At 25.7% G+C, this 144,179-nt stretch overlaps 4 protein-coding genes across 5 annotated transcripts in view; 2 read left to right on the top strand and 2 right to left on the bottom strand.

Annotated features, from left to right (window-relative positions):
* The window catches only part of LOC145830152 (terminal nucleotidyltransferase 5B-like), a 19,748-nt gene extending 4,183 nt beyond the window's left edge, over positions 1-15,565 (top strand). The window contains exon 3 of the mRNA XM_082938044.1: positions 12,936-15,565. Within this exon, the coding sequence (XP_082794170.1) occupies positions 12,936-14,077 (1,142 nt within the window). The 3' untranslated portion in view covers positions 14,078-15,565. The remainder of the gene's footprint in view (positions 1-12,935) is intronic.
* A 9,646-nt stretch (positions 15,566-25,211) lies between these two features.
* On the bottom strand, positions 25,212-85,434 carry LOC145828563 (uncharacterized). Its single transcript, XM_082936318.1, has 15 exons — positions 85,315-85,434; positions 84,271-84,397; positions 75,988-76,115; positions 68,118-68,186; positions 68,010-68,054; positions 58,840-58,957; positions 58,655-58,777; positions 58,408-58,545; positions 58,138-58,295; positions 57,830-57,953; positions 55,590-55,779; positions 47,849-48,016; positions 33,618-33,849; positions 33,204-33,373; positions 25,212-25,656 (listed from the first exon to the last, which is right to left on the bottom strand). Exons 1-15 carry the CDS (start codon positions 85,360-85,362, stop codon positions 25,545-25,547), a joined length of 1,950 nt encoding a protein of 649 aa, XP_082792444.1. The 5' UTR covers positions 85,363-85,434; the 3' UTR covers positions 25,212-25,544.
* On the bottom strand, positions 85,183-85,923 carry LOC145849877 (dynein axonemal light chain 4-like). Its single transcript, XM_082954971.1, has one exon. The coding sequence runs from the start codon at positions 85,889-85,891 to the stop codon at positions 85,568-85,570; it is 324 nt and encodes a 107-aa protein (XP_082811097.1). The 5' UTR covers positions 85,892-85,923; the 3' UTR covers positions 85,183-85,567.
* Positions 85,924-98,544: 12,621 nt separating this feature from the next.
* On the top strand, positions 98,545-143,858 carry LOC145829490 (uncharacterized). Of its 2 annotated transcripts, XM_082937301.1 has the most exons (21): positions 98,545-98,715; positions 102,514-102,562; positions 103,155-103,250; positions 104,960-105,018; positions 105,150-105,300; positions 106,967-107,117; positions 113,416-113,494; positions 116,611-116,744; positions 119,501-119,616; positions 120,591-120,724; positions 120,970-121,106; positions 122,170-122,300; positions 122,516-122,568; positions 122,895-123,003; positions 131,860-131,975; positions 136,634-136,747; positions 139,377-139,522; positions 141,046-141,131; positions 141,970-142,096; positions 142,478-142,679; positions 143,707-143,858. In XM_082937301.1, exons 1-21 carry the CDS (start codon positions 98,569-98,571, stop codon positions 143,854-143,856), a joined length of 2,487 nt encoding a protein of 828 aa, XP_082793427.1. In that variant the 5' UTR covers positions 98,545-98,568; the 3' UTR covers positions 143,857-143,858. The 2 variants fall into 2 exon arrangements, with proteins under 2 accessions (XP_082793427.1, XP_082793428.1); XM_082937302.1 differs by lacking the exons at positions 102,514-102,562; positions 103,155-103,250 and having other exon boundaries at positions 98,628-98,715.
* The last annotated feature ends 321 nt before the right edge of the window (positions 143,859-144,179 follow it).

Here is a 144,179-nt window from a genome sequence, read left to right as displayed (position 1 = left end):
GGACTTGTCAGATTAAAAAAATACATATCCATGATTAAACTATTAATTAAACTATTAATTAAACTGAAAAGAAAACTTACATAAAGAGTTGCAATTTTAAGTACCTTAAAAAGATATTTTACATCTGATTAATGTGGGAGGGAGAGGTTACTTTGAAAAATAGCTCTTGAGTAGAATTTTAAAGGTGCAAAAGCATGTTGGATAAACTATTTAGGGTTGCACTGATGTGGTCAATGTTTTTGCTTGACTGCTCATTTGTACTAATTTTGGTGCAATGAGATTAGTTTCTTTTTTTTAGCTTAAAAACTTAAACTTATGATTAAGTAATCTAGAAATACCATACCTAATCACTTTTTGTTTTCAGCTTTAGTTGAATATATTTTATATTTGTGTTTGACAATTTAGAAAAGATTTCCTGTTTTTTATATCAGTATTTTAGTAAAAATATATTTTCCCTATTCCTAAAAATTAATTATATAAAGTAAAAAAAAAATGTATATATATTTTTTTATCATATACATATATATATATATATATATTTATCTAATTATATAAAAACTATAATTTTAACAGCTGTTTCACACATTGAAATGTAAAATTTCATGTGATCGTCAGTAAGTTACAGTTTATTATAATAGTGAACAGAAATTTCGATTTTAAAATTTTTATAATAATTGTGACGTAGTAATGGTACAGTTTATTGTACGATTAGCTGAATTTGAAATAATACGCTGTGAATGTTATTTTATGCTTTTTAGGAAAGTTTAAAAAGGTTATTTTGGAAAATGTTTTAAGCTATTAGAAAAAAATTTTTAGACTGTTTGGAAAAATGTTATAAAATACTCGTGTTTGCCGCTTCGATTTTATTTTGTATTAATATTTAGTTGGTTTTAATTTTGTTAAAAAAGTATTTTTGATAATGTATGCATATGTTTTGTCTTTCGCTTTTCTTGTTTAGTGTTACGTTCTTATCTGATTTTTCGATTTCTATTTTTTCTAAATTATACAAAAAATAAATTAACGATGGTTTAAAAATTTACCAGTTTATTGCACGTTTTCTTCAAATTAATTTCGGACAACCGTCCTTCATCAGTGCAACTTTAAAACTAGTAGAACTAAACACATTCATGCAACAAAAAAATAAATAAAAGTTAAAAAATATATTATGATGTAGTAGTTCAAAACTGTGTATAAAACTAAAATTTTAAAAGCTAGACGATTTTTACATTGTAATAATATTTTTGTAAGTAAAAGTAAATCCAAATGAAATGAATATAAAAACAAACACTTTACCAATATAAATTTTAAATTAAAACTATCTTAGTAAGGAACTGTTTGATGTTAGTTATTGTTAATAAATAGTTACTGCTATCGGCGAAATATAAATAAAAATAAAAATAAAAACTTTTCCCAAACAATACTTAAAGTAATTATAAAAACTTTTATTAAGAACAAGCTGTATCTTACAAACTTTTTATCTTAAAGAAATAGTTTAATCCCTGAATAAAAATAACTATTTTGAAACGAAACTTAAATCTAAATAAGATAATAGTACAAAAATTATATAAAGAATTAAATTAACTTGTTTCAGCAGCAAATTATATTTTCTAATATATTGTTTTTTAAGGTAAACATTTTATCAAATAAACAAACGGTTAAAAACTATTGTGAAACAAAAAATATTCTTTGTGAAACTATCTTATTAAAAACCGATTACTGTAAAATTATTGATTTTATAAGTTTGTTATTATCTATAAAAAGGCACCTAAGGCTTCTAAGTTACAAAGTTTGCAGCCGAATTTAGTATTGAATTTTAATTTTGTCCTGTTTAATATTTCCCATTTGATTTTGTAGTCTGTATTGTTATCTTTTAAGATTATGTAATTCGCTAGTTCTGTTGTGTGTCTTTTGTTAATATTGTTGAATGATGATTTGTGGTTTCTGTATCTTTGTCTAAAAATTTTTTTCTAATAGCTTAAAACATTTTTCCAAAATAACCTTTTTAAACTTTCCTAAAAAGCATAAAACAACATTCACAGCGTATTATTTCAAATTCAGCTAATCGTACAATAAACTGTACCATTACTACGTCACAATTAATATAAAAATTTTAAAATCGAAATTTCTGTTCACTATTATAATAAACTGTAACTTACTGACGATCACATGAAATTTTACAATTCAATGTGTGAAACAGCTATTTAAATTATAGTTTTTATATAATTAGATAAATATTCAGCTCCAATTTAATTTGTCGAGAACTATTGAACAAAACTTTTTATAAAACCATTAATATATATAAAAAGGTTTATTTCAAGATGTAAAACTCGAGTCCTTTGAGTTTTACATCTTGAAATAAACCTTTTTATTAATAAAGCCCTCAAGGTGGGCTCAGTGTGAAAAATTTGATTTATCAAGTTAAATAACTTAATTCTATATATATATTTATTTATTCATGTTTTTATATAAAAACAATAGATTTATACGACCGTTTTATATATAAGCTCATATAGTCATCAGTAAAGCTAAAGTTAAGTAACAGTGTTTAACAGAAACTTAGAATTTGAAAATTTTATATTTGAAAACTATTATGGCGTAGTAATAATGAAGTTTTTTTTGTACAGTAAGTTAAGTTTGAAAAAAAATACCCTGATCTTGTTAGTTTAAGAATTTATGCATTTTGAAAAGTTTTGAAAGGTTGTATTAGAAAAACGTTTTAAACTGTATTATAAATTTTTTCAAACTATTCGTGTTGCCAGCTAAATTTTACTTTGATTTAATATTTAGTTAGTTTTAATTTTGCTAAAATTATTTTTGGTAATGACTGCATATATTATACTAATATAAAACTAATACAACCTTTCCAAACTTTTCAAAATTATGCAAGCTTAGTTGTTTATAAGTGTAGTGATCACTAAAATTTGAAAAGCACTACTAAATTATTTATCCTACAAGTAAAATTCTTAAAAAAAAAAAAAATTTTGTAATTGATTGTTGTAAAACTCTGGTTATAAATTAAATCTAGCTAAATAAAAAAAATACATAATAAATATTTTTTGCTGTAACTTAAACTAGCCTAAACTAATTTAAAATGTATTGCTAACTCTCAATATTATTTTTGATAAAATATTTTGAATACTTCAGCAAAATTTTAAATTAAGTACAATATGGTTTTATTTAATGTTTAGAGATTTTTTGTGTATTTACACAACACTTTTTCAGTTATGTTAGTACAGTGATTGATTTTTGTTCCACTAACTGTAATTATTTTTTTTTACGTTAGTTTTTGTTGATTTTTATCAAGCTTGATGGCGATTTAAGTTTTAAAAAGCAATATTCTATACTATTTTAAATAAATTCTACTTTTAACAGCGGAACACGTTCAAAACTCACCCGCGTTCAAAATCCACCCAATCAAATTCGATAACCGCTTACTGATTGAGGGTAAGGGTTAGGGATAACAGTGATTGTGAAAACTAAATAGAAAATATATAAAAAAATGCAAAAAAAATTATAAATTTAAAAAAAAAATTGGGTGGATTTTGATATTATACCGTTAATAACAGTAAATAAACCTTTTATACATTCAATTCAAGCACAACAATTCAAGTAACAATGATTCAAAAAAATACTTTTAAAATTCATTCTTAGTTTTTTGGCATCCTTTTAAACCTAGTCTAAATTCCCAGAAAAGTAAAATAAAAATATAAATAAAAAGTTTAAACTAAAAGTTTAAACTCAGTATTAGGTGAGTAAAATATTTTTTTGTAGTTTTAATTTAGCTAGTGAAAGTAGCAAAATTTGCCCAGACAGAAAGCCAAATACGTATAATTGAACAGTTATGCCATTACCTATGAAATAACATAAAACTTGCTTTAACATACTCACTCTTTAAATCTTTATTACAAACATAGGTTGTTAGTTATGAGTTATAAACAAATACTCATATATTTTATATTTGTTGTACATTTAAAAGAAATGGTTTACCTGCCAGAAAAATACTGAAAATGATTAAAAGTTTTTAAAATATGGATAGTTTTAAAATAAATGTTTTATATTTTATATAACTTGTATGTATTTATAAATGTTATTTAATAAATGAAAAAAAAAAGGTTTTAAGCTAAACCTACGGTTTGGCTATTTTTGCTTCAAAGTCAGAATAAAGGTATTTATTATTTTTTTGAAATAATTTTTTGTTGTCATAATCACCTTTTAAAAATTAAAGCATTTTGTATAAAACTTTAATATTCTACCCAAATGAAAAAACTTAAATCAAACTTTGTTATTTAAAATTTTTAAGTTAATAAAAGAATTTTTAAGACTTTTATTAAGCATTTCAGTTGACTTTTAGAAAGTTTGAATTACTTATTAGTAAATATTTTATCAAAATTAAACTATATATTTATTTAAGCAATAAATTTTTATATTTTTCAATAAAAGAAAAAGAATCTAAAGTACTTTACAATTAAATAAAATACTTACTGATTATTTTTTAGTTGAAAAATTGTTTTGAGTGAAATTTGTGTATTTTAATTATACTCATTTTAACTACAAAAAGTTTCTTAAATTAGTTTTTCAAACATTATATACCTAGCATTTTTTAAGTAATAAAATATTTAAGTTTTTCTTTGTTTTGAAATTATAAGATAATAAAAAAAACTTTTTTGCTTATTAAAAAAAAAAAAAGTATTCTTACTTTATAGTTTATCTTAAAATTAGATTTCCTTAACATATACCTGTTTTCTTTTAAGATCAAACACTAATAATTAATCTAAAGCACTTACAATTAATGTGAAAAAAATTGAAATGACTACAAGACCACGTGTATATGTACTTGTCCCTTGAGAGGTTGTGGCATCGATGATAGCTTACGCAAGATATATCCTTATGCTGCTTTCTTTTACACATAGCTTCCCAGCCATTCCCTAGTAGTTTTGTTCTGGCTGTTGCTGATAGAATTACCACTGTATCTATCTTTAGAATTTAGTTAGCCGTTTTAAAATGTTATATTTTAAAGAAAGAAAATTCTTTTTATCATTATTTGAAAATAGTGTATACAATAGAGCAACCAAAATTTTATAAACTCTCTTTAACAAATGTATAGGTAATTGTCATTAAAAATTTTTATTATATGAAAATTTTATTCTTGTATAAAATAAACAATGTCAAGCACACGTTATTCACGGAACGTTATTCATTCATTATTAAAATTGTAGTACTTTATATGCAGTTAAAATTTCTTATTTTTATTTCTTTAGTACGCGTTAAATTTGCCTTTTTACTTTCAGAAAAGTAAAGTGTTAAAGGGTTTTTATAGTTTTAAAAAAAGTTTTGTATTACCTAAAAGTAGTGTGATTAATTATAGATTAATTTATAGTATTTTGTGATAAAAATAAGTTTTTATTAAACATTCTTACGTTTAAATTACTGAACTATTGAAAAAAAATCCATTGAAGTAACTAAGATTTTCACACGTCCATAAACGTTGTGTAATCGCCTGCAGGCTTAATAATTTCTTGTTTAACCGATGCTTGTTGTGAAAATTGAATTCAAAAAAAAATATATGTTATAATCCTCTAATTCTATCCACAATATAATAAAATAGAAATTGTTCTTTTATAACTTACTGATGTAAACAAAGTTTGTTTGCTTAATAAAACTAAGTTTTAAATGCGTAAAATAATCTTGTTAACTATAAATATATACTTTAAAGTTAATGAATATGAGTAATTGTGGTATCCATTAAAGCAGAAATTATTAAAAAACTATTTAGTACACTAAATGTTTTGAATATTAATTGTTTTTTTTAAATAACTTAAGTTTGAAAATTAAAAACTTTACTTTTTTAAAGAAATAATATGATAAAATTCACAGTATTAAAAATTATTTAAACATTTGTTTAATTTTAAGATACTGTATTTTGCTAATTATATTTTTTGTTGTTGTTTGTATACCATGTGAAATTTTTTTGCAATATATTAAAATTCATTACAATAAACAACAAGTTTTTTAATTTGATCTATATCGTTTGTATCAATATCGTTAGTTTTTATACAATATATATAATACAAATTGGATAGAAAAAAAATTAAACCTCATAGAAATTTTTTTGATGTTTGTTATATTATTCTATTGTTCAAAAATACTTAAATGGTATATTTAGATTTTTTTTTATATCCAATAATAATAATACAGAAATCTGTAATTTATTATTACATTTTTATAAGATCAGAGTTTTTTAAATACTTATATGAATGTCTGGATGCATTTTTAATGACCTAAAACCGATGAGTTTCAGAAAAAGTATCAGAACAGTAATTTTAATTAAACTATACTGTTGTTAAAATCGTATTGTACAAGTTTATATATATTTTACTAACTTTATTAGAAAAAAAAGGATTTATGAAAATTAAAAAAAAAAGTTTTGTAAAAAGCTAAAACTAGTTTTATTAAAAAAGAAGTGGCGAAAAATTAAATGGTTATTTAAGGCTTACTTAAAATTAGGATTAATTTTTTCTAGTTGGTGGGCCAGGTTTTCCAAAAAAAGTATTTTGTGGGCCAGAATTGTTAATTTTTTTTTGTAGTCAGTGTATTTCAAAAAATAAAAACCAACATTGTAATACAATAACCATTTAAAAGATTTTCTATACACTAAAATTTAAACCAAAATCACATTTTTTAATATTTGCAATTAAAAAGATCAATTTTATTTGCACAAACTATTTTTAAGCTAAAAATAGGAATCGAATCTGGCCTGTTGGTTGTAAGTGCCCACCTCCACTTAACGTTGAATTGTTTTGTACAAACATTTACTGAATCATTAAGTAAAATATTTGTTATAAATTTTAAGTCATTTAAAAAATAAATAAATGTTTAACCAGTTGCAAGACTGTTTTTCAAACTGTTTATAATTTTTCGAAGCTATTATGTGAACAAAACTGTATTGTATAATTTTTATTAGTTATCTACCGGGTCTGGTTTGACCTAGATTCACTTTGTTTGAAAAAGTAACATTTTTTTATGAAACAAAACGTCCATAATTTTAAAGTGGTCAATCTAAATTTATTAAAAAAAGTTGTCTGAAAAGACACAATCCTAAAGAAAACCATAAATCACAAACAGTTCCACAGTGTGAGATATTTAAAAAATGTATTTTCACGAATAGTTATCTATAACGTAAAGAATTACAAATATTCATAAAAGTTTTCTTGTAGCTTGGGTAGCAGGGTTGCCAAAAAACTTGAAAACTTGGAAAAACCCTGAAAAACTTGGAATTGAAAATTTAGGCTGAAAAACCTGATGTTTGTGAAATATTGAAAAAAAAACTTGGAAAAACCTGAAATTTTGAACAAAAATCATTAAAAAAACCTGGAATTTTAAACAATTTTTACATGTTAAGTAAACAAAGTTGATTTGACACAAAAAATCTACCATACAGATGACATTTTTTTGTCATCATCAAAGTTTTTTTATTAAAAAACATATTTGAAGTAGCTTAACAGTATCTTTTCAATGTTTTTATGCTATCTAAAACTGTTTTTTTTTTACTTTAAACTTAATTTTTAACTAAAAATTGATCCCAAAATGTATACTTTTCAAAACCTGGAGGAAATTTAGAAAACCTGAAGAAAATTTTCAAAAAACCATTGGCAACCATGCTTGGTTGTTAAAAAAAAGTTTAATTAATAACAAAAATTTAAATTCAACTTGTACTTTATCAGCATATATTTATCTTTCTGATATCAATAAAAGCACCTTGATTAATTCATATATTTTTGCTTACTTCTTTTCATAACATACCATTTTTTTTTAACTAGTATTTTTTTTTAATGTGCTGTTTTTAAAATTTTGTAACAAGTTAATTAAAAGGAAAATTAATTAACAAGAATTTGTTTATTTAATTTAATTATTAGCTAGGCTAGAACATAGTAAAAGGCAGTGGTCGTCAAGCTAATCAAATTCTATGTACACCAAGCTGCAAAAAAAAAATCGGTGCACCCCAAGATCTAATTTTAACAAGCGCCACTAGCGGTGGGAGTACGTAAACACTTTTATTAGTGCATTTCTCCTTAAAAGTCATAACTCAGTTTGTACTTACATGCAAACCATTTAACAACTGAAGCTAAAACTTTTTATTTAGTCCTCTTTTTAATTGACCTCTTTATTTGTTTTACCTCATTTTTACAATGATATTTTAGTTATATGGCTTTGTCTTACATACTTATTAAATGAACACTTTTCTGCAATTACTACAAAATCTCCAGTTCAGTATTCTTTAAATAATTTATTAAGTATTAACTACATACTTAATCTAACTCTATGTATTTTTTTTTTGTAATCTCGAAATTTTGTGCACCCTTAAATGAGTTTCGTGTACCCTAAAAATTTCGTGCACCCAAAAAAAAGTTTTGTGTGCACCAGTGTACCCCTTGACGACCACTGGTGAAAGGTATTAAAAATATCTATTTGGAGTGTAATTTAGCACTAATTATTTTTGAAATTTAAAATATTTCTATCTAGTCAAGTTTCCTGATTTAATAATACTGTAAATCACTAAATATATATGCTAATTTAGTTCTTAAAATCAGTTTTAAATTGATTTTAATAACTATTTTTATTGATAAAGTTATTTAATAAAATTATAATTTCTAGTATTTATCCTAGTAGTTTACATCAGAGGTCTTCATGGCTGTTGAATTGCATTGACACTAAACTGTAGTAATTAAAAACAATCTGTGCACCCAAGCTTAAAACTCCCAAAATATGTACCACAGACCTTTTTTTCTTTTCATTATTAACTCCAAAATGTCTGGTATAATCTTCAAAAATGTTTTTTTATGCACCCCTAAACAAGCTTTGTGTACCTAAAAATAAATTTTGTGCACACCATGAAGACCACTGGTCTACATTGGGGATTGGCAGCTTCTATATCAGCTAGATTTACTAATAAAATTGTGGGCTATTGTATTTTTGAAAAATTTTTTTTAGAAAAAAGAGCAAGTGTATAATAAGTTAATCCAAAAAAAAAGTAGCCCACTGCACATTTTACTCACTTCAAAGAAAGAGCGTAGTTTTAAACCTTATTATAAAAAAGCTTAAATTTGCTTCATCTGCATTAGTAGTGTTTTAGTTAAAAAGCACTTCACTGGCTGCAGTTCATAAACCTTGGTTTATATCATGTATGTCTATTATATACAAAAATAGTTTTTTGATACATTAAAAATGTTTTAAAGCATGTTTAAAAAAAAAATAGTATTGATTTTTCATTTCTTCTAAAAAAGTTACTAATTAACAACAAAACTATTTCAAGCAAAAACGTTAACAATCAAAAAAGTTTGTCAAAATTCAAAGTTTTTATAATTTTTTTTTATATAAACGTTTGTACTTGATTCAAAAACAAGACAATAGCTTTTTTTTAAATTAATTTATTAAACAAATTGAAATAACAAACTTTAAATAGATTTGTTTTAAATAAGAAAAAATTGATAGAGCTCTAAAAAGTAACCACATTGAATGTTCAATGGGGCGTTTTGACATGACTGGTAAGATTGAACATGTGTTTTACCACATAATTACTTCCCTTTATAAAACTAATAACTATGATTTAAAATATATAATTTAGAGACTAGCGTAGAAGAATGAGTATTGAAAAAGTTATGTTTTCACTATATTTTATATATATATATACGTGATACTAAAGTTTTATGTTTTAATCTTAATATTAACTAAATTAAATTTTATTTGGTTATGAAAAAATTGAAATTTTTAAAACTATTAGTTATAATAAATTGAACTATATTTTACTTTTAACCTAATATTTTTTTATTAACCTTACCTGAATTAATTTGAACTATTACCATCCTAAATTTGATTTTAAGATTATTTCCGAGCTCAGTGTTATTTTTATTTGTTGTTATCTCAGCAATATTGTTACAGATTAATTATTTTTAGAAGTTAGCTCTATTTCTGTGCAGTTTTTAAAGAAGAACAATGCTGAACTTTTTTATTGATTACCCTTATGTTAAAAGATAAAATTGATCAAGTATATATAAAGATTTTATTGATTTTTTCGTACTAAACTTAAATCTACTTTTATATTTCATTCTTACTCCTGTTTGAAATTTTAAAGAATGTCCAAAGGTGTAAACTAAATAAACTAGTTAATTTATTGAAAGTGTTAAATCAATTGTTTTATCTCAAATGTTTTTGTTTCAATAAATCATTGTTTTCATAATCAGTATATATACTTTATATAAGTTTTACTGTAAAAATAGCAACCTAATATATGAATATATTTATATTAGAGCAACTGTTATTTTACAGTGAATATCTTTGTTATATATGAAAGCTAATTCCAATATATATTATTTAAAGTTTAGTTTGAATACTTGATATAATAAAAAATAATTTAATATCACTGGGTTATTAAATAAATAGTTAATCTTAAATTATTTTTTCATAGTTTATTTTTCATTAACTAATACTTGAAATAAGTCAATGTATTTACTAACAAAATATATTTAAGTTTCTGTTTTATACTTGCAAGCAATTTCTTGATTTGCTTCTGTTAATTTGTTTCTTTTTTAAGTTTTAAATTAGTTATAATTTTTTAAAACTAATTAATCAACACTAAATGATTTAAAACAATAAGTTTGTGGTGGTATTAATTTGAGGAAATTTATTTGGTAGTATATTTGCTTAGTTATAAAAATGGGCTTACTACTATTAAAAACTTTTTCTCAAAATATTTTTACAATTATTTTTGGATAATATTCGTGCTACAGTTTTATTTTTGACCGGTTTCTATGAAAAAAAATATAACCTTGTCAAAAAATTAACAAATATTTTTTTTTGTAAATAATCAATTTTTTCCATGCTTTAAAGTGAATTTCAACCGCGATAACTAAAAAAAATATTTAGAGAGTTTATCTAAAAAAAAATTAATCAAATATTACACCAATGAATTAGTTTAGAATCAATCAGAGCTATGATAGTATACAAATTAGTTTTGCTGGACACATGTAGTTTAAATGAGTGAAAACATCAAATTATATTAAAGTTTAAAAACCATTATTTTTTAAAACTGTATAAATTTTTTGTGTTTTTACCATTTTTCTTAAAACCAACTTTGTAACAAAAAAATAAAAGCAATCTTACTTAATTTTTATGAACAGTGTAATTTTATTTAACAGTAGTTCTATTTATTAAACATATTTTAATTGAGTTTTTAAAAAAGGTTAGTATCAACTTGATACAAAGTTTATTCAAATAAAAACAATATATATTTTTATGTGACATATTTAGTAAAAAATACTTTCTCATCAATCAGAATATTTATAAATGAGCACTTAAATATTAAGTTTCTGTATAAAATTTAGAACAATAAATGAATTTTTAGCTATTTTTATACAGAATTTCGTTTATCAAACACTGTGTATACAATTTCGATTAAAATAACAAATGAAAAGTCATCCACTGTTATACGATACGTAATAAAGTTGTACGATAATATAAAGTTTAAGAGAGTTTAAAAAATAGTTCTATGGATACTATTTATTTTACCTGCATACTAATATACATAACTGTATTTAATCTTTGAATGGCATTTGTGGTTTTAGAAAAATTAATCTACTAAAAAAATTAAAACTTTGTTACAAATACAATACAAAGTTTGTATTGTATTTAATAATTTTTTTCAAAAAAAAGTTATTTACTCTTTTAATAGTAGTAATGCTTTTAAAATTACACTAAATGATTGAAGTGTTTTCCATTTTACATGGTTGATTACCCTTTTTAAACTGCTATAAAATTTCTAGTACACTTAAGTTTAATTAATAGTTATTCTGTATACAATGTAAAGTTAATTTAGATCAGGTGTTCTAGGAGTCCTGTGTTTTTTACTAATGTAATAGTTTTCCACTAAAGTGGTATTTTTTCTAATTTCATTGAGATTTTTTTTTTTACTTTATTATTAAAATAATTAAAAAAAAGAATTTGTTTATGTTTAATATTTTAATTGTAAATATTGGCCAGTAGAACTATTTATTTAAAAAATACTTAACATCTATAGAATGTTTTTGTTTATACATTAATGAATGTTGCTTAATAACCGTACAGTAAATTGTTACGCTACATTTCTTGCATAACAACCATTTGTTGCATAAATTTGTATTGATAGCGTTGTGCCTTACTTACTTTTAAATGTTTATTTGTTTGATAAAAATACTTTATAATCTTATGATTAGTGAAACAATTCTAAATTTTGTAGTGAAAAAAAAATTAAGTCTTCTTATATATGTATAACATATCAATTATAATACATGGTTTATCAAATTTTTTTATGTTAAAATTGTGCACTGTTTTTATATCTGAACTATAGTTGTAAAGGCCTTTTATTTCATTATATACTTACAAAAGGTACGGATTACATCAGTTATAGTTAGAATTTTATAGCGAGGTACTTTGTTAAAGTGCAGTTGTTGGTATCATTTGTTTTTGCTTACTTGAATTGTTATCTCGACTTTGACTGCTAATAAACCATAACTGTATTATTAGTATAAGATTTGATTATAATTTTTAAAATTACATTTTTATGCAATAGTCGTTTTGTTGTTAGAATAATTTGAAAATTTTTTCTTACAAGTATTTAGATAGAATGGTTGTTTATATAAAGATTCAAAAACAGGATGCAGAAATGCATGCAATTCGCACAACAAACTTCCTGTAAAATTGTTTTGCAATTTGACGTTGACAAATCATATCAAATTGAGTGATTATTTTTTTAGAAAAGTTACGATTTTTTAAGGTAGTAGTTATCTTGTTATAAATGTATATAAAAATATATATCTACAACGTTAACAAACAGTTTAAATTATATAAATATACAAATCTGCTTTTTGAATTTACTTAATAAATTTTTTTATACTTTTCTACAGGTCGCAACCTTGAGCTAAAGTTTGTCAAGAGCATGAACCGTCAGTACGAGTTTAGTGTGGACAGTTTTCATATTGAGTTAAAGTCTTTTTTAAAGTTTCGTAACGTCGCACCAAATTTAGAAATGACTTCGCTTTTCTACCCGACTGTTGTGGCCGAATCTGTTTATGGGAATTTTGAAGCAGCATTGCGCCATTTAAAATTCCAAAGAATCTGCACATTCAAACCTGAAGAAATACGCGGTGGCGGACTTCTTAGGTATTGTAACTTGCGAGCGAGAGGATTTAAACTGGGCGATTGCAGTGATGACGGAAAAGAACTTGTACTTGTGAATAACACACAATCGAGCATTGAAAAAATGGAACAGCACATGTGCTCACGCTTTTTTATCGACTTTTCTTCCATCCAACATCAGACTAAAAAACTGATCGGCTATCTTGAAAACCGGTTTAGAGGTGAAGAAGAATTAAAGTTAGAATATTTGATTTGTTTAAGAAGAGTTGTTAGAGACAGAACTGTTTGCTTAATGCAGCATGAATTAAACATGTTTCTCAATAATATTGGGATGTTAATTAGACATACTTTAGCAGCTAACATAAATGCTAGCACTATAAACAAGTTTTCAGTGGATATTACTTACGCTCAGCGACCTTCGAGTTCTGCTTACGGAAATACTCCTGTTTCTCCGCAATACTGCAATTCTTACCAGTATTTAGCTCCAAATATGCTGAACCAAGCTCTTCTTAGTGAGAAGTCTTCCCCAATTTCTTCGGCCAGGTCTTCACCTGAACCTTTTTCTTCCTTGTCGTCGCGACCATCAAGCACTCCTCCTTCGTCTCTTGATACTGGTTTCTACAGCAACAGTGTACCTCCATCCCCCAACTCTTATCAATCCCAAGTGAGCCAGCAAGTATGTGGTCATGTTTGTAATTTTTGTGGGTGCATGTGCACAATGGTCAGCTGCCAACAAATTTCCAGCCCTCCTCCGCTAACTTTTTACTCTCCACATTATTATCCCTCACAGCAGCTATCTCCTTGGAACAACAACTTCTACATGCAACCTTATCATGATTACCAGCCATCTTACGATATCCTGCAAAACAACCTGACTGCTGAAAATTTTTCGAATTCTCAAGTCCACTAGAAAATGATACGTTATATGTAGCAGAAATTTTTCTTCAAACTGCTGCTTTTACAATAAAAAACAGTATATCTGTAGCTATTTATGCAAGTCAGTTTGATGTTCTGATAAAAAACTAGAAAATTTTATTAATCAATGTTTGTTTAAAAGACAGTATATCATGTATTTATAATTTTCTTTTGTAATTGAACCAGCCAAAAGTTAAAAAAACGGTTACAACCACCTGCTGTACTCTTCAACTATATCCATTTATTGAAGAGTCGATTTCTGTAGTTTACTTTGACCGTAAGTGTGGAATATTCTAATTATTATCAATTATTAGTTTTAAAGACAATCAACTGATTATATGCATCCTTTAATCCTTTATAATTATTTACTTAAAATAGATTAGCTCTCTGTTTAATTTGCCCTATATATACTTTTACATTCTCTACTTGTAAACACTAACGCACAACTTTAAAAATTAATAATAAATATTTTGGCTGTATTTATAGTCAGCATTTTTAAATACTCTCAAGTAGTGTTTCTCTATAATTCTGTACTGTGCACCAAAAGGTTAATGAAAAAAAGCATATGTTTATACCTATAATTTTTTGTCGTTCTTTTTATTGATACATTTAAGTTGTACAAAACTATAGACTATTAAAACAAAATCTTATTACTTAAAAAAAATACTAAAAAACGGCTTAGTTAGCTAATGTGCACATGGTGGTTTAATTAGATAGTGGTCACATATGCACAACTTTTCGAAAGTTACAATGTAGATCTAAAGTGCTTAAAATAAGTTACTTACTTAAAAAGTTGGATCCACTACTAAATTAATTCACTGAGTTGATTTTTTTGTACTCATACGTATTTTTAAAAATCACCAGCTCAACTCATTTAAAATTTTAGGAGTTTCCAAAATCTCATATATACATAATAGTTTATTATAAACACAAATATTTAAATTTCTGACGTTGACTGTGCTGCCTAACTTCGTTTCTAGTAGTTTTTACCTTTTAATCATAAGATCATATTAAAACATTTGATAATTTAGATAAAACAAAATACTTTGATAAGACATGTATTTAAAACTGCTTGGAGCATGATTTTTTTTTCTGTCTGTAGTGCCTATAATTGCTGTTTTTTTTAGTTACAATTATCACAGTCTTTAAAAATTATACCAAAATATTCTTATAATATTTTTTTTCATTAAAATATTCTTTCATAATATAAATGAACATACATTTTTGTAAACCATGTTATAAAAAAATGCTAAATTTATTTTAAGTTTGTAATGTGTTTTTAAATTTTTGAATATAATTTTTTTTTGTTTTAAAGTATTGAGTTTAAGTTTTCTTTATCATCTAAAGTTGTTACTTATAGTTCTATAAGATTAATTTTACCTCTAAAGGTACTGAACTGAAATCTTAAATGTAACTTGATTTTTTTGTTTAAAATATGGATTTTGTGATGTATTTTGATTATTTTTCTACAATAAATCGTTTATATTTTACTTATTAAATTTATAAAAGTTGTAAGAAATTCTACTTTAGAAGACTTTAAATATATTAGTTTTATATTTTATAAAATAATTGGTAGGCTTACTTGTTTAACTTTTAGTAATTACAATTTAAACTTAACTTAAAACGGTATTTAAGTTAAGCTTTCGAATTTGTTTCAACTTGGGTTAATAATGTAGTTTTAATATAAATAGTAAGAACATTTTTAAGTAATTTGTTTTATAAAGCTTTTATATTTTAGATAGAATTCTACTTTTAAAACTCTTAAATACTTTTATATCACAAAACTATATAATTCGTCCCATGATTAAAAAAAGTATTTAAATCAGTAGATAAAAATGAGCCATTTTAAGAGACTTTTTTAACTTAAAATTTAAAAAAGTTAAAGCATGGTTATCTCTTCAACATGCTAGTAAGGCTGAATCAAACTAGTTTGAAAGTTTGGAAAAACTAAGACTAACCAGTACAGTCAACTTTATCGGCAAACTTATATGATTAAAGTTATATAAAAAAAAGTTTAATCCAATTTTCAAAATATTTGAAGTACAAATTAAATAAAGTTAATTTTGTTTGTAATTCTATATATTAAAATAAATATTTGCATTTAAAACATTATAACTTTAAACAACTCATTTGTTGTAACTTAAGATTAAAAAAAAGTAACTCTAGGTAGTTAGCTGGTATCTCAGCCTGTAATCTCAAACTCCGCTTGTAAAGGCATTCGATCTTTTTTAAGTCAAACTTAATATTGGTTGTTACTATATCAGTGTTTCAGTAAAAAATCATGTTTGCTCACAATCTTGTCAAACTTGTAAAATCCGATTTTACTCAATTTTTAGTTAAATAAAGTTGTTATCAGAATTTATTTAAAATTTAGTGATACGGAAAAAAATTAGAATACATACTACAAGTCGTGCGCTTAGTGATTTTACAGCAATATTTAATTAAATTAGGCACAGAAAAAAATACTGGTAAACTCAATATAATGATTTTGTCACTGAAATTGTTTAAACAACTTACTATTTTTACTTCAAATAGTTATAACCCTTTCAATAAAAATTATTTGTTAACAGTTAAAATTTAAAGCCCTTTAAATTAAATTAATTATATCTAAGTATTTTTAATAAATATAAGATTTAAAAATAATTGAGTTTCTAGTTTTATTTACAATTTAAGATACTTTTGTAGAATTAGTTAATCTATAAAACATACTGAGTATTTATAAGGTAAGTTATTTGAAAACTTTTTCAATAAAAAATTGTTCTGTTTTTACGACAAGCTTATATACAGCAATTGTTTACAATTTAAAATAATATTGAAACAATAACTTTTAAAAAGAAACATAAAACTTTCTCTATTTAGCACACGTTTCTAGAATTACATAAAGTTATAGAATTAGCTCTAGATATATAATAGACTAAAAGAGTTTAAAACTTAAGCGACTTAATCTCTGATAATACATTACAAAAATCTAGACATGTATTATTTTAACAGTAGTGTCCCTTATCGAAACTAAAAACTAAACAAACTAAAATGACAAACTTTTCCGAAGAATAGATTTATAAACTTGATAGAAGGATAAATCACAAACTATTTTATCTTAGGTTTTCTATAAAATATACAATTTAATTTTTTAAGTAGTTTTTCGTTGATTTCTGAACGAATTAAAGAAATAAATGCGTTCTAAATACAGACAATTTTTTTAAACTGATTCAATAAGTTTTCAATGTTTTCTTTGTTCGTAGGATTTGATTTAAGAATTAAGATGTGCTATCTTAATTTTTAAAGTTATGGTAAACTGTTATTCTTACAGCTAAAAAGTATATGTGAACGATACGCTTATCTCGTAGGTTATAAGTAAAGTAAATTAACTTTGTTATTCCATTAGTTAGTTAAGTAGGTTACAAAAATAATTTCAAATCAAATAAAAGTAATAAAGTTCTGTGGCAGTCATTTAAATGTGGGGCTTAAGACTATTATTTAAGTATTTACCTTAAGGTTTAAAATGTTAATAATTAAACACACAAGAAGTCACTAACTTTACAAAAGTTTAATTGCTAAAGTTTACCTACAGTAACTTCTCGCATCTTTACGCACTCTCGTTTAGTTACGCATTTTAGATTTTAAATAAGTTCAAAAAAAAAGTTTATTTTTTTTTAATATTGTGCAATTATTATTATTTTAATATTGTTTATTTTTAATTTAAATATGTTGTTAAATGCTAACTCACCTCTCTATACCTTTAGACTTTGCAAACTTATGTTTATAATAACAAATCATAATTCTTCAATATTAAACATGTGGAATAAGTTAGATATTTTTTATAATTTTTTTATTTTCTTAAACAAAAAAGACAACTTTAAAAATGAATAAAACTATTTATTATTTGTTTATTTAAAATTGTTAAAATAGGAATAATATTAGGAAGACTTTTCAAAAATTTAAAGTGAATAATTTAAAAAAAACAAGGGATTATTTTTAATGAAATTAATATTTTTGCATTTTTAGTTTCTGCCTTATAAGGAGTCTATTATACCCTATGGCTTTGACCTTTATAGCTTAGGTGTCTTAACACCCCTCCTTTTATACCTTTAAAAAATTAAAAAATTCAATTCCTCAAATTCTTAGGGTAAAAATTTCATTCCTACTCAAAAATCCAATAATATATTTTTAATACAATGCAAGACAAGTTTATCCTTATGTGGGCAAAGGTCATATTAAAAGAAGTTATAGTAACATAAAAAATTTCTATTAAGCATTTTTCTTATATTTTATATATTTTTGTTCAAAGTAAGAAATCCATTACAGCACCAAATGCATATTTTCGTAAAAGGTTATAGAAACAAATTTTAATATAGACACCACACTATTTCTTGATTGTAAACAAATGCTTAATTATAAACTGATTTTGCTAAGTAGAATAGAATATAAATGTTTAGTATCAAATAAGTCACGTATAAATAAAGATAAAGTTTACTTATTATTAAAATTAGTAAAAATTTTCTACAAGTATCATTATTTTATATAAATTTAAATTCTTTTTTTTTAATATAAGTACAGTTTTATGTTTTGTTTTCATACTTATAAATAAAGTAAACAAATTGTTTGAAGTGAGAAAGTCCCCAGTCTGCTTTTAACTAGAAGCAATATAAAAAACAGCTATTATAGTTAGTATGTTTGGCACCTCTCGTATATTTACGATCTCTCGTATCTTTACGTATTTTTTCTGTGGACACAATGTGCGTAAATAAGCGAGAGGTTACTGTACTTGAATTATAAGTAAAATTTAAGCGTTTAAGTTTAAAATTTTACTGTTTAGAATATATTTGACTTTAAAGTGCTCGTAAGTATTCTGAGATAATAAAAATAGCATCAAAATAGACTAGTAAAAAAATAAGATTTACATAGTTAACCAAAATTAAACAACTTGATAGTCTAAAGAGCGTTCTAAAAATAAAACATTCCAGTTAATAAACAAATAATAACTGCTTAGAACTTAATGCTGATTTTTTATTAAATTTTAAATGATTAAAAGTTATACAAACTAAAGCAAACGTGTTTTGTGACTCTTCTTGACTTTTAAGACTTTGAAGGTCAAAATTAAAATAACAACGGGAATTTGTAAGGTCGTTCCTTGATTTTTCCAATTCTAAGTAGTTTATCATAACTTATGTAAACAAAAAAAACTTATTTTGTTTATATTTCTATCAAAATATAAGCTACCATAAAAAAATACAATCAGTTTTGTTACAATTAAATTTAAATATGTTGCTTATAAACTCTGAAAAAATCTTTTATATTTGACCAGTCTCACGATAACTATGATTTTTTAACTTCTAATTTCAATAGCCTTACAACCTTCTGTTTGAGATTGTCAGAGAAAAAGTCAAGTCGATACCGTGAATCAACCGCTGTTGTGGGTAAAAACAAGTCGTTATCATGAAGGTTTATTCGTGTGCTGTTACTAATAGTATAAAACTTTCTTTCAAAAGGCTCTTTTATATTTTCTGCCAAGCTTGCTAAGTTTGAAGAACTACTTTGATCTGATGAACTGCTAGCTTTATGATTAAAAAACCATTTTATTACTGCTGCATGCAGGGTTACACTTGACAGCAATGCGTTGCTTTTACTACACTGCTGCGTTTCCATGTAAAAAGGTTTGAGCAGTTCATTAAGTAGGCAAAAAGTTTTGAATTCATCAGATGTAAGAATATTTTTGGTTTTAAATTTGTTGTTAGCCACGTAGTTTCTGGGAATTTGTTTCAAATTTTTCTAGTCTTTTAAGTATAATGTAGGTTGAGTTTCGCCTTGTTTCAACACCTTGCACAAGTAGCAAGGCTTTTTGCATTGAGACTGTTTGCATTGACACTGATTAACTTAAAGTGACCTGGATATTTTTATCAATAGAAGTATTTTAAGTTTATAAAAACAACTAAATTATAGAGTCAGTAGATGAGTGTAACCTGCAAGAAATTTTAAATTAACAATTCACTATTTTTAATCTAACGGATGTATGTACCTGTATGTTTACAACAAATGATCGAATTAACTAAGCTTTAATTAGTCTGTTTCGCCTTACTAATATTATATACACATATATAAATATTTATGTATAATTTATTGAAATGACTCTTGTCGACATATGAAAAAGCTCCTCTTAAAATATAATAAATTTTGAAGTATTTTATAGTCAATTAACTGTTGTTTTCGTTAATTTTAGTTGTTTGATTAGTTAGATGGTAGATCGATTTTTGTACTGAATATTTGTAATGTACAATGTTCAATTCTTACGTCATATTTGTTTTGTTTTTTTGTAAACTTTTGCATCTTTTTTTACCAAAGTGCTTTTTATTTTAAATTTGAACTGGCTGAAGATTAGAGACAATCTTTTTTGTCTTTATGAAACATGTTCCAGCATTTTTAAAATCGTCATTTCAATAAATTATTATTATTTAAAAGCACTTCAAGTGGGCTCAGTAGAAGGTGTTCAAGTTTGAACATTAACCTTATTATATATATATGTAGATATATAAAATATTCAAAACACACTAATCTAAGTATATAAAACTGAAAGAAGCTAATCGCGGAAAACAAAGTCTCTCTAAACTAACTGGATCTGGATCCGGCCAAATCTCAGCTAGGATCCGGATCTTTTTTGAAAATTTGGATTCGACCGCGTCCGGATCCAAGCATAAAATGGCCGGATCCGGATACTGTATCCGGTAGATCACTTATTAAAACACATTTGTGCAACTAAGCAAAAAAATAGTGAAATATTATATTAGGACGTTGTAGTTCAAAACTGTGTATAAAATTAATTTGTAAAAAGCTAGAATATTTTTAGTACATTGTAATGATATTTTTGTATGTAAAAGTAAATTTAAATGAAATTAAAATAAAAACAAACATTTTTCCGATATAAACCTTAAATTAAAAACTGTCTTAATAAGTAACTGTTTGACGTAAATTATTATTAATAAATAGTTACTGTTATCAATTTAAAAAAGATAAAAACTTTCCTAAAACAAAACTTAAAGTAAGTATAAAAATAGATCTTAATAAGAAACTGTTTCTTAAAAACTTCTTATCTTAAAGAAATGGTATTATCAATGAAATAAAAAAAATTTTTTAAATGAACCATAAGTTAAAAAAAAGAAATTCTAAATGTTTTAACAACAAAATAGTTTTCCTAAGCTTTTGTTTTTAAAATGTAACTTTTATCAAATAAACAAACGATCAAAATATTTTATGAAACTAAAATTATTTCTAATAAAACTATTCTAATAAAAAGTTAGTTGCTGTAAAACTAATGGTTTAATAAGTTCAGCATTATCTATAAAAAGGCAGTATTGTTTTATTTATGTTAATGCTTGCTTGTTATAATTGACACGTTTACTCTCTAAATCAGCGGTTCTTAAATATTTTTTACCCCTTTGTGGAAGATTTTTACTGAGTTTACCCCCAACTTACAAAGTAATTTTTAATTTTGAGGAAAAAAACTAGATTTTTTGAACTTTAAGCTTATCAAATACAATACAATTAGATATTAATCATAAAAATTAAAAAGTTTATTTAAGAAAAAAATATTACAGTTAATACTAACTACCAAACTACAAATAAAATTGTTAAACATTAATTCACATAATATGTAATATAGAAAATTTACCCCTTAAAAGAAGGGAACTTACCCCCAGACGTAAATTTTCCCTAGTTTAAGAATCGCTGCTCTAAATAATCTAAGTTCTTATGGTTGGTTGTTGAGTCTATAAAAATGATTGAATATGCTTCTTCAAAGGTTTTGCTCGATGTTCAATCTTTGTTGGCATAGTGAAGTTTGAGTGCAGCTCGTACATTTGTTTCGCTGGTGATCATGTTCTTTCAGTTGTGTTTGTGAGAGCACCATCTTTGGGAAAAAGACGTTATTGTCTGTCCCACATAGTGCCCATCACAGACATTGAATTTTGCCGCATAAAATTCAAAAGTTGCTGCAATTGAAATATTTTAAATACAATAACTTTATCACTTCTTAATTTTTTTAGTTAGTTTTATTCACCATTCCGCCTTCTCCACCTCGGTTGCATAGTAAACGTTTTCCGCAAGGGTGTGAACTACCAATTGCAACACTATTTTCATGGGCTTGGATCTTATAGTTGGTTAATAGTGTTGCAATTGTTTGTGGACGCTTATATGCCACTAAAACATTCGGGTTCAATTCTTTTTCTTTCTTTGTGAGTTTTATAAGTTTTGAAAAGTTTGTCGTTTAAAAACTTACATTCTCGTAAATTTATATTGCCTTCCTCATTGGAGGTACAAAAAGATCTTTCCATTCTGCTGTGATTTTAACCATATCGTAAACTAAAGATTTACAGGAGTAAGACTTTAAACATTTATATTTTAAAGCCTTTATTGCTTATAGATAATCACTAGATATTCTTCATTGACTTGTTTTAAGACTTTGTTTTCTTTTTCCTTTAAAGATATTCTTCGTTTCATTTCAGAAATTTCCAACATTATTTCTTCAAATTTACTGTTAATGAATTCAAGTGACTTATCTACTGAGCTAATCAGCTTCTTTAGCAAGTCATGAATGGTCTTTCTCATGCCCTTGTTTTCTTCTTTTAACAAGATTAACTCCTTAAAAAACATCTCTATTATATCATCTCTTATATATTTTTTTTACTTTGCTCACCCTTGCGAGTTGCCATTTTAATGAATGTACTAGGCGTACTGGTATGTCAAATACTCTTGTTTTACTTTTTTTTAGAATTTTCCAGTTTGTGTGTTTTAAATAGAGGGTAGGCGTAGGCTGGATCATTACATTAAAAACTTTTTGCTAGTGTACCTTTGACTTTAGTGTAGATTCAGTTTTTAATTGTTATTCCGACTGTGTGTTTTAGGATATTTTCATATGTGCAATTGAGTTTTTGTAAATTAATCATAAAATCTTTAACTTTAATAAGTATATTTACAAATATTTTTCATTGTTATTTGAGTTTAATATGTCGATCTTTTTGAATGTTTTAAATTTCGCGATTCATTATAAGTTTATAGTCATCATAGTTTAAATCAGCTTTCCGTTTTTGTCTGATTTACAAATCACTATTTTTCACTTTTGTATTTAAATCATATGATGCAGTTCTAAATTTCTTTTAACCGTACTACAATAAGTTTTAATTTTATCGTCAACTAGGACATTTAAAGGTGGATTGTAATTTTGTATTTTAAATTTTGTTGGTAAATTAATCTAATCTTTTAAAGTTGTTTCGTTATTATTATTGTTTAAGACGTTTTGCCATTGACCCGTTTTAATATGTTTTACAAGTCTAAACTATTCTTTATCTTTTAGATCAGCGGTTCTTAAACTTTTTTCATACTTTACCCCTCTTTGGAAGGTAATTACCAAAATATCACCCAATATACAAAATATTGTTTAATTTTGAGGAGAATTATTAAATGTAAAAAATAGTAAAGTTTAAAATATCAATTTAATTTAAAAATTACAGTTTAATAATAACTTATTAATCTAAACAAATAAACTTACATGAACGGCATGTAGAAAACTTACCCCCTAAAACAAGGGAATTTACCCCAGGTTAAGAATCGCTGTTTTAGAATATTATTTCACTTAAGGGTAGGTATAAATGTAAACCATGTTTTTGTAAAACTTTATTAACATAAAAAAAAAAATTGTTTTGTTAACAAAAGTTGAGTTTGCTTTTTCTAAACTATTTTTATTTAAAGTAAATTTCTTGATTCTTTTTGCAATGTTGTATGTGATTTTTATATGTTTGTTATCACTTTTTACAGTTAATTTTTTTTACATCTGAGGATAGTTATTATTAATTAAGTTAGATTAAACCTTAGTTATATTGGTCATATTTAATAAAATAAGTTATTTGTAAACAACTAAATTCAAAATTTAATTTCAATATTGAGTTTGATTGCCATTTTTGATAAGTTCGTCGCTGTAGCTTAATTTCTGTTTATGGCATTTTAAATCTAGCGGCTCAAAATTTCTAGTTTTGTTACGAATACATGCATTACAATCAGATCAGAGTTTTTTTTGAGATCAAAATAATTACGATGTCTAGATTTACAAACAATAAAATTTTGCGTAAATGATATGTTCTTGATAAAAAAATTGGGTTGTTAAGTGAATAGCCGAATATACTGATAAATGTAAAGTTAATAGCTTTTTAGGTGAAATTTTAATTTTTGAATAAAACAATTAATACACTATAAAGCAAAGATACCATATTTAAAAAATCTCAAAAGTACAACAATCATAATAAGTACATTTGTTATTTTTACCTTAAATGTCATGTTTGAGTATTTATGTAACAATACGCTCATAGCCGAAATTGCAACTAAACTAAGCAGAAAAATTGTCATGACTTTCCATGATCAAAGTTTTCGGAAACCTAGTTATTGTAATTGATATTCTTTCTTAAACTTAAGATGCCTAAATTCGATTTTTATAAATTAAGTGCAAACAAGAGTTTTATAACTTTTGTTACTGTTTTCGTTAGAATTTAAGATTTTTTGTGAGAATTACATTTAATAATAAAAAAAATTTATAAAAGTAATTTTTTTACGGTCAGTATTTCACCGTTTTAACAATAAAACATGGAAAAGGTTTAGCAGGTTTATTAAAAAAAAATTCATTTAAAAATAAATCTAATGTTATAAATATCTTAAATAACTTTTAACTAGTATTGAATAAACTTAGGAAACTACATACACACGAAACTTGAATATACAAAGAATGGCAGAAAATTAAATCTACATACGAAATCTAGAGGTATTTTAAGATAAATAACAATGTAAAAAATTTTCTTAAACTTATCAACAATTACTAAAAGAAAATTTTTGTCGCAGAAAACATCATTTGTTATAGTATAATTTAATTCCATGTAAAAAAATAAAGCTTTTAAGTACACTTTTTATTAGTTATATGCATAAAAAGACACTGCTATGAAGCACAAACTTATAATATTTAAATAAACTAATACTTTACGTACAAAAGTTATATGACTTAAACAAAAATTTTAAATATATATTTCTTTAAAAGTTATTCAGGTATGTTAGCTCGGCACATATTTTTAGACACCAAGTAAAATATAAGACAAACTGCATATTTGAAACAGAAATTGTGACATTTACATGTAATATATCTGATTTGATGATTTTTATATTAAGATAAACAAACTGCATTGAAATGTACATATCTTAAGCTTGTATTTCTTCAAAATCAAGAAACTTTTAAAGTTAAACTGGTCTTTAAAATTTACAATTTCAATGGTGTTTAGCAAGAACTAAAATTATAAGCTCTTGTAAATTATAAAGTAAACTATTAAAATAGTAGGATTATATACATCAGTAATGATTTCGTATTGTAATGATAATAAGTAACAAATAATAACTACTTTACTTCAATTTGTACTCAACTCATACACAATTCTAACTTAAATTTTATTTTTTCCTGCAACTAAATTAGAGTGAATATGATTATTTAGAATGTTTTTTGTTTCTAAAGAAGCGGAACTGCATAGAGCTGAAAAGTTTTGTGAATGTTTCCTGTAAAGAGAGTATTGATAACTAAAAACAATAAAAGTTTAATGATATGGTATCATATATAGTCGTATCATATGGTATAATATATACAAATTTATACATTATTTTAAAATACAAAACTTTAAAGATATATTACAAATGTTTCATACTTGCTACAACCACCAGATATTCAAACTAGAAATTAATACTCCATGAACAGTACAGGAATAAACAAATTACACAAAAACAATAACATTATTTTTTATTTTGTCCATGGCGTATTTATGCAAAAAAAATTATTTCGTACCTGTAAGTCATTATAAGGTCTCTATAAACAAGGAAATCTGTGGCGCAAGAAGAGAGCAAATAACCCCAGCTCTCTTTTCTATGCAACGCAGGGATCTTTTATAGGATCAGAGTTATGCGAGCAGGTAAGACTTTCTTGTTAGACATCTTGAAAAATATTTTTGTGTTAGAGAGAGTTGGGTTATACAGACACGATGGTCTAGCTGTTTTGCCAAATTCTTCAGGCTTTAAAGTTGAAAAATTATAAAAAATATTCCTTCTTTAAATCTATGAGAACCAAGTCACCGTGAATCACCAATGATTACAACTACCTAGATGTGAAGCTCAACTTGCATGATTTTTCCTATATGCCTTATAAACTTGCAAAACGCAAAATTTGTGTATATTTATTAAAAAAATTAGTCACCCAAAAAACATCATAAAACAAATATCTAATACAACTATACAAATTTTAAACAAAAATCGAGTAACGAAGAAAATTTCTTACAGACAAAAAATATTATGAATTAATTTTTTGAGTTATTTTTATATTTCTATTTATGATTTATTTCGTTATGTGTCTTTCTGTTTAAGTGGCCGAGGTTTTGATGCCTAGGTCCATCATATGGAGAATAAAATTACAATAATAATATTTTTTTTTACATTAAAGTTTATTGCAAACAAAATACAAAATAGAAGTACTTTTCGGACACGCTCTTCAGTATTTTTTCGTGTCAAAACAAGCTGAAATAATGATGTACTGATATAAACTAATAAAACTAAGTATTTAAGAAAACAAATTAAATTTAACACAATAGTAATAATTAACAAATTAAGGCAATCGTTTAATCAGAAATAATATAAATGTAACACAACTTTACTAATCAACTAATTTAAGTTCAACGAATTAAACAAAATGGTCGAATAAACAAATTTCTTTTGTTTACAGAGATCTGGCTTTAAGCTTAAAATGTATATAGCTTCTAAAGTTTTTAGGTGAAATTCATTACGAGCAACTGATATTATTTTGAAGTTTTCCACTTTATAGTTTTCGACACACTTAGGATTAGTAATCAGGTGTTGGCCAATCGCTGAACTACTATTTAGTTTTTTTAAATCATCAAATTTCTTTTCCTCGTTACATGACTTTATCTTGTTTAAAAGGTTTTTTGGTATATGTTGGTTAATTCTTGAAATCAAATTGTTACTCGTTCTACCCACGTATGTTTTTTTACATAAACATACAAATTTGTAAATTACATTGCTGGTGTTTAGGGTGGGTAATTTATCTTTGTTTTTAATCTGAAACAGTTTATTGGTTGAGTATACTATTCGTAAATTAACAGATATATAGCCATTTTCTACTATTTTCTTCAAATTATTATGCAAAACTGTATTCTGATTGAATGGCAACTTAAGGTATACCGGACACTTTTTTGGACCAAATTTTATTGACTCAAACCTTGTCTTTGTTTTTTGTATTGTCTTCTTTATTATGTCTAGGGGGTAACCTTAAGTCGCAAAGATTCTTTCCACATTTAATAATTCTGTTTCTAAATATTTTTCCGAACAAATTTTCATTGCTCTATATGTAAGGCAACTAATTAGATTTAGTTTTTGTCTCATTGGACTGTATGAGTTATAAGGGACATAGTCCCCACTGAAGGTACTTTTTCTAAAAATGTTCGTATAGAACATTTGATTCTCCCTATTGACCAAAACATCTAAGAATGCTAAATTGTTTTCAGTTGCCTTTTCCATAGTAAATTCGAGGTTTGCATGCATGCTATTCAATTTTAATAGAAATTCATCTCTGTCTTTATCGTCTGTAAAGATGGCAAACGTGTCATCTACATAACGTTTGTAATAAATGGGAGAGATATCTTTTATGAGTTGTTGTTCATGGAAACCAACAAAAATGTTTGAGAGAATAGGACCAAGTGGCGACCCCATTGATATACCATCAATTTGCTTATACATGTGATTATTAAAGCTAAATTCTACTCCACAACATGCTAATATTAATAATTCTTTGAAGACTGCTGGTTTTAGGTATTTTGGAGCTAATCTGTATTTAAATAGTTCATTCACAACTAAATTAATGCACAAGAATAAGAATTATTAATATTAGCATGTTGTGGAGTAGAATTTAGCTTTAATAATCATATGTATAAGCAAATTGATGGTATATCAATGGGGTCGCCACTTGGTCCTATTCTCTCAAACATTTTTGTTGGTTTCCATGAACAACAACTCATAAAAGATATCTCTCCCATTTATTACAAACGTTATGTAGATGACACGTTTGCCATCTTTACAGACGATAAAGACAGAGATGAATTTCTATTAAAATTGAATAGCATGCATGCAAACCTCGAATTTACTATGGAAAAGGCAACTGAAAACAATTAGCATTTTTAGATGTTTTGGTCAATAGGGAGAATCAAATGTTCTATACGAACATTTTTAGAAAAAGTACCTTCAGTGGGGACTATGTCCCTTATAACTCATACAGTCCAATGAGACAAAAACTAAATCTAATTAGTTGCCTTACATATAGAGCAATGAAAATTTGTTCGGAAAAATATTTAGAAACAGAATTATTGAATGTGGAAAGAATCTTTGCGACTTAAGGTTACCCCCTAGACATAATAAAGAAGACAATACAAAAAACAAAGACAAGGTTTGAGTCAATAAAATTTGGTCCAAAAAAGTGTCCGGTATACCTTAAGTTGCCATTCAATCAGAATACAGTTTTGCATAATAATTTGAAGAAAATAGTAGAAAATGGCTATATATCTGTTAATTTACGAATAGTATACTCAACCAATAAACTGTTTCAGATTAAAAACAAAGATAAATTACCCACCCTAAACACCAGCAATGTAATTTACAAATTTGTATGTTTATGTAAAAAAACATACGTGGGTAGAACGAGTAACAATTTGATTTCAAGAATTAACCAACATATACCAAAAAACCTTTTAAACAAGATAAAGTCATGTAACGAGGAAAAGAAATTTGATGATTTAAAAAAACTAAATAGTAGTTCAGCGATTGGCCAACACCTGATTACTAATCCTAAGTGTGTCGAAAACTATAAAGTGGAAAACTTCAAAATAATATCAGTTGCTCGTAATGAATTTCACCTAAAAACTTTAGAAGCTATATACATTTTAAGCTTAAAGCCAGATCTCTGTAAACAAAAGAAATTTGTTTATTCGACCATTTTGTTTAATTCGTTGAACTTAAATTAGTTGATTAGTAAAGTTGTGTTACATTTATATTATTTCTGATTAAACGATTGCCTTAATTTGTTAATTATTACTATTGTGTTAAATTTAATTTGTTTTCTTAAATACTTAGTTTTATTAGTTTATATCAGTACATCATTATTTCAGCTTGTTTTGACACGAAAAAATACTGAAGAGCGTGTCCGAAAAGTACTTCTATTTTGTATTTTGTTTGCAATAAACTTTAATGTAAAAAAAAAAAATTGTGATTTTTATAATGGAAAAACCATTATTTCAACAAATAATAATATTTATAAAAATGCAGACACAATGAAAAAAATTAATTTGAAAAATCTGAGAAAAATACTAAATCAAAAAATAAAAGAAAGCGAAATATAGTTTGGTGTAATTTACCATTTAGCAGTTCAGTTAAGAAATATTGGTAGAGAGTTTATAAATTAAAAAAAAAAACGTTTTAATAAAACCAACCCGTAATCAAAAAGTTTTAATGGGTGGCGTGTATAAAAATGATACTGAGCTTTTAAAGTATTTTTGTGACTTAAAGCGCAAAAATATTGACTTTAGAATCACTTAGGAGGTGATAAAAAGAGCACAGCATATGGACTATGGCAATAACCTGGTGTGTAGGCTGTACTTGAATGAAGCTACTGCCGTTGTATATGCATTGAACCAAAAGGGTTGTTTGAATAAGAGAAGCGAATTTGTATCGTCTTGCCTACATATAAAAAACTACTCTTAAAGTTCAACAAATTTTAAATTTTATGGTTTAGTACTTGAGGTTTTGTAGACTTTGGTTGTTAGTTTCTAGCAAAGTTAAAATTTTTGCATGAATTTGCTCTTGATAGAAATTAAAATTATGTCTCATTTTCTGTTTAGTTTTTATTCCTATAATGTACATTTGAGCATTCATTTTTAATTCAATAGCTGACGATTGTAGCAATAAGCTAGAAAAAACGGGAAGGGTCAAAATTGTACGAAGACAAAATTGCCCGAGGGGACTAAATTGCACGAGTGCACAAAAATACTTTCGCATGAAGACAAATTGCACGAAGACAATTTTGCACCAAGAGTCAATTTCGAACAGAGAGTCATTTTTGTACGATAGTAAAAAAAACAGAAAAAAAAATTAAAAGATAAGTTAAATATAAAAACAAAAAAAAAATTACTGATCGAGGGTAAGGGGTAACAGTGATAGTAAAAACAAAAAATAATTAATAAAATAATTATTAAACAAAAACAAGAAAAATGAACAAATAAATTAATAAAAAAAAAAGCTACCGACCACGGGTAAGGGTTAGGGGTAACAGTGACATAAAAAAAAATAATAAAAATTAAGTTACCGACCGAGGGTAAGGGTAACAGTGATAGTAAAAAAAATTAAAAAAAAACTATAAAATAGAATAAAAATTCAACCCGTGCAAAAGTGTCTTCGTGCAATTTTGTGCGCTTGTGGAAATTTGACAGCTACCTACAAAAAAAAATTGTACTTTTTTTTTTTTGTATTACAAATTTTAAATTATTTAAAAGCCCTTTTAAACAAGCTAAGTAAAATTTATTTAGTACACAAATCTATTTCTATCATATATATACAATACAAACTGCCGCTGGAAAATAAAATTTATAATTAAAAAAAAAGTTTTCAGACTTTGGTAAAAAACAATATTATTATAACTACCTGCTAGAAGGACTGAAAAATGTAATGACTTAAAAGACCAGAGCTAACTTGGAACGTTTCTGATTGAACTCAGGGACAAATTTCAAAACAATAAATCGAGTTAGTGATTTATTTAAACAGGTTGCATAGGGATGTTGTTTATATACTTTATGAGAATACTTGTAGTAACTTTATCTTTAGGCAATTTTCAATGAGCGTTATTAATTAATTTTATCATTATTAGTTATAATTATTAGTTATGTTAATTGTGTTTAAGTGATTAGGATTTAGCAACTTTATGTAATTTTTGTTACATGTTATATTGTTAGCAAAGTATTGTATATGATACTTGAAATTTATTTTTATTTAAGTAAACTTTCTAAATTTTTGAATTTATATGATATCACTTTAATTGTGTTTTGTGGGTAGGTGTCAGAAATGCACAAGCGTCAATTTTGCAGTTCAGATTGATCAGATAAGTTTAATTTTTAAATGATTAAGGAAACCATTTATTTATTGGAAAATAACATTTTAAAGAAAACAGTTTTAAATTATAAAAGTTCTTGATTAGAACAGTTATAGCTCGTGCAAAAGTGACTCCGTACATTTATGACCCATTCTCGTATTTTGTGTATCTGTCAATAGTCTTATTTAGTATAACTGATTTATTGTGGGTTTAGATAAATATACAAATATGATAAATTGATATTTTTCTAATCTTTTTTATCTGAATGCACATAGTTTTTACTTTTTTCTATTAAAGAAATATATAAAGTTATTATGTGTAAGCTCAATGTTTAAGTAGTTTAAAAAGCTTAGTTTTCCTGCTTAGTTATTATTGAGTTGTCTAATACATTATGTACCGTTAGTTTCAATTAACTGTTTTTTTTTTGAAATTTTAGAACTGTACTGTTAAAGTTTATTTATTATATGTTCAGTGCTTATTCACTTATCCGGACATGTTGGGCAAGATTTTTTGTAAACATACCCGGATAAGGATCTTTCCGAACAAGTACAAAAAACTGGTGTGTATTATACAATGCATACTAAAAGCTTTATAGTAAAAGCAAATAGTAATTTTGAGTCAAAGGTGATAAATAATAAAATTTAAATTTATGTTAATTTATCTAATAATTTTTTCTAAGGTAGAAAAATTTCAGACATACTTACCCTCTGCAACAATATACGTTTTTTAAGGGTCAAGCATGTAAAATATTTATCATTTGTAATTCCACCTGCCCTAACTTTTAATTTAAAGAAAAAGATAAATTTTTGTTTATGAGAAAAATAAATTATACTTATCTTTAAAATTAAAAACAAATTAACCAAAATAAAAAATGTGTAAACCTATCTCTAGTTTTGAATAAAGTTTGAATGTACGCTGTAGTAGTATTATTACGTCATAATAATGAACTTGCAGAATTTATAAATAAACTTGAAATTTTCTACCAGCATGAAAGCTTAAATATTTGTATCACACAAAATAGTTTGTGTTTAAATTGTTTTTTTTTTTCTCGACTGAAACTGTCCGGATAAGTGAAGTTCGGGTAAGTAAATAAGCACTGTATCTCAATACAGCAAATAACAAGTGTGTAGCTTGATGACATTATAGTTAATTGATAAAATTTATTATGATTTTTTTTTTTCTTAATATAGTTTATCATTTTGTGTTTAATAAACTCTCTCTCTAAGCAACCATCAAATTTTTAACCAATCACAATAATTACATTACTTTAATTCTACTATTCCCTTTTTGCTTAAAGTCAAAAGTAACTTCTTCAAACAATTTTCTTTAAACTTTTTCTTCCTGTCTTTTGCAACTGTAGCTTTCATCAAAAGCTAACTAGACTATGTTTTTTAAAATATCAGACTGCAACCCTACAGACTGGACTGCAATTTGAGTGAGTGATTTGTGGAATCATCAAATATTTTGAAAATAATTCTAGTTTTTTATGTACTTTTTGACCTTCTTAAATGTTTTCATTTAATTAGCTAAATTTATCATCTCTCTGTTTTTCTACGTTGTAATTTTTGTTTGATACTCATACTTTTTTAATCCATTGTTAGTGATTACCTAACGCTCTTAGTATACACATGTGGTCTCTTACTAATCATTTTAATATTTTAAAATTTAAAAAAGTGAGTGAATTTATTTAGACTGAAACCTCTTCTTACGTTGTCCATGCTATTGTAAATGGCAAGACCACCTTAACCACATTCAAGACATCTTTCAAAGTTATAAGTAAATATAACTTCCAAATTTTCCGGACAATTTCATTGAAAAAATAATTTTTATTAATTTTTTCCAAATTAAGTGGCAAACTATGTATTTATTGTAGTATACTTAACTTAAAAATATAACGGTATTACGAAATAACCTTTGTTTTTCACTTGTTTGAAGTACAAACGATCTTTTTTCTAACAAGTAAGAATTGATTTGGTTTAACTTGTATTTTAGTTTCAACAAATCTAGTTTGTAATGCTTTTCTTGATCTTTAAGTTTTTCTTCAACTTCATTTTGTAAATTAGAAACTTTAAACTTTGATTCCTGTTTTAGTCAGGCTATATTAAACTATATTTATAAAATGTTTCAAACAATTGTATATCGTTACACTTATCTTTAAGTTCAACTCATTAAAAAAATACTTAATAAAGTTTCAGTATAAGTGTTGACAAACAAGAAGATATTTTTAAAATAACTCAAAGGATTCTTGGTGAAATAAGTTCAAAAATAACAAGCATAGATATAAGAGACCTTATAACAACAGTACATCTTAAAAAACTTGGCTAACTCTCAATGTTTCCTGCATGCCTCCAATAAACTGTTTATCTTTTATACGCAGTTTTAGATGAACCTCACTACATGCTACAGCTTCTGCCAATATTTTATCGGCTTTTTCTTTTTCCGCAAGAGCTTGTCCGGCAACTGTTATCACATTAGAAAGATGCTGCGTACTTTTGTTGTATTTCAACATTAACTTTTTGTTTCTTGTTTTCAATAGTTCTACTTCTGATCGCAGCTCACTGTTTAAAAAATAACTACCGGAACTGTTTGTCTATTAGTTAGAGATAAACAAATATTAACAGTACATAATAATATATTTGTTACTAGAGATCAACGGTATAGAACTAGATTTTTTCCATTATTGTAAACTAAATAATATAAGCTATTTTACTAATTTAAATACTTTTTATAATATTTATATAGTTTAAAAACAACTATTCAAAAATATAAATTGAAGCGTTTGTTAACAAAAGACCATAGCGAAACAAGTTCACTGGAATATATAATAATAACAAATTATACAGTATCCTTTCTTACACTAACACATGTTTCTGTGTGTTAACGGATTAACACACTTCAACGGAGCTCTGTAAAAGAAAAATATTGTAAGGAAAAACAAGAAGCTACAGTAGGTATATACATGTGTCCATTAAAAATAAAAATAATTGGTATAGATTTTTATTGGTTTATGGTTAATTATAGATAAAACATGTAATATTAAATCCGACTGTTATAAAACTAAATAGTATTTGTAATTATTAATTCAAAATTAAATAAAATACAGGAGGGAAAGTTTGAGTTTTTGAATACCATTTTAAAGAGATACACATTGTAAATTTATAGTTTATTAGACGCCGTTTTGACTTTTCATCAGTCATTGTCAATAAAAAACAGTGCAAAATAACTATAAATTAATGTGAAACAACTAAATATATAAGAAAAATAAAGTAATAAGATATATACAACGGTTATATATTAAAATATAAACTACAGGAAAATTACTGGTTACTTAAATATTTATACATTGTTAATGAATATATACATAACTAATCACAAATTCTTAGTGTGTAGGTAATACCTGGTTTAGTTAATTGTTTGTTAAAAGTTGGATTATAATGTTTAATTAAAATAGCTTCGCTGATCAGGGTCTCAGGTTTATTTCTACATTCTTTCAAAATACCAAAGCTGCTAACAGTTATTCTTTCATTTTACAAATATTACAATTACTAATGTGGTCAGATACAGCTGTTTTACCTTTTAAGTTTTCTTTGACTCTTTCTATTAGGGGTCTCGAAGTAAATCAATATATTGGATGCTCTTATCCGTAGGGCTTTATATTCGTAGACCACGTCATATTTCAATTTGTGAGATGTCTTACCTTTGTTGCTGAAGTAATTGCCTAATTTGCTTGTAGCAAAAATAACTTTGAAGTCTTCAATATATTTGTTTAATAGCTTTTCCAATGTAAGGTACTTTTAGGATGTTTTTGAAGTTTGAACTATTTAGTTTTTCATTAGTGCACTGTTTATTAGTTTAATAGATCTTTAAATTATGTCATCAAAAAATTTCTTTGGATAACTATTTTTATAAACTTTTCTTTTAAGTTTTTGTTTTCTTTTTTGTAAATTGTATCAGTAGAAGCTATAATTTTCGCACTATTCAAAAACCATTGTATTAAAGCCCTTTTCCATTAAATTGGTGTTATTGCACTAAAATTTAAAATAACATCTGTATCGATTTCTTTTTTGTGCATCTTTGTTATTACTTTTTCTGTCATTAGTTTGATTTTAATGTCCGAAAATAAGAGTTAGTTTCCACCTTACTCATAAGTGAACTTAATTAATTTATGTAGTTTGTTTAATTTTTTATAAAAACTTTAAAATTAAATATCTTTTTGGAGATACAGAATATGTCATCCACATATCGTAGGTATAGTACTCGATTGTTTTCATCTTCGGTGTTAAACAGATTTTTTTCTAATGTTCCCATAAAATAATTTGCTATAGTAGGAGCTAACGGGTTTCCCATACTTACACCATCTATTTGTGTAAATAATTTCTTGTTTATACTGGAACAAGCCTCCAGTAACAGATTTTAAAAGATTGATCATGTTTGATTTTGGTATGATACTATCATACGAAAATAGTACCATACCAAAATCAAAATGAAATTTTGCTAATGTTACCATTGTTTAAAATACTGTTATCGTTTCTGTCTAAACTAATATTCATTTCATGCATATTATCTGAATAGTTGCTATCATTCTTACTAATAGTGATATGTTTATTATTGTTTGTATTAATTTGTGTTGTTATCTCATTATATTTAGATAAAATAAAGTAATTACTTTATTGTATTATAGACTTAACGTTGTTCATACAACTTTAATAAACTTTTAAAGTTTTTCTGTTAAAAACTTGACGGTAACAATGGTTATCTAGGAAATGTTTATCTAATAAATTTAATTTCTTTTACCTAAGTTTATGTTGATGCTAAACAGTATGGTGGGTTATACCACAACACACGGCTACTACGAGACTTATGACTTTTCTGCGTTTTAATGTTATTATTACTTGTAATACTGTTATTGTTGATACCATTATTATTGTTACTACGATTATTGTTATTATCATTATTATTACTATTATTATTACTTATATTACTACTATAATAATAATAATAATAATAATAAAAATAATAATAAGTATTATTACTATAATTATTAATACCATTTTTATCATTTTTGTTATCATTATTATATTTATTATTGTTATTATTAATATTATTGTTTATTTTCGCATATGTTAAGTCACATTTTAAACCATTTTTTTTAATACATTTTCATATGGAACTTCTATTTCGTTAAATGTTTCTACACTGGATGACAATGAGCTTAAGCGTTTCTGAGTCAATATTGGTATAGCTTTTCTTATATGTCGGGGGTGTTTAGAATTTATGTTAGTTAAATGTTTTTGAACGAATCATGTCTTAAATTTCTGTGTAGTATATGTAAATTTAGTTAATTAAACAATTTGGTTTTCTCCAGGGGCGTCGCGTGGGGTGGCACACTGGAGCTGCAGTCCCACCTATTCAAAAAAAAAAGAAGAAAAAAGAAAATTTCTCTTTACTTTAGTTTTTCTGCTTTTTTTCATTGAACTTAGCGATAAATTCGTTAGTTTTTCAAATTTTACATTCAATCTTCAAACATTCGGTTCAATGGCTGGCGCTGCTAGCTAAAACTGTGTGCGCTGCATTTTAAACATATACAAATTTTCTACACAAAATGTTGTTGAAAAGCTTATTTTTAGAGCTGCATTCAATGCAGCGCTATGTGAGTTAAACTGAATATAATGAATATAGTGAATATGAATATACTGCTAATTAGTTTTTGAACATTATACATTGAAGAAGCTACTAAATGTAAACACACTGAATACAGTGAAAGTAAAGTTTAGTTATTGAGGTGAATGTTGCAAGATCAAAACCCAGTGGTCAATACATAAACAAAAAAAAACTTTTTGAGCCCAAAGTTTTAACAAGATTTTAAAGGACATTATTAACAATATTACAAAACTTAATAGTTTTTTGTGTGTTTTATTGATAGTTCTTTAAAAAAATGGTCATTAAAAAATATTTTTTTTTCAAATATCATAATTTTTTATTCCAGATTACCTGAAAGTAAAATAAAATAAAGGCTACCTATCTTATATACATATAATAATTGAATTTATTTCAAATATAAGTATTTTTGTTTTTTGATAACTTTTAATATTGAAATAAGCAATATGTAGCTAACAAGTTACATGCAAGTTTTAAATGTAGCTGCCTTATATTGATAACAAAATTTGTGTAAAAAATAAAATTTTCAAGTTGAGATCTGCAACCCAAAGTTTTCTTAACTTAGTATAAAAATGTTTAGAAAAAAAGATTATCATAGAAGATATAAAAAAACTTTATTTTAAACTATAAAAATACTCAAAAGTCAAAAACTCTGTTCTTACAAAATTAAAAAAAAACTTAAATAATTTGCTAAAAACTTTGTTAACAATTGCTGAAAATAAAGGAAAAGGTAAGATAAAGTAAAATAGTTTTTTTTTTGTAAAATTTCTTACATAAAGAACCTGTTGTTGCCTTATTTTATTTTAAGCATTTTTTTGACTCTGATCAAAATTAAAAAAAAAATATTTTCAAAGAACTCTGATACTTATCCATGATTTCTGTATGGTTTGACTTGAAATTTAAATTGATACTAAAGCATTTATAAAATAAGTTTATTCAACTTGAGCTTACTTTGTTGACTTTAAAGTATACTGTAAGTTGTTTTGAATAGCTCTTTGAATTGAATTTTGACTAGTGATGTACCGGACTCACTATCCGGGTCCGGCCGGATATTGCCATTTTTGTCTGATATCCGGATCCGGCCGGATTCTAATTTGAAAAAAAAAGTCCGGATCCGGTTCCGGCCGGATTCTAATTTGAAAAAAAAGTCCGGGTCCGGTTCCGGCCGGATTCTAATTTTGAAAAAAAGTCCGGATCCGGCCGGATCTCTGTTAGGATCCTGGCCGGATCTTGTTAGTCAAAAAGATCATACTGAAAAGTATTATTTCAAAAACAAACCCTGTGTAAATTAATAAGAGTCATTTTCGTCAGTTAAAATTAAACACCTACCGTGATTGGCTCATTCTGTACACGTGACTAATTTACACTTGTTTACAATTAAACTATGAAATAAACATTTCATGAAATGCAACTCTTTACATATTTTGTAAAATTGAAAACTTTGGAATGAATACTTTCATTATTCATTGTTTAAAGTTGAGCTCAGAGAATATTAAGAGTTAATACGGTTGAATGTACGAGCCAATGAGAGTCATATGACGAAATGTTTCAAACTTAATACTGATGCAACAAAACATCAGAACATGACAGGCAGTTTATATGTAAGCAGTTAGTTAGTTTGGTGTGTAGCTTGAAGCAACAAAATATTTTGAACGTTTTTGTGAATGCTTATTGTAAGTAGTGTTTTGTTTTAAAAGTGAATATTTCAACAGGTGTTTAATTGTTTAAATATTTAAGCCAGGTTTATAGTTTGTAGTTTATTTAAAATTTTACAGTTTCTTGTTTACTTAAAGTTTTATTTAATTTTGAGTTTTTTATTTTAAGTCTTTTGATATAGATTTAAATGGCTTCCAGTTTTTAAAGTGTTACCAAAGTAATTAATAGTTTTTTATATGCTAGTATTTCTTGTTGTGTTTTATATAAAAGATTCATCACTCAAAACTGCCGTGTCTGATTATTGAAAGAAGTCTCAGTTAGAATTTAGTATTTGTTAGATATTAATAAAATAAGGTAGAATTTAATTATGATGGGTAGTACTAATAAGTTAAGTGTACCACAATCAGTCCACAACTTTACTACCAAATTGTCAACCTTTGCTGCTGTTCTACTGATTATTAGATTAGAGTAATTTTTTCAGTTTTTAAAAACCCCATTCTGACTCAGGCTTGTTTATACTCACTCGAGCTAGTTTTATTGACTTAAAAAATGGCAACCCTGCTAGTTTGAAAATTTTTGGGAATTTTAAAAAATTTTGGATTGCCTCAGGCTAGTTTAGTTTTTTAAAAAAACTCAGGCTAGTTTTTTTTTAGATTTTGAATGAGTTTGAGCTGATCCAGTTTTCAATATTTTGTAATTTTTTAGTGTATTTTGTTCAAGAACTTGATTTCAGATTTTTACTTATAAATAACACTTAAATTTGTAAACCTTGTGGCTAGCTGTTCTACTTATTATTAGATTAAAGTTCTTTTTTTTTTTTTTTAAACCTCATTCTGACTCAGGCTAGTTTATTCTAGTGATGTACCAGACTCACTATCCGGGTCCGGCCGGGTATTGCCATTTTTGTCTGATATCCGGATCCGGCCGGATTCTAATTTGAAAAAAAAGTCCGGATCCGGTTCCGGCCGGACTCTAATTTGAAAAAAAAGTCCGATTCGGTTCCGACCGGATATTAATTTGAAAAAAAAGTCCGGATCCGGTTCCGGCCGGATTCTAATTTGAAAAAAAAAGTCCGGGTCCGGTACATCACTAATTTTGGCATATAGTTAATTAAAGTTGGATAGCACTAAAAATCTAAAATGAGAGGGATTTACAAAATGACTTAAAAAAAACAAACTAATTATTTATCTCTAATTTGATTTTTTAAGCAAATACATTAAAGTTTTGACATAAACTTACCTACACAACAAAAGACAATTCTCATAGTTAAACTTATATCAACCTGTATTTAAACTAACAAGTTTCATGCATTTATTTTAAATGAAAAAGTCATTTAATATTAAGTATATAGAAAGTTTGTTAAGGGCATAGGGGTCTATCATTTTTTTATAATAAAAATTAGCATTAGAAATTATATGAAAGCATTACTTATATACTACAAAATTCTTTTCAAAGTGAAAAATAAATTATTAGCTTTGAAATATCAGTACCGTGTAAAATTTTTCCTAAATAGTTCAACTGAGAATAATTAAATGTTTAGATTGTTTTAAAAAATTACAACATGCAAACCACAAATTATAGTGAATGGACTGTGGATCAGCTTAAACGCCTTGATATAAATGCTTTATCTGAAGTTAAGAAGCTCAAGTTAAAAAACAGCAGACCAACACCAGATATTTCAATTACCCAAGAGTGTACATCAAGAGGTTTGAAGTTATTTATATGACTAAGCTAAAATTTTGAACTATATGAAAAAATTTAATTATACTTTATATATGTGTTTGTTAATTTAAAAAGAAAATATATTATGAGGAAAAAGTTATGATGTTTACAAAGATTATTGCAGTTTTAGCTTATATAATATTTTTTTAGCTGAGATTTTAGCAAAGGAGAAATTTTTAGAGGTTTTATATATATATACTTTTCAGGTATTTATAGTTTTATCAATATCAGTTTTTGTAACAAATTTAGCACTCAAATCATGAGAATGAAGAGGTTTTTTTATAAATAGAGTGTGTAAATTTATTTTAATTTTCTAAAAAAAAGATAGAGTTTTTTTTTAATGGTTTTACAGTCATGTTTTTTGTCAATGTCAGATTTTTATGTTAAAAAGGTAAGCCTTTCAATAGAAAGTTCAGCAATGAATATTACAGTAAGCACCAGTGGCTTTGCGCATGTAAACAGTCCATGGCCCTATACTGTTTTCCGTGTATTCTGTTTGGAGGTGAAGATGCTTGGACAAAAACTGGTTTTAGGAACTTATCCAAAATTGCTGCAAGATCTCTAACTCATGCCAAATCTTCCAAGCATTTGGACAACATTGTGTTTTTCAACTTCCTAGGTAAAAGTTGCATCCAAATTTATCTAAGTAAAAGTTACCAGGATAGTATTGAAAAACATAATGAAGAAGTGAGAAAAAACAGAAAAGTACTGAATATTTTAATTGACAGTGTACTTTTTACAGTGTACAACAGAGGCAGAAAGATCATTTTCAGCTCTAAAAAGAATTAAGAATTACCTAAGAAACACTATGGGCCAGACAAGACTTAATTCTTTAAGTGTATTATCTATTGGTCGAGATTTAGTTAGTGAATGTGATGGTTTTAATTCGAAGGTAATAGAAATGTTTGTTAATAAAAAAGAAAGAAGGATGCATTTTACTTATAAAGGTAAAAAATAATTTTCTTATTATGTATCATTAATAGAGGGTACATAATTAAGCTTATTTTGTTTTGTGTTTTTAAAAAATATTTATTGTTGTTAAGTATGAAAGTTTATATGTTAACTTAAAATTTTATAAATTTTTAGTTTGCAAATAGTGAACTACTAAAATATTTTACTTTATTTTTAATTCTCTGTACTGAATGCTACTTTTGACTAAACTTTATATTTTATTTCTTTTCAGATACATTATATGTTTTTAGTTAGTATTTCATTAAATAGATGTTAATGCTTATAGGTTATTTTACAAATTTTAGTTTTGTTAGTCAACAAATTGTGAACTATTACTCAGATTTTGCTTTGTTTGTTAATTTTGTATGTTAAAAATAAATCCGACTTAACTTCAATTATGTATTTAGTAAAAGTTAGTTGTTTTAGGTAATTATTTTTTGATCCTAGATATAAATTTTTAAAGGTTATTTTACAACTTGTAGTTGTTTAGTTTGCAAACATAGACCTTTTAAACAAATTTCGTTTCAAAACGTATGTAGAATTATATTAAATTTTTTTATTATGTAAAACTATTTTAAGAAAAAAGTCAATTTTTTTGCTGCTGTGGTATTTATAACTTTTTAAAGACCTTTGTGTTTAAATTGTAAAAGTTTTAAAAGAAAATTCCTTCTAGTGTGGTTTTTTTTTGAATTTTCATGGTTTTTTTTACTGGTGAAAATAAAGTAACTAACTTAAAAGAAACAAAGTTACTGTTTAAAGCAATTTGTTTTTAATTGCTTTAAAAGTTACTTTACTTTTTGAGTTAATTTTATAATCTACAAAAAGTTTATTAATGGTATTTTTTGATTCATAATTTTATATTGCTAAACATAATTCCTTTTTTTTTGTTTATAAGAGCATTGATGCTTAAATAGTTAAATACGTAGTTTTCAAATATTTTTTAAAGTTGTATTGTAAGAAGTTATTTAAACATGTAAAATAATTAATTTATAAATCCCAAAAAAAACTTCTTTTGCTCTTATAATTAAGTTATGTTAATACATACATACACAGGGTTGCCACTCGGTCAGGAAAAGTCAGGAAATCAGGAAAAGTCAGGAAAAAATTGAAAAAATTACAAAAGTCAGGAAAAAATGGGGGGTTTTGAAAAAAAGTCAGGAAAAGTCAGGAAATTGATAAAAAAAAAAGTCAGATTTCGTCAGTTTAAATTTACAAAATTCCTTGTTATCCAAAGCCTTCAAGTGGTAAAAGTTAATTGAAAGTCCTTTAAAGTCAGAAAAAAATTCCATAATTTTCCTAGAAATTTACAAAAATATTTAATTTTATTTCCAATGCCTCCAGCTGGTATAAATTAGTAAAATATCCTTTAATAAACTGCAAAATGTTCCTTATATGTCGTTTGTTTATCTAGATACATTTATGCTAGGATTTGCTAAAAAAATGTTTCTTTTTTCAGACAAGCTGTGTTTATAAGGTAATAATACAAGTATTTTGCTGATAGGGCTGTTTATTACAAACATCAATCATACACAGATGGTTGAAGTGATGTACTGGAAGTTTGATGATAGCAAAAAACTATTGTTTATAACCTGTATTAAAGTTAGATTGGAAGCTTTATATAGTTTAAAGTGTTAGATTATGTATTTTAGAATAAGTTTAATTTAAGAGCTTGATTTAGAAAAGTCAGGAAAATTTTGGTAAAAAGTCAGGAAAAAGTCAGGAAAAGTCAGGAAAATTTTCTTAGCTTGATGAGTGGCAACCATGCATACAAACTTTTTATCAATGTATGATATATTGTAAATTTATGTACTGTATTATGATAAAAAATTTTAGCAACATAGTAATCTATTTCCTTCATTAAGTACTTTTAAACAAATTTCTCGTATATTGAAATTAAATATAAAATATCTCTTTTAAGTACATCATGTTTTTTTAATATTCATATTAAGAAGCATTTAAGCTAATATCTTTAAGACTTATAGCTTAAAATTCCCTATTTCTTTCTAATTCCTTGAGTTTTATTTTAATCTTTCAATTTAGGGGATTTTTTTAACTTGACAACTCAACCTGCAGCACCCCCTAACAAAAATACCACGCGACGCCACTGGTTTTCTCTGAGGTTTTAAATGGTAAAGGTTTAAAAAAGTGGTTTTAAATGTGAATTAACATATGTAAAAATAAACAACAATATTAATAATAACAATAATAATAACAATAAGAGTAAAAATAATGATAATAACAATGGTCGTTGTAATAATAATAATAACTGTAATCGTAGTAACAATAATAATGATATTAATAATAACAGTATTACTTGTAATAATAACATTAAAACGCAGACAAGTCATAAGTCTCGTAGTAGCCGTGTGTTGTGGTATAACCCACCATACTTTTCTGCATCAACATAAACTTAGCTAAAAAAAAATTAAATTTAGTAGATAAACATTTCCTAGATAACGTTTTGAACTATGCCAGAGTTTTGACAGGGTGTACAATTAAAAAGATGTTCAAATATTGCTCTGTTTTTTTCTGTTCCGCAGTGGTCTGTAGTTCGTCAGAATATTTGCTGTGATGTTTCTCCAATGTAAGAGATGCTCTGATCTGCAGGGCAGATGTATTTATAAATAACATTTGCGTCAAATACTTCAGAGCATTTACTTTTGTTGCTGAAGTAGTCAGAAACTTTTTTGCTGGTGTAGGCCGGTTTAATATCAAGTTGTGTTTTTGAAATATGGATGCTATTCGTTTTTGGAATCTTATTGAACAACTACTTACGTAAACTGTTGTGAATGAGAGTAGTTTTCGGTTTCTGTTTTCTTTTCATTTTTTGTGTTAGTATTTTCATTTTGTTTAAATGTTGAATTGTCGATTTTGTGAGCTTTAAGAAATTTGTTAATTTTGGACTCTATAAGGTTTTTTGGATACTGATTCTTAAGTAATAAGTTTTTAATTTTTGTAATTTCATCTTTAAAAGCGGTACAAGTTGAGCATATATAAAGCGCTCTGTTTAGATAAAAGTTTATTAAACCGAGTTTCCAAGACTTAGGACAAATACTAGTATATTGCATTATTAGACCTGTGTCTAATAACTAATATACTAGTACTACTTATACTAACGTATACTAGTACTAACTAATTAATGATGCACAAAACAAATGTAGAGCCAGACCAAACCAATTAATCCATAAAACACTTAGCAATCTTTCAAAAAACTCATCAATAGTTGTATGCAAAATGGATAAAGGTGACGGAGTTGTCGTCTTAAATAAGTCGGATTATTTGAAAAAGTTAGATAAAAATGTTCTAGACAAAAACCATTTTTAAGAAATAAAGTATAATCTTAATTCCGTAAACACAAAAGATTGCAAATTAGCCCCATGGATTATACAAGAAAACAAAGTCATTTATTATTGCAGAAATTATATTAAAAACATAGTTAACCAAAAAACCTATTACAATATTTATCCACGAGGCTCACAACCAGGCAAATTATATAGTGTTGTAAAAACGCACAAAGAAAATTATCCAATAAGACCAGTATTATCAGCTATCAACACTCCAGAGTACAATCGAGCGAAATGGTTAGAAAAAAAATAGTTGTTTGTATGACAAATATATCTTTTCCTCATCTAATGAATTTGTTAACAAAATATCCAAGCTAAATATAAAACATTCAAACGCTTTTGCTAGTTTAGACATCAAAAGCCTATATACTCACGTTCCGCTAAAAGAAGTAATTGAAGACATATTAACAACAATTTATGACACAAATATCAAATAAATTTTCAAAGAAACTAAAATTACTAAAAATATATTTTGGAAAAATTTACAGTTGTGCTCCTAAAGTATTTTCCGTTATGGTGAAAAGTATACAAACAATTAGACAGTGTTGCACTGGGTAGCCCATTGGCCCCAATCTTAGCCAATCGGTTAGTAACATCAAAAGAAAATTATCAATTACAAACAAATTCAAAAACAAAACTTCTTTTCTACACAAGGTATGTAGATGATATATTCGTAGTCACACAAAACCAAACTGAACTAACAAACTTCTATCATGAAATGGATACTCTACACCCAAACTTAGAATTCACTTTAGAAAGATTCGTGTACGAAAAACTACCGTTTCTCGACACTGAAGGTAAAAAAAATATCAAACCAACTACACACAAATATGAACAGAAAACCAACAGACACAGGTCTAATAATGCAATATACTAGTATTTGTCCTAGATCTTGGAAACTCGGTTTAATAAACTTTTATCTAAACAGAGCGCTTTATATATGCTCAACTTGTACCGCTTTTAAAGATGAAATTACAAAAATTAAAAACTTATTACTTAAGAATCAGTATCCAAAAAACCTTATAGAGTCCAAAATCAACAAATTTCTTAAAGCTCACAAAATCGACAATTCAACATTTAAACAAAATGAAAATATTAACACAAAAAATGAAAAGAAAACGGAAACCGAAAACTACTCTCATTCACAACAGTTTACGTAGGTAATTTGTTCAATAAGATTCCAAAAACGAATAGCATCCACATTTCAAAAACACAACATTAGTATTAAACCGGCCTACACCAGCAAAAATGTTTCTGACTACTTCAGCAACAAAAGTAAATGCTCGGAAGTATTTGACGCAAATGTTATTTATAAATACACCTGCTCTGCAGATCAGAGCATCTCTTACATTGGAGAAACATCACGGCAAATATTCTGACGAACTACAGACTACTGCGGAACAGATAAAAACAGCGCAATATTTGAACATCTTTTTAATTGCACACCCTGTCAAAACTCTGACATAGTTCAAAACTTTGAAGTTTTGAAACGATGTAAGCAAAGCGAACTCTACAGCCCGCATAGTAGCATTAAATTGAAAAACAAAATTATTAACAATCTATTAATAAACATACCTTTACTTTAGTTTTACTTGATAAATCTCTAAATTTTGTATTTATTTAAATTTATTCATACGTCATAATTTAAAGTTATTTTTTAAGCTGTTCACTTACCAAAAATTTTTTCAAATTTCATTTAAAATTTATCACTTGAGAATGAAACTCGTATAGTTTTGAAAAGCTTTGTGTAATAAAATACAAAACAAAATAAATAATCTATTGATATTAAATTGCAAATGGTATATAAATCTTTAATTTAAATATCCGACTGCTTTTTTCTAAAACAATAATTAGTTATTTTACTTATTATATAATTATATGTAGTTTGGGTCATGGTGATTTTATATGTGGCGCTGTAATTTAATTATTGGTCAGGGCTTTGAAAGCTTGATGACAAGTTTGATTTTGTGCTTTTTTTTTTAATTTTTCAAATTTAAATTCAATTTTTATTCTAATTGCATATAACTTTAATTTTGTTATAATTTATGTTTAACCATTATAAACATTCAAAAAAAATATTATATTATACCAATATATAATATTATAAATAATAATTTCTGTAGCTTTTATTAACTATACAATACTTTAATTTATTAATTCAATAACTAAAGTTAGTTATATTTTTTTTATTCACAATAGATTAAATATTATTTTTTAAATTAAATCGTTCTACTACTTTTTCCAAACATAAGGAATAAATTATCTAACCTTGTAGTACAAGTCAACTAGCTTGTCCTAATGTTTATATATAACAGCTTAATATTGTGACGTTACTATAAAATATTTTTTTGAATGATTAGTAACCAGTAAATATTTAGAATTAGTACTTCCTTGATTTTATGTAAGTAGTTTTTATTATGATTTGTTAATATATTTTGTATTTTACTTAAAGTTATTTAATTAAGACTTAATAACTACAAATATTATATAGTTTTACCACAGTCAGATTTAACATAACGTATTTTATCTTTTATTAACCATTAACCTATAAAAATCTATAGCAATTATTTTGTTTTTAAGGACAAATGTATATACTAACTGTAGCTTCTTGACTCTCCTTACAGTAAATATTTTTACAGAGCTCCGTTGAAATGTGTCAATCCGTTAACACACAGAAACATGTGTTAGTGTAATAAAGAAAGGATACTGTATAATTTGTTATTACTATAGTTTAAAATAGTTATTTTTAACTTCTATATTATCATTTTAGATCTTCGTAAAAGTTTTGTTTTTAAAAACAGTAATTGAAAAGTGTAAGTTAAAAAGTATTTTTTATCTTACTGCTTGATTGAATTAAAATCTGCAAAATAGTATTTTTCTTCAACTTCTATATTTATTTTACCAAGTTATAACAACCTAGTTCATACTTGTTCATAATAGTCTATATTTAAATTATTACCTTAATATTAAAGTTTTTTTTTTTTCATTTACTTCTTTGGGTTTTTTAAAATGAATTTGAAACCAAATTTTTAATATTCTTTTTCTATCAACAGACAATTAATAACCAATATAAAACATATTCATAATAATTAATCTTCATAGCTAATAAAACAACAAACTAGTAAAAATTGCACCAATAATAAAACAATATTTAATCTATGCCATTAGTGTGTTTAGATTCTTTATTTAGGTCAACTGTTTTATTTTTGTAAAACTGTCAACTAACTTATTTTGGTTGGTCAAAATTTCATTTTCTGTTTGTGTCAATTTAAGATCAGCTTGTGAAGTGTTACTTTTTATTTTTGCATTTACTAAATCCAACTGAGCTATTTTCAATAAAGCCTTATAATTACTTGTTTCGTCAAGATTTTCATTTGTTATATCAACCAATTCACTGTTTTAATCAAATAATTATTTTTTTTAATTTTCGTTAACACATATGTTTTAAAATAGTTCAAAAACCTTAATTGTTTATTTAGCAGAAAGCTTAAAACTTGTATAAAAATAAAACAAATTGTAATGAGTAGTATTTATGTTAATGGCATAGAGAAGTCTAAAATTTTTTTTTACAAAAGTTAACATTATTAGCTCTGATTTCAAAGCTTAGAGTATATACTATTCGATACTTTCATTAGAAAAAAAAATCAATAACTTTTTGAGATCTAATAATTTTTGTAAAAAAAATCCGAAAAACTGTGTGGAATCAAAGACTTTCAAGGCTGATTTGGTTGGAACTTTGAAAAAAATTATTAAAAGTCTACCTCCTCCTTCATTTTCAAAGCAATTTTCTTCAAATTTTCAGAAAATGTACTTTTCAATATTAAAAACAACTTGTAGGATGCTGATTTTTGAAAAAAGGCCATAAAACAAATTATGACCAAAATTCTTAAAAAGTCATTACTTTTGTTTAACAAAAAAAAAAATATGTTTCCTACAAGTTGCTTAAAATTTATTAAAGATTAATCTGAAAAAGTTTAAAAACAGTTGCTCAAAAACTGAACGAGAAGATAAATTTATGGTGAAATAGTCTATTTTTGTCCTTTTAGTTTAAAAATGAAGAAGAAGATAGATTTTTAATAAAATTTACAAAATTCTGAGCAAATCGTCCTTGAAAATATTTGATTCCATACTGTTGTATCAGAATATTTTTACAAAACTGGTTATATCTCAAAGCTTCTTTTAACTTATATTGTTCTATAAAAAGTATCGAATAGTACATACTATAAGCTTTTTGAAAAAAAAAAATGTTAATTTTTGTAATGGAAGAATTAAAAATGTTGAACTACCCTATACCCTTACAACTATTGATTAAAATATTTTACAGTTACTGTTTTATTTAACATAAGAAGAAAAAATTAATTGTTTTATTAGCTTAAGTAAAAATAAGTTAATTAGTGTTAAACAGTTCACACAAAATTAACTAAAAAATATTTAAGTTTCGTACCCTAAAATCACTTTGAAACTATTTTGTAAAAAAATTAAAGTTTTTTTTAAACTCGTTTAATTAATTTTAATTTAAGGTGATGTATTTTAACTAATTAACCAGTCTTTATTTTATATATACATATAAATAGAATATCTATATATATCTATCTATTTATATAAGCTCTTTACATCCCAGTAAATTGAGCATTCTTTTTTAGTTAAGTCAAATAACTATATATATACATATATAAATTTAGTAACACAAAAAAAAACTTTTGCTTAGGACAGCCTTTTAAGTGCTCTAAACGCCTCTTCAGCCAAGTGTTTTAATTAATAAAAAGCAAACATATAAGTACAGTACAAGATACTAAAAGATTAGATAATAGATAGTAATAAAATAATAGTACAATTTAAACAACGTTTAACAACACTATCAACACAGTTTTTAAACAAATTGTTTTCGGTAATGCAAATAGCCAGTTTGTAATTCATTACTTTTGTTTAAAAATTCTGACTTTTCAACGTTTTGAGTTTCCATATGTACTGCGATAATGTTGTAGCGTTGCAATGTTTTTCAGGGTTTACTAACATTTCTATCCCGCGATCATTTCTAACGCGATCATTTCTAATCTGATCACTTCTAACTCGATCATTTCTACCCCAACCTGGCCCGATTATTTCTAACCCGATTATCTCTAACTCGATCAATTCTAACCTGATTATTTCTTACCCGATTGTTTCGAACCTGATCAATAAAAGTTTGTTGTTTTTTATATTTATTTTATCAGTTTTTATTTTGAAAACTAACTAATGTTTAAAAAATTGTTATTCAATTAAAACATAATTTTCTTTGTCTTAACCAAAACTTAATGTTTATTCAGTTTTACTTAAAATAAACTTTTAATAATCAATTTATTTATATTTGTTACAATTTCAAATTATTTTCCTTATATTGACTTTTTTCTCTATACCAATCTTCTTAAATCGAACTTTATTTGTTTGATTATATAAGATTTAATAGTTTGTTTAATTTTTATTTATTTCTGCTTTGTTGAATTCTTAAACTAAGCTGTTATTACCTTGTTTAAGTTATATCTTTTGTCATTTACTAATTAGAATACATTTTTAAAGCAAGTAAATTTTAAAAGTTAAACTGTTACAAATGTAATATTCAGGTACAAAGATCTTTATTCTACAGTCTGGCTAGATGTTATGTTGTAAGTCTAGCGCTAGCGTTGTTGACTAATCTATAACTATCTTATAGTCGTTAAATTTCCACTTCAAACTTGCACAAATTGTTCTACAACTTGCACAGACCTTTTTAAAAAATGGAACTTAAATACTTTATTTAGCAAAAATTTTTAACGTTTTGGTATACCACTTAAACAGACTTGTTCGTTAATATAACATGTCCGAGGATTATCAAATGTCGTCTATTTAATATTCTTAAAATTTTCATTCAAGTTTATGATAATATATTAATCAATATAGGATAATAAGTTAAAAAATTTTTAGTTACGACTTCCAATTAGTGCTTAAGTTGATGCATTTATTTTTTTACAATTAAATTTACTTTATAAAAAAGATTTTTACGAGTATTTCCTCTATTTATACTTTATTTAACTTTAAGAATTTTTTTTCAAAGTTCCGTTTTTTTTTTTTTTTTGATCGTGCTTCCGTTGTCGAAATTATTTTTAATAAAGTATAAAAAAAATTATATATCAACATAAGTCTTAATATAGTTGTAGTTAAAATAAAAATAGTGAATCGATTGATAAAACTTTTCTTACTTTATATAAACTTATCTGAAAGTTTTAAAGAAGATTAACTCTATTAGATTTGATCATCCTCGGACTTGACGGTGCAAGAATCCATAGTCAGATATTTTAGCTTTTTTAGTCTGTGTAGCATATCTCAAAAAATTAAAATGTATATTTTACTAACTTTCATTTCAATATTCCTCAGTAAATTAACGTTAATAGTCAGTGTCTTTGTTTTTAAAATTAAGAATATCTAAGTTCCTTGACAAATAAAACAAATTTTTGAAAAACCTTTTAGAATAATAAAAATACTAACTTTTTTTAATACTACGCAAACTAAGAAACATTTATAGACCCTTTTGAGGTTATTAGTTTGCGTAGCATACTAAAAAAAATTAAATGAAAATTATTTTCAATTTTTAACAAAAATATTTTTATTCGTCAGTGAATTAAAACTAAAAAATTGACTAAGCAAGGAGACCTTAATCAAAGACCGAAACCGGAAAAACCAAAAATGACCAATATCCTAAAAAATATTAAGTTTTTATAAAAAACAAAGATACTGACTAGACGAATTCACTGAAAAATATAGAAAATAAAGTCAGTAAAAACTTATATCTATTTTTTGAGATACACTATGCAAATGTCCCACTTTTTCTATGGACTCTAGCACCGACCTAATAAACCCGAATTAAAAAAAATCATTTAGCTGTATCACATAGCTTTTAAATTCTGTGAAAAATATACTTTGAAAAGTAAGAAATTGTTGTTTGTTGAAATTTTTAAGTCATTAAAAATGTCATATTTCCCCTTAACTTAGACTGATTTTCGTTTAGTAAATCTTATATAATCTTAAAAAAATTTTATTTAAGCCCATTAATATAAATAAAAAGTCAAAAAAAAAAACGAAAATAATTTGAAACCTTAACAAGTTGAAATGAAGTTGATATTAAAAGTACATTTATATAGGAATAAAAAAACTTTGTTAAGTTTGAGACAAACTAAATTTAAATTTCAATAAAACAAGGTTCGTGCGCGATTTTTTTTTTTAATTTAGCCTGATTTTGACCGATTTAGCTTGATGCTTTTTCAAAGTAAGAAAAATCCCCTTGGAAGTTATTTTGGGTATCGGGGAGTTTTAATTAGTAAGTTAACAGAATAAAATAATTACAAACACTACTTTTACCGAAAATAAAAACTTAACACAGTTATTTTTCAACATCTACCAATTGCTAACACAGCAACTTGAATATTTTTAACTGGTGATTGTGATTTCTGCTTCAATGAATTGTTATATTTATATTTTAGGGAAGGTTGCATCTACCAGACATCACGCATATACAGGATTCGAGTCAAATAGTCCTTGAATTCGTCAATTATTAGTTACATTACTGGTCAAGAAGTTTTTATTAAAACAGAACTCTGAATAAGTCTGTAAATAAAAAGTGTTTTTGCCGATTCATTTATATCTAGGTAAGCTTTTTCGCCAATTTGATTGGTCTTTTTTTGTTGGTCTAGTTCAAATTGACCATAACGACTAAAAAAGATAGTACGCTTCTTAGCATCAGTTTCATTGAAATCGAATTTTTCAAGATGCTTTAAGTTGAAGAGGTCACTAACATGGCCTGCTTTATTAACTATACTCATTAAAGTTTCAATTATATCAAGAGCATGATCTATCATTATTGGCACCAACAGATCATTGCTCTGATACTTGCTTAAATGCAGCTTTAAATAGAGGCAATGTAACTAAAAAAACTAAGTTTAACTGTAACTCACGGTTTCTCAATTGCACTTTCAATAACTTTAAAGTTATTGCCTTGCGGTTGTTTACTTGGGACGCTCGTCTTCCAATGTTTAACCATGAGTACTACGCTTAGCCATATATCAATTGCCTGATCAGCAACTTGCTGGCTTTCAATCCAACGATGGGACAAAAATTTAATAGAAAATTGTTTGTTTAAATTTGTGCAATATAATCACTTCGGCGTGATGGGGCATTAAAAAAATTGAATGTAAATTTTTCAAAAGTTCTTTTATCTGCCATTTTGTTTTAGTGCAACCAAATTGGAAGGCTCAATGAAAAATATGGAGACTAAAACTACCGAAATCCATGAGAGCAGTCAAATATATTTCTTCTCTACTGGAAAAAGTAGTCGCATAAAGTGACCAATTAACGTGTGGTCCATCAATGGAAAGTTAGATCATTTTGCTTAGATCTAATTCTTTCAATGCCTCGTTTAAACAAAAATTCAAATCCTCTGCAGAGCAATACTTGAAAAACTTGTAACTCAAGTATTTGGTATAAAGCTTCTAAACTAGAAATTAAAACAGTTAAACCAACTAAGCTCTGAAAACCATAGCTGATGTAAACAAATTTAAACAAACAGCTAAGTTTTTGAATTAAATGGTAACATTTAAACTGTATTTTTTTCAATGAATTTTCATTATTTTGACGTATATAGCCTACTCAATACAAAATAATGAACATTCTTGAAATTCTTTTAGAGATTAAACAAAAGGTTTAAAGCATTTGTTTTTACAAATACTGAATGATTTTGCATTTAATAACTTTATGTATATTTAAAAATAAATTCACACCTTAATAAGATTTACTCAAGAAAAATAATTTTTTTTTTTTTCGTTTTTTAGAAGTTTTCAAGCATTTGTAATGACATAAACTGAAATTATAAAAATTTCAAGCAAAAAAATAAAAAAAAACTGATATTTTGCAATTTTTTCGAAACTGATATAGCCTGATGCGTACGAACCTTGATAAAAGAACAATTTTGTAAAGTTTTGTTAGTTTTTAATTTAGATCCTGATTTCAAAAATGTAAAATAAACAAATATTTACTGATTTAGTTAGCAATGATTGGGTAAGAAATGATCGGGTTAGAAGCGACCAGGTTAGATATGATCGGGTTAGATATGATCGAGGTAGAATTAATCGGGTTAGAAATGATCGAGTTGGGAATGATCTGCTCCCGTTTTTCAGGTTTAAAGCTGTACTTATGTTTTGTGTAGCGATCTTTGAACGATAGTCTGGTAGAGCCGACATAAAACTTAGTGTTATTTTAAGTTTTTACATTCGCTTAATAGATTAAATTTTCACTTAGACATTTTTCATTAACTGGGCATTCTTGCTTTCTGAAGTCACACGTACGCTTCTTTTTCTCTTGCATGTTTAAGAGCTTTCGATTGTGCCATTATTAGTTGTTTCATACTTGGCATACAGGAATAGGACACTTTTAGTGTCCTCCTGTTGAAAATTTTGCTTTATAGATGGTCTTCAGTGAAGTTTTTGTCCACAATTTCTAGGATGCGTTTCCCAACCCGCGTTGCTACGCTTTTGCAGAATGGAGCATTGAAATAGTATATTTCTACTTCTTTTCTTATTCTTACTTTTCTCGAGTTTTTGGCTATAGGCTTACTCGTGATCGTACCCACTTGCTTTTATAGCTTCCTGTTAGTGTTGGGTTATTTCCTTAAATATGCTTTGACTGCTAGATATATTTTGGAGGCGGTTATTTACTGCGACCGGGATATGTTTTAAACATGATTTGGATGGTTTGACTTAGTATTCACATAAACCGTATGCGCATTTGGTTTTCTATACGGCTTGTAGCTTTCGTTTTGTAGGCCTAAAGTTACAAACAAATTGGCTTCAGTGGTAACATCAAAGCCAACGTTTGTAAAAGCTTTTCTTATTTAAATATAACTTTCCTCTCCATACTTGGTCCAGGTAGAATGTCTACCACTGGCAAACCATCGTCACGGTATATGCCTAAGTTACCATTACTAAAGATCTTCTCCTTCTTCAATGTGTCCAAGATATATAGACCAACTAATTTGCAAATTTCTACCCCATGGAAACGTCTAATAGGCACATCAAGGCTGTCTTTGTTATGCTTGTCACAACAAGTATATATATGTATTTCTTATACTGTGTAAATGTTGAAACAGAGAAGCTCTCTACAACGAATTGTAGGTTCCAGTATATAATAATCTAATGAAACTAACATTTCATTTTAAAATTTTAAAGCTCGTGAATAAATATGTAATTTTTTGTAATAATTAAAATATTTTTCATTATTCTCAAAACAAGCTTTTCCAAATTTATTTAAAAGCGGATGTTGTAAACTGTTTTACGCAGATTTCGTGACGTACTTCCAGTATAAAAAAAACAAACATTTTTTATTGTTAGGAGTTACATTTGTTTCATTGCTTATAAAACGGAATTTTACTTGCAGTAGCAGTTTCGGCAGAGCATTCGGCAAGTGTGCTTTAAGTTAAGATGCATTTTAAGCACGTTAGATTTAAGAACTAATGTTTTCTTGTGTGTTTAACTTTAGTTCTCGTATAGAGTGATGTAATTGTATCTTTGTGTTGTTTAGTTTATGTAAATAAAATATAAGTGTTGTTTTGATTGTTGTATTAATATACTGTAATAATCGATATTACCCCCCTTAAACATCTCTGTAACGAGACAATAATACAACACTACGGCTTTTTCTAAAATAATTGATTCACAATTCCGTTAAACAGAATAGTGAAACCAATAAAAAAAAACTTCAGTGTTGTATTAAAATATATTTATATTTGTACTAGATAAAAACTAATTACTAAATAAAATTTTTTTTAAAGTAAAATTAAGAATAGAAAACAAGCAACAATTATATTTTAGATTAAAAAACTGTATACATCACATGTAAGGTTTTATATAATTTTCTAAGTAAAAATTATACTTAAAAAAAATTCGATTTTAAATTTTATTACTTACTTACGAAGCTTTCTTATCTCACGTTTATGCTGAGATTTGTTGATAGACAAGTTTAATTCATCTTCAAGCTTATCTACAAGTGACTGTAACTTATCTTTGTTGGAGTTTTGCTTTTCAACTTTAATTTTTATAATTTCTAATTCTTGTTGTGATGTTTTAAGCTCGGTCTTGACAAGTTCGAGATCACGTACTTTAAATTTAAAAAGTAAATAACATGTGGCATAACAAACAAGTAATTTCTAGTTTAAAATTATCATCAACCAGCATAAAAAATATAAAATTTAGTTATAAACATACAGTATATTTTCAATAAATACGATTCTAAAATGATAAAAGATAACTTAGAACAAGTAAGTGATAATAGCGCTAAAAGTATAAGCAAAATGCATAACAATAAAACTATAAATAAATATTCAAAACCAACTAACCCTAATAGTAATAAGTTAAGTAATATGCCTAAATCATGTAATTGTCGTAAAATAGATAAAGATAACTGCCCATTAAAAGGTAATTGTTTATTTAAAAATGTAATTTATAAAGTTAAAGTTGAAAGTAAGGGCCAAGATAAAATTTATATCGGAAGTACAGCAGGTAGTTTCAAGGATAGATATGCTAACCATAAACATACTTTCAAAAATATAAATAAAAAACAAAGCACGCGTTTATCGGATTATGTCTGGAGATTTCTTTACAGGTACGGTAAAAGGCCAAACATGGAGTGGAGTATTGTTTCAAAGATCAAACATGCATCCAACGGAGTAAGTAGAATTTGCCCAACTTGCAATACAGAAAGAGCAGTAATTGCAGCAGAAGATAAAGACCTACTTCTGAATAAGAGGCAAGATTTATCGAATATTTGTCCCCACAACCGACGATTCTACTTTAAATAACTCTGTCTACTTATGTACTAATTTATTTCACAACACTCACATTCACAAACTTTTGCAAATTTAATACTTCATGTTTTTAAGCTTCATAAATTATTGACCAATTTGTTAAATTTATTATGACGTAACATTTCTGCACAACTCAATTTAATTTTCATTTTAAAAACTTGCCTATTCTTAGAGCTTTTTGAGGTTAGTGCTTACTTTTATTAAATTTGTATATTTTGTAGATAATATTATAATTTTATGTTTTTATCCCAAACTTTGTTTTTAAATTATAAAGTTCGTTTATAGTTACTACCTACATAAACACTATACATAATTATACATGTTTTTTCTGCTTTTTTTCTAATGTGCATTAATATTTTATAGACTCCGTAGATCTGTTCTTAAATTTATTTGAGAGCAGTGAAACGCCGTTAGTCGGAATAAAGTTTTAACACAATAACATTTGTGGTAAATATATATTTACATATAAATACATATATTAAATAAATGTTTAATACTTCTAATATAAATTCAACAAATATGTTTTGTTTTTATGATGAAAGTTTTTTATTTTGGGTATTTTCGTTAATAGTCATTCTTAAACTTTAGTGGTTTTTAACATCATTGTATTAGGCTTAATATTGGTATTTAAAGACCAAAGATTCTTAGGAAGCACTTTTTAGCTGTGTTCAAAGTGCGTACCTAGGTGACAGTTTACTGTACAATAAAGTATATACTTAACAATGTACCTGTTAATTCGGCTTGTTAGTTTTATAAACTTTATTTATTAAAACAAAAATATTTATATAAAAAACTATACCAGCTTTTGAAAAAATCATCTTCAAACTTTTTTTAAAACCTAAGTTTAGCTAAAAACTGATGAAAACAGTATCTAAAATACCTGTTAAGGTTTATCACTAAAATAAATAAAGATTAGTACGTTAGTCTGTTGTATTTAAAGTGCAAACTCAGAAAAATATTGATCTTTTGTTTTTTCTGTTTATGTTTTATATGGTAGCCATTGTGGACTGTTTAATCATGAGGTATTTGTTGCATCTAAAAGATTAATTGTGAGTTTATCACTTAAGTATTGACTCTATACTATTTTTATTAACCTACAATAAAAACTACTCAATTTAGTCTAGAATAATTAGTCTTTTTATTCCTCATTTTTCGATACGTTTTTAAACTCTAAAATTAAAAAAAAAATAAGTTAAAAAAAAAGTTTTTGGCTTAATAAAGCAAACTTAACCGGAAAAATTTGAGATCTAATCGATTAAAATTTAATAAAAAAATAGCTTCAGCTTAATAAAAAAAAATGTTTTTCATTTAAGACGATTCAGTTTCAAATCAAGTAAAACTTACAACAATTTTCTTTTTCAATTTTTTGATCTTCAAAACTCTTTCGAAATTGAGCATATTCTAAATTCAATTTGTGGAACTTTGAAATAAGTTCCGAGTTTTCTTGTCTTGATTTTTTTCTAAAAATCTTAATAAATAACAACGGAATAAAATATAACAAACATGAACTTACAAAGAAGACTCTAACTCTTGTACATTGTTATGAATACGCGTAGACATCTAAATTTTTTTAATTAACTCAAAGTTACTTCTTTTAAAAATTAAAACAAATAATTTAACATAACAAGCATCTTTAGATTTATAGGTTCTACCTCGCTTTTTATGAGCTTGAAGCTACCAGAAAAATGTTTCTGTTGACTTGTTTCAAATTTCCTCAGACTAGTACTTTTACTATTCCTTTTTTTTTCAAAACTTTTGTTGTCATTCTTATCTAATTTTCTAGGTCCAAACTTTAGATATTTACCATATTCTGTTATTTTAATGCTTTTTTAATTAAACAAGAACTAAACGTAGTTTTTTACTTCAAATTTACTTAAGCTATTTAAATAAAACTTTATTTTAGAAATGTAAACTGTTTGTACCAGACTCAAGAGAGGCAACAGTGCTGGTAGCCATTTTTTCTTTAAGTTGAGCAACACATGATCTTTTTTTGAGCTTCTTTTCCTTAGCTCTTATCAAACTATTCTCACTTTCTCCTTCACTGCACGTACTTTCAATATCTGAGTAATATACCTTTAACGATTCGTTTTTGTTTAAAAAACGATTTAATTCAATTTTTTACTTAAACTGTCGAGTAAATTAGTTCTAAAATATCATACTGTTTTTTACCATTACCCTTTTCAAGTGAAGCAAGGCTTTTTGAATTAACTAGTTTTTTTAGATTTCTCATTCCCTTTCTTTTTTTTCTTCTTCTTTTACTCAACTTAACATCCTCATCAGACTCATCTGCTCCTAAATACAAAGCTATTTTGAGCAATTGAATTACAAAAATAGTTAAAGTTTTTTAAACTTACCGCTATAAAAATCAACCTTTTTGTTTTCAATGTTTTTCTCAACTATCTTTTGCATAAGATATATAAAAACATTGTTATTTTCACTGAACAGTTGTAATTCTGGTTCTTTTAAGGTTTGCTGTTTGAATACGTATGTTAATTCATTGATAATTAAAAATATTAAAATAAATAGCTTACTTTTTAAAACAATGAAATCCATACCTTCTTAATAATCAATCGTTAAACATTTTGACTAACAAAAGTACACTTTAAAGAAAACAACTAAATTTTTAAAAATAAATATAAGCTGAGTTTTTAAAAGACGCAATAAAAAATAAAACGATACAACAAAATCACAACAATCTTAAGTTGATATACAAAATTAAGTAAGAAAACAATTAAAAATACAACAAGGATATGTATATATTAGTTTTCAATTTAGTCGCAGCTTTTTTTCTTATTGTTCTCATCTATCTTGATTCTGTTAATTGTGTAACTTATTTTAAAAATAATTAATACTGGTAAAGTACTAAATAAAACTAGTCACTGGAAATTTTTTGTTAAGATACATATCTATATTCTTTGTTTTTTCAAATAATGTACTAAGTATACTTTAAACGAAATCACTGGTACTTTCTAAATCTAAATAAAAACTTTGAATTTTACACTAAAAGCTATAACTGAGTTACAAGCTTAAAACAAATAACTAATTCCTATTTCGTTTAGAACTTTTTAAAACTAGTTTTACATAAATTGTACTTATGTTAAATTAGAAACTTTAAGGTATAACAAAATTTGTGTAACAAGTAAACAAGATATAAAACAGCTCATCGATATAAAAACAAAATACTTGAAGATTTCTGCAACTATTCTTCCTGGAAGCTTATGAAGAACCAACTTTGTTACCTTTAAAGCAATAATAAACTTTTAAAAATCTGAAGCATATACAAAAGTATTTTAGTTTTGAAAACTAATCTTACTTCAGTAATATCAACTGTTTTATCTTCATATATCCATAATCTTTTGGGGCTAGGCACCTTCAATTTTTATTTACATTCAGCAATTAACTATGACTAATAACTCAACAAACTTACATTTATTTCAACAACTTCATACTCTTTTGTTGAACTTTTTACAGAAGTGTTCTAAATATTTACAATATTACTTTTGTAAACTTAAACACGCAATCAGTCAAAGCAAAATTAAACATTAAATTATGTTTTTGCAAAGGTAAATATGTAATCAAGTCTAATATGTAAAATTAATAAAAGCTAGCGATAAGAAAATCTATGGACTATACTACCAAAAACTTCTTAATTTAACAATCTTAATTAGTTACTTTTTACTATAAATTATCGTTTTTTTTTTGATAGTTTAGTAACATTTAGCTAACAGTCTAAAAATAAATACTAACTCTATCAATTCTAATTTTTGTATTTCTTAAAACTTTTTGAATTGCACTCGACGGAAGGTTTTGTAGAACTATATCTGTTAACTGAACACTAGTTTAAATAAAAAATATCTTAAAAAATACAATAAACCTTACTTTTTCTAAATCAATTTCGGTACAGTCATTATTTTTTCTAGCCGTCTGTAAATTTAAAAACATTAACATTTTTAATAACATATCAAATAAGTTCTACCAGATTATCGCTGGTAAAATTATTTTGAATCAGCTAAAAACAAGTACTTAAATAATTTCATTTTAAGATTTATAAGCAAATGTCCGACGTCTATTCTGGGAAACCCTAAACGTTTTAACAAATAAAATAAATTAAAAAATAAACTTCTTAAAAATATCCACAATCATATCAAATTATATAAAACTGCTTTTTTTTACTTTTGTAGTTTTGAAATGTTGGTTTTCTTTTGAAATCTTCTTCCATTCAGTGTTCTGACTCTTAACAACTTTACATGTCTTAAAGAAGTCTTTCGGGTTTGTTTGAGTATGTATGTCACTTTTTGTTAAGATGTTTTTGGAGTTAGTCTAATACACGAAGTTTATATTAAAACTCATGAACAACACTTACGAATGACATAACACAAAAACTAAAAGAAAGTATTACTAAGCTTTCAACAACTGTAAACTTAAAAAGGTAGTATTATGTAACTTTGATGTTATGACATGTTATACTTTAGTTATTTTTTGTAATAAAATGAATTTTTAAATGCAATCTTTTAAACTTACACAACTACAAGACTTGTTTTTGAGACTGGTTTTTGTACTCGACATCTATAAAACAACGCTTATGTTATTTTAGTCCGAAAAAAAACTAATTCTTATTTGATATGTCTAGCTTTACACTCAATACATTCGTTTTTAACATTTTGAAAAAAATAACAAAGTATTAGTTTACCTAGATCAGGGTTTCCCAAAGTGGGCCAAGTGGCCCCCTAGTGGGCCATGACAGATACTCATGGGGCCACGAGCAGCAAAGGGGAAAGAGGGGGGCCATGAGCAGTAAAGGAGCCACAGGGGGGCCATGAGGCTATAACTTGAAACTTACACTATATATTCTTGAGTTGCAGATGAAGAGCAAAAAAAAAAGGTCTTATGTGTATTTTATGGTAGTTTAGAAATTTACACTAGATATTCTTGAGTTGCAAATGAAGAGCAAAAAAAAATAGTAATCTTGTTGAAGGGGGCCATTTGCAAAAAAGTTTGGGAAACCCTGATCTAGATATAATTACATTAAGTGTATGTCTAATTAAACTAATTAAATAACTTGATATACATATTTTCTAACTAACTCATATAACAAATAACTTATATGTAAGTACCAGTTTTAAGTAGACAATAAAGAATAAAATACTTTTTTTAGCGAATTTTTATCTATTAGTTTTTTTGGTAATACTTCTTCGTCTTTAAAGTTCATTAACAAACTAGCTGACTGGTGTGACTAAAAAAAAATATCTATTCAATTTTAGCATAAAAGCAATGAAAAAAATACAATAAAAATTAATAGGTCAAAGTAAAAACTAGATAACAAAAAATTTTTTATAACTAGTCAGAAAAACTTTTATGTTACTAAATAAAATATAAAATTATACGCTAAAATTATAGTAATGTACATACTGTTTAAATTTTCTATCCGTTAAACATTATCTGGTGATTAAAAAGACTTAACTATCCTAATATTAAACACTAGGTACATTTTTCTTAAAACAGTCTTTACAAAAGCTGAATACAAAACACATCTGAAAACTCTTACTTTAAATACAAATCTGTAATTGACTTCTAAAAAATTAAACTTACATAGATAAGTAAATAAAACAGAACATATTTTCTTTGCTTGATTTATTAATCTTAATACTCTATTTTAGTATAACAGACTTTTATTGAAAATAACAGGGTTGCCACAGATTTTGGAAATTTCTTACAGGTTTTTGAAATTACATGTTTTATGGTCTATTTTGAGTTTAAAATTAAGTTTTAAGAAAAAAACTGTGTTAAATGGTATAACAACATTGAAAAGATACTGTTAAGCTACTTTATCAATGCTAGCAAATGGTTGCTTCATGCTTGCATGTATAAACCATTTGTAGATTGTAGACTGCAATTTTTTTGGTTGTGACTGACTGATGAGTCCTAATCAGGACGAAACTGGTCTCAGTCTACCGAAAGTTTGTTGTTTGATGATCGAATTGGTATGATCAAACCTTGTAAACTTGGGCTTGTCTCACGGCATATGGAAGTCCGACTTCGGTTATGTAGACTTTCGCCAATGGTTTAGAGCTACTTTAAATATGTTTTTAATAAAAAAAATACTTGATGATTACAACAAATACAACATGATAGATGTTTCGTGTCAAATCAAAACTTAACTACTTAACATGTAAAAATAATTTAAAACTCCAGATTTTTTAGTGACTCTTGTTCGAAATCCAGGTATTTTTAGCCAAATTGTCAGACTCCAGGTTTTTCAAGGATTCCAGGTTTTGTGGCAACCCTGAAAAAAGATTTCAAAACAAAAAAAAATATTTAAAATTTTAAATATGAAGTAATATTATTCGACCATTATTTATATTTGTAAAACAAATTAAACGCAATAGTTACTATAAAAAAAATATTATTAATACTTTTTGATTTACATGTACAATTAAAGAAGCATTCATTAACAACTAAGCTTTCTATCACTGAAACCTGACAAGACTATTACATTTCTAAATAAAAACTTTAATAAAAAATAGAAAACAATTATAAACAATTTTTCCAATATTTAACCGAACAATGTAGTATCTAAGGATTCACTGTTTTTTAGAGTTTCGTTTAGAATTTCTTAACAAAAAGCTAACTTTAACCCTAAATACTAAAAGTTATTGTTTAAAAAGCATAGTAGAAAACAAATATAGTACTAGAATGTAGTTTAAAATCTCAACGTTTTTAAAACTCTATTAATGAATTTTTCAATGATTTGGCAATAACTTTAAACTTTTAGTTCAAGCATACAAATCAATAAATTATATTTTCTTAAATAAAAAAGAAATTTAATACTAATTAAAAGGTTAACTTAAGTAAGTTTGTAAACAATATGTATATCTTATATTGAAATAAATTTGTACAAACTGGATAAGAAGACGGTTTCACTAAATTATCTTCCATCAGATTAACATCAACAATACTACTTTTTACATTGCTACTTACCTCTTTTCTTAGAGCAGATGTGTTGCTTATCTAGTATTTAATGAACTAAATCTTTTTGGGTTAAGAATAAATATACAACTAAAACTATAACAACAAAAACTTTTCTGAAGGTTTTAGATTAAATAAAATTGTTAATTATAAAAATCCTATAACTACTTTATTAAACAAGTATACAACAACAATCTTGAAAAACAACTCATAGTAATGAAGCTTTTAGAGACTACTAATAATAACAAACTTTTTCTTCGATAGAGCTAATGCTTTCTACATTAAGTTCCATTCTTCGTAGTAACTAACAAGCAATATATAGAAACTTGATAATAAAGTTTGATAAACTTCAAAACTATAGTATAATTGATATTGAAAGAAGTTAAATTTAAGTTTTGTGTTGATACATCAGTTATGGCATCATGAATACGTTTCAACGTTTATGAAACTATTACATAGTAAATAGAATAGATTTTAGCGAAAATATTGTATTTCAAGGTTCTTTATAGAATATAAAAGCTATAATTTTAAATAAAGCATTTTTTTCTAAACTGATGACTTCATATTTGAATCTCGTTTTAAGAAAACAAAATTTAAGTTCTTTTTAAAACCTGTTAATTTAATTTACGGTAAATAGATAAAATTAAAAACTAAAGAATATTAGTCTTTTTTTTTAAGTTGTTAACTTAATTTACGGTATATTTGATAATAATGAAAAACAAAAGAACAATAGTCTTTTTTATACCATTAAGTGCTAAAAAAATAAAAATTACCGTTACAAAAATTATGATTTAGGACTAAGTTTAAATATAATGTTAAAAAATTTAATAATAATGAACAAGATAAAAAAACTTCATTTGAAAACTTTTTGCGGTAAAACCTAAAACTTAATATTAAAATAATTTCGGCATACATACGATGATCTTAATACAATTTACACTATCCTAATATAACTATCTCGCAGAAGCACAATATTTTATAAATCAAAATAGTTTTCAATTTATAATTTTTGACCAATTCTTATAACTAAATAAACTTTCAAGTATTCAGAACTCTTAAGTACTATTTTTTGGTCCCCTAACTTGATTGTTTACTTTTATATATTATTAAAAAAATAAAAACCTCAGTGTCATCACTACTTTCGGATAGATTTGTACCATCTAAAACTTCATTTTTATGTTCTGAACCAAGACTATAGTCGTTTTTCTAAATAAAAAGCTTCAAACGTCAAAATGAAGTAAAAACAGTACATATAAGTTTGTCTTAAATCTGTACAAAGAATACAACACTTAAGTAGTTCTATAATGCAAACAGCTTTAAAAGTCAAAACGGAATAAAGCTTTATTTATAAAATGTATATATTACAAACTTAAAAAAACCTGTTCATTCAAAATTTAAACACCTTTAAAAAATAAAACTCTAAAAACAAAAATATGACTAATCTTAAAATATACTTTTTTTTAATGATTTCAACAACTCATTACTGCATAATTTCAACAACACTATGCTAGGTTAAAATGTAAAACAAATAAAAAGATATCAGAACTTTTAAAAAACTAAAAAGAAATTTTGACAAATAAAACCTTTGAAAAATTAACTCACAGGAATTCTTAACTGTTCAGCTGTAAAAGGCTTGTCAGAATGCTTTAAAACTTGAAATTTATCAGGAAGATTTTTAAGGCAGTTATACTTATTCAAAAAGCTGTTCAAAGTTCTATCGACAGAAAATTTGCTTTGGAATATATTTGTTAAATAATCACAAGTATCCTGTCGGGATTTGTCTTTTAATTTACCAATTTCTAAGCGGTAAACAGTATTCCGAATTAGTTTTATAAAAATTAAAAAGAAGCTACACAGTTTAGAGTACTGTAATTTAGCATAAGTGTAAGGTAGTAAAACTTTTAGAATGTTTAAAACTTTAGTATTACAATTTTGTACATAAAAAATCAAATAAATGTAACATAAACTATAACCTATTGTATTACTTTTTTAACTAAGTTTAAGTAAACCAGTAGACTCCACGGTAATTAAAATTTGTGCACAGAAACTCCCCAAAAAGATACCAAAGACCTTTTTTTCTCTTCATTCTAACCTCCAAAATATCTAGTAAATGTTTCAAAAATTTTTTCCGAATATCTAGTATTAATTTAAAAACTCCCAACAAATATATCGTAGACCTACTTTTGCTCTTCATCATTAATTCCAGAACATCAAGTGTAAGTTTCATAGAAATTTCGTGCACACCGTGAAGGCTACTGAACTTAACTAATATTTTTTTAAGGTAGAAAATATAAATATTAAGTATTAATAAAATTATATGCAGGTTTTTCCATTATTATAACTAAAAGTTTTTGATTTTAGTGTTTCGGTAAAAAAGCCACAGAGTAATAACATTTTTTTTCTCAAATCTTTACATACTGTAAAGATAGTTTGTACAGTTGCTTATTTTTTACTAAATCTTTTAACACAATCGAATTTAAGTATTCAGAATAAAAGAGTAATAACGTTAAAAAACCTGCTTTAGTTAACTATTCAGTTTTATGTACTATTTTAATAAAAATATAAAAACCTCAGTGTCATTACTACTTTCGGATGGATTTGTACCATCTAAAACTTCATTTTTAAGCTCTGAACAAAGTTTATAGTCGTTCTTCTGAATAAAAAGCTTTGAACATCAAAATAAAAAAAAAGTAACAACTATAACAAAAGCTCATTTGTCTTAAGTATGTTTAAAGAATACAAAGCTTAAATAGTTTTATATTGCAAAAAATAATATTATTTAAAATTTATAAAAACTTTCTTTTACAAACTCGAAAAATATGTTATTTTAAAATATTAAAAACCCACAGCATTTAAAATAAAACTTTTTAATAAAAAAATATGTCTAATCTAAAACATATTAAACATAAAAACATTTTATATTTGTTTTCAATAGAAATGGTTATGATAGTTTATACAATATACTAGTTTAAACTTGAAATAAGTATAAAGATAGCACGACTTTTGAAACCTTAAAAGTAATTTTGTTAAGTAAACTCTTTGCAAAAATAACTTACAGAAATTCTGTTTTTATTTGCTTTAAAGATATTGTCAGAATTCTTTAGATTTTGACAATTATCAGGAATGTTTTTAAGAAAATCACAATTATACAAATAGTTGTATAAAGTTCTATCTACTGGAAATTTGCTTTGAAACATGTTTGCTGAGTATTCACAAGTATCCTGTCACAAATTTCCAATTCAATGAGGTAAAGAGTGTTTTGAATTAACCAAAGAATAATAGAATGCAACATAACAAAAATTTTTATTTAAACTAATGTTACAACATCCATATATTGTAAACTTAAACAAACTTAAAAAACTAGTTATACTAATTTACAATTGAAATAATATTTTAAGCTTTCATCTACTTTAATTTAAAACAAACGGTATCTTTTTTCTTATCTAGAATTGCAAAATAACATAAATCAAGTATTAAAGACAAACTTAAGTTCAATAAAAGTTTTACTAAATATAATATATAATTAAAATTAAGTTATATAAAACTAGTGCAAAAGTGACGCCGTTCAATAGTGACTTCGTGCATTTCTGACACCTACACGTTTCAACCTCTTACAGTTGTATTTTATTGTTAAGTCGCTATCAAAACTACCATTATATTGTAACAACAAAGCATTATTGCTAAAGAATAACTATGATCAAAACCAAAAGTGCAAACTCAAGAAATCATGATCAAATTTTTTTTTATGGTTAATTTCAATATTTTAAAATCAACATTGTTATGAAGAGATATTAAACCATCTAAAACAAAAAATAAACTTTTATTTAAAATATTATTTTCATGGAAAGTTACATTCAGCTTTTAATAACTTTCAAAATGTTTTTTTTATATCAACAACAAAAAATGTCTGCCAGACCTAAAAATCTGTATACAATTACAGACATTTTTTATAAATTTTTTACTTCAAAGTAAATTTAGCTGCTTCTCATTTTCCTTTAGATTCTGTTTTTATAACATTACCTTTTAGACAATTTTTATATTCTTATTTTAATTATAAATGGTGCTGATGTAATTTACTTCGTTCGTTTTTCAATGTGTAAGTTTTATAAACAGCTATTTACAATTTTTTATTTATATTTAATTATAAAGCTGTTAGATTTAAGCTTCACTGTTCTTTATTTTCGTTAACTTTTTTTGATTTTACTGATTTCTATTAGTTGTTTTTAATGTTTTCTTTTTGTTTTACGTTTAATTTAATTAAATATAAAATACTTTTTTTTTTTAGGTTTTTCATTAACACTTAGTAAGTTTAGTTTTTTAGGTAAGAAGTGCAAACTCAACGGTAAGTGCGAACTTAAAACTTGCAAACTCAAGAGGAAGACTACTATATATAAAACTAATTTCATTTTTATATTTCTAAAAATCAAAATTAAAAACACTTAACAGGAGTTTATAAATTATTTATAAATATTTTGCTTTGCTGTTGATTAAACGAAAAAATTAAACAAATTTTGTATTTAATAAAAGCTTATACAAAAAAAAAAATTAAACAACTTACGAATACACCTGTGTCTTTAAGTTCATAATCATCTTTTTGACTTTCCTGTTTTTAAACAATAGTTATAACAAATATAAAATTTCAACTTCTAATAAAAACTATTTTAACCTGAAATTCTGTTTCAGATTCGATTGTTTGTTGTAAACTTTCGTTTACTGGAAACTTTTCACAAGATTCCTAAAGTTTAGAATTATGGCTTTTATAAAATAAACAAACTTAATTTGAAGTAGTCAAAGGTAAAAATTTAATCATTCTTGTAACTTTTATGTATCTCAGATCAACATATGTTATGAAATGTTATTAAATTTACCTATTTTTAGTTGTTTAGTAGTTTTAAAACTTAATTATCAGAGACTTACATAAATTATGATTCAAACTAAACTAAAATAAAAGCAACTTAACTTTTTAAATTTTTTAAATATGAATCAAAAAGTTTTAAACTGGAAATCAGTTTAAGTATATAAAATTAAAAAAGTTAAAACAAACTTCAAAAATCATATTTATACCATATATAATTGAACTATTTTCACTGAATTTTAAAGTTAAACTGCAATGAACAGACGTCGGCAAACGACACTCAAAGAGCTGGTTTAGCCTAGAAGGTTCAATGAAACCAGATTATTCTCCAAATAACGTATGTCTTATACGTTCTAAACGTTTAGGTATAACATTCAAAATACTCTAATAGTAATATTTCTAATAATAATAGGCTGCTATTGACTGAAATCGGCTATACGCGTTATGTTCAAAAAAATAATTCATCTACAAAATGCACAACAATAAAAACATAAACAAATGCATTGGTGCAACATAATAGCGATCACTTTGGTCAACGCGACATTAACAAACTCGCGGCCATTATTTGAAACAACTATTTGAAGAACTCCAAACAAATCTACTCAACATTAAAAAGAAAACATTTCTGACTGTTTGGGCATTATTATCTACGATTAGCAAAATCAAAAAAAAACCGGTGGCTTGGTCTTTTGCTGTTAAAATATACTATTTATTTCAAGAGAGCTGATTTAAGTAGCCAAAAAAAATGAAAAAGTTTAGTATTATCCAGGAAAACACTTACTTTTGGCCGATTATATCTGGTGACTAATGTCCCTAGGTATACACACCAGGGGCGTGTCTAGACTTTTTTCAAAAGGGGTTCACAATTTTTTTGTTCTTAATTTACTGCTTAAGTACGCATTTCTTAGGTATGCACTGCCAGTTAAGTACGCAATATTTAGCCGAAAAACAATGTGTTTAAAATGTTTTTTTCTGTTTAGAAATAAGAAAAAAAAATATATGTAGCAATGGGAAAATATTATATATTTTTATTTATTATACTGTATTGAATTTAGATAAATTAAAACTAAAAGAGCCGAAAAAAAATTATATTTATAATAAAAACATTTTTTTAAATAATTAAATCTATAAAAAATTAAACTTCACTAAAAAAAATGGTTAATTATCTAGGATGATATCGAACAAATACCAAGCTGAAATTATAATGTTCAATGTTGTTTTTTACCATAATTATAGGCTTAAAACTTATACTTTATAAATACATAAATAAAACTTATTTATTATAAACAAATAAAGCTTAAGTATTTAATTTCTCTTTATTTTAAAACAAAGCAAATGATACAATAGCTTATATACATTACTATTCTGTAAAATAAAATCAATTAAGTATTTTAGTTTATAACAAAAAAATTTAATTCAAACTATGTATTTATATAGCTTGTTTAAAACGAAGTATAATTTTAGATCAATCATACAAGGCATAAAGTATTGATTTTAAGCCTAAAATTATGGTTCAAAAGATATTAATCACAATATAATTTTAGCTTGATACTGGTGCGATATCATCCTAGGTAATTACCAAAAAATGGTTAGACTTTTACCACTAAATTAAAATATCTTTAAATTATAATTAAATGTTTGCCTGATGGTGCAGGAATTATAATAATGATTTTTCTATATCTCTGAGTTGAAAATTTCAAAAAATCAAGAACAAAATTTGTGGCTAACAGATATACAAAAATAAAATAACTCAAATAAAAAATATTAGAATACCATTAAATGATAAAAGAATAAATTGGCAGATGGTGTATTGGTCTAAAGATAATTTGAGAAAGTTTTTAGAACTTTTTTAAAGTGTGCAATATGAGCGTTCTCAGAATCAAAAAGTATAAAAACGTCATCTAAATAAATTAAAAGTTACAAGAGTACATTATACTTTTAACAAATTGCTGAAAAAGTTTTGGCGATTAAAATCTTAGTGACAAGCATTCCTGAATTAGTTACTTTCACTGCATATTATCGTGAGTCTGCATAAAGAGGTAAGCTGTAATAAGCTATGTTTAGATCTAAAGCGCTAAAAACCGAGTACCTGCTGAATTTCTTTTCAAGAGCGTATCTATGCACTGTTATTGATATGAAAATGAGCGCATGTAGGTATTCAACACAATTTACACATGTAGAATTATAAGTTGTGCCCTTAAAATAAAAAATAAATCTTCTTTAAAAATGTTAGAAATATTCTGTCCTTAAAAACATTCATGCATATCCTTCAAATCAAAAAAAAAAGCTGCTCTATAAGGCAGAACTTCATTACAACATAAAAGTAGTTAAAACAAATACTAACTGAAGTAAGATCCAGTAACTTTTTTTCTATGTGATTTTTGATCTAGAAAAGTTTACCTTTATTGTAATAGGTTAAATGCGGATAATAATTTTGTAACTATAAAAGCAAAAAGTTTTTAAAATACAAATTGGACACCAGAACTTTGTTATGAAAAATGAACTATTAGAAATTTCATGCTGTAAGTAACAAAACTTAAAAAAAAAACATTTCTCCATGCCTGGTAGAACAAAAACATTACTAATATAACCTGCTAACATAATATTTATAAACTGAAAACAATTATTTTCAACTGTTAAAAAGTTTCAGAAAACTTTTCACAATAATACTTTATTGACTTGTTTTAATTTATTGTTTTTAAAACTTTAAACAGCTTGTAAGTTGTAATGCAACAAAAACGCTGATTTTATTAAAAATTAAAATTCTAAACTCACTACGTTCTTATTTATTATATACTCCAAATAACTTAAACAAAATCAAATAAAAGCAAAAACTTTAAACACACCTCATCATAAATTTTTTCAGTCGAAAAGCAGTTTAAAACCTGTTAGGTATATTTCTAATGAAATTTTAATAAACTTTCGTGATAAAAAAGTTTACTTACTTTGTGGTCTTTTTTTTTTAAACTATTATATTCTTCATTTGCTAAATTTTTAACGATCTGTAAAGTAAAACTTAACACAGTCTCGTTATTTAAACTAGAAACAAGTAAAGATCAAATCACTTACACGTTTTAAAACATTTTCATCAACTTTTGTACTTTGTAAGTAGTGACATAACGAATTAGTATGCTGAAAAGTAACATATCAAAATAAACTATCAAAACAAGAGTTAATTAGAAATTGTGTCAAGTTAACCATTTTTTAATGTCATATTCAACATCAAAGCTTAACACAAAATTATCATTTAGAATCATAATATATTTAAATACACCTATCAAAAACTAAGCTTTACGTGAAAAATAATCTGAAAACTATATACTCTGCTTAAGAGGTACTTAAAAATATGCTAATGAACAATATAGTAATTTTTTTTTATTATAATATATTTGATATATCCTTAACATATCTGTTTAAACTTCTATAATATATTTTTTATAATACTTAACTTGCAGTACAAAACTATAAAACCATAAGTTTTAAATAAGCAACAATTATAGATCGTTATTTCGTATATTCTAAATATTTTTAAACGTTTTAATAAAAAAATACTTAAAGAACTACTTCGTAATTTTCATAGCTCACCATAAAATTATTACCATAAAGCACTTTAATGGTAATAATTTTATGGTGATCTACGATTCTACAAAAAGAGTTTTTAGATCGTGATCATTGCATTACGCATGAAACACTGTGTAGAATAAAAACTCTCAATTTAAAATTGTCTAAAACAATTTATAAAACTAACAAAAAATTGTTAAACTGCTTTTAATAAACTTTTTTAATAGTGAACACCCTTAACATTTTTTAAAGAAAAGTCCATCAAGATATGAATAAGCGTCAGTAGTAACGCACTGCAATAGGTTTTCGAGTATGATTAAAATTTCGGTACAAATAAGATACACTTTTAATATAATTAAAACTTGATGTAATCATTGAAACAATTTTATGTTTGGAAGCCATTTTTTATTGGGAAAAAAATCAATATTAAGATAAACTTAATATATAAAAAGTGAAATAAATAACTGTCTAAAAAAACTAACTCTGTTCTAAACATAACTGAAATAATACATATTTGCTGATATATATAAATCTACAAAACTAAAATAAAAAGTTCGCTACCAATACATTAACGTCTAATAAATAAAAGGTTTGAGTTTATAATAGCACTCACTTTTACGTAGATTGGAACGGACGATGGAATAACAACAGACTAAAAAGTTATAAGTATAGTTATTACTAAACAAAAACTTACATAATTTCTGTGTAAATTAGTAAGTTTTAAAATTTTCCTTACGTTTTTTAGACTTCTTAAATAAACAGATATACTTTGGGTCACCTGTTTCAAAAAGTTTTGTCCAATTAAACTTAAAACTAAATGAAATAATCTTAATCTAAATTCTACTGACTAACATATGTCAAACTTGTTAACATTTTTCTAATAAAACCATGCATTTAAGCCAGAGGTGCTTTATAACCATTATCTCATTAGTATAAACTTAACTTGAAGCTGTAGTAAGTATTTTTAGTTGTTTATAATACTTTTAGTGGTAAAAATTTTATAAAATCAAAACTCTTGAAAGATCCTTCTCTCAAGATACCAACTCATTCTGGCTGATCACGTATTAAGGTATTGAAATCACGTATTAAGGTATTGAAATAAAATTTAAATTCTAATTTTCTATCCAAAGAAAATAATTGAGTAACATTTTTTTTTGTATTTAGTATTTGTTAAAAATTTATTTTCTGGTTCCTTGTCAACTTGGTCAATATTACAAACACTTTTTAAATTTTAATGTGTAAGACTAAGAAACAAAATTTTAGCTGAATGTAAAATTGTTGAAAGAGCGATATTTTTTTAACCAAAAAGTGGTCATTTAATAAATAAGTTTTAAAAAACCTGGTTTAAAGAAACAAAAAGTTAGGATATAATAGTTTTAGCTTGCTAAAAATTCATATTAAGCATAACCTCATTCATGAATTGGTCATTGAAACTTTCGATATCGACCTAAGAAAATTATTGTAAAATAAAGCATTTATTTTTTTTTTAAATACTAAAAGCAATACCTTTTGTTTTCTTATCAACTCTTTCACACAAACTTCTGCATAGAAGGTTGCAATCTAATCACATAAATATTAAAAAACTAAATGCATTGTACATTCAAAATAATTTGTGTAAACTAAAAATTATTTTAGTTTTTGAAAATTTGGTAAAATTTCTAATACTAACAACAAAAAATTCTACATACGTAAAACAATAACAAATCTTAAAATTCAAATTAATCTCATATGTCAAATAAAAAGCCCTGGAAAAATGTTATTGTTTATATCCCTTAAAGTTACGATTTTACTTTTTTAATGAGATAAATAATTTCCTCAAATTCATTTAAATAAAACCTTCTGTTTACAAAAGACAGTTTTTCAAATAATTCAAGTTTTGCTCATGTCCTCATAAGTACAATTAAATCTCATTCGAGTAGAACTATATTAGAATAATATTCTATATCTCAATAGGATGTTTGTATTTATAGGCTTTGTTTGCAAAAAAACTACTAAAAAATAAATCTTCGTATTATAAAAAATATAGCTTATAAAAACTACTTTTACAAATATATAATTCGTAGCTACAAAAAAAAAATACAATTAACACAACATTATAAAAACTAACTTTTTGGACAAAAACTTCACTAAAATTATGCTTTTCAAGGAAATCTATCAAAGACTGCGAGCACTATCAAAAAACTGATTTTCATTCATAATTGTTATAACCAACAAAAATATGGTTTAAAGATTTATTAAAAATTTGTATTTTTAATGTTAATAAATAATATCAAAAAACTTTTATTAATCACCTGAACTTTTATGCATCCAAAATTATGATTTTCTATCTGTAAGAGACGAAAAAGTTAATTAAACTAACAAGCTACTATTTATAATTCCTAACAAAGTCTTACTAAAAAAGTTTTTAAATTATTACTTATTTTTTTAATGTTTTTTGCTTTCAAAATATTTTTTTAAACGTTATAGACAATAAGTTAGTCATTATAACTAAATGATCAACTAAAGTTTTACATTTATAAACTCTATATAAATGCTAGGTAAAAAAAAAAATTTTAACATATACACATTTTAAAGTATAAATCATTAAAATTTTCGAAAAATAGTTAAATACGTTTAAATATTAGCAATAAAGTTTTTAAATTTACACTACATTGCACTTTTGTAACTAAAAAGAAAAACTACTTTATAAGGTGCTAGACTAAAGGTCCTGTAAATTAATTGACAATTCAAAAAATAATTTTGTTATACCGCATTATTTTTCTACCAGTATTAAAAAATTGAAATGATTTTTTAGACAGTTGTATGTTTAATCTATTTAGCTTATTTAATGGTATACGTGCTAGTTTACTATTTCATTTGTGACCGGTTTGGTAAGAAAAAGTCTGATCTTGTCAAACATTTAACAAAATAATAAACTGTACTTAAACAACAGTTGAAACTTTTTAACATCCACAAAACTTAGACGTTTTCGTCAAGTATTCGTTTACGTTTTTATTACAATTCAATGAATAAGTTTAAACCGTCATGTAGAGTAGACAGTATTGTTTGAGTACAGTTTATCATTTTATTAATTGTTTGACAACCAGATTTTTTCTCACCAAAACCAGTCTCAAATCAAATAGTAAATTAGCACGTATGTTATTTAAATAAGCTGTTTACTCAGTAAATTGAGCAATATTTTAAAGTCAGGGTTGCCAAATTTTTTTGGCAATTTTTTTCCAGGTTTTCAAAAGTACACGTTTTTGGGTCTATTTATAGTTTATAGTTAAGTTTAAAGTAAAAAACTTTGTTAAATAGTATAAAAAAATTGAAAAGATACTGTAAAGCTAATTTTAATGTGTTTTTTAATAAAAAAAAACTATGATGATGACCAATTTTTTTTACCTTTATGTTAAATTTTGTGTCAAATCGAAATTTTATTACTTAACATGTAAAAATTGTTTAAAATTCCAGGTTTTCCCAGGCTTTTAAGTGATTTTTGTTCAAAATTACAGTTTTTTTTTTCAAAATATCTCAAAATCCATGTTTTTTTAGCCTAAATTGTCAAATTTAAGGTTTTTCCAGGATTCCGAATTTTTTGGCAACCTTGTAAAGTTAATACAACCAATTATAAATAAAAACAAATTGTACAGTAATCTTCCTTTATTATACCAACATATGTTTCTGTGAGTTTAACGAATCAACACACTTCAACTGGGTTCTGTAAAAAAATAATTACTGTAATGAGAGAATAGAAGCATAGAATAAAGTAGGTGTATACATGTTTTCATTAAAATAAGATATTAAAGTGATATTGAAAACGATATTAAAATATATTGGAGTGTGTTGATTCGTTAACACACAGAAACATATGTTGGTACAATAAAGGAAGATTACTGTACATTTTTTTTGTTCATATTCCAGTGAAGTTACTTCACTATGATCTTTTGTTAGCAAACGATTAAACCTATATTTTTAAACAGTTACAACCAATTATACGAATTTAATCTTTCTCCTCCAGTAGTTGAGATCTATCTATTTGTTTTCTTAAAACCAAAACATATCAGAACTAATTATATGAGGATTTTTTTGAAAATGTTATAATTATATAATGAAAAGGTATACTTTATATATCACTTACATTTTGAAGACCAGCTGATGGGTTTAATACTATATTTTCTTTAGCTGAAGAACAATCAGAGCTTACTGAATCAAAGGAGTCAGAGTAATCAAGTTCATTTACAACCCTTGGTAAAGCAATCCCTCCAGCTAAAAAAAATAGTTTTAAATGACTTCAAGTTATTTTATTGTCTAGGCAAAGGTAACAGTGTAAAATTAATACACAAGCGTTAGAAATCATTTTAATACACTAAAATTTACCTTCAACGCCTATAAATATGTATAGTACATATTTATATACCAAACAAAATTAAACAACATATAATAGTTAAGAATATTAGCTATTATAAAGTCTTAAACACTCAGTCTACTAACTATACTATACTAATATAAACCACACAAAGTTTTATTTTTTCATAGATATACTACAGGTAGAAGTATTTAGGTGATGTTTGCTGGACTCATTTAAACATATGATTCAGATGTGTTTAGGCTTCATTGAGAAAATTAAAAAATCATAAATAAATTTTGCAAAAAAAAAAGTCTGCACCCGAAAAACTGATTTGAGCTCTAAAAATTACATATTTTCGTTTTATTTAATGAAATATTAATAAAGTCATTTATACATACATGTCCTAGACTTATAATCTATATCTTAAATAAAAGCTTATAATCAAAGGCAAACATTTAAAGACACTCCAATTGCTTTTAATGTATTATGATGTCATTATCATACAAAATGTACAAACTTTGTCTGTAAAATGGTACTTTTTTTCTAATATAACAAGAAAATTCTTTTGCTGTTTTTTTAATATTGTTAGGCTTATTGTTGAAACTTATAAGAGGTTGCCCTTAACTATTATATTTCTTCACAAAAATTAGTTAGTCCTGATCAGTTTTGGAAAAATACAACTTCCATCATGACAGAGTTGGTTAACAAAAACTTAAATAGTGGGAAAGAAGTTTCTAAAGTTTTCAAATCCAATGTTCAACCTCCAACTCATTTGTTGTGCAAATTCCTTCCAGTGAAGGCGTTTGATCATTCTAACTAAACAATATTTGCTGAAATAGAATCCAGGTTAGATTTTAGAAAAAAGCTTCAAGATTTAAATCCATCAGTTAAACCATTTTTGCGAGGAAAAAAATCTCTTTGATTACATTCTAAACAGAAAGAGCCAATTTAATCGCCTTTAAATTTATCACAAACACAGATTTACTAATTATGGGTGTTCTGCCGCATCTATTTTGCAAAGCCTTCCGTTTATTCGAATGCTTATAAATGAAACACATCTAAGCAAACCAGCATGTGGAAGTCGGCAAACTACTGCTTGATTCTGAATTTATAGTCACTAAACTTGAAGCACTTTTTACTAAACTCACAAAGTTTCTTACTTTACACTACCATTTTTACACTTTGTTGAGGTTAGCTCTCAAAAGGACCTTATCAAAGTATTTTTTAAGCTGTATGAAAATCTTAGCAACGGAATAATGAACACATTGGATGACTATATGGTACATTATCCACATATTAACATATTGAAGCCAACTTCTGAGTTGTGCTGTAAAACTCTTTACAGTAGCGGATCATTTCTAACCCGCTATCATTTCTTACTTGATCACTTCTAACCCGCTATCATTTCTTACTTGATCACTTCTAACCCGATTATATTTAACCCATTCATTTCTAACCTGAACATTTCTAACCCGATCACTTCTAATTCGATCATTTTTAACAAATCACTTCTAACTCGATCATATCTAACCCGATCATATCTAACCTCATAGTTTCTAACCTGATCATTTCTAACCCAATTGCTTCTAACCTAATCAGTAAAAATATGTTTTTTTAGTTCCGGATCTAATTCGAAAACAAACTAGTCATACAAAGTTGTTAATATAATAAAGTATTTCTTATTTTTATTTAAAACTATAATAATAACAAATTATATAGTATCTTTCTTTTATTACACTAAGACATATTTCTGTGTGCTAACGGATTAACACACTTCAATGGAGCTATGAAAATGAAGGAAGATACTGTATAATTAGTTATTATTATATTTTAAAATAAAAAGTACTTCCTTCATTTTCATAGCTCCGTTGAAGTGTGTTAATCCGTTAACACACAGATTCATGTGTTAGTGTAATAAAAAAAAAATGTTGTATAATTTGTTATTATTATATATTCCAGTGAACTTGTTTCGCTAGGATCTTTTGTTAACAAACTATAAAATTAAAATTTTTAATAGTTATTTTAAAATATAAGGATTTTATTGTGTTATGTAAAATATAATTTTAGCAATAAAAAGTATTAACTTAACATAATTTTAATTTTTATAATTTTTTTTTAATCTACTTTTATAGACATTATTTTTTAATTATATACAATTTACTAAATCGTTTGACAATATTTCGAATTCTTCTTAGTAGGATTCTAGTAAGCAGTTATAATTTTATTTAAGTTGAATCTTCTTGTTACTTACGTAGCTAGAATTATTTTAACAAAAGTAAATTTTAAAAAGTAAACATTTACAAATATAATATTGAGATACAAAAATTTTTATATTACGATCTATAAACTACATTTAAGTCTTGCGTAACCGTTGTATTATTGTTAAGTAATCTTTTACTGTCTAATAATCGGTTAGTTTTCAGATACATCTTAATAACTTATACAAATTTTTCTACAACTTCCATAGGCCCATTAAGATTATAAAAGTTAAACAAACATTAGGAGAAATTAAATAGTTTTGTTATATAAGGTGGAAAATTATAACTTTTAGATATAACCTAGCAAATAAAACAGCTATGTCATGTAACAAACCGCAAAGGTATGTTATGTCAGTTGACCGTCTTGAATTTAATTAATAAACTCCTACTTAGTCCTTGAGCAAGTCATAAAACTTAAACAGACTTGTTTATTTGTAAACAATAATAAGTTTAAATAAAAAAAATAGTTTAATGGACTTTACATTAAAATTTTAATAAAATTGGTTTGAAAATTAAATAGAAGATAGTTTTTAGTAAACTTTTGTTTTTTTTTTCATTTTTAGTTTTGCACCTTACATTAGGAAACTGTAGAGCTCACCAGCTTTGATCGCTTAATCTGAAAACTACTTTGAACTTTTTAAATCTGTTTAAATGTTTGATAGCTAAGAAAAAACTCTACAAAATTAGATAAACATTTAAAACCAAGGTAGACCTCCAACCTTAATGCACCAGGAAGCGTGGATAATGACAAGTTTCTGAGTGCATTGCTACATCTTCTGAATACTCCTGACAGCAATTATAAAGTTATTCTGGCCAAGATCGTATTTTCGCGTAAACTTTAAGATATTTTTTCGTATTTGGTTAGAAATAGATTACTATACCATCAGTTATATTTTATATAATTGGCTCATTTAAAAATTTTTTTTATGTTAAACACTGTTTATTGAACAACAACAAAAAAGTGTTTAAATATTTATTCCTAAGACCTGGTGCACGCAAAAACCTTTCGATTATCAAGTCGCACACCACAGATACCTTTTAACGTCTTGTCTAGGACATAAAGATTTAAATAAATAATCATTTAAAGTTTTTTTATTTTATATTACTATAAAAACTCTTACTAACTGGGCTAACTTTTAACAAATGATAACAGGCCACAAGGTATAGTAAAAAGTCTTCCATGGGCCAACTTTATTTGAAATAGCTGTAGTAATCGAAATAAAAATACTACTTTATACCAAAAATGTGATATAATAAACAATAATAAAGCTTGAGCAATAAAAAAAAAAAAAGATTAATTGTAATTAGTTTTTATTAAAAAAAAGTCAGTTGTTACTTGAAAAGTACTTTTTGGGCCCAGTTTGTTGACAACTGATTTAGATAGTTACTTACATTACTTAACAACATATTAAATTGAAGTGAAAAAGTTGTTTTGTCAAGCTACAGCTGTTTCAAACGACGATTGTTGTCGTTTTCTTCAGGCCTTTACAAAACAATGATAACCAATTTTTAGGCAAACAATATATACAAAATAAATACAAAATAACTGATCATGCGTGAAAAAGAAAGTAAGAGTAACAAAAGAGAGAGAGAGAAATGTTTTTAATTAGTTAGATTATCTGTTAATGTTATAAAATTGATTAAAGCAAAGATTAAGGGCGTAGGGGGGTCAAACATTTTTTTTTTTACTAAAAATAACATTTGCTCTTAAGTAAAAGCTTTTTCAAACCACCAGCCAGTTTTTATAGAATTGAAAAATATCATATAACTTTTGAGATATTGTTATTTTTGTAAAAATATTCCTATACCATCAATTGGAGCGCAAATTTTTTGGGGTCATCTTATTGAAAATTTAAAAGTTCAATAATAATCTATCTTTTTATGCATACTTTGAGCTAGAGACCTCAAACTTTCAGAAAATGTTCAATATATAGTTTCAAAGACTCTGAACCAGACATGTTAAAAAGCTCTGCTTTGTTTACTCAAGCGTGAAATTACTAACTTAAAACAAACCAAAGTTTATACGCTTCATTGCTGAATTACCATAGTAACTATTAGCATTTTACCAACTCTGCTCTGAACGTTGCGATTTTAAAAATATTAAAAAATAAAAATCTTAAATAAAATAAAAAAAATTTTCGGAAATAAAAAACTTCCTGCATTAAACTTTTTTTTTATTTAATAATGGACTTTCTGTGAAAATTTGAAGAAGATTGGTCATAAAATGAAAGACGAGATAGATTTTTATTAAAATAGTATTTTTTGCATTTTTGGTTTGTGCCTTCGATTAGGAACCTATTGAGGCCACCAACTTTGATCGCTTATATCTCAAAAATTAATCTTAATTTTTTAAGCGGTTAAAAATGTCTGACAGCTCAGATAAAAGTCTATAAAATAAGATCAACTTCTAAAAATCAAGGTGAACCCCCCCCCCCCTATGCCCTTAACTTAAATGAGAAAGACAGAAGGAAAAAAGGGGAAATGTATTTTATTATATTTAGTTACATTAAGGGCATAGGGGGGGGTAAACACCCTTTTTTGGTTTTTGATCTTATTTTATATAGTTTTTACTAAGCTACAAGATCCTTTTTACAGATTTTAAAAATTCAAAATAATTTTTGAGATATATCCGGTCAAAATCGGAGGCAAGAATAGGATCCTTATGGGAAGCGCAAACTAAAACAGCAAATAATTAGAAATCACTAAAAATCTATCTCCTCCTACATTTTTTGAGACAACTACCTCAAATTTTAGCAATATTTAAAAAATTCTGTTGGAATAGAATTTAAAAAAATTAAAAAATAAAAATTTTAATAATAAAAAACTAAAAAAAACTGTTTTTTTGTTTATTTTTTATATAAATTTTTATTTTCCAATTTTTTAAAAATTCTTTCCAACAGAATTTTTTAAATATATCAAGGAACATTTCCTAAAAATTTGAGGTAGTTATCTCAAAAAACGTAGGAGAAGATAGATTTTTAGTGAAATAGTCTATTTTTGCCGTTTTAGTTTGTGCCTCCCATAAGTAACCTATTGTTGCCTCCGACTTTGACCGGCTATATCTCAAAAATTAATTTGAATTTTTTAAATCTGTAAGAAGCATCTTGTATTTTAGTAAAAATTATTTAAAATAAGATCAAAAACCAAAAAAGGGTGTTTACCCCTCCCTATGCCCTTAAATTAGATTGACAATAAAATGGTATAAGGTTACAAAATTAAACTAGATTTAATCAAAATTGACTTTAAGTTTTAGTATTTTTCAACATTATTTATTCAAGTTAAAACATAACAAACTAAATTTAACATATTAACTAGCAAAGGTAAAACACAACACGTTAATTCAAATGATGACTAATGAGTTTTAAAAAGTTAAATTGGAATGTTTTGCAATAATGAATGCTAATACGAAAACTGCAAAAATTACCAATTACAAAAACTAAATTAATAAATAGATAAAATTCTAAAAACAAAATCTAGTTTTTGAATAATTAGTTAATCTAGCTAATTTTTTGTTTCCAATTTATCAACAGAAATTTATTCCTGTGCATGCAACTTCCGTAAGTTCAGACCTTTTGTTTATGCAGTGGCTGCTTGCTTGTAGTATCTGGAGAGCTTCTTTCAAGCAAAGCCTGCATGTAATTTAGCCTGGTTTGGGTTTGTTCACTTTTTCCAGAATCTTCCAACTTAAATTGTACTCTGCTACTCTTGTTTTAGTTTATGTATCAATTTTGAAAGTTCTGTTGAGTTAACATACTTGTGGTAGTTCCTATTACCAGTGTTGTATACAATTATTATTGGAAACAAAAAATTAGCTAGAACAACTAATTATTCAAAAAATAGGGTTTTGTTTTTAGAAATTTATCTACATTTATGTATTTAATTTTTATAATTGGTAATGTATGCAGTTTTTGTATCAGCATTCATTATTGCTAAACATTCCGTTTTAAATAAAAAATTTTAAACTCATTAGTCATAATTTGAATTCATGTATTTTGCTTTACCTTTGCTAATTATTATGTAAAATAAAACTTGTTTTGATTTGTTTAAAAATTTTAAAAGATACTAAAAGATAATCTCTTTTGTTTAGGGGTAGGGAGTACTTGGGTGATGTTTGCTGGACTTATCAGTCCATATGATTTGGATGTGTTTTTGCTATGTGTCAAGTCAGCTAGGCAGAAAGATATTACTGATATAATTTCATTTCAATTGCATGTTGACATATATATAAAATACATTTTTAATCACTTTCCGTTATTAGAAATTATAATTATTGAGAGCATTTTATATAAGTAAATACAATAAAAACAATTAACTGCTATGAGTTTAAAACTAAAAAAGATTTGATAAAAAGCTTTAAAATTAGAGAATTAAAACATCTAAACAAACTAACAAATTAAGTTTTAATTTATTTAGATGTACAATACTTTATAAACTTTAACTAATAGTAATTTGAAAACAATAACATACTTAAAGCTAAAAAAAACTAATACAGATAATCATTTATTGTTTATTAAATAAAAATCCTTAAATTTAAAAAATTAAATAACACTAATTTTAATAAATTCACATGCACTTTCTATGATATATAAGTCTAGATATTTTACTCTTAGACAGGTGCTCTCAATAATCATAACTTCTAATAACAGAAAGTAATTTAAAATTTATTATATATATATATATCAACATGGAATTGAAATGACATTACATAAGTAATATCTTTCTGTCTAGCTGACTTCACACATTTTATATTCTAAATCAAAAAACTATAAGAAAAACGGCAGAAGAATTTGCTTTTTATATTAGAAAAAAAAAGTACAATTTTATGCAATTTTACAGACAAAATTTGCATATTTAGTGTAATAATGACGTCATAATACAACAAAGGCAGTTGAAATGTCTTTAAATTATGCCTATAATTATAAGCTTTCATTTAAGATATAAATTATAAGTCTAGGACATGTATAAGTAATTTTATTACTTTTTAGTGTCAAAAATCAAAAGGTATGTGATTTATGGGGTTGAAATTAGTTTTTTTGGAAGCAAGTTTTTTTCTTTGCAAAATTATAATTTTTTTTTTCATTCTTTTTAACTAAGCAAAAACACATCCGAATCATATGTACTTATTTGAATTTTACAATATAACCAAAAAAAATGTGATGTACTCCCTACCCCTACATTTTACAGACAAATTTTGCACACTTAGGGTGATTATGACGTCATAATACATCAGAAGCAGTTAACATGTCTTTAAATATATGTCAATAAGTAAAAGCTTTCATTTAAGACATAAATTATAAGTCTAGAACATGTATGAGTGATTTTATTACTGTTTAAGTCAAAAAATCAAAAAGTATGTAATTTTTGGGGGTGAAATTAGTTTTTTGGGCAACAAACTTTTTTTATTGAATTTTTTTTTTTTTTTCAGATTCTTCTTAATGAAGCAAAAACATATTCAAATCATATGTACTTGAATAAATATTACAATACGACCAATAAAATGTGCTGTACTCCCTACCCCTATTTTGTTACTCTTACTTACTTTCTTTTTTCACGCATGAAATGTTATTTTGTATTGATTTTGTATATATTGTTTGCCTGAAAAAGGTTATCATTAATTTGTTAAGGCCTGATGAAAATAACAACTATTGTCTTTTGAAAGAGCTGTAGCTTGAGAAAATTAACTTTTGCACTTCAATTTGATGTAATTAGCTCTTAACTCAAGTAAATAGAGCACTCTAACATAGTAATCTGCAAATATACTATCCTTAACAACATATAAATACTAAATATTACAACTTAAAAAAAAACAAACAACCTATTGCAGAAGCTATAGCAGCATATTTTCTAACACTTTTTGCTTTAAAACTTTGTATTTTTGGATGAGTGTAATTTGGAACAACTGCGAATGCTGCACTTGGTACTAAAGCTATACCAATTCTTTTCTTAAATTTATTTAAAGTAATGAAAATATAAAAAAAACTACTTAAAATATCAATTTTTAAAAAACAAAACTCAAAAAAAATTAAGAACATTAAATAAATGTATAATAAATATAAACAATATTATGGATTGCCATTTAATTTTGAAAGTTGCTTTTAGGATTCTTGAACTTATTTATGGACTTTTTTACTACAAATTTTCTGTTAATTTTGTAGTCAAGAAAAAATTAATAAATATAAAAATAATAAAACATTTTAAATACATGTAAAGTATACTATTGTGCTCTATTTATTTTTAAACAACTTAACAAAGTATAAGACATATGTTGTCATAGATTTAGAAATAAAATTATAAACTTTTGGGTCTATACATTCATTAATAAAAACTATTAGTTTATTTTAGTTAATATGTAAGACAAGTATTTTTTTTTCAAATTAGCACACCTTAAAAACATACAAAACTAATAAAAGTTTAAATGTAAATGTACTATGCATTATTAAAAGCTTATGTGGAACTTTTTAATATTTTAGTAAGTTTTTGAACTTAATAAAAAAGGTTTTTTATGGGTTTACAGCATTCGAAAGTACACTGTTAACAACAATTATCTAATAAATACTTGTTTTTTTAGTCAAAAATTCTTAAAAATTTTTATTTTACAATAAAAAATACATCATATTATAAGATTTTTCATACGTTCTCTTTTCAAGAAACAAAAAATATATGATAAGCATGTTTGTTGTTCTAAAAGGCAGTTATGAATAAAATTTTAGAATACCTAGTGGGAGTTCTGTTGTACCCAAAAGTCTCATATAAAGTTTTCAATAAGTCTCTTATTCTTAAACTCATACAAAATTAGTTAAATATTTGTAAAACTCACAACTTATTGTTTGTGTAAACAAAAAGCTATTTTAAAACTTACGTAAAAAGATTTTCGTTTTTTCTTAAATACTGGTTTCAAGATAGTCATCTTTGAGCTAAAATGTTAGAATTGAACAAAAATATACCAATAAAGATTTAAACAGGTACAAACAAAATTACAAAAACACCTTTAAAACACAGTGAATTTAAGTTGTTAAAATAAGTAAAGTTTAATTTAAAAAAAAAGAGACAAAAGTTAAAATCTGGTAAAGTAAAACATAAGCACAACTTTTACAAACATAATTAAATAAAAGTTATGAGCATTTCCAAACACAGACTGCAGTGTTTCCACTATGAAACATATACAACATGCATTTAGTTTCATGTGTAACTTCAAAACCAAAACCTTCTCCAACTGCTACATGCCAATATGCACCAAACTTTTTGTCCATGTTTTCTTTAATCAACTTTGCAGCTGATTCTAAATTATTTGCAAATTTTTCGCAAGCTGTCACTGCAAGATCAATACATTCAGTTCTCATTTCTTCAGGCATATCAGTATGTTTGACTAGAGAATAAGTGTGAAATCTTCTTGGGTCTTGTTTAGAAAGGTCTGCAGAATCTCCACCTTCAGCCATTGTTATGTCTTAAGTATTAGGTTGTAAATATTATAAAGTACTAGAAAAAATTTTTAAACTTTGAGTGTTTTTTATAGCATAAAATTTTGATTTTATTCAAAACTGCATAATAAAACAGCTTAACATAAAACAAATATATCAATAACATATCAACTAAAAGTGTAAAAATGTTAAAAATCTAATTAAAAGCATACATTTGATTAAGGGCATAGGTGGAAATCACTTAAAAAGATATTATAAGTAAAAAATTTATGACAAAAATACAAAAAAAAATGTTATATTTGTTTCTTTAATAAAATTCTTATTTTCTATTTTTCTAAATTCTGTTCATACAGAATTTTCTAAATATTACAAGGAATGTTTCTTAAAAGTTTGAGGTATTTATCTCAAAAAATGTAGGAGAAGATAGATTTTTAGAGAAATAGCCTTTTTTTGCCATTTTAGTTTGCACCTCCCATAAGGAACCTATTGTAGTCTCCAACTTCTACTGGCTATATCTCAAAAACTATTTTGAGTTTTAGAAATCTGTAAAAAGCATCTTGTAGCTTAGTTAAAACTCAATAAAATAAGACTAAATTGTGAAAAAGGTGATTAAAACCCCCCTATGCCCTTAATGTTAATACTTTTAGCTTAAGAATCAATTTGAAAACCATATATAAACTACATAAACTACTAATTACAATCGCTTAAATTAAATATTTTATCATTTGTAGCTAAGCCCAAAATTTAAATGATCAATTTTTAAAGTAAAGCTTACAACAAATAATTTAAAATACTTTTGGAAAAATATATTCAACAAAACTATAATATATATATCTTTGATGGTTAAAAAAAATATCATTCTCAAATTTTACCCTTTGCAACAATAAACATTTCTGAACAAAAGCAAGTGTGTTATATCAAGTGTTATTTTCCCTATTCTTTTAATATTTACCTTTTTATAACCAAAAGTAAAGTAAAACGTATCTTTTAAGCAGGATAAAAAATGTCTTATTGCAAGGTTGCCATAGGTTTTTTAAAAAGTTTTTCCAGGTTTTCTAAATTTCTTCAAATTGACCTAAAGTTAAATAAAAACTATATATTAAACAAGAAAAAAAATATATTGGTGGAGGGTTGCCAAAGGTTTTTTGAAAACTTTTTCGAGGTTTTGGAAAGTACTACAGGGTGGCCTACTGTTTTTGAGAAATCTTCCAGGTTTTTTGATTTTCTTCCATGTTTTTGAAAAAACACATTTTTAGGTCTATTTTTATTTTAAAAATAAACTTAAAGTAAAAAAATGTCTTGAATTGTAAAAAAACATTGAAAGATACTGTAAAGCTACTTAAAATGTCTTTTTTAGTTTAATTTTTTTTTGATTATAGGAGGTAGGGAGTAGTTGAGTGAGGTTTGCTGGACTTATTTGGACATATATATTGGATGTGTTTTAGGTTCATTAAGAAGAATCTAAGATAAACTACAGAAAAATTTCAAAAAAAATTGCTGCCCAAAAAACTGATTTCAACCCCAAAAATTACATGTTTTTTGATTTTTTGAGTTAAATAGTAATAAAGTCACTTATACATAAGTATCCTAGACTTATAATTTATATCTTAAATGAAAGCTTATATTGATAGGCATACATTTAAAAACATTTCAACCGCATATGATATGTTATGACGTCATAGTTACACAAAATATGCAAACTTTGTCTGTAAAGTTGTAATATTTTTCTTGAGTAAAAAGCAAATTCTACTGCTGTTTTTACTTTTAGTTTCTTTGATTTAGATTGTAAAACGTGTTGAGTCAGTTAGCAAGAAAGATATTGCTATCACCCTGAAACCAATTTTTTTTGTCTTTTTTTTGTGTAATATTAAAAAGGTAAAAAATGTGTTAAATGGTACAACTAAATCTGAAATAAACGTTTTATAAATGTATTTAAACTCATAGTTTAAAGACTTTCTGGAACAATTGACCATAAATGAAGACCCAAAAGCCTGAGGGAGTTTAAGCAAAGCACTGTTTATGGTCTTTTGACTACAGTTTTTATCATTAATATACATTTATGGACAAAATCAGACTAAAAAATAAAGTAGTTTTTTCAAGTAAATTTCAGAATGTAATAAATTTTTACATTAGTTTGAACATTAGTTAGAACAATAAAAAACAGGTACATGAATGAACTGTACATTTAACAATATTTGAGCAAAATTTGAACTGTTTTTATCAAGAATTGCTTTTGTTAGAACGGTTTTTCCAGTTTGATTTTGTTCATTTAAAAAACAACTATACTTGAATAAATAGTTTGGTGTTTAAAACATACTTTTTAGAGCAGCTATTTATAACCTAGGTAAATTCAAACCTGTGTAGGGTTGCCAAATATTTTTGGAAAATTTTCTCCTAGTTTTTAAAACATATTCAAGGTTTTTAAAATTACACGTTTTAGGGTGTATTTTTAAATTAAGTTTAGGGTATAAATTTGTGTTAAATAGTATAACAAGAATAAAAAAATATCTTAAAACTTTTTTAAATGTGTTTTTTAATAAAAAAATATTTTGATGAGGACAAAAAAAATTAATCTATATGATAGATATTTTGTGCCAAATCAAAATTTTACTACTTAACATGTAAAAGTGGTATAAAATTCCAGGTTTTTAGTGATTTTTATTTGTAATTTTATGTTTTTTAGCCTAAGTTGTAAAATTCCAAGTTCAGGATTGCCACTCTTTGAGTCAAAAAATCTTCCCTGAGTCACCAGAAACTTGCCTGAGTGACCTTAAACTTCCGTGAGTTTTTTTCAAATCTTAATTTTTTTTTTGTTCCTGGCGCAAATTCCTTATACCTCATGCTCATTTTTCATCTTTAATAATAAAAGGAAGGTTGTATGTGTATGCTTATGCATTAGATGCTTACTAAACTTATAAAAAAACTGTTTTCAAAAGTTCAATGTTAATAGGTTAAATCAATTGAGATTAAAAAACAAAATTTGTGCGCAATTTTGTGCAAACTTCTTAGTTAACTTTATACATGTTAGAAAAATGTTTAATTTTTTTGACATTTTAATTGACAAACTTTAATTATTCTATAATAATAACTTCTACATGAAGTACTCACTTAAATGCATTAATTCCTTATTTAAGCTAAAGTCCGGTTCAACACTTGCCTGGCTATTGTAAAGTACAAACACAGCCTCAAGGACTCTTGTTAAACCTTTATACTTGCTTGGGATGTCCAGTGTGTCAAAATAAAAGCTGTCTAAACTGTGGATTCATTAACAAAATTTTCAAAAAGTATTTGAGTTTTGAAAGAACTTAACAAATCAATCTATTGATTAATGCTATCATCACCCTCTTTTGCCTTTAGTATCTTCATGCTGACAAGTTGTTGGACCAACCTTGTAAAGTTTCTGACACAACGGTCTTTACTCATTCAAACTAGACATGTCGGATTTAAAACAGCAGCCCTTTTAAAAAAGTTTAAACTAAAAGCCATTATTGTTTTAATTTTTCTAATCATAGCAAATATAAAAATTTTACATTCATTGTGAAATTACTTGAATAAAATGTTACAAAACTTAACCTTGTTTTATAAAATTTTGAATTAAAGCAAAAGCAAGACACTCTAAATCTATTTCTTTTTTGTGAAAATTTTTATTTTGAAAACGCTCATTATTGAGTCCCAGTAGCTTTTTTCCATTTGAAAGGGCTTCCGTGAAAGAAGTAGTAAAACAAGATTCATTAACTTGTATACTAACTTTTGTATATCATCATACATGAAAGGAATGCTTGGGCTGTTTTCTTAACACCTTGTTAAATATGGAAGCAAAGTTGAGGCAACAAAGCTAAAAAAACTCAAATTTACAACTATTAAAACGTCATTGTTTATGGCGTTGCTTATAGTTATAAAGTCTTCTCCTGGTGGCTGTTTGTAACCAGGCAGTTTTTTCCAGTATTGTAGCATTTTAAACTACATTAGGCCAAATTTAAATATCTCTATCAGCGACCTGCTTTGATTGTGTCACAAAATGATAAAGGAAAGGTGGTTGAACCGGTTTCATTTACATAATCATCTATTCTGGCAATGTGTGGTCAAACAAGCAATGGAGATGTTTCAAAACTTTTTTGATTTTCCACTATGTAGCTTCAACCCTGGACTTGAATTCAACATTGATGTGCAAGCTGCAGGACCCAGTGTTCATGAGTTGAGGTAGACCTGTAGCCTCTCTACCAGTGTCAACTTTTTTTGCAAGAGTAATGTTTACTTTTGGTCCATCCACTGAAATTTGGATCAAATTTTTTGGGTTTAAGTCTTGAATCTGGGTCAATATAGCTTTTTTCAATTTATTGGCAGCACAGTGCCCTAAAAATGCTGAAGTAAATTATTGGCAGTGTACTAGCTGCAAGTCTAAAAGATTTCTAATTAAGCACTTATTTTATTTAACTCAAAGAGGTTGCAGTTTTTTTACCAAAACCAGGTTGTGAATAAAATATTTAACTTGCACATCTTTATTTAAATAAGCACTCAAAAATAAACAAAATTAATTTTTTGAACAAAATATTGAAACTGGATTAACTAAATCTCATTCTAGATCTAGAAAAAATTTCCCTGAGATTTTTTTTTAAATCTTAAAACTGCCCTGAAATTTATTGAAAAAATCAAAACTGTGGTGGGTTTTAAAAAAAATAAAAATTCCCTGAGATTTTCTATAATTTGAAAATTCCCTGAGTGTGTTGCAACCCTGAAGGTTTTTTCGGAAACCCTGCCCTGGGGTATTTTCCTTGTTTTAGGGGGTAAATTTTCTTAATAATATTAAGATGAGTTATGTAAATTAATGATTTTAAATTACATTTCAAATTAAAAGTTAGTATTTAACTGTAAATATGTTTAGTTAAATTAACTCTTTTGTTTTTTTTTACAATTTTGAATGATTAGTAAGCTTAAGATTCAAATATTATTATTTTTACCTCAAAACTAATTGAAGTATTTATATTGGGGGTAAACTTGGTACAGGGTTGGTGCGCGAATTTTTTTTCATTTAGCCTGACTGAGACCAATTTAGCCTGACATTTATTCAAAGTAAAGAAAATCCCCTTTAGAAGTCATTTTTGATATTTGGGGGTTTTGATTAGTACTATTGTAGTCTTCGACTTCAACCAGCTTTATCTCAAAAATATTTTGAGCTTAAAAAGTCTGCAAAAAGCAACTCATAGCTTAGTTACAACTCAATAAAATAAGACTAAATTGTGAAAAAGGTGATTGACCCCCTATGCCCTTAAGATAACAAATTTAGTGATAAGTTTTAAAATAAGTGTTATATCTAATCTGTTACTGGTGTAAAAATTTAATATATATTACTAAACACAATTGTTCCATTTAATTAAGCACTAAGTATAAACATTATAACCAGAAGATTTATAATAAAACGACTTGCATTGTTGTGTTTTTTAAACGCTTACACGAGTATTAAAATAAGTAAAAAATGTTTATTATAGTATTTTGAATAATACTTAAAATTGAAACATAATTATAAATCCTAAACTCTAAATAAATACAGTGATTATTGATGTCGTATCATATTAAGCACTAAGTAAAAAAATTATAACCAGAAGATTTATAATAAAACAACGTGCATTGTCGTGTTCTATTAACATTTAAAATATAACGCTTACACGAGTATTAACATAAGTAAAAAAAAAATCATTATAGTATTTTGACTAACACTTAAAATTGATACATAATTATAAATCCTAAACTCTAAGTAGATACACTGATTGTTGATGTCGTATCAGATTTAAAAAGCTTACACTTAAGTTAAAAAAAACCTTTAATATTTTATTCTTGTAGAGAAAAATGAATTGTACCTAAAATTTGTACTCCTACAAAATTTAGTACTAATATCTTAAAGCTAAGTTTTAGTGTTGTGAATATCTCTAATAACTTTAAACAAACAGTAGAATATATGAATAAACTGCTAAGAGTTTTAATCTAAAAAGTATTTGGTATAAAGACTTTAAATTATAAATATAAACAGTTCAACCAACTAAGCTCTGAAAAACATAGCTGATGTAAACAAATTCGAACAAACAGCTAAGTTGTTGACTAAACTGTAATGTTTAAACTGTTTTTTTTATGAATTTTCATAATTATGACGTATGTAATCTACTCAAAACAAAATAATGAAGATTCTTAAATTTTTTTTAGAGATTCAAAAAAAGGTTATAAGCTATTTATTTTTACAAATACTGACTTATTTTGTTTTTAATAACAAAATTTTTATTTAGAAATAAATTCACATCTTAATTTGGTCTTAAAAAGATTTCTCAGATTTTTTAATCAAAAATTTCCAAGCATTTAAACTGAGAAAAACTGAGATTCCCAAATTTTTAAATAAAAAAACTGATTTAGCCTGACGTTTTTCAACTTTTTTCAAAAAAACTGATTTAGCCTGACTTAGCCTGATTTAGCCTGACGCGCACGAACCCTGTTGGTAATTACTTTCTATAAAAGGGTAAAATATGAAAAAAGGTTAAGAATTGCTGTTTTAGAGTATATTATGAATAAATAAATAATAAAAAACATTTTGGTTCTTATAAAACATAAAAATTAATTATTTCTTTAATTAAAATTTTGAAAAAAAAAAACTATTTAATAAAACTAAAAAAAAATATTATTGTTTAAACAAACTTTGTGCACAAGCTTCTTTTTTTATTATACTTGTTTAAACATTTTGCATGGTTCTAAAAAGCATCAATGGTAACCCTAGCATTGCTAGGAGTCTTCTTGTAGATATAACAGAAATCCCGTACTGTAATAAGTAGATTAAAATTATCATATCAGGGACAATACTAGTCAGACTTCAAATGTTTAACGAGTGAATCAAAACTACATTATCGGAGAGAAAAACTTCGATTATTACTTTTTGTAATATTTAACTAAATTATTCCGCAAAATTTCTATCCGATTAAATCTGAAAACCGTATCGACCAAAGCTCAGTGTTTAGTAAGGGTTAAAATAATTAAAAAATAATTAAATAGAGTACAAAAAGTTAAGTGGGAAGGATCTCGTGTGGTGTAAGTTTTCGGGGACGGGTACTAAACCTCGGTTTGTATATTTCACTTATACCAAATCTATTTTATGGTATGAAAATAATTATATTAATGTAATTAAATCTAAGCTTTTAACTATTTTTAAATTTTATAAATATTTTCTTAGAATTAATTTAATTTAAAATTAATATATATAAAAAAAAAACAAGTAAAATTGGTGTATTAATTAAATATTCAGTTATTAAGGGTTAGTAAAAACTATTTTTGAGTTTCAAAGTAAAATTGCAGTTGTCAAACTAATTTTAAATCAACGATAACTGTTTTAGAGCAAACTTTAAAACTTAAATTTTACTTTTTACCAAAAATATAAATTGATCTTAACAAATTTGAATTTCGATTATAGCACAAAATTTTAAAGATAAACATTGGTATTAACTTTATGAAATTTTTTTCATCAATAATTTCTAAGCAAAAAAAATAAAGATTTACATTTTTTTTAGTTATAAAGCTAATAAAATAAATTTTGTGATAAATGAAGCAAAAACCTTAAAATTATATTTACAGTTTAAAATTTACTAAGAAAAAGACTTTTATTATCATTTGATCTACCTTAACACATTCACTATAATTAAAACTGTATAAATTATAAATTAAATAACCTAGTGTTAGTCCACTTTAGCATTAAGCATACTATTTATAACGAATAATTTAACAAGAAACTACACATTTTTAGTATGTTTTAAAAGATTTTGTTAAATTTATTGAAAGTATTTGTAAAAACATTAAAATATTTTAATTATAATTAAAATTTACAATTCTTACAATTTACTTTACATTTTATACTTAAATGTTAAAATTAATTGTTTTAAACTTTTAGTTTTATTATTTGATAGTTTAATTATTTTAGACTTGATCTTTGAAAATTTAACATTAAAACTATTTATTAGTCCGGGCTAAAAAACTAAACTGTATCTTTAGTGCATGATAAGATAATTAAATTTTTTTTTTCGTATACCAGGCAAACTTTTTGAGATACAAGCTTTTTTTTTTGTCATTAATTAATAATTAAAATCGATCAAGTTAAGTTTTTTTAAGTACGAAATTTATTTATTTAAAAATCGAACATTTAAGTTTTTTTCTACATCAGTTTTTAAGAAGAATTATTTTAATCAGTTACAGTGACAATCGTAATTTTGTAAACTTAGGTTGTGCACATTTGTACAACCTTTTGGTACTTCATTGTTTTTTATTTCATTAATTTTTGTTGCTTTACCAAAGCATAATGGATACAATTAAAATGAGAATTGTCAGATTTAGAGTACAGACAAATGTAAAAAAAAAACATCAAAAGTTTAAATTCGTTGACTAACCACAAAACTTAAAACCTAAAGCACATCAGCAATACAGGTCAAATAATATTATCGAAAACATTAAGAATGGTTTAATATTTACAGAGGAAAGGCGCTGCTAGCTATAGAATGAACGAATCCTAAATATTAAATCAAGTGTTTATAAAAATACTGGTTAAATTACTGATAATTTCTACTACTGCAAGTTTTATTTTAATCACGTTAACTTAAATTAAAGTTGTTCAACTGTTTCGCAAATATTAGTTTTGTTTGTAAGCTAACTCATAATTTTCACTTAACGATAAAAAAAATCATATGCCAAGCATCATTGTATTTATAAATGCATTCTTTTTTTGTTTTTATTTCTTAGTAATTATTTATTTTGATAAGGTTAAAAAATTGATTATAAATTAATGGTAGATCATTAATTTAAAAAACCATTGAGATAAATCTTAGTCTTTTGTATTCTAAAAAATAATTTTCAATTTTGTTAGTCTTCAAAGTAAGAAATACAAGAAATATTGCAGCAGTTAGAGACTATTCCGTTTTTTTTCAAAGAGGTTCTAGATAGTTAATACATATTATTTAAGCAGAGGACCAGATTGACTTGCTGTAGTCAAACATAGGACGATAGTATACGAAAAACAACTTCTTAAGAACAATAATATCAGTAGATATAAAACTTGAAATTATATAGTTGATAAAATTTGGTAAGCGGAATTAATATGGTGGTTTCATTTAAAATTTTTATCACTAAAATTCTAAGATCTTAAAAAAAAGCTTATATTGTTTAATACAAAGTCAAAAGTAGAGGTAGACGTATATATTGAACATTTAGAACATGTTATTTACTAGGACTCAAATTTAATTTTCTTTCTTTTAGCTAATGGTAAATTTTATCTAAACACTTTTTCAACTACATTAGAATGGCTTCATTTTTTTTTGTTGTCTGCAAAGAGATAAATTTTGCTACTAACATCAACTTCATTTATGTTCATGTCATATGAAAACATTATAAATAAGAGTAGGTCAATAACCCTTCCTTGAGGCACTCCACTATAATAGGTAAAAATTATAATAATGTGTTACCAATTACTATTTTTTGGTTTCTATTGTGAAGAAATTCTTTGAACCAACTTACTATACTAATATAAAATTTTAATTGCGAAAAAGTTTTAATGAAATAAAATAAAAGATAGATTTGAGAGCTTTTTTGATATGAGTAAAAATAACTTGCTAAAAAAAGATGCATAAAAACTTCGATGGAGTTTTTCTGAGCTTCTGATTAAATTATTAACTTCACTATATATATTTTTTTTCAGTTCTTATTTCGTTTTTACTTACATTATCTCGATTCTTCTAAATAAAGCAAAAATAAAAAATACTTGTCAGCTAAACTACTAATTTAAGTCGTAATTAAAACAATTCAGATATTATATAAACTTAAGTAAAAGTTTTAAAGAAAATTAACTAAACGAGATTTAACAATTTTTTGACTTTTTGTACAAATAAATGTGTCTGTTTAAGTATTAGTGACTTTTTTTTGCTCTAGGACTAAGTAGAAATTTATTAATTATTATTAAAATTCAAGACGGTCAGTCGACGTAACATACTTCTTGGTTTGTTACATGACATAGCTGTTTTATTTGCTAGGTTATATCTAAAAGTTATAATTTTCCACCTTATATAACAAAACTATTTAATTTCTCCTAATGTTTGTTTAACTTTTATAATCTTAATAGGCCTATGAAAGTTGTAGAAAAATTTGTATAAGTTTTTAAGATGTATCTGAAAACTAACCGATTATTAGACAGTAAAAGATTACTTAACAATAATACAACGGTTACGCAAGACTTAAATGTAGTTTATAGATCGTAATATAAAAATTTTTGTATCTCAATATTATATTTTTAGATGTTTACTTTTTAAAATCTACTTTTGTTAAAATTATTCTAGCTACGTAAGTTATAAATTATATATAATTTACGCAACTTAATTATAATTATAACTGCTTACTTTAAGAATCCTACTAAGAAGAATTCAAAATATTGTCAAACGATTTAGTAAATTGTATAAAATTAAAGAATAGTTTCTACTAAAGTAGAATTGAAAAACAAAAAAAAATGTTAAAAAAGTTAAAACTAAAATTATTTTATTGTGTTAAGTTAGTACTAATTTATTCTAAAGTTATATTTTACGTAACACAATAAAACTTTTATGTTTTAAAATAAAAATTAAATTTGTTCAACTTATCAACAATTTTGTGAGACTAGTTTGATTTCAAACTAAATCCCGCACTAAAAAAAACAAAAATTAATATACTTTAACTGATTGGGTTAAAAACGATCGGGTTAGAAATGATCAGGTTAGATATGACCAACTTCAATCGGGTTGGAAATGTTCGGGTTGGAAATGTTCAGGTTAGAAATGATCATGGTAGAAATGATCGGTTAAATATAATCTGGTAAAAAATAATCAGATAAGAAGTGATCGCGTTAGAAGTGATCGGGTTAGAAATGATCGGGTTAGAAGTGATCGGAAAAGTAACGATAGCGGGTTAAAAATGATTGGCTCCCTTGAAAAGGATAGTCTGCATAAATTTTAAAACTAGTACACTAATATATGTAGATTAGCTGAAATAACGCATTACTTCTAAACTAGTACTAAAACTTTATTTTAATTCTTTTTTTAATTACATATGTCTTATCGTAGAAAAATTATGTAGTATTTTTTTATCGGAAGTCCAGCATTTCAAAACTAGGCTGCATATAAATTTACTTAAGCACGATAATTATTGAATACTTTTTGATTTTTTTAAACCTTATCAAACTTTGCTAAATATAATTCACTAAAAAGTTAAATTATGTTCTTAAACAAATCGATCATAAAATCACTGAAAAACTTTTTCTTTCTTATTTATTAATCGCAGATTCATGATTTTGCGAAAAATTATAAAAAAGAGTTCTTTTTTGTTTTAGTGAGAGCGGTGAACTCTTTTTAGGTACATATTCTAGAAGCCTGATACATTCAATCTTTAAGGCACAGTTTGTGTAAGCAAAAAAAGTTTGTATACCAAACTAGACTTTTTAAATACTTATATAAAGTAATTTGAAAATAATTGGTTTCGCGTTTTTTTTTTTACTTTAAAGTGAAGTTTAATTTATTTTTTATCGCTAGTTTATTTTAGTTTGATTTTAATCTAAAACATTTTATTAGTACAGCAAAGTTCTTTAGTATAAGCATTTAGCTTATTTGTACACTTGGTTATTACGCAATTTCTTACTTTAAAACTAACAACTACAGTAATTTACATTTTTGGCAATACTTAATTTGAAAGTACTCAAATTAAAAAAAAAAATAAAAGAAATGTGTTTGATTATATTTTTTAATTAAGTTATGCACCGGAAAAAATTTGTTTAACGTAAATTATAGTGAAGGCTACTTAAGCTCTGTAGATAACGTTTAGCTATGCAGTATGCATTTTTTTTAAGGTTTAAGTGCTAGCTTTACGGTAGATTATTTAAACTGTAGTCTGTAGTACAGACTCTGTACTATAGGTTAAAGTTTTAGCAATGAATATTTATTTTTGCTTTGGTTTTTTTCAGTAATTTTTAAGGAGAAAAGGAAGCTTTAGTTTTTTGAACAAAATAAAACAAGGAAAAACGGTACGTTTGACTATCATCTACAGTCATTACGTTTATATTCTGACAAGCACAGCGGCCCACTTTATCTAAGATTATCTCTGTACAGTTATTTCAATATTTAATTTTAATTAGAACAAATGAAAGTTTATTCAGTGTTCAATATTCTTTATTTTTTGGTATCTGGCAGCCTTGATGCCAAGCATAAATGTCAAAATTTTCTGAAAAAACTAACAAAGAATAAGTTGCACATGAAAATTTAAGTTAACTAAAAAAAAATCACTATTGAGAACACATTATTTTTCGAAATCTTGCAACCCTGCTATATTATATAATATAAGTATTTAGCATACCTTTGGCCATACTAACTATTAATTGAGTTATTTTAATTAGATATTCATGAGTACTGTTTTATTGGTTTATGAACAAAAAATATTAAAATTTAAATTAGAAACCCTTAGAAAGCTTCATTTTTAGCTGCACTGCTTAAAAATAAAATTTACATTTGACGGTTGCTAATTTGTATCTTTTCTTCGACTATCCCTACATAGTTTTATTAAGACTGTTATAGGGACTTTTCAAATTTCTTAAAAGTTTAATTGTAGCTGTTTCGCTATCAACTTTACAAGCTATCTTTAAAGCAACTATAAACATTTTTTATATCATGGCATCAGGTGATGAACCATTTGGATCAGATTTATCCTTCCTTGAAGAAATTGGAGTCAAGTTAGAAAAACGGAGAAGCTGCTCATTAGTTGAGACAGCATCACCATGTGTAAAAAAGGCTCTTTTTCACCTTAAAAACCTTCAAGTTTGTTTTTCTGTAAGCTATTAGATATTTTTTAGTTGTTTATATGATCAGGTAAGAGTTTTTTTAATTAAATTTTTATGTATATAAAATATTTAAATTAAATGAGTGGTAGTATGTAATGTGATGATTAAAAGGTGTATCTTGACACCAGGTTCATTGACCATATTTCTTATAAGTATTCACCTTGATGTATTTGAAAGTTCTATTCTTAGATGAATGTTCAGAGATTAAAGTTTTGTTTTTAACACATAAACTTGTTAAAGGGGTACTGATTATATATGATTTTTTATCTATTTTTTATACATAATGTGATCAGGTTGTTATAAGTTAGTTGTTATTTATGAGATAATATTATAACTTTTGATATATAATTAAGAGTGTAAATCACTTTTTTACACCTTGATCTTATTTTTTAGAGGTTTAACTACACTACAAGTTTACTTTTACAAAATTTTAATATTTAAACAAAGTTTTGAGATACAGTTGGTTAAAGAGAAGAGTACAATAGGTTCTTCATAAAGAGGCGCAAACTAAAACAACAAAAAAAAAGACTGTTTAAAAAAAATCTATCTTCTTATGTTTTTTCAGAAATAAAATTAATTATTGAACGACAAATGCTCAAAAAGTTTTGTCCAAGCGCCTAGTGTACAAAAAAAAAATTGGTCACTTGGTCATACACCACAGATACAGTTTAATGTCTTTTTCAAGACATAAAATAATCAAAAAGATAATTTTTGGTTATTGGTCAGAAAAAAATTATTATTATTTTAAAAACTTACTTACAATGAGTAAAAGTTTTAAAATATTGTACAAAAAATCTCCTAAAAGTTTGAGGTATTTATCTTGAAATTGAAATGAATTATGATTTTTAGTGAAATAGTTATTTTTTGCTTTTTTAGTTTGTGCCTCCTATATATAACCTATTGTCTTCTAACCAATATATCTTAAAGGTTTGTTTGAATATTTAAAATTTGTAAAAAGATACTTGTATCTTAGTTAAAACTCTTTAATATAAGAACAAGTTGTGAAAAAGGTTGTTTACCTCCAATGTCCTTTGTATATATAGACATAGATAGTTTAACTAAAATACTTCTGTTTTTCATTAAACTATTATGTTGTCTAATATTTATAAACTCAGACAGATCTTAAGTCACTTCTTTTTTACAAAATTAAACCAAAATCAAAACATACACTTTAAGACAAAAACCATAATGTTATAGCATCATGTTATAGAGTTTTAACATGTACTAGCAAAGATTATATTTTGTAAACATCTTTAACATTAGAAAGATTTTGTAATTGTGATTATTTTTTGTTTAACATATGGGTGTATGATCCGAATTAAACTGAAAATTTATAAGCAGTTATGTAACTTTTGCTCTCAACCAAATATGCTGGCATATAGTATAAAATCTTTCTCAAATTTGGTTTCTGAGACTTTCTTTGACCAATGCTTGTTAGTAGGGCTTTTTGTTATAGTTATGTATTTTTTAACTGAAGTTAGTTTTTTTTTCTACAAGTTCATAGTTTTGGTAGTTTATCAACATAATTTTGAAAAAATCATAAAATAAAGTCATTGTAGTTAAATAAATATAAATAAAGATACAATATACAAATCAGTGTAAATAAAATCTTGATGAAAAAAAAAATTTTTAAAAGATTAAAAAATTGTATTTGTATTTTAAATTTAGAAATAAATATATACAGCATACTCTAAAGTTTTATATAAGCTTCAGAATTACACCTATTTATTTTTTGACTTTTGTTAGATTAGACTACTTCATATTAAGAATTTTTATAATTGTTTACAATTAAAGTTTTATAGAATATTTTATAAAATCTTGTTATCTACTACAATAAAGGGGTTGCCCAAAAACCTGGAAAGCTAAAAAATCTGTTATTTGACAATTTAGGCAAAGAAACCTAAAAAAACTTTTGAAAATAAGAAACCTGAAATTTGAAAAAAATTCACTAAAAATTTTAAAATTAAAAAGCTACTAAACTATATTTTTTTAACAAATTTTAGATGTAAAATAATAAGGTTATAGGTGTGGGGTTAGCCATGTTTTTTACAAGTTGATCCCATTTTATAGAGTTTTTACTTAGCTTCAAGTTGCTTTTTACCATTTAAAAAGTTTGAATTAGTTTTTGAGAGATTACCGGTCAAAGTTGGGCCGCATAATAGGTTCCATATTGGAAGGGAAAACTAAAACAGCAAAAAAAGACTATTTAATTTCAAATAAATATCCTACATTTTTCAAGCAATTTTCTTGAAACTTCCACAGTCTAATCTTTATACAAAAAAATAAAAATGTTACTTTGGATTAAAAAAAAAAATTATAAAATATTTTTTTTTTAAGTTTTGTCATAAAATTTTAACTTTTATAAATTATAAAAATTCACAAATAAGGTGTTTTTTCTTATAGTGTAAGGAACATTTCCTGAAAAGTTGAAGAAGACTGCTTGGAAAATGAATGAAGATATATATTTTTTGTGATTTAAAATATTTCTGAGAAAATTTACCATAAAAAACTTGCAGTCCATACGTTTGTATTGGAAACTTTTTATAAAAAATAAAATATCTCAAAAGTTAAATGATATTTTTGAATTTTATAAAAAACTGGCTTGTAGTTTATACTTGGAGCTTTCATATAAAAGCTAAAGTTATTTATTGTAAAAAAAAAATGTTGGACCCCCTATGCCCCTATTAAGTTAGACCAGAGTTTCCCAAAGTGGAAATTTAGGAATCCATGAAAAGCAAAGTGGCCACAGAGGGGCCACGAGGTCATAATTTAAATTCTAGAGTTGATGATGAAGAGCAAAAAAAAGAAGGTTTTAGGTGTTTTACTAGTAGTTTTGAAACTTACACTAGATATTCTGGAGTTGATAATGAAGAGTAAAAAAAAAGGTGTTAGGTGTTTTTAGTGGTAGTTTTGAAACTTACACTAGATATTCTAGAGTTGATAATGATGAGCAAAAAAAAAGGTCTTAGGTGTTTTTAATGGTAGTTTTGAAACTTACACTAAATATTCTTGAGTTGATTCTGAAGAGGTAAACAAAAAGGTCTCATGTTTTTTTTAATTGTAGTTTTTTGAGTTATCTTGTTGAAGGGGGCCATAGCTTTTTTAATTTCTGTTAAGGGGGCCTTTAAAAAAAAGTTTGGGAAACCCTGGGTTAGATATTAAATTTTTTTAAATTGTTTTATTTAGAACTTTATTTATTTTAAACACATTTAAATTAACATTTCAGTATCTTTACAATGTTTTTATACTATTTAAGACAATTGTTAAGCTTAAATTTAATATATTATTAAATCAGACAAAAGTACTTGTACTTTCTTAATAACTACAAATAAGGTTGCAAAATGACACATGCATTATTGTTGATGGTCGTCCAGTTCAGTTTATTTTTATATCATGTTATCTTATACAGCGTGTCATTGTCTTATTTTTTTTTACAAACAATAATAGAAAAAAAAAATTTTGCTGAAATTAAGTGCTACTTTAAAATATTCAAAACACTTTTTTAAAGTTGTGTGTTAATTAAAACTGTGTATAAAACAGTAAATTAAAAAACTAGAGAATAGTTTACAAATCTTTTCACAAACAAAAGTCTTCTAATTTTCTGTATTAAGTTATATTAAAGCCTGATTCAGCTTAAATTGTTGTTACTGCTGTAATTTTTAACTTCAGAAAGCTTTTTTTGCTTGTTTTTTATTCATTTATGGAGAGGTTATTAGACTATATCTGTTATATATTTTATTTATTTTATTTTTTATCTTTAATTCTTTCTTTTTAGAGTATACTTGATCATGGAGGCACATTAAAAGTTCCTAATAAAAAAATAGGTTTGCTGATTTGTTTTTTATACTTAACTGGAATTACTAGTTCCTTTTCACATAAAGTTAGTATAAATAACTAGAATTTATTTTGTAAATGTTTCCATTTAAACAGAAAAACACTATTTAGCATTTGGTTTGACTTAACTTTATAATATTTAATTTACACGTATGTTTTTGTAGATGTTTCATTTTATATTTTGCTATACTTTATTTAAAAAAAAATTAAATGAAACTAAATTAAAAGTAAACTATTTTGGTTACTAAAACACCTCATGATTTTCTTCATAAGGAAGTTTGGACAAAAAACGTTAAATAAAGTTTCACACTAATTAACCAGACACAGTTTTTATCACAGAAGCAGTTTATTTCCATTATTTTTAGAAAGTAAGTTTTCAGCTAATAATACCTTGTGGGAAGCAGAGTTTTGCTTTGCGTGCTGCAGTTTGCCTTGTCTTGTTCTAGTCCTTAAAGTTTTATAATAAGTTTTAGTGTTTTATCAAAATGTTCCTTACAGTTAATTTTATATATACTTATAAAACATACATCATCTTTTAACTGGTTAAGGTTTTAAAAGTTACAAATTTAAAAATACTAACAGAATGCCATGAATTGAGGTTCTTGCATAACAGTGATTCGTCTGAAATTAGTTGTACGGACAAACTATCTTTTGAAAATGAACTTGTTGTTAATAAAAGTAATGTTTCTTTTAATTGAAGTAAATTAGGTCTTTCACGAGTACAAATTTAAAAGTGTAAAAGATTGTTTAAGTCAAATATATTTAGAACTCTTTTAATCTAAATGTATATTTTAATTTAAACAAAAGTTTTATCTTGATAATAATAAAAAAAAGCCATTAGAATAAAATATATTTGATTTTTTGATGAGTTGATTTCCTGTAACTAGAACAATTTTTAAATAATTAATAGAATGACAAATACATACCTCAGTATACTTTGTGTATAAATATAATAAACGACTTTTATTTTATAAATTTGTAATTGTAGAAAAAAGGGTATTAAGGGTATAAGTTAGTTAAAACAAGTTTATAAAACAACTTTTCAGATACTAATTTTTAGCTACTAGTTTCTTACAGTATTTAAGTTTTAAAGTAGTTTTCTAGACATAAATTTACTAAGTCCGAGAGTTTATATAGGTTCAATAAATAAGCATAAAATAAAAGAAAATAAAATTTTTCTGGTTAATTATATATTATCTCCTATAATTTTAACACAATTGTTTTCAAAGTTTCCTAATCAAGTCTTTAACAAGTAATAAACAAACTTTATGTTGTAATTTACAAAAAAATGTATATAGCTATGTCGTTTTCATTAAAAAAATAAGTTTTGTAATAAAATACCTAGTTTATAAAATGATAATAACATAACATTTTTTGTAGTCATGCAAAAAACATTTTGTAAAAATTGAGACTCCTAGCGTAAAAATCTAAAAACTGATATGCTTTCAGTGAGATTTTAAAGTTTCTCACAAATTTTTTTGTAAACTACTTTTTCTTCACACTTTTCTATTAGAAATTTTGTTCAAAACTGAGTTTATCACAAAGTTAACTTGAGTTTTTCTTTAAATTTAATATATGTTATATAATTTTTTGTACAAATAATGATTAGTTTTAATTTTTGTATTAAAAATATTGAACCCTCCCCCCATTTCATTGATTAATTTAATTTAAACATAATGTGATTAAATATAAAAAGATAAAAAAAATTAATCTGTCCAAATTATTTAAATAATAAAATTATTTGTCTGTAAAGTAATTTTAACAAGTTTAGATAAATTTTAAGAATTATTAGAAAATAAAACTCTAAATAATAAATGATATATGAAAAATTTTGACTTAATTTTCAATAGGTTGACAGCTTAAACAGTCTGGCATTTATTAACTGATAAGCATTTAAAAAACGATGTCAAATTGTTATAAAAATTTTTAACTAGTTTAAAGGCCTTATAGGTATGTAAAAGTTGTTGTAGATGCAACAAGTTTTATATATTTTTGTTAAAACAAGTAAAAATAGTGCTTCGGTTAGTTTAAGAAAAAAAAAAAACTTATCGGTGTTTTAGGTATTTAGGTTGTGTCTTAGGGCCAATAAGTAGATTTTTTTTGTTTTAGTTACATAAACTTTAAACACTCAATTTAGAAAATGTATTTAATTCTATTTGTTATACTATTTTGTACGTAAAATAAATTGTTCTTTGGCTATAATTTCTACTTCAGTACTGCCTAAGTGTTGTTTTTACTTTATAACGTAATGAATTCTTAATTTTTATTCTTTTTTATTACTATATATAAACAATTAACAAGGTGTAAGTTAAACATCATTTGAGCTTAGTATAAGTAAGTTTAGCATATTTTTTATGTTTACAAATAAAAACTTTAATTTCTTTTAGGAAAAGAACTTTATCATCTTAAAAACTATCAAGAGACTCCAAAAGAAGTTTTTAGACAGGTCTATTTTAACTTTCTAAAACTATTAAATATTAGTTTTTAAGTTTGTTTTTTTCTTACTTTTTTTATGTTACTATTTACTGTAAATTCATTTAATGAAAAAACGTAACGGAAAAAATGTAATCGTTATAGGTTACTGAACTTATACTAAGGCTAGAAGATGACCGTGCTGTCACCGAAAAACAGCTACAAATAGAGAGAGATCGATTGAAGTTTTTGAATGGAAGACTTGAAAATATAATGATTGAAAGAATGGTAAAGTTACCACAACTTGTTCAGCGAGGTGTTTTAATTAACTTTATAGTTTTTGACATACGTTATATAATCTGAAACACAGGTTACAAGTACCTTTTCGGAACTTTATCTTTAGTAGACTTATTTATAAGCTTTTAGAAGGTTATATCTTATACTATTGTTTTAAAAGAAAATTTTCGAATTTAGTTTCTTTAAGTTTAGATGTTTTTGATTTAAAATTTGATTTTAAAATTGTTAATGGTAGATTTCTACTAATAAAAATATATTATTTAGTAACAAGCCTTTTAAAAAATATTTATTTTAAACCACAATTTTTAAATAGATTTCTAGAGGCTTAATACTACTTGTAAAACTTAACTGGTACAGTTATTTTGGATGCTTTGAAATATAGTTATTAAACTACTATCTAAACAAATTACACAAGTATAACTAGTCTTAAACTATACTAATATATAGCAAGTTTAGACTATTAAAATGTATGAAAAAATGATATAAAAGATATAATGTTAAATAAAAACCAAAAAAATATGATATAAAATTATATAACTAACTCAACTAATAAATTATTACATCATGCTACTTTTTTTTATAGAAAATTATTTTCATGCTAATAAACATTTCTCTGATGATAACTTGGTGCTTATGGTAAGTTTAAAATAATCTTAAGGTAGAGTTAGTTTTAATGACAAATATATGTTACATAGTTATACCCTTACTGAGTTAAGTTTCTATTTCAAGGTCTAGCTTGAGTTACGAATTCTGGTTATTTCTAGGGTATAAAATCAATAAGTAGTACTGTTATTTTGTTTCAAGTTTGTTAAAATTTACTTTCAAACATTACAACGCTAGGGCAGTATATTTAACACTTTTATTTTAGACACCAAATACAGTTGTACCCTATATTATGAAATTAAAAATAGTGTTAAAAAGTTACTTTTTTTAAGAATAACTTTTAAGAAGAATTTATGTTATTCAAAAAAAAAGTTAAATATTGTTGAGTTAGTAAAAGTATACTAAACAAATTATTATCCTGTTTGTAAATCGATAGCTTCAATCAAAAAAGTTTTCTTTTTCTTTTAACAACTGCTGTTATCAATTTATAAATCTTGAAGTTTGAATATTTTTATAATAAATATTATAATTTGTTTGTTCTCATTATATATAAAAATCATTTATTTATAACTATTTAAGTTTTGTAATCCTAAGTTGAATTGAAAAAAAAGTATATATGCATCAAATACATTCATCCTTAAATTATTTTTCTGAACACAACTTACACTTTACACTAGGGATAGTCAACTGTTCTAGTCAGCGGACCAAGTTTACTATGAATTTTTTTTGTAAGATGTGTAATGTAATTTTGAGTAATATTTTATAAAAATTAGAAATAAAATTTCAAATAAAAAACGCAATGAAATGATTCTTCGATTAGAGTTACTGAGTATTTGAAAATAAAACAAGACACATTGTAAAGTATGTGTTACTAAAAAGCTCAACTTATTTTATTTGTACAAGATATATTGAAGCTAAAAATACTTCGATAGCCAGAGGTTTCTGTTGACGTAACGGATCCGCTGGCCGTACATTGCCCATCATTACTATAAACCATACTTTATTATTATATATAATGTTAGGCTATTTATTAAGTTCAATTTACGATATTAATAAAGACAGTGGAATTATATTAATTACAGAACACGATGCTTGTGCAAAAAACTTAGGAGAGTTAGATTGGCACATAAACAGCTCAAGTTTAAAAAATCAAGATAGCGTTAGCTTGTTGAGAGGAGTTGAAGCCTACAACATTAAACTTAAGCAGGAAATAACTACTGTTGAAGAAAACGCGTTAGTTTTCCTATTTAATATGCAGTTGTTTTACTAAAATATTTAAACAAATTTTGTATTTTTTGTTATATTTCTTACTAAATTATTCTCGCTATTTAGTCATGACGTAACAAAATTTGTTAATTTATGGAAAATGACTACATTGTTTGTTCTTAATTAACATTTTGTAAAAATTTAAAAAATGTCCATTATTTAAAACAAATTTTATTAAAACTTGAATAAGTAGATATGACTTATGTTTTGTTAAAGTAGTTTTATGTTTCATATTTAGTATAAAGTCTAAAGGAAAAGTTGAATTGTACAAATTACATTGAAAAAAAAACTTTTTTATTGATATTAAAAGCTTTTTTCATACAAGTTAGAGGTTTTATGTGGGATTGTCATTATTATTATACCTTCTATACTTAATTTTATTTTTAATTTACTTGTTGTAAAAAGGTCTTATACAGCTTTGAAATTATTTCAATATTTTTTGATAAATTATTTATGCTTTGGTATATCGAAATTGTCTTAAGTGTGAATCTAAAACATATTTTTAACATTAATGAATGTTTATCAGAGATAGTTAAATTAGGTGTTAACTTCTTAAAGATCCAAATTATAAAAATGTAGACTATTGTTTAGCACATTTAAGTATAGTTAAAAAGATAAATAATATTTTCAACAACCTAAGTTAAATTGCCAAAATAAATCGTTGTACATTTAAACTTAATATTATTCTAATCCAGACAGTAGAAAAATGTTACATTAAAATGGATTGCACATGCTTAAGAAACGCTCAGAATGTTCGGATTTTGTTTTTAATAGTACAAAGCTTTCAAGTTTTAATTTATTTAAAAGTTATTTACTTAATTTAATGAAATTGAGGAACACTTTCACTTTTCTTTCACATGGACACATACACACTCACTTCAAATATATTAGTATAGTTGTATAACCTAATAAATACATAATTTTTATTATTTTATTAATTTATTATACACTTATTTGTATATACATGTTACTTTCCATTCTCTAACCTGGTTTTTTACCTCGTACTAAACTATATATTTTTCATGCTCCTTTATGTGTTAAGTTACAAGTTTAATTGGTAGCCTGTATTCAAATCACTTTTTAACCGTGCTTTTTTGCTTACTACGCCCAATAGATCGGTGAGAGATTTTTTTTACTTCTGGTTTATACTTAGAGCATTACCACCTTGTTATTTTATATTTTACATTCATATTAAACATAAGCTCGTAGTTTATTATATATTTAATATATTAGTATAACATCTTTTTTTTATAACAATAAAAATAACAATAACAATCTTTTCTAAAGAAATAATTAATTACCTTACGTAATATGTAAGGCATATGCAGTTTAAATTGTGGTGGTTTTATGCACAGTGTTGTAACTTAAATATAGGTCAGGGCTTTGAATGCTTAATAGCAATTTTAATTTTGTGCTTTGGTGCCTTTTGGGTCTTCGTGTAAGTGGTTTAACTTTAGTCTGTTATTTTAAGTTGTACTTTATTTTACTTATATTATAATTTTGATTTAATCATTGTTGATATTTTATAGATATATATTACCCCGAGTTTCTATAGCTTCAATTACCTTGAATTATAATTAAATGATAAGTATACAGTATTTCGTGAAACTTCAATTTAAATTTATGTTAAATTTGTTAATATATATGTAGTTTATTGAACGACAAAAATACGCTCAAAATATTTGGTTCTAGGACCTGGTGCACGAAAAAACCTTTCGGTTATCGAGTCGCACACCACGGATACCTTTTAAAGTCTTGTCCAGTTTAATAATACTTCTTCTTAACTTATTATGTATTTTAAATAGTTGTGAAAACTATGTTTAATTGAAATGCCCGGCTGTTTTTTTCCAGACATAAAGAATGTATTATCTATCTTACAATGCAAGGTAAAGGAATTTTTTAAATTTTAATGTATTAGAACATAATATTGTGACGTAATTATTAGTTAATTTTTCGACACCATTTAGTCTTATGAATTAGTATTTTTTCAACTTTCATCTGAGTAGTTTATATTTTGATTTGTTATTTTATTTTGTATTTTACTTAATTTTATCATAAATTAGATTTAATAACTACAAACATTATATAGTTTTATAACAGTCGGATTTATTATTATATATTATATCTATTATTAACCATTAATCTACAATAAACTATAGTAGTTGTTCTTATTTTTAATAAAAACATTTATAAACATACCAGGGTTGCTACTTTACCTGGAAACCTGGAAAACCTGGAATTCGACAATTTAGGCAAAAATAACCTGGAAAAACCTGGAATTTGAGAAATTTTGAAAAAAAACCTGATAAAACCTGGAATTTTGATCAAAAAACCTGGAAAAACCTAAATTCTTAATAATTTTAACATTTTCAGTAGTAAAATTTCGATTAGACACAAAAAATCTATCATATAAATAAGATTTTTTTGTCATCATTAAATTTTTTTTTATAAAAAAACATATCTAAAGTAACTTTACAGTATTTTTTCAATGTTTCTATACTATTTTGCACAGTTTGTTATATAGAAATTAACTTAAAACTAAAGATAGACCCAATAATGTGTACTTTTAAAAACCTGGAAGAAATTTGGAAAACCTGGAAAAAATTTTGAAAAAACGAGTGGCAACCCTGACATACTTGAGCTTCTATTACAGTATTTATTTTTTACAGAGCTCCGTTGAAGTGTTTAAATTGTTAACACACAGAAACATGTGTTAGTTTAATAAAGAAGAATACGGTGTAAATTTGTTAAAATATATTCCAGTGAACTTGTTTTGCTAGAATATTTATTAGCAAACTATTAACTTTAAATTTTGAATAGTTATATAAGTGTTATATATTTTTTTATATTTATTAAAAAAAGAAGTATATAAAAAAAACATCTTGTAAAACTTCTAAGTAGCTTTTGAAAATAAATCTTCGGTTTTTTTCTCATAAAAATAGTAAACCAGATGGCAGAACTTTCACTGAGATTTAAATAATTCATTGATATTATAGTAAAATTATTTTAGTTATGCAATTTTGGAGAAATTATTAGTAAATCAGAAAGTTTAAGATAAAAACCTAAACTAAAAAAAAACTTATCATACGGTCTCTGCTTACCCATCATGCTGTTTTGCTAATGTATTTATCTCGGGATAATTTGAACGAGTAGAATAAAAAGTGTTCTCAGTTTTCTACGAACGCAATACTTGTTTAGTTGCAACCCTACAGAATCTAAACGCCAGTATGACTTTATTTATAGTTGTTAGTACTTATAGCTTATAAGTGCTACTTTATTGGTATTACTGCTTATTTGTAAGTTGCTACCTAAGTGATTGAATTATATTCTCTAGGTCTACGATAACTTTATTAAAACACTCAAGTTTGAAACGATATAAAATAAACACATTTGTAAACAAATCAGTGTGATACGTTTTTAGTGAAAACGTTACTAATCTCGTCAACTCGTTTCCTGTAATCAAAGTAAAGATTTGGGAAGTAGTTAATTTAAGCGTATAATACAAGTAATGACCAACTTAATGTAGCAGTAATGATTGCCGAAACAAATCTTAATTAATTGACCTAAAAATAAATTAAATGCACGTATTTCAACATAACTGTACTAAAATATAAGGAATTTGCCTGAAAACCAAACGAAAAATGCATTAATTTTATTATGATTTGTTCTCATGAACTGCTTCATACTGAAAGTGAGAAGATTAATTAAATTCTAGTAGGAAATGGTTATCAATCAGAGCTGATAAAAAGAGTCATAAAATCACACGATGACAACTGTAGGAAGCCTAAAATGTTTGGACCTGAGAAACTTTTTGCAGTTCTTAAACTACAATATTTGGGTAATGTATCAAGTTTATTTGAGAAGAAAATGCAATAACTAACACAGTCGACTTATAACCAAGTTAAGCCTAGAGTAATATTTGTTTCTAAACCAGTTCTTAGATTGGAAGTCATAGACCCAATATCCTACTATGATAAAAGTTGTATTATTTACGAATTTAATTGCTTCTGCGAAAGAAGTTATATTGGACAAACATCTAGGCATCTAAAATGAGAGTGAATGAACATATAACGAAATGTGAATTAAACTTTATAAAAGATAAGACTAATAATAAGACGAAAGCTGTTATAAATGCGACACAAAGATCTTCGATAGCAGAAGATCTGATTAACAACGTTGATTGTGCAAAGAACTATGATTTATCAAGATTTAAGATTATTTACAATTGTACAAATTCCATTGATTTGGTTAGATTAGAAGCAATCTTAATATTTTTAAATAAACCTGAACTGTGTAAGCAGAAAGAGTTTGACTATAAGGTTTTTATATTTGTTTAAAAGTGTCATTGGTAAATTTGTTTAAAAGTTTCCTTGGCTATTTTATTTACTTAAAATTGTCTTTGTTTGTTTTAAACATTTTGTTTCGTTTTGTAATTTAAAATGTTTATTTTTTTGCTTTAATTACTATTTTACATCAATTGGTTTTTGTTTATTGGTTTTTCCTGCAATCTAATAACTTAAGTAGTTTTCTAAAGTTTATTGTTATCATTTAAAAAACTAAAGTTTTACTTCAAATGTTTATAGTAAGTTTCTGATGAGTTGCAGTGAAAATGTATTAAAACCATTATTGAAAAACATTGATTGTTGATTAAATAGGTAAAAACTATATCAGACTTATGTTTTTAATGTTAAAAAAGAATTTTATTCTGCGATCGCTCTATATACTTTTTTATAACCTTTTTTTTGTGCTATAAACTGTTTTATAAGTCCAACCAGTGAAATCTTTTTCTTAAAATCTAACCTGCCGACTAGAAAAGTTGCCCACCCTATCTTACTTAGTAAGTTTTTTTTCGTAATTGATTTTTTAGTCTCTTACGTTTTACACTAAACTTCTGAAACCATTACTTCTGAAACTTATAAAACTTAGCGTAGCATATAGTTGATCAAAACTTTTTGTAGAAATTTAGTTGTTGAACAGTATTTATATATTTTTTGAACTTTTTTGTATTTATTTTATAAAACATACCAAAATTTATTAAGTCGGACTGAAAAAATACAGTTTAATCTAGTTTATAATAATGAATAAACCTGTTTTTAGTTTGTTATAAACTATTCTCTTATTGTGGACAACACAAGCTTTTTGAACTTTATTTTATTTAAAAATTATTTTTAGCGTTAGACTGCTGGGTTAGATAGAATATGAATGGTAATATTGATAGTAGAAAAAGTACTTTTTATGGGTTAAGACTTAAAAAAAAAAACTACTAAGAACATAGTCATACTAAACCGATTAGTAAAGTAAAGTTTTGTTCTGAATTTAGGCTAAAGGGAATTAATTATTAAAATATTTTTAGAAACTATGTCAAACTTCTATTAGCTGACACTTATTTAAAAAGTGTTTAGTAGAAAAACGCTTTTAAAAGATAATTTACAAATAAAATATTCAACTTACAAATAAAATAATAACTATAACAGTATAATGTTTTAGTATTTTTTGCATCAGCAAACTTTATTTATTTTTTTAACTTTATATCAGGAAGTAAAAAATAAATAGTAAGCTTAAGCTTTGATAATTAATTAGCTTTTACTAAAAATTTAATTATCATTAGATAACTTTTCAATACAATTTGTCTAAAATTATATGTTATGTATTAGCACTAAATGTTTGTGTATAGTCACATGAGTTAAGTTTTTATCCACTAACCGTAATTAATTATGCTTTCTAGTCAAGTATTCAAGGTTACTATAAGGAATAATGTATTAGACATGTTATTTATAGTTAATTATCCTAAGTAACAAGTTAAACCTTTGCGAAACCCTGATATAATCAAACCAATAAAAAATAATTCATTTAATTATACAATAAAAATTTAAAAGTATTAAATACTTCATATTTTGTTTCTGTTATCGATCATAATAAAATATTTTAAAAATTGTTAGAAATACTTTGAGTAAGGTTTTATATCATAATCATTTTAACTACATTTTATTAAAAGTATCATGTTTAGAAGTACTATGAGTTTAATTAGTGCCATAAAATTTCTATATAGGTAATAAGTTAGCTAAAATTTAACTTTGGTGATCAAAACTGCTGATAGTTTTTTGTTTTTATTTATGAAATGTAATTTTATTGGTCTGTACGATGAATTATTATCTTAGTGACATAAAATTAAAGTTAAGATTTAATAAAGTAAAAACTTTATAGTTTTTTCTAAATTTTAGGTTTGTATCAAATAAATTTAAATTATAACTATTGATCATTTCAGTCCATTGTTAAGAGAAAAGTTAGAAACGGAGAAAATACTTCTTGAAGAAACTAAAGTACTGCAAGAAAAAGCAGAAGAAGTGAGTTATATAACAAAAACTTAAATTTGACTGTTCTACAAAAATACGCTTTTACGTTTACATAAAAAATTGAACTGCACTCATTAAAATTTATTTTACGAACACTTATTTAAAACTTAACAATTTTTTGATTTGACTGTTAGTGTTAAACAGATTGTTTGTCTAAAAGAGATGTCGACAGGCATTTGGTGGTTGCGGGCCAATTTTGAGTATAAATAAACGCTGACCGCAGTTGTAGTTTTACTTTCCCAGAATATCTAGTGTAAGTTTTAAATTCACCCTAAATTGTAACTGAGACCTTTTTTTGCACTTTAATTCAAATTTCAGAATATCTAGTGTAAGTTTTCAAAATTTTCTTTTTCGGGTCGTAATTGCATGTTCACGGGCCGCAGGTTATACCTTTCATTGACCCCATCCAGTTTAAAATATCAACATACTCGCTGGCCGCAGTTTGCAGACTCATGGTCTGAACCAGTGGCGTAGCGTGGTATTTTGGTCAGGGGGTGCGCAATTTTTTTTCTTACACTAATTACATTTCCCCTAAACTAAAATTTTTGTAATTAGTTCTAAAAAGATCTTTTTAGAAGTAATATAATTGAAATAAATTTATTAAGTAAAATAAGTTCGAAGTAACTGTTTTAAAAAATACTTATATATTACAAAATTAAACAAACAAAAAAAAGTATAAATTTCATTAGAATTACTTATACTTCAAAATGTAAACTTACTAAATGAAAGTTGTTTTTACTACTTACAGTAAACTTTATATCTTTGAAAATGGTTATATTCTATAAAACGAAAGTATCTGTTTTATTTACAAAGATAAATATCAGTCTCTTTAATATACAATACAACAGTGATAACAACACCTCATTGCACATAATTTAAATAAAGTCACACAGAAGTAAAAATAGACTAACTTTAAAACTGTTATTACAGTTTATTACAACTTTGTAAAATAGTCAAATGTATACTTTTTAAATTTAATTTATCTGATTGTATTTGTTTAAAATAAAGATCGCAAACAAAGTTTATTTCTCATGGCCGACACGCTTTTTCTTGCATTTTTACAAAAATAAAAACTAGCAGTAGTCTTAACATTTATTGTAGCATAAAAAAAAACTTGTAAAATTGCTTAATTTTTCTTTAAGCGTGACGTATTTTTGTAAACTTTTTGTAGAAAAACCTGCCATAAGGTTATACTACAGTGGTGCATTACATTAATTGCGTGCTTTTTGAGTCTAAATTCTTATGAAGTTAATGAAGTTATAAAATTTTTCCTTATGGAGTCTTTCATCAACTTCGGTGCACACTTTCGTTTGCGCACCGAATCAGTATACTGGGTAATTTTCCTAACTTGTCACTAATTGGTATTCAAAATTTCGTTTAACTTTTTGTATACTAGATTAAAATAGTTGAAAAAAGGCAAATTAAGCAGAAAAAATAAAAAATAAAGGATAAAGATATTTATTTTTTTTTCTACTTCTTTTTTTTTTGGGTGGCACGCATGCGCCAGTGTCCCTCCCCACGCTACGCCCCTGGTCTGAACCAAAGAAAAAACAACTAAACATAAAAAACATTACATAAAAGACGGATTTTAATTTTAAGCAACCGTCAATTTTCAAATAAATTAATACTTGAAATATTTTTATTGTAGTTATTCCTTAGCAGTTTTTTTGTTATATACTAGGTGAAAAATATTTTTTCTTAGTTTTTACTTGCTAGTATTTGTTGTACTTTGAAAAATAGTCTTATAAGTCTTGTAATTCTCATACCCATTTTATTTTTTATCTAAATAAAATATTATATTGATACAGACATTGTTTTAACGTAATTTTGCTTTATGAAGTTTTTCTTGGTCCACTTTATTATTTAAATCTTTAATTTTTTTTATGGATGTTTACCTTTGCAGCAATTTTTTAGAATAACACAGTAAGAAGTAGTTTCTGCAATGTATTAGAATAAGTTTTTAAAAGCTTAATTGTTTTTTTTATCGAAGTTGAACACTAAAAAGGCAAACAAGCAAACTAAACTATTTTTTCTATAATTTTATAGCAATATCAAAAAATAAAATTCAAATCTAATGTAAATAAAAAGTTATGAAAAATGTTTGTAGGATAGTTTTCAGGAAAGCTTAAACAAAACTTTTATACATGTATATTTTTTTTGTTATTTTTACTTAGAGTTTTTTTATTGGTCAACAAAGGAATATTTCTAAAAGTTTTAAGTTTTTGATTTTTAAAACTTATACTATGGTATATTTTTATAAAAGCTTCCAAGAAGTTGTATTTTCCTCTGCTACTAAATTTGCCTCTGTATTTTCGATGGGTACTGGTCTGTTTTGCACAAAGAGGCACATTTGCACGACGTCGCTTTTGCTCGAAGGATAACTATTGTATGAGTTGTCAATTTTGTTCAAGTTGTCAATTTTGCACGATTTGTCAATTTTGCACGAGGCATCAATTTTGCACGATATGTCTTTTTTGCACGAAGTCAGGGTTAGGGTAATGGTCAGAATTAAAACGTGAAAAGAGACGCCGTGCTAAACTGGCAACTCTTGCAAAAGTTACGCCCTGCAAAAGTAACCCTTTGTGAAAAAGTGACACCCACCCCATTTTAATTGCTATAGACTAAGCTACTAAATAAGGATTAAGAAAATAACTTGTTATTTTGCTTAGCTTATCTGTAAATAGTAAACACTTAACGACTAAGCACTCATCTTTTACTCACACTTTATACAGTTTCAGAGTAATGTTGCTTAAACAGTTTGCGTTTATGAATTTGGGTAATTTTCGTTTCTAGATAGCTCGTTCTAGAATCAATTCTAAGATTCGTATTATGTTTAAATTATAACAAAATAGGAAAAATTTCTTTACTTTATAAAGTGTTATATCAAATGTAAGTAAATAATATTTTACAAAATATGTGAAGTCTGTGCTTACCCACTTAAAAAAAGTTAAAAGTACGCTTAAGTGTATAATTATTTCTAAAAAAGTTAGAGTTTAAATTTATATCATTTATGTTATTTCTGTAAAGGACATATACATTTCTTTCATATAAATAAAAAGATAAATTAATTTTACTACATAGTTTTTATATACTTCAATCAATTACAGCTACTGTTAAAAGTAAATGTAAGGTTATCAAAAGTCAAAGAAGATTATGATGAAGAAAAAAAAATTGCTGACGCTGAAATTAAAACTTGCGATGATGAATTAAGTGATATAAAAAGACAGCTTCAAAATTTAAGGTTATTTTACTGACATATTATGTTTGGGATTTTTTTTGTTTTATAAGTATTTGTAAGATGCGTTTACTGCAGCTTTATTTTGCTATAAATCTTGCTTAACTAAGCATATCATTGTTATTAGCTCAGTAAATGATCATTATTTTCAATTACAATTTGATTAAAAATGTTTTAGATTAGCTCTAGATATTTTTACATACAACTTGGTACATATAAAAATCAACTTGAGTTAAAACTTAGTCTACTTTCTATAACATTTCTAGTCAAAAGTTCATAGTTATTTAAAGGAATAATGTATTGAACATGTCATCTACATTGTACTTACTACTTTAGAAAAAAATAAAATACACTTTAAATCTTAATAAGCTGAAAAGTATAATTAAAAAAGCTCAATTTATGTTTTTAGAGTAAATTTTATAACTGGTACGTTGTTTTAATAACAATAATTAAAAGTCAGATTTCAAGTTTTTTTTCTTATTTAGTAGAAGTTTCTAAATTCGAAATTGAGTTACATTTATTCTTGTTGACAGAGTCTCATATAGACATTAATAAGTATTTACAGATGTTTCACATATATAATTTTTTATATGTTTATTTGAAGTTTAATAAATTTTAAACAAGATTATCTAACTTATTTTATAAAATTATTTTAACAAATAGATTTTAAAAACTTAGTCAGTAAATTTGATGACAGTCACGTAAATATCGTTTCAGTTACGAATAATAAATTTTAAAACATTTTCTATTAAATTACTTTTAAAAATCATGATTTATTTCCTGACATTGTGTGTAATAAACATTTATCAATATAGTGTTCAGTTTTGTATCTAAGTTTAGGGCATAAGGGGGGGGGGGGTCCACCTTGATTTTTACAAGTTGGTCTAATTTTATAGAGTTTGATCTGAGCTATCAGACATTTTTAACCACTTGAAAAATTTCAAAAAAAAAATTTGAGATATGAGCGATCAAAGTTGGTGACCTTTATAGGTTCCTTATGGAAGGCACAAACTAAAAACGCAAAAAAAGACCATTTCACTAAAAATCTATCTCCTCCTTCATTTTTCAACCAATCTTCTTCAAATTTTCACAGAAAGTGTATTATTAAATTTCAAAAAGATTGAATGCAGGAATTTTTTTAATTTTGAAAAATAAAATTTTTATTAAAAAAAAACCACCTATTTTTTTGTTTTTTTTATCTAAAATTTTTATTTTTCAATATTTTAAAAATTACAACATTCAAAGTCTTATAAACTATAAAAGGAACGTTTCCTGAAAATTTGAGGTCTTAAGCTCAAAAAATGAAGGAGAAGATAGATTTTTAGTGATTTTTTATATTTCCGAGAAAATTGACCCTGAAAAATTTGCGGTCCATACCTTAGTATCGGAAATTTTTTATAAAAATTACAATATTTCAAAAGTTAATCAGGATTTTTTAATTCTATAAAAACTGGCTTGTAGATTGTACTTCCAGCTTTCATATAAGTAAAATGTTATTTTTAGTGAAAAAAAATGTCGGACCCCCCCCCCCCCCCCATGCCCTTAATAACCTGTAAAATAGTTTCAAATATTTTAGTTATACTTAAGTTCATTCTAGTACACAAACTACAAAATAGAATTAATTTTCGAATTTTAAGTATATCAGAAATCAAATTGGTAATTTAAAATCTGAAAAATAAACAGTGTTTAAAAACAATTATAACTGACTTCTTCAATTTTTGTATTTAAGCTCACAGTTCAAGTTTTCTACACTACCATACTAATTTTTTTTTTCAAATTAAGATAAAAGAAAACTATTAGATTTGTTATAATAACAAGTTTTTAAGAAAGTTTTTGTTTAATATATTCGATTGTGCATAAAACAACTTTCAATTATACGTATTTTTGTAAGTTGCTCAGTCCAAAACTAAAAATTTACTTTGTGATATTTAATACTTTTTACGTGTATTTATTCTACAATTAAAAATATTTATTGTAAAATTCAGACAGTTACTGAGTTTCAACCCTGAACGGATTATCAAACTGTTATTGTTATTCAAATATAATTTTGTTCGAATAACAATCACAGTTTGATAACCCGTTCAGCGGTATAACTCAGTAAATGTCTGATTTTTGAAATAGATATTTTTAATACATGAATCTTCATCTTGAAATGTTTTTTTGTTAGACCTGTTTCTACCACATATTTTATTTACTCTATAATGACTTATATTTTTTTATATACGTGTTATAGTGCTTAACAATACTTAAAAGGTTGCTAATAAATTAATTAATTTAAGTATAAATAAAATATGTAATTTTTCGATTTTATTAAGTTTAGGTATTAACAGCTAATATTCTTAGTCAATCTTTTGGTTGATGTACTGAACCTATCTTAAATACTTTTTCAGCCATTTAACATATGTAGATACTAATTCTTGTTAAGGTAAAAATAGTTATTTTAAGATTATTCAATTAACCAAAGCACACAGTGTAGTTTTTATAATTACTATAAAAATATATTACCTTACTATTACCCGTTTAAAATTTTGTAAAGCGCTTCAAATTTTTTATGAAGTCTGCGTCAATTTACTTTTAATTTATAAATTTCCATACTTAATAAAAATGTCTAAATAGTTTTATTTACTTCTAAAATGTATTTAATGGTAAGTTTTTAATAACTTTGTTGTTTAAATATTTTGATTTATAAAAATAAATTTTAAGGTTAATTTTATTTAAATAATAATCATAAAACTTATAATTAAATACAAATATTTTTTAAGGGAAGATATTAAAAACTCTCAATTAATGCAAAAGACTTATGACCAAAAAACTGTCGAAAATGAAGAAAGATTAGCTCGAATTCATGATGTTTACATGAGGCTACTGAGTGAACGAGGTAGGTTTAGTTTTTTTATTCAATTTTACTATAGAATTTCGAGTTTGATAATTTTTATTGTTGCTTCAAATAAATAAAATAGCCTAAGTAACTACCAGAGTTGCCAAAAAACCTGGAATTTGACAATTTATGCAAAATAAACCTGGAAAAACCTAGAATTTGAGAAATTTTGAAAAAAAAACTGAAAATAAAACAGAAATTTTGAACAAAAGTCACTAAAAAACCTTGAACTTTATACAATTTTTACATTTAAAGTAATGAAATTTCTATTAGATTCAAAAAAATCTATCAAATCGATAAATTGTTTTTTGTATCTTTAACTTTTTTATTAAAAAATACATTTAAAGTATCTTAATTATCTTTTAATGTAATTATACTATCTAAGAAAGTTTTTTACCTTAAATTTAATTTGATACTAAAGATAGAGCAAAAACTTGTTTTTTAAAAAACCTAGAAGATATTCAAAAAACCTATTTTTTTTAACTTTAGCAACCACGAACTACGTATTTATTTTTATTAATAAAATACAAAAGTATTGTAGCGAACATTTGTGCTACAGTATATTAGTATTACAAGTTACTTTAGTGTATCTGCACATAGAGTTAGGGTCAACAGATGATTAGTTATAAGGACTCAGAGTTTTACTAGGATTTACTGTAACTAAGTCGTTAGAAATTATAATCCAATTGAGTTATTAGATATATAAAGTATAATTATACATGATGTTCATAAGCTTTTACTTTTTTTAAAACTAATTTAGTTTAGTATAAAATAAATAAATACATATGTTTTTATTTAGATAAAAAACAATTTTTTTTTTCCGATTTCACTTAAACAACTTTCTAAAGCTAATTATACCGATATTTGTTGATATTTAAAGTTTCGAGGCTCGCTCTATAATAAACTTCAAAATAGATTGTAGTTTTTTGTATTCGGCTCATTTTTACTCTGAAGAACAGCTTAAAAAATAATAGAGAAACGCCAGGAGGAAGAAAGAGAAGATTTATTGAAATTAAAAAAGCTCAATGCAACATTATACAGTTTGGAAGATAGGAGAGAAGAAGTTGAAAATGAAATAAGGAAAATTGAGCGATCTTCGAGACAAGTAGTAAGTACCAAACTTGTGCAAATAAAACAAATATTTTAAAACAGTTGTTATAAATTGATAGTTACATGTCCTGTTTTATTCAAATTTTTAATAAGTCTTGTTTTCAAATTAAGATTTTTGTAATTTGTAAATTATAGTTTTCCTTAATTTGTCTATTATAATTCTTTTTTAAAGACTTTTAAGTAATATACAAACAAACTTTATAGACTTTTTGATTTTGCTGCATGTTTTAATACATTAAACAGACAGTAAACAGTAATAAAGAACTTAGTGAGTTAGAACTCAAGTATAAGGAAAATGAAAAAAAGCTGGAGAGTATAAAAACTAAAAATAGTAGTCTGCAGAAAGAATTGGAAAAAATAAACAAAGAAAACTTTATAGTGTTAGAAATCTGTTTATTAAATATTTTTTTAAATATAAAGGTTGTAAGATTTGTAGTTCTGTTGTAGCAACTGTTTTAGTATACTTAATATCATTAAGGTTATGTAGACATGTTGTCACAATCAAAGAGTTGCTTACGGGTAAGAGGGGATAGAAGAGGATTGAAAACATCCTAGCTTATTAGTAAATAGCAAAAATGATATATTGTTCATTCAAAAAAAAATAAATAAATTTTATAGAAAGCCAGAATAAAACTACAATAGATAACAAACTGATTGAACACAAATGAACGATAAAATAACTAGTAAGTATTTTAAAACCTAAGAAAGCGAAGCGGTCACTTTTTATCTTTATACACACTTAACTGCAGCCATGTCTATTGCGAAAAATTGCAAGAAAAATGGTGTTTTATAAGCATTGCAAAAAATGTGAATACTGTAAAAAAACTGTTTTATCTGTTTTAAAAAAATGACTAGAAAACTTCAAAGAATTTCTACTTATATATATATTTTTAGTTCTGAAACAAACTCTTTCTAAAAACTATAAAACACTGCATACCATTGGTACAACGTCGTAAGTTCATTAAAAGTAGCATACTAAAGCATTTTTTGATTTTCCTCCTTCTTTTTTTTGTTTGGAAAGTTAGGATTTAAGATTCCACTTCTTTATCTTTAACTTAATCTGTTTAAAGTACGACTTTATGATAACAGTTTAAGAAAAACTCACTTGTGTTTAAACCTTAAGTAATTTAAACTAAATTTCTGATATTATTTTATCGTAAACATTTTTGGTATAAAGAAAGTCTTTAAAAAGTGGTTAATGGCATAAAACTTTATTTATTGTATTAAAAAAGACTAAAAAGTTACCTCCATTATTTAAAAGTCTCTAAGTAAGCTATTAATTAACTTATAATATGTTAATCAAACAAATTATTTTTTAATGCAGTAAGATTTTATTTAAAAATATTTGGTCCGTTTACTAAAATTGTAGTATATTTCTTTTTATTTATAGTTTTTATAAGAAATGATAGTTTTTGAAGTAGAAATTGTTTACAAAACTTTCAGAGAATCTGAAATTCATCAGATTAAAGAAGAAATAAGCGCAATTAAAGAAGAAAATCTAAATAATAAAGATAAAATAAGCAGAACGACAATAAGTATAAATTCTTTAAAGATGAAGAACGATTCTTTGAGTGGTATTTACAATTATAAGCATGTTATGTAATAATTACCGTTAAATTCTAAAAAGTAGAGTCAAAATATTTTCATTCTGGTTTAGTTTTGTAACGTTTTGATTATTTTATAGTTTAAAGTAATGGTTGTTTAAATTATTATAAACATTCTATGAAGTTGAGTTTTTTTGTAGCAAGTTAAAATACTTACTTTGTTGAATTTAAAAAAATCTATTCAGTACAGATAAACAAAGAGGAAAGGGAAACACAAGTAGTTGAAGACGACATGAGAGTTAGTAAGACATACGTGATTGATATTTCTTACTTTTTATTTAAAAAGTTAATATTTTTTCTTGAGTTTAAACTTGTTTATATAACTATAACTTTATGTAACAACATTTAAAATTTGAAGACCTCATAATTTTTATTTAATTAAAGATTTAGGTTGTTTTCAATCTTTTTAGACTTTTAATATTGTAAGGTTAGAAAAAGATTGTATGATAACTAACTTTAATTATTTGATTAACTCTAATGAAATTAATATTTGTTTAAATATATTTTAATTAGTTTATTAGTTGACTTATCATAAAAAATTGTAGAAACAGTTTGTTTAAACAGAAAAAAGCACAAAGCCTAAAGCGTGAGGTTGAAAAAGTGACTAAGGAAAGAAGTAAACTTGAAAAAGTTAAAAATCAAAATATAAAAATGCTTGAAAAAGTTAAAGCTGGTTTGTTTGTTTAGATGCAAATTTTTACTGAAACAATAATTTTAAATAAAGTAAATAAAATAGATTTAATTTAAATTAGCTATAATGATAAATAAAACTGAAAAGTAACTAATAATATAAACAGCAGATGATGTTCTTTTAATGAGAACTAACAGTTTAACATATAATCAAAAGTAGTAAAACTCAAAGTTTTATTTGTTTTCAGATTAAAATTTTGTGGTTTTACACTACCAAAAGCAATTTTAACAGTAGAACAACTAAATTACATGCTGCTTTGTTATGACAATTTTTTTTTTGTTTTATGCAATGATATCTATAGCATTAAATAAACAATCAATTATCGCTATTGAATCAAGAAGCTTTATTGTACTATATGAGAAAGCTTAATCTAAATTTTGAGATACTGTAAGTTTTGAAGTAATTTCTGTCTCAATCTCTTGATCAACTGTATCTCGTTGCATTTTTTCGTGAGTGGCTGTACTTGTTTCTGTTTCAAACGTGGAGAAGAACGACAAAAAGTTATTGGGAACATTAGGTTGTGATAAAGGAGAGTGACTACTTTGGCAGTCTCACGACAACTATGCTTTTTTATTTCTAATTTATACAGCCTTTCAACCTCCTATTTGAAATTAGGAGGAAAAAAGTAAAGTCGATACCCTGGATCAATATCTGTTTAGTTGTACACTAACAACAAGCTGTTATCATGAAGGTTTTAATGTGAGCTGTTATTTTTAGTATACAACCTTCTTTTGAAAGATTCTTCTATATCAGGGTTTCCCAAGGCAGCCTGTAACCGCTCTGTAGCAGTAGAGAGTCATCATTTCTTTCTCTTTACTCAAATTATTCCGTGTTAAAAGTAGCGAACTTGTTTTAGTTTGGCTTGTTTTGATTTTTGTTTTTGCTTATTTGGTTTTTACTTAGCTTTAGTTTTGTTATTTTCTGACTCTTTTTTCACCATCGTTACTAGCGTAATGATGTCGATTGTAATGAACTTTGGTTGTTCAGCCAAGATACTTTGTTTCGTATTAATTTGCTAGTACAGTTTATTGTATATTTTCGCACATTTATTCATTGTATATACATTTTAAATTTATAGACTCGACTTCAATTATACAAGTAGTTTAAGTTTTCTAACAACCTCATAAACCTACTTCAATAAACACTAGTTTAAGTTATCTAACAGCTTTGTAAATTTCTAAATAACTTTTGTAAATCTATTTCAATAAACAGTAGTTTAGGTTCAATCAACGCTTATAACCTATTAGAATAAAAGTATAAGTTTAATTTACACTTTATAAACCTACTTAACTATTAACGATATCAGTTTAACATTGGCTTATGAACGACCTTGGGATACATTATATTGTATTAGCGCTAGGCCCGCCTTACATACATAACCAAGCATATCCCTTAAGATCGTGCCCATCACATATATAACCAATCATATCCTTGGATCAGTTTATGGTGACTTCGGCTTTGCGCACGGACCTTAATTAATACCTTAAGCTTCTTTATAATTTCACGTTAAGTAGATGGTGACCCAAAATTCGTTAAAATTTTTATTAAGATTTGAAGTTTAGTACATAAACAAAGTCTACTAGTTATTATGGACATAGTTTATTTTAGGCCTAGTAGCAGCAAACTTGCTAGGGACTGGAATGAGTTTAAAAAAGTAGATATAAGATATTAATTTCTTATTTTCCCTTGTCTAATCCCCCCGAAACAATAGCCTACAGAAATCTAAATTGTAAGTACAATCAGATTAACTTCTTAGAAAGAACCTCATTGAATTAGTTAATGTCAATGCTAGATAACGACCTCTACCAACTTATATCGTGGAAAGAACGTGTAGCTCGCTGCTTAATTTTATTTTCAAATGGGACGTGAGCCGGTCTATTTAGCAGACCATATAGATCACCAATGGGGTGGATATAGGCGCATCGAAGTAACCGAAGCAGCCCGCATTTATCTCAAAAATATTATAACAACATGTAACGAAGTTATAGATTTTAACCTTAAAATTGATTTGTTAAGAGCTGAGATTAACAAAAGACAAAGTAGGCGCGATGTATTCGAGAAAACGCAGTACGAGAAAAAAGTATGGTTCGAGTATCAAGGTTTTAGCAATATACACAATATACCAAGTCGTATTAAAGGAAACCTTTAGAGAGCTAGAAATTATACAAAGTGTCTTGAAATTTGGGCATGGTCCAAAAGATATCGAATATTGAAGTCGTAATTAACATATTCAAAAACTTTTGTAAATACAACGATATCAACGAGCTTAACCATAGAGAAAGAATGAAATTCGTCTTATGGTCTAATGTATTACCTTCTAAAGATATGTGTATATTTTTCAGTTCAACTTCAATTGAGCACAGAAATTTCATTAACTTAGCTCATATACGAGAGTTTGTGAGAAACTTACGCGACCAGTGCTGCAACCGCAAACAGAAAACCTCTCAACAGAGGAGGTTGAATTACCATGAGTTAATTTAGCTGAAATTTGCAAAAGCAACAAAAATATAAATCTAAAAATTCGCAAAATTGAAGCCAAAATAGCCCCCGTTATAAAAGCAAAACGCAAGCACGTTGAAGCCATACCGAGTTATGACGTCACGAGTACTGCGCATAAAAATAAAAGTCGATCTGCTTCGGTCGTAAACGAAGTAGCGAGCGATATACCGCTACTGCATTGCAAAACCATTTTAGTCAAGCCACAAACATCTAGTCCACTGTTGTCCTTCTTCCAGCCCTGCTTTTTCCGTCAAATCGATAAATCCACGGGAATTACCCTCGTCAACGAATTCAGAATGGAAGCACAGAAGAAACAGTATCGAATTTCGACGAAAATAGAATAATTGTTAAACCTAATTGCAAAATTTTAGCAGAAAAACCTAGTTCGTACTTCAAACGCAAAACAAGTGCGAAAGTCCAAAAAGTTACTCTAAACAAAAAGTTTTCTCTACATTATCTAGTCTAGAAAGTATTCCTTTTGTGAAAGAAAGTTTGAGTTGGTTTATTTTTCATAGGTGGCCATACAAAACCGAAAAACCTTTAAAAAATAGCATAAACCAAAAAATATTTTAAAACAAACCACGAATTAGTTTAGTTTATCTTTTCACAGGTTGCCGTACAAAATCAAAAACCCTTTAAAAAGTACCGTAGAACGCTTTTTAAAACAAACTACAATTTAATTTGGTACATTTTTCATAAATGGCCATTTAGACATGAAAAGTTTTTTGAAATTACTGTAAAATTTAGTCATAAAATAAACCACAGTGAAAATTCGGGTAATTATTCAAACTCAATTTACCACCGGTGGAAGTTTAGATTAAAATATTTTTAAAATTTTATGGTCCATTAAGTATTCTTACTAAAAATTAGGACCATCAAAGATAGTTGTTGTTAATGTTTAATTATGACAGACAACTAGTCTAAAAAAAAAACTTTGTAGGTAAACAAAAATTTTCTAGTTGACCAGGAAATCGAGTCGTAAGAAATTAGAAGTGTATTTTTACAGTGTCAAACTTTAATTTTCTGTCAAGCTTATGCTGATATTAAAAACTATTGTCTTAAAATTGTTAAGCTTAATGTCATATTATTTTTAGCAACGGTTTTTGCTTAAACTTAAAGCGATAATAACCTTTGTAGTTGCTTGTAACAAACATTATTTGCATGTTTTTGTTATCGTAAACAAGTATTTTTCTTAGCGTACTTAAAAAAATTAATAAGGTTATTAAAAGGCCATCTGATATTTAAAATCTAGAAAACAACTTTTTTGTTTAAAATTTTCTTAGAATATTTACAATTCAAAAAATTTAAAGTTTAACAGCTATAAAATATTACAAAAACAAGTTTAATTACCTTATTAATAAAACTTTTTAAGCGTAAGCTGCTACAAGTAACCTGATAAAAATTATATTATGCACATAAAAAAAACATGTTACTTGTAGCAGCTTACGCTTAAAAAGTTTTATTATTTTTTTTTTTGAAAATACAAGACTTTAAAGTTTAAAAAAATAGTTTAACTAAAATTGATAAAATGTTTTTGTATTAATAGTACAGAACTTTATTGGTTTTAACTTCTATATTATATTCTTTTACTCGTGTTTGACTGAATTCACGTAATGTTATTTTATACGCTTGATAAATTGTACTTTCGCACAAACGGTTCGAGAAACAATGAGCTTAACAAGACGGCTATGGAGAGGTAAGAACGACTGATCGTTACCAATCAACGAAGACGAGCATGTACCGGATTTACATGAAGACCACAGCTACTCATCACTTCTGTGCTTCTTTCACTTTTTTGTCATTTCTTAAATTGTACCATACTTTTAATTAATTACGTAAGTTTCAAAAAAGTAAACATTTTTTAGTTAAAACTAACACAACATTAAAAAAATAAAAACTAAGCAGTGATTCAAAAATGGAATCTTGCTAGGAGAAAATATAATCGTCGGCGGTCCATTTTTTATTCATTCTCCTACTAAATTGATAGTGTTTAAGTATTTTTTACAAATTTAATAAGTATAAAATTAATATTTTTTCGAAAGCCCAAGCTAAAATTCTAAAAATGATAAATTAGGATAAGTAATGTAACCACTCTGTAGCAGTAGAGAGTCATCATTTCTTTCTCTTCTCTCAAATTATTCCGTGTTAAAAGTAGCGAACTTGTTTTAGCTTGGCTTGTTTTGATTTTTTTTGCTTATTTGGTTTTTACTTTGCTTTAGTTTTGTTATTTTCTGAGTCTTTTTTCACCATCGTTACTAGCGTAATGATGTCGATTGTAATGAACTTTGGTTGTTTAGCCGAAATATTTTATTTCGTATTAATTTGCTAGTACAGTTTATTGTATGTTATCGCACATTTATTCATTGTATATACATTTTAAATTTATAGACTCGATTTCAATTATACAAGTAGTTTAAGTTTTCTAACAACCTTATAAACCTACTTCAATAAACACTAGTTTAAGTTATCTAACAACTTTGTAAATCTTTTTCAATAAACAGTAATTTAGGTTTAATCAACGCTTATAACCTATTAGAATAAAAGTATAAGTTTAATTTACACTTTATAAACCTACTTAACTAGTTAACGATATCAGTCTAACATTAGCTTATGAACGACCTTAGGATATCATTATATTGTATTAGCGCGTTATACTCAGTAACCGCCAGGCCCGCGTTACATATATAACCAAACACAAATTTAAGACGTTTTAGGCCATAAGCCTCAAAGGGGCCATAGGGGGGGCATGAGGACGTAATTATAAACTTACACTAAATAGTCTGGAGTTGACGATGAAGAGCAAAAAGGTCTAGGCGTATCTGACATTATTCTTATGAGAAATGGTGCTAGAAGGGACCATAGTTTTTTTAATTTCGTTAAAGGGGGTCTTATGAAAAAAAGTTTGGAAAACCTTTTTCTATATTTTCTGCCAAGGTTGCTAAGATTGTAGAACCACTTTGACCTACGAGACTATTCGATTAAAAATAAATCAGTACTTCTTCAAGCGAAAATACACTAGAAAGCAATGCGTTGGTTCTACTACACTGCTGCTTTACTATGTAAAAAGGTTCAAACAGTTAACTTGTTGCTAGCAAGTTACCATTCTTCAGCTGTAACAATATAGTTGGAATCAAGTTTATTGTAAACCGCGTTGTACTGGAAACTTTCTTATAATTTTCTACTCTTTTCAAAGCCACAATTTTCAGGCTAAATTAAATAAAAAAATATATACTTAAATATTAAAAATCTTTATTTATGTTTACTTTTTAATAAAATCAGTAATTAAAAGACATTTACGCAGTTTCAGTAATATTCTAATACTATACAGTCTTTCTTTATTCACACGAATCTTTGGAATATAATTTTATTTCATATATGCATTTTTCTTTAATATAGATTGTTAAAGATAACTAAATCTAAAACTGTCAAAAACACCAAACTTGATTGTTTGTTAGAATTTTAAAAGGCGCTAAAAAGTAGTAAAGATTTCTATAAAAAAAAAATTCTAAGCAAAAACACAATAATAATAAAACAAAAATCCCGCTATCAGCCGAGATATCGGCTATGCGTAATTGTGCATCGAGAATTAAACTAAATGATAGTAAATTGAAAGCACAGTGGTGCAATAAATAAAACAAACTGGTAATAAGTAGAAATACAAATAAATAAAAATAAATGAAATTCATTCTGCTTCTCATTTGTTCAGCTTCTTCGGTTTCTTAAAATTTCTTTTTCCTTTTTTTTTAGTCTTTTGTGTACAGTAGATCTACATTTGACGCGGTCATTTGCAAGCAACTCCCACTCATCAGTTCTTATATTCAAGCTTTTTAGGTCGCGCTTCCTTAAAACGTAATTTTTGACGACGTTACTTGCCTTTGCCAACGACCAACTCGTTATACAACAGAGACTTTTGTATTTGCTCAGCACCCATCCTCAGAACATGACCTGTGCCGACTGAGGGTAAAGTACATGGTAGTAAGATTAGTACGTCTCAACACTTCCTCGTTGGTAAATCTTTTATTGTCATGCAATTCTAAGGATGCGACGAAGGTATTGTAGAAGGAAAAAACATATATCAAAAACACAATAATCTAACTATAAAACTAAAAAAGAAGCTGATCGCGGAAAGCAAAATCTTTCAATAAACTGGATCCGGCTAAATCCCTGAATATCTAGTGTAAGCTTCGAATGTCCGTAAAATGCTAAGACCTTTTTTGCTATTCATTTCAGATCCCAGAATATCTAATGTAAGTTTCTAATTTTAATTTAGCGGGCCAGATTTACATTTTTGCGTGCCGCAGTTTACCTTTCGCGGTCTGGATTCCACTTTAATTTTATAAACATTTATTTTCACTTAGCGAGCCGAACGTTGCCCACTCCTAGTCTATTAGCTAAGTTAAAACTCTACCATTAAGTTCAACTTGTAAAAAACTAGCTGTACTCCCTATGGCCTTAAAGCAGGGTTTCCTAAAGTGGGCCAAATGGCTCCCTTGGGGGTACTTACGAAAATTTAGGGTGCCATGAGCAGCAAAGGGGCCACAGTGGGGCCATGCGGTCATAAATTGAAACTTACACTAGATACTCTGGAGTTGATAATGAAGATCAAAAAGAAAAAAGTCTTAGGTGTTTTTAATAGTAGTTTTGAAACTCATGCTAGATATTATGAAAAAAAAAAGGGAAATAGGGGGCCACAAGCCGTAAAAGGGGGAGCCACAAGGCCATAATTTGAACTTACACTTGATATTCTGTATTTAATTACAAAGAGCAAAAAAAAAGTTTTAGGTGTTTTTGATAACAGTTTTTTGAGAAATCTTGTTGGAGCGCCATAGCTTTTTTAATTTACTTAAAGGGGACCTTTTGAAAAAAATTTGGATAACCCTACCTTAAAGGCTTTTATGTATGATTTTATAGTTATACTATTCATCCTCGCTAATATGGCCCTCGCTTATCTGGCCTTCGCTAATCCGGGCAGCTTTAGTGATAAGATGATTTATTATTTCATATAGATTTTATGGTTTCACTTTAAAACTTAAAATGCCGTAATGAAAACAAAGTGCTAATTATGATTACATTTATAGTTAAGCTTTTATAACTAAGCAAGCAGCTTTTGGTTTTGTCAAAATACATCTTGAAAAAAAAATACGTTGTGATTTGTATCCTAAAATTGATTTTGCTCTTGATCAAAGTTTTGATCGTTTATTTTTTGTCTGTTTTAATTGTTTGGTTCGTTAAGAAAATGAAAACAAATTAACTTAATAGAAAATTTAGTGAGGGTTTTATGACATGCATTGTATAATACAAAAGAGGGTATATTTATGACAAATTCGTCTTTTTTTTATAAAATTGTAATTTTAATTTTCGACCATTTTTGTCATGTATTAGCGGCTAATGTTTACTTTATTGATAGTTGTCATTATCATGAGCTTGTTCATATTGCCAACCTGCATTTGAAATATATTAAATTTCTTAATTATAAATAGACTCAGCTGAATATTGTTTATAAATTGTTTGTTTCTTTATTGCTGTTGTTTTATTTAAATTACTAAGATTAAACTATGTGTAACTGTAAAACTGATTGTTGTGATTTCTCACCTAGATTTGACTTATAAAATTAGAATTTTTTTTATTTACTTACTTTTATTTAATATTTACTTTCTTGAAAATATTTATAACCATAAAGTAGAAAAATGTAGATCTTACTTGCAGCACCAAACGCTCTAAGCGTTTGTCTGTTTAAAAATATAACATTAAGAAGAGATTTAGCTCTATAGTTCATTCTACCAAAAGTAAACCCTTAACTAAGGCCTCAAGGGTTACATATTAACTATTCCCACCAAAACATTCCCAAAATTTAGTTATTTTATTTATTTATTTTTTACTATCACTATTACACCTAACCCTTACCCTTGGTCGGTAACCGTTTCTTGAATTTGATCGGGTGGGAATTGTATGCGGGTTGGAATTGATGGCGGGTTGGAACTGAGGGGCTCCCTTAAAAGAGGTATACTTTAAAAAAAACGATGTTTTGTTCTTATCCGGCCATAATTACAAAATTGTTTGCCAAACCTGGCCGGATTTGCGAGTATGCACGGTACTATAAGTTATATTATAAAACATACGTAGAATTAGGCAAGTAATTTGTTGTAATAATTTGCTATGTCTTCTATTTTTTTTTAATTAATTTAGTTTTTCTAAGTAAATTAATGTTTTAAGCATGTATTGATTTATTGAACATATAACATGAACTAGTAAAGTAGTTTATAAATATAGATTATAGTAGATTAAATAAAAACATTTTTCCTCTCATTTTAAATTCCAATAACTTTATGTTACTCAAAGAACAACAAGTTAAAGAAACAAAACTAGATGAAGAATATAAAGTTTATACCAATGAACTTAAAAAAGCTCAATCAGAACTGGAAACTGCTCAAGTTCAGCATGATGGAGCTCTTAAGGTGTATTTTTATCTTTAATTTTATTCATTTAATCTAGTTTTTTTTAAATTTTGTTTAATTAGACAACTTTTTTCGCTTGTGATACTGCGTTTTATTGTTAAACATTTAATTTACCAAACCGTAGCAGAAATACAAGACAGTGTATTGTAAGTATATATATGTTGCTTTTTTCAGGTGTATGCGTCTATACCAAGAAAGTTATGAGAGCTGTGTTATTAGTTAAACACAGAGAAACGCGCGTCAGTTTTCTGTTGATTGAGTTCTTAGTAAATTGTTATTGTACATTCCAACTAACTTGTTTTGTTCGGATCTCCATTACCAAACATTGAAAGCAATTAATATTACTTTTAACATTTACAAGATAATTTAAAACTTTTCTTTATAGAAAATCATTAGTTTATTTGTTGTATCACTGTACACAAAAATAGTAAACACGTAATTAAAATGAATGAAATCAACAGGGTTGCCACAAAACCTGGAAACCTTGAATAACCTGGAAAACCCTGGATTTTGAAAAATTTTGAAAAAAACCTGGAATTTTTAACAATTTTAACATGTTCAGTAGTAAATTTCAATTTGACACAATCAATCTATCTATAGATAAAAAAACTTTGTCATCGTCCAAAAATTTTCATACTAAAAAACACATTTAAAGCAGCTTTACAGTATCTTTTCAATGTTTTTATACTATTTAACACAGTCTCTTTCCTTCAACTTAACTTTAAACTAAAAATAGACCCAAAAATGTGTACTTTTTAAAACCTGGAGAAAATTTGCCAAAAACATTTGGCAACCCTGTATCGAAGTCAATCAGAATAAAATTATTTTTATTATAGATTTGTGTTTCTATAGTCAGTTTGTTTTTGTATAGGGAACTATAAATTAAGTTAAGTCTTAAATGTAACTTGAACATAACTTTATGTACCAATCTATTGCTAATAACAAAAATGTTTTCATTTAGACTACTTATTTAAGCAATGCTTTCAAAATTTAACTAATTATCTTTTCAAAAAAAATACTAACAAAAGTAATTAATCAAACAAAATACGAGTAAACTAAAGAAACAATCAATATAAAACTAATCAAATTAATCATAAAAACTAAAAAAGATAATTAGAACAAAAATGAACAATTTAAAAATGTTAAGTGTAATTCCAGATCCTTTATCAGGACCTAGTTGATGATTAAGTTTAAGTTTAATTTTTTTAATCATAATTGTCTGCTAGCATAATAACTGCTAGTAATACACTTCGAATTTTACAAAATTTAATTACCTTAAAACAATTAGAAATATCATCGTGATCTTGACAGTTTTTACATTGTTCTATATGTGAAAATACTGCACTATTTGTAAGCTTTATATGTTCTTTAATTCTGACAAACAGTTGTCGCTTCGTTTCTCCAATATATTCGGTATCCAGGTCACCTGGACATTGAAATTTATCAACGATGCAATTTCTGTAAAAATTATTGATTCGATGTTTTAATGAGAAATAATTTCCAACTTTATATGTTCTGAAAGTTACTTTTATATTAATACCAATTGTTTCCAAAGCTTTTGTTATATTTCTGCTGAATTTTTCTGAAACCTATATAATGAACTGTTAAATACCGTTGCTTAGGAAGCTGTGGAATTTTATTTTCTAATTTTTGTAGTTTTTCTATTTCATTAATTATGAATTTAACCGTTTCTTATAAGAAGATCCTTTATTCTATTTATTTCTAGGTTCTGTAGTTCTTCTGACACTAATCTTTTGTTTCTAATGAGCAAAATTCTGATCAAGTTTTTTTTCCATGATTGCGGCGTACAAAAGTAAAATGTAATAGAACATCTGTGTTTGATAGTTTCTTGTAAATTGAGTTAGTAAATCTGTTCTCTTCTTGTTTAACATTTATGTCAAGAAAAGGAAGTTTATTCGATGTACTGGATTTTATTTTAAAAATAAGATCTTGATGAAGATTATTTAATTTTTTATTGAATTCATTTGCCATTTTTTCATCGGAGAATATAGTAAAAATGTCGTCGACATATATAGTGTACATTTTGGGTTCGATTTCTTTAAAAAACTTGTTTCTAACTTAATAACAAACCAATTACCTAAAAGGGGGGATAATGAAGATCCCATGGATAGTCCATCCACTTGTTTAAACACTTGACCATTGAAGACGAATATGCTCTGAGAAGAAGTTTTAAGTATGTTTTTGAACACTGTTTTTATTTTTTTTGATTTAGTTAATATTGAGAAATTTTCATTTGAATATACATCGTCTGCTACTATGTTTATTGTTTCCCCTAATGGAACACATGTATATAGACTTTTTATATCAAATGTTACACAAACATCAGCTTTTTGTGGTTTTATGTTGTTTAAAGAATCCATAAATTCAATATTTGAATAGATTATCCATTTACTTTTTAGTTAAAGTCCAAGTTGAATTTCTAACCACTTGCACAAACTTTCTTCTGGTGCTCCTATAGCTATTAGACCGGTCGAAAAGGACAATCAATTTTGTGATGTTTGGCCATTCCATACATTTTTCCTGGTTGACTACTTTTAGGAATTAGACTGAAATAAACTTTTTCATCCACTATTGTTTTAATGTAGTTATTGATATAGCTATATATACTTTTTTCTTTTTTATACCAAGGTGCTTTTTCATAATTATTTTTAGTTATCATTTTTATTTAAGTTAAAATCAAGTTTTTCAAACTTATTTGTGTCATTAAGAATAACATTAATTTTTCTGACATATTCAGTAGTGTTACTGAATATACTGTTATTAAAACCGTTACCAAAAAGTAAATGGATAATCTATTTAAATATTGAACTTATAGATTCTTTAAACAACATAAAACCACAAAAAGCTGATGTTTGTGGAACTTTTGATATAAAAAGTCTATATACATGTGTTCCATTAGCGGAAACAATAAACATAGTAGCAGACGATGTATATTCAAATGAAAATTTCTCAATATTAACTAAATCAAAAAAAATAAAAACAGTGTTCAAAAACATACTTAAAACTTCTTCTCAGAGCATATTCGTCTTCAATGGTCAAGTGTTTAAACAAGTGGATGGACTATCCATGGGATCTTCATTATCCCCCCTTTTAGGTAATTGGTTTGTTATTAAGTTAGAAACAAGTTTTTTAAAGAAATCGAACCCAAAATGTACACTATATATGTCGACGACATTTTTACTATATTCTCCGATGAAAAAATGGCAAATGAATTCAATAAAAAATTAAATAATCTTCATCAAGATCTTATTTTTAAAATAAAATCCAGTACATCGAATAAACTTCCTTTTCTTGACATAAATGTTAAACAAGAAGAGAACAGATTTACTAACTCAATTTACAAGAAACTATCAAACACAGATGTTCTATTACATTTTACTTTTGTACGCCGCAATCATGGAAAAAAAAACTTGATCAGAATTTTGCTCATTAGAAACAAAAGATTAGTGTCAGAAGAACTACAGAACCTAGAAATAAATAGAATAAAGGATCTTCTTATAAGAAACGGTTAAATTCATAATTAATGAAATAGAAAAACTACAAAAATTAGAAAATAAAATTCCACAGCTTCCTAAGCAACGGTATTTAACAGTTCATTATATAGGTTTCAGAAAAATTCAGCAGAAATATAACAAAAGCTTTGGAAACAATTGGTATTAATATAAAAGTAACTTTCAGAACATATAAAGTTGGAAATTATTTCTCATTAAAACATCGAATCAATAATTTTTACAGAAATTGCATCGTTGATAAATTTCAATGTCCAGGTGACCTGGATACCGAATATATTGGAGAAACGAAGCGACAACTGTTTGTCAGAATTAAAGAACATATAAAGCTTACAAATAGTGCAGTATTTTCACATATAGAACAATGTAAAAACTGTCAAGATCACGATGATATTTCTAATTGTTTTAAGGTAATTAAATTTTGTAAAATTCGAAGTGTATTACTAGCAGTTATTATGCTAGCAGACAATTATGATTAAAAAAATTAAACTTAAACTTAATCATCAACTAGGTCCTGATAAAGGATCTGGAATTACACTTAACATTTTTAAATTGTTCATTTTTGTTCTAATTATCTTTTTTAGTTTTTATGATTAATTTGATTAGTTTTATATTGATTGTTTCTTTAGTTTACTCGTATTTTGTTTGATTAATTACTTTTGTTAGTATTTTTTTTGAAAAGATAATTAGTTAAATTTTGAAAGCATTGCTTAAATAAGTAGTCTAAATGAAAACATTTTTGTTATTAGCAATAACTTGGTACATAAAATCATGTTAAAACCTTTCGCTACAAAACTTAAGCAGTTATACTACATAATAGCACAAACAATACTATTGATTACAAGTAAAAACATTAGAAATAGGGCCATGACGAGCGCCCTCTTTTGATACCATAAAATATATTTTTTCAATGGAGTTTAAATAAAATAATATTTTTGTATCTATTTTCTTAGCCGTGGATGAGTAGATGTGCAGCAATATGTCTTAAGTCATGAATGCGGTCATCTTTTGTATGAATACTTTTTAAATAAAACTTAAGTTTTTAACGCATTTTATATAAAGTACATTTTTAAGTTGTTTAGTTTTAGTATACAAAACATATTATAAAATCTTCAACTAAACTATCAGGTAATGGAAAAGTTAAAAGAAAGGTTAGACGAAGTAGAAACTGAACACAAAAAACTTGAAGAAGAACTTGGTGGAAAAAGAAATCATTTACAAGAAATAAACACTCAACTTAAAGTATACATAACAATTATTTTTAGTAAATCTAGAAGTAGTTATCACGCACTCATTGGTAATTTAAGGCCATAGGGGGGGGGGGGGGTAGGCCATGTTTTTTACAAATTGATCTTATTTTTTAGAGTTTTTACTAAGCTTCAAGTTGCTTTTTACTGTTTTTAAAAATTCGAATTAGTTTTTGAGATATGACCGGCCAAAGTCGGGCCGCATAACAGGTTCCTTATGGGGAAGGAAAAACTAAAACGGCGAAAAAAGACTAATGCATTCAAAATCTATCTCCTCCTTCATTTTTTAAGCAATCTTCTTCAAACTTTCACAGTCTATTCTTTATACAATAACAAAAAAACTTTATCTGTGACTTTAAAAAATTTTAAGTAAAAATACCTTTTTTTTGAAAAAAAAATTTTTTTTTGATAAAAAATCACTTTTTTTTTTTTTTTTGTCATAAAATTTTATTTTTTTAAATTATTAAAATTTACAAATATTTTTTTTTTATAATGTAAGGAACATTTCCTGAAAATTTGAAGAAGATTGCTTGAAAAATGAAGGAGAAGATAGATTTTAAAGCCCGTTTTTAAAAACTCGAGAAAAACGGCTTTAAAGTTACCCTTTATATACCCTTTATAAAGACAACCCTTTATATAACCGGTCATAAAAAAAAAGTTACTTAATATTTTTAAAATCTAAAAAAAGCATCTGAAAGATTATGAAATTTACTATAATATAAGTCTATATGTTATTTTTGGTCAAAAAATGGCTTCTACCCCCCCTATGGCCTTAACTTAAACAAAACACACATGCATTTAATTTAAACAGTTTATTATTTTAAGCATCATCAAAAAAATACATAACATTTTTCGCTTTTTCTGTAAATATATACAATGTTTTGGATTAAGTTAGATTAAAGCTAAATGTTGTTGCTAATAACAAAGGTGTAAAAAAAGTCGTATAAAACTAATTGTTGTTGAAGTACATCAATTATTATCTATTTTAACTAATTGCTTTTGTCCCTTTTACTAATCTTTTGATTACTTAATTGTTAGTTAGCAGGGTTGCCATAAAATCTTAAAACATGGGATTTTGTACAAAAATCATGAAAAAACCTGGATTTTATTTAATTTGAATATTTTTAAGAATTTAGATATAACAAATGGTATGTTTTAGAATTTAAAGATTTTAAATAAAGTATTTTTTGAAACATTCTTATTTTAATGTAAGTAATATTTAGCGTAAAATTTTTATAGATTTTGTGTGTGAGTGGAAAAGTGCTTTAGTAAATAGGAGAGTCATAATTTTTGGTTTTGTAGTACTTTACTTTTGTAGTATTAAAAAATAACAATTTAAAACTAACAACAAATTTTAACTAAATTTTTTGGCTATTTATGTTATATCAACATAAAGGTTTTTGAACAATCGTATGAGAAGAACTTTGAAAAAATTGATTCAAAAAGTTAGTACAGGTTCAATATAAAAAAAAGCAATACAGTTTTTTTTAAGAAATTTGAATCTATCTAAACACACTTTTTTGACTTGAGATAAACCTACTATAAGAAATGGTCAAAAAAGTTGTAATTTCATAAAATTAAAAGAAAGACTGAAAAACCTGGAAAAAATTCAGATAATCTGGGAAAAATTTTCAAAAATCTTATGGCAACCCTGAATTAGTAAAATAATATAAGTTTATAAGTCTTATTTATGTAAGCTTTGTATTCAACTGATTACAACAGCTCGAAATGTATCTTGTTTATTAAATTTATGTGTCCTTTTCATTACTATATTATCAGATAAGCTAAATTTAGCTTATATTTAGAAAAAAAAAATATTTCAATATTTTTTTTGTTAGTTATACGTTCTCAAAATATCTATAGTAACTTTCAGTAATAAAAAAAAGTAAAGTAAACCTACAAAATACTATTGACAACAAGCCCGCTGTCAGCTGAAATCGGCTATACGTGTTTTGATCTAAAAACATGTTTTTTAAAAATTATATCCGGATCCAAATTTGAAAACAAAATCCTAATCCGACTGGGTCCTCATAAATAAAAAAAATTAGTGATTATAATTTGGTGATTCACGGTGATGAAGAGAGTTGTAGGACAACTTAGTCTGAAAGGAAATAGTCTTTGTCTACTTAAATCAAAAGATTTAGTAAGATCAATAAAAGTTATATACAAAAGCACGTATTCTTGCAGTTTTCGCGCAGAGAAAATTATATTAGCTGTAAAACGTTTTAGACCTTAATCCGCATTGCTTGTTAGGGTATATGTTTTTATCCGCTTCTGCAGTCGAAGAAGGGTTACACATGCAAAGTCTTCTTACAAGCGTACTAAATGCTAATCTTTTTTTTTTACCAAAATGCTTTATTTAACAGCAACTCCAAGCACTTTTAATCAAAATATGTTGGTATGAATTTATCAAATAATAGCAGGAATACATATGTTTTGAAAAATTAAAGTTTCTAAATTAAGTCTTACAATCTAACAAGTACATAGTAATTTTCCTACCAATTATTTACACTTAGTTTTCTAACGTTATACTGGCAGTGTTAAATTATTAGACATGCTTTAGCATATATGTATCTAACTAAATAATATTTAAACGTTTGCAATATTTTAAAGTATATGTTTAGAAAGAAAACGTAGAACTAAAACATGAGTTGCAAGTAATAGAAACCGAGTCTGATTTTCTTGAGCCTGAAATACGTAACATTAAAAGCTCTCATGACGTTATGGAAACTAAAAAAGTTGAAACTGAAATCAAAATTAAAGTTGTAAAGTAAGTAATGTTTTTTTACCTTTAAAAAAATATAATACAGTCACCTCTCGCGAATCTACGCACATTGTGTCTACAGCAAAAGTGAGTATCTAAACGAGAGGTAGCCAATATATTTAGTATATTGGCTGTTTTCTTATAATGCATTTGATTAAATACAGTTTGGGGGCTTTCACAATTTATGTTTACAAAAATAGTTTTCATTGAAGTGGTACATATTGTGAAAAGTTGTTTTTTTCAATTTGTTTATGTGTATACAAAGTATTTTTATTTTATTTTGTTCCTTGCCCATCTGAGATTAAACTTGTCTTGCATGGTATTAGAGAAAGTTCAATGTCTAATACTGAGCTGTTTCTTTAAATGATTATTCATACATAGTGCGAGAGCTTATTATCATGCTTTTGTGTTGTGAACTTCCATTATTGTTGGTCAAGCTATCATTTTTCTTTTGAAATTTTAATTGTAAATTTTGTTAAGTATTAAATTTTATGGTACACTGAGGCACAATTAAATGTTTATCTATTGGTCAAGGAAGAAAATTTTACAAAGTCTAAAGATATATATATAGGTAAATTAGCATTAAAATTTTCATATAAAAACCTAAAAATATTGTTAATTCAATACATAAAATAATTTTGATTTGTACAATGTTAATGATTTAAAATTGTTTTTGTATTCTAAAAAAATCAAAAATGCGTTACTATACCAAACGAGCGCGTATATTCCCGAGAGGTTACTGTAATTTATAATTTATACTTACTTAAAATATATTTTCGAATAATATAGCTTTTTACACTCTTAACGTTAAGTTATTTAATTTTCACAACATTTTATGTGCCTTTGTTTTAATGAATCAATTTTTTACCTAAAAGTATTTGAACTCTGTATATTCGTTCCAATCTTTTATCATACTTCCAAAATATAAACAACCTAAATGATATAAAAATTTCTGTTATAGCGTACTATTTTTACACAACAAAGGCTTATATTTCCTAGATTAATTGGCATCAGAGTAGAAATTATAAAAAACCCAAAAGAAAGGGGTTCTATGTAATCAAAAAAATATAAATAATTTTTTTTTAAGGTTTTACTTTTTAAATGATAACTGTTGATTTTTTCCATAGTGTAATATTGTTTATGTTTTATCACCGCTTTTGTGTTTATAAATATTTATTCTCATTATTGATATTTTCATCAAAACCAAAGTTTATGACCTTATTTTGAATACTGTATTTTAGGTAGTTTATAATTGGCAATAAATATTCGATTTTGTGAATATTTTTTAAACTAATTATTCCAACGGATATATACAAAATTGTGTCTTTTCCACCTTGTGGCTATTTTTAGTGTTTTTCTTATTTAACAAAGCTCAATTTAGTAGTTGATTAAAAGAAGTACTGTGAATTGATTTTCATACAAAAGAAAAAAAATAAAGCTTATAATTTGTTCATACAAACTTTAGTTTTAAACAGAGTATTTAATGTTTATAAAGGGTAATTTAAAAAATTTGTACAAAATCCAAACAGTAAGCAGTTAGCCGACTTGGAGTCTGAATGCAATGGTAAACAAAAATTGCTTGACTTGCTGCAATTAAAACTAAAGGACGCAAAAGGTGAGTTCTGTTAAAAAAATATAAATCTTGGTTTTTTAAAAACCTTCGTTTGATTTTTCAAAAATTTAGTTAAATTAATCATACTTTACTAATAATAAATAAAGAAAAGTTTTTGAAGAACAACACCTTATGGATTTCTTAAGTTTATTTAGTTCAAATAGTAAAATACCTGTATATATAATACTAGATAATATTATACGATACAATAAGCTACATAATTCTACACCGCCTAGCTTTTTTAAAGCTCAAAAAAATAACTTAAACTTAAACACTTCCAAACTTCTGATAACTTAAACACTTCCACGTCTCTTGACTGATCCACTGGTCGAATTTAGGTTTTGTGTGCAACAAAAAATATATTTTTGATAGCTCTATTTTTATTAAGGGAAATATTTTTAAGTGTTAGAGTGTTACTATAAATTGTATTTTTTATTGAAGTATTTTTGTTGTCGTATTTCAAAAACTATTTTGAAGTTTAATCCATTTTTATTTTTGGTATTTGTTTAAAATTTTGGCTTAAGTGTTTTACTCTTCAAAGAAAAATAGTATAAGCTTTTTTTCATGTTATTTATTTATTAATAAAATTCTATTTTTGATTTTTATATGTTTGTGTAATGTTGGTTAGGGATAAAAACACAAATTTTAATAAAATTATAAAAAAGCTTTAAATACAAGTTTTCTGACTCAGCAAATATGCAAATGGTTTACTTATTTATGCAAACTATTTGCGAGTTTTTCAAGCTACCCGTTTTTTTATCATTAGGGAAAACTAAGAAAGTGAAAAAATTTACTTTCTATGTAAAACAGAAATATAAAATTAGGTTTTGTTTGTTTTAAGACAGAGTTATAAGGCGCGAAAATATTCAAAAGCAAATTATGAAAAGACGAAGTTTTGTAAAGTCTTCTTTAGAATCAGGAAACCTTGAAGGGTTGGACTACAACGAAAAAGCTGCGAGAATTTATAAGTAAAGTTTTTTTAGTTAAATAAAACTGAAGTTTGCATCCGATTTGTTATAGCTTATGAAATTTTGTAACATATATCAAAGTGACTTTCTATTCATTTGCTTCTTTTGATTAAAAAAAAATTAATCACTTAAAGTATATATTTTTCATATTATTATAAGTTTTACTTTTTTACAGTCTTTAAGTTAATTAAAATCGTAGTTTTTATAACTAAGTTCTAGATAGAATTTAATGTGTTTTTTTAGCAAAACGTATTGTTTGATTTTCAGTTTAAAAAGTTTATTGAATTCTAATAGTTATTTCAAAGAATTCTTTAACTCAATATAAGGTTTAGCTAGACTTTTTTGTAAAACTTATAACACGTTAGCTTTTTGTTTAAATAGAGACATGCAATCAATGGACTTAGACCTTAAGAACAATTTAGTGAAGTTGCAAGGAGAAAAGTTTATGCTTGACGCAAATGTAAATGACTACAAGCGACTTGTTATGATGCAAAACAAACTAAACAGCTCATTGCAACATTACTATGACAGAAGGTCACGTGGCAATGAAAACAGTTTAAATCAATTTAAACTAAGAACAAATGTAAGTTGTTGTAATACCAAAACTTGGGTTGTAAACTATGGTGCGCTGCTTAAAAGTATCCGATTTGAGACCCTTTAAGTATCTTTCCTTTTACTTATATCTAAATACTACAAGTAATTAGCCTGTGTGTTATAATAATTTTGATAAAAGGTTAGCTCCTGAATAATTAACATCTATTTTAATAAAATTACTTCAAGTGTAAATGAAATTACTGAAAATGTATGTATAATACAAGATTAAGATTTACGTACATGAGTTAATGTAATTAATTTAAATTTTAATAATAACATTAGTTCTAAATTAAAAAATGCTTAATTTTTGTGCCCTCTTAATAAACTAAAATAAATTTAAAAACTTTTTGTTTGCCACGAATACTTTTTTAAATGTTTTACCTACAGAAAGCTTGCTTTTACCTTAAATACATTACTGCATTAAAGTAATGATTTTAAATGTGTGCATATAGATTGGTTTACTTTGCCATAATATTAGATAGTTAATAGAATAGTATAAATAAATATATGTGTACTTTATCTTATTCTGCTTTCAAAAGATAGTTTTTGACAGTGTTTTATTAGTTTCAGTGTATTGTTCAGAAATAAATTATAATAAAATGTTCGTATGAGTATAAATATAATATACATGTACTACTTATATGTGTGCAACATTTTTTTTTCTTTTACATAAAAAATTTAAAGTCGTGCGCTTAAATAGCTTAAGAAATTTAATATCAAACAATTATAACTGTACTTATATCTGTTTAAGGCTTTATTTGAATACCCAAAGGTTAAAGTAGGTATAAGAAAACTTTAGAACAAAAATTAACGAATACAAACCTTATTGAGTAAAAAAGTCTGTAAAAAATAAAAATTTTCTTATATATTTTTTTTTCTAAGTAAGTACTTAAATTTTTCAAAACTCCGTAAAACTGTGTTACTATTTTGGCATAGAGAAACGACGTAAATTAACTACTGTCCAAATTGTTGTACTAAACATTGAATAGTTTAAAAAAGTTCTGTTTTAAAAATAGGAGAACAAAAAAATTGCTTCACAAGTTCAGAAAGGAATGGGGGTAGCTCTTGATAATGTTGAAAAGTTTTTACAGTCTCACATCGACGGTTCGGAGCAACAAAATGTAAAAATGGCGGGAAGAAAAACTATCACTGATGATCAGTTTTAAATAAAAATTATCGTACAATTTTTTTCTGTCTGGTTTGTTTGTATATAACAATAAACATTGTTGGACTGTTGTATAAATGTTTTATTGTTTAAACTAGTTACTTTCTAATAATAATTTGATAATATAGTGTTACCTTAAGTATTCACCAGTGCACAGCAGTGTTCATATAAAGTAAAATAATGAGTACAAAACTTTTAATAAATACTGTTTTTTTATTGGCAAGTATTTTTTCCTGTCTTGTTTTCAAAAGTTTTCTAATATTAGTTTCTAGCAAATTGTAGCATATGTTTGAATATGTAATATCTGTGGTTTTGTATAATTTT

Source organism: Thalia democratica, chromosome 2, assembly GCF_965202585.1.
Source record: "Thalia democratica chromosome 2, ktThaDemo2.hap1.1, whole genome shotgun sequence".
In the NCBI taxonomy this organism is placed as follows: domain Eukaryota; kingdom Metazoa; phylum Chordata; class Thaliacea; order Salpida; family Salpidae; genus Thalia; species Thalia democratica.
Note: the sequence above shows the minus strand (reverse complement) of the source record. Positions and strands in the feature narration are given on the sequence as shown.

What these genes read in the sequence shown, in the direction of transcription:
- LOC145829490 (XM_082937301.1), top strand. Translation starts at nt 98,569, where the DNA reads ATGGCATCAGGTGATGAACCATTTGGATCAGATTTATCCTTCCTTGAA. An exon ending in ACCACAACTTGTTCAGCGAG is followed by an intron (nt 105,301 to 106,966) that starts GTGTTTTAATTA and finishes TATTAATTACAG; the next exon opens with AACACGATGCTTGTGCAAAA. An exon ending in AAAGCTGCGAGAATTTATAA is followed by an intron (nt 142,097 to 142,477) that starts GTAAAGTTTTTT and finishes TTGTTTAAATAG; the next exon opens with AGACATGCAATCAATGGACT.
- LOC145849877 (XM_082954971.1), bottom strand. Translation starts at nt 85,891, where the DNA reads ATGGCTGAAGGTGGAGATTCTGCAGACCTTTCTAAACAAGACCCAAGA.
- LOC145828563 (XM_082936318.1), bottom strand. Translation starts at nt 85,362, where the DNA reads ATGACTATCTTGAAACCAGTATTTAAGAAAAAACGAAAATCTTTTTAC. An exon ending in AAAGGTTGATTTTTATAGCG is followed by an intron (nt 58,778 to 58,839) that starts GTAAGTTTAAAA and finishes CTTTGTATTTAG; the next exon opens with GAGCAGATGAGTCTGATGAG. An exon ending in ATTTTGACCAACCAAAATAA is followed by an intron (nt 33,850 to 47,848) that starts GTTAGTTGACAG and finishes TTTTTTAAACAG; the next exon opens with TGAGCTGCGATCAGAAGTAG.